The sequence below is a fragment of the Hippopotamus amphibius genome, chromosome 3, assembly GCF_030028045.1.
Source record: "Hippopotamus amphibius kiboko isolate mHipAmp2 chromosome 3, mHipAmp2.hap2, whole genome shotgun sequence".
Classification (NCBI taxonomy): Eukaryota; Metazoa; Chordata; class Mammalia; order Artiodactyla; family Hippopotamidae; genus Hippopotamus; species Hippopotamus amphibius.
In genome coordinates this window covers 67,992,200-68,122,135 of record NC_080188.1, presented here as the reverse complement: position 1 = coordinate 68,122,135, position 129,936 = coordinate 67,992,200, and the positions used below count along the sequence as shown (strand labels likewise).

General features: G+C 38.0%; 2 protein-coding genes across 3 annotated transcripts; one reads left to right on the top strand and one right to left on the bottom strand.

Annotated features, from left to right (window-relative positions):
* The first annotated feature begins 15,414 nt into the window (after positions 1 to 15,414).
* Positions 15,415 to 29,504, top strand: ADH5 (alcohol dehydrogenase 5 (class III), chi polypeptide). Its single transcript, XM_057728613.1, has 9 exons — positions 15,415 to 15,517; positions 18,210 to 18,311; positions 20,099 to 20,240; positions 21,021 to 21,108; positions 25,290 to 25,509; positions 25,661 to 25,921; positions 26,880 to 27,015; positions 28,927 to 29,065; positions 29,208 to 29,504. The coding sequence occupies exons 1-9, from the start codon at positions 15,506 to 15,508 to the stop codon at positions 29,230 to 29,232; spliced, it is 1,125 nt and encodes a 374-aa protein (XP_057584596.1). The 5' UTR covers positions 15,415 to 15,505; the 3' UTR covers positions 29,233 to 29,504.
* A 6,839-nt stretch (positions 29,505 to 36,343) lies between these two features.
* Positions 36,344 to 97,790, bottom strand: METAP1 (methionyl aminopeptidase 1). Of its 2 annotated transcripts, none has more exons than XM_057729679.1 (11): positions 97,643 to 97,790; positions 67,520 to 67,571; positions 60,306 to 60,418; positions 59,287 to 59,347; positions 55,277 to 55,368; positions 54,446 to 54,529; positions 51,616 to 51,754; positions 49,652 to 49,783; positions 46,725 to 46,868; positions 41,615 to 41,680; positions 36,344 to 38,015 (listed from the first exon to the last, which is right to left on the bottom strand). In XM_057729679.1, the coding sequence occupies exons 1-11, from the start codon at positions 97,754 to 97,756 to the stop codon at positions 37,852 to 37,854; spliced, it is 1,161 nt and encodes a 386-aa protein (XP_057585662.1). In that variant the 5' UTR covers positions 97,757 to 97,790; the 3' UTR covers positions 36,344 to 37,851. The 2 variants fall into 2 exon arrangements, with proteins under 2 accessions (XP_057585662.1, XP_057585663.1); XM_057729680.1 differs by having other exon boundaries at positions 60,306 to 60,415.
* Between the last annotated feature and the right edge of the window lie 32,146 nt (positions 97,791 to 129,936).

The window sequence follows — 129,936 nt, the reverse complement described above, 5'->3', positions numbered from 1 at the left end:
CCATCCCTGCCTCTATCAGTCTTCTATTTTTCCATGTCTGGTTCTACGATTTGAAAAACAAAAAAAACTCATTCTTATCAATGCTGCTGGGATTACTTATAAAATCAGTGGAAACCCAGGGTGATATGTATGGGGTTTAAACCTTAACCTTTATCATTTCTTTAGCAGCAGAGGCTTTTTTCTCATCCAGGCCCCCAAATGAAATTCCTAGTGAGTGTAATTATAGTATAATTCTTCAAAATGTACACCTAATGTCTAAGTTACCCAAACATCTCTCTTAAAATAAGAAATGAATTAGAGAAATGCAAGTCAAAGCCAAAATGAGGTATCACCTCACACCAGTCAGAATGGCCATCATCACAAAATCTAGAAACAATAAATGTTGGAGAGGGTGTGGAGAAAAGGGAACCCTCCTGCACTGCTGGTGGGAATGTAAGCTGATACAGCCACTATGGAAAACAGTCTGGAGGTTCCTTAAGAAACTAAAAATGGAACTACCATATGATCCAGTAATCCCACTCCTGGGCATATACCCTGAGAAAACCATAATCCAAAAAGAAACATGTACCATAATATTCATTGCTGCACTATTTACAATAGCCAGGATATGGAAGCAACCTAAATGCCCATCAACAGATGAATGGATAAAGAAGATGTGGCACATATATAAAATGGAATACTACTCAGCCATAAAAAGGAATGAAATGAAGTTATTTGTAGTGAGGTGGATGGACCTAGAGTCTGTCATACAGAATGTCTGTCATATAGAATGCAGTAAGCCAGAAAGAGAAAAACAAATACTGTATGCTAACTCATATATATGGAATCTAAAAAAATGGTACTGATGAACCCAGTGACAGGGCAAGAATAAAGATGCAGATATAGAGAATGGACTTGAGGACACGGGATTGGGGGGGGGCGGGCGCGAAGGGGAAGCTGGGACGAAGTGAGAGAGTAGTATAGACATATACACACTACCAAATGTAAAATATATAGCTAGTGGGAAGTTGCTGTATAACAAAGGGAGATCAACTCGATGATGGGTGATGCCTTAGAGGGCCAGGATAGGGAGGGTGGGAGGGAGTCGCGGGAGGGAGGGGATATGGGGATATATGTATAAATACAGCTGATTCACTTTGGTGTACCTCAAAAACTGGCACAAGAGTGTAAAGCAATTATATTCCAATAAAGAGCTTTAAAAAATTATACTTCAAAAACAAACTTATAGAAAAAGATTTAAAAAAATAAGAAATGAATGCTGAATATGATACTCCAGAAACAACAAAAATCATGTAACAATAAGTCATTTGCTAATATGTAGAAAACTTCCATTTAAAAACTGCACTTTATAAATAAATAAATCGGAACGAGACAGTCACTTTAACATTAAATAATGTAAAAACAAGCAATTAATGAGACAAAACATAAAATTAAAAAGTTATTTGAAGTTGCAGTATAAAACCATGTAATTCAGAAATGAGAATCAAGATAGCAATGTAGCTATCTCTTAAGAAAACACCTATCGTTTTTTCAAGTACATTTAATTAAGAAAATCTACTCACACCTCTAAGTAGAGTGATTGGTTCATCAGAGCTTTAGAGTCGTTAAAATCAATTCTTGATTTTGGTTTTTCATCCACTAAAAGGTAAGCGAATGGCAATGGGTCCAATTTGACTGGAGTGCATTAAAGGGTGAATGGCAATGGGTCCAATTTGACTGGAGTGCATTAAAGGGCTTATCTGACTTACTGGCAAAAAAACAAAAAACAAAAAAGTACACTTTAGAGACATAAAAATAATCTGCACACTACTGACAATTGTCTGCTTTTCCTGAGGGCTCTAATAGTTATTCATTATTTTTTAAATGTTACTTTTTAATTTTTTTTCTTTCATTGTGGTTTATTACAGGATATTAAATATAGTTCCCTGTGCTATATAATAGGACCTTGTTGTTTATCCATTCTATATATAATAGTTTGCATCTGCTAGTCCCAAACTCCCAATCCATCCCTCTCCAAAATGTTACTCTTTGAAATACTAGGGGCAACACAAGTTATAGTATGTCTAGGGCATCAAGCCACTGAAACAAAACTGGAATGGAACTTGACCCCTCCAAAGGAAAAAACAAAACACACACAAACAAAAAACATATTATTTAAAGGTTTGCATTCTCTAACGTATTAAGATACACAGGTCTATTCTTGTAATAATATTTTGATCTGAAATTATCTTTAGATAATAATCTTGAAGAGTGCCAGTTAATAGGGTGAATAATACCTGAATTTTGAAGCCAATAAAATCACAGTATATTCTTCTAAGAAGGAAAAAAATGCATTTTAAGATACATTAGTAACTATCTTCACACATCTTGGATTGTCGTTTTCTAAATGCTACCACAATGCCCTCTGGTGTTTGTTTGTTTTTTAACATTTTTCCATCTATTTTTTTTGAGAAAAAGAATTCAGGGAGAGAATAACAACTTTCACCTACATCATAGCTGACTTTTTTGGGGGGGGGGGGGGGGGGGGACATTTTTTAAAGTACTTTCCTGTGCATAATTTCATCTGATTCTTCAACATCTTCACTAGACTACAGCTTCTTGAGGGCAAGGCCATTTTTCATATTCTGTAAGTGCTTTGCAGAGAACAGGCCAATTTTTCCCCTACAGTTAAAGCTAAGGTTTGCCTCCCTAGTTCTGCTCTCTGAAGCATCACAAAGTTCAGTCCCTCTGCTTGTTGAACCGAGGTGGCACACCCCCTTCTCCCCTACCACCATGTCCTCTTTATTCCTAATTACATACCGCTAAGTATTCTTAAACTCAATATTCCATATGCAGTCTGAGTGACATACCTATTCTGAATAATATAGCTATAAATGCTGGCTGTATTTGTATATTCTTTAGTCAATCATATCCATTGCTGACAAATATTGAGCTGCATAAAAGCCCTAAATATTTCCTCTCTGGAATGTGATTAAACCAGAACGCTCTTACTCTATCACCAAACGCAGGGATAGACCATTTGTCTTCTCTGAAGGTCTTTTTGGAAAGAAATTATAAGTATATAAGGCATTTAATAATAAAGAAGAAAAACTGCATCCTCCTTATTTTATTATTAAATAACATTTTTATCCCTTTCTCCATTTCTATCAAAAAAATTCTGTTCTATAGGCCTGCTTGTAATATAACTAATAAAATTTCACAACCTGACCTTAAAAATAAGTCTTCATAATTAATCAAAGGAGTCTGAGAAAGAAATGAAAAAGATGTCTCTTCTTGCAGCTTTGAGGAGAGAAATAAATTCTGCATCATAAGCTACTTTTAAAAGCCTGATTTGATAAAGCGTTAAATTAAGAATCTTCCCAAGAATATCATTTTGCTCTCCTTGGCAATATGAAGATGTGTGAGTACTCACAAGCGTTACTAGTATGTCATCTGATCTTTGTTAAAAAGAAATCCATTCTCTGTTAAAACAAATGTTATTTAAACCAAAAGGTCTTGTGAAACTCCAAAGACTCCAGAGAAAGTGTTGCGTGCTGAACAATATCCCCAGGATGCGTCACCTTATTCACCTGGTCATTGACAATCTCTTCCAAAATCAGACTTTTTGGCCAAATTCACATGGAATATAAATTTCCTCAAAATCAGTTCCTGTTATGGAAGATTCATCCATATAGCTCTTTTCCAGACTTATTACCAATCTTACAATCTCATTCCTTCAAAGTCCCTGATCATCTGACCAAATCATTAATTACTACCTATTAATCAATGTAGATTTGTATCTCAGATCATTTCACTCCTGTTAGAGGACTCACAGTGATATAATGCTTGAAGTTCTGTACCCTGGCAAGATTTCCCAAGTCTACCTCTACCAATTGCTAGATACTGTGCAGACCACTATAACCAAGCTGAAATTCTCTTCCTCCTCTATGAACTGATCACAGGGAATCTCCCCAAGGGGTGGAAGTGCAGTAGGAGTCTGAGTCAACTGCTCAGGCAATTTACTGTACCTTCAGGATCTGCTTGGGTCTAGTCCTATATACATCACTTCCTTTGATAAGGCTATCCTCCTGGGTACATCCAGCTTTACAATTTTGTGGATCCAGTAACACTCAGTTCATGGTGAGAAACTAAGATAGCATTATCACCTAGTGATCACCACGGTCACCATGGTCAGGCATTTTTAATCGTAACCAGGACTGAAGAGAGTATGACTTTGCTCTAAAACTCTAGGTTCTCCACCATGTTTCTACTATTGAAGTTGCCACAGGATCCATACAACATCCTCCTATGGTCACTTAAAAGCCACTCAGTCCATAAAAGGAAAGCATCAGAGTTGTTTTCATAGCAGACTACCCAGTTGAACTTCTTTTGCTCTAGATTCTACTAGAGGAGGACAGTTTTTAAGGTCATGCTATAAACAGGTGAAAGCTACCCAAAGTCAGTGTTGCCCACAATGGATGCCCACACTGGAAGCCATTCCTCTTTTCTCCCTTACAAACAGAACCCCAATTTTATTCAGGAAACAGGCAATAATGAGCTCAGGGAAGGTGGGACTCTCCCTTAGCTCCAGAAGTTAAACTATGACTGGTCTAATGCCATTCCTCTTTGCTAGTGACTGACTTCTGGTGAGTGAGACATAAGGGGAAATCTGCTGGAGGAGTGATTTCCCTCTTGATTTAAAAAAAGAGGAGGGGTAAGGTAAAGAAAAGACCCTTTCCATGTGGAGAAAAGAGAACCCTCCTACACTGTTGGTGGGAATGTAAATTGGTGCAGCCACTGTGGAAAACAGTATGGAGGTTCCTTAAAAACAAAAAATAGAGTTGCCATATGATCCAGCAATCCCCCTCCTGGGCATATGTCCAAAGAAAACTCTAATTCAGAAAGATACATGCACCCCTATGTTCATAACAGCACTATTTACAATAGTCAAGACATGAAACAACCTAAATATCTATCAGCAGATGAACAGATAAAAAAGATGTGGTACATATATACAATGGAATACTACTTAGCCATAAAAAAAAATGAAATAATGCCATTTGCAACAACATGGATGGACCTAGACATTATCATATTAAGTGAAGTAAGTCAGAAAGAGAAAGACAAATACCAAATGATATCACTTATTTGTGAAATCTAAAATATGACACAAATATTTATGAAACAGAAATATACAGACATAGAAAAAAAACTTATGATTACCAAAGGGGAAAGGGTGTGGGGGAGAGATAAAGTAGGAATTTGAAATTAGCAGATACAAACTACTATATATAAAATAGATAAACAACAAGGATCTACTGTACAGCACAGGGAACTATATTCAGTATACTGTAATAAACCATAATGGAAAAGAATATGAAAAATAATATGTATATATTATATGTATAACTGAATCACTTTGCCATATAATACAAACTAACACAACATTATAAATCAACTATACTTCAATCTTTATTTTCATTTCTTTATTTATTTAGGTCATTTATTTATTTAGGAACACAGCTTGCAGGATTTTAGTTCCCTGACCAGGGATTGAACCCGTGCCCTCTGCAGTGGAAGCATGGAGTCCTAACCACTGGACAGCCAGGGAATTCCCTATACTTCAATTTTTTAAAAGAAGAAAAAAAGGGGTGGCAGGAGAAAAGACCGCTTCCTTCCTGCCTTTGGATATTGCCATGTAAAGATATGACAGTCTGGAGCTGCAGCAGCCATCTTGCAACCATGACGGGAAAGACAAGAGAATGGCAGAGAAGTTGAACTAGAGCCTTGACATCACTGAGCAGCACAATTTACCATTCTCTTTCATTAAAATGTCCAGCACTTTCAGAAGCAAACATCTACCCCCACAGGCTTTGAATGACTCATGTACTTTAATATTCTATGGCAAAAATCTTGTGGTCCCTAAGGCTTTGCCTTTAATACTTTCTTACTTATTTCTAGGAAATCAGGGTTGTTTTTTTATTAACTGTTCCACCCCTGCATACCTAGAGATAATCTACTCCTTAGAATCAACTAGATTTTCACTGCTTTCAGCCTCACCAGGTCAGATAATTAACCCCAGACTGACCCATTTCCCTGATGGTCTGTTTTCTTGCAAAATTCCTGATACTGCTTTTGATTGATTTCAGTACAAATCACAGAAATCAATTCTGACTAATTTATAATTATAAGTAATTTATTAAAAGTATATCAGGCAGGTCCTAGACCTATCAAGAGAATTAGAAAACATTTTCAGAGATTTATAGCTTGAAATTATGTCCAAACCCATGCAGCAGAACTGATCTGGTCACCATTTTCCTTGCCCTCAGGTTCAAGACGCTGCAGACTGAACCATCAATTCCGCCCCTGGACAGAGGACACCACCACTTGTTTGACTGCCATTACTGCCACAGGAAATTAAATCTGCAATAGAGAAGGAGTGAGGGGCTTGCTTCTTCTCCCTTCTGGGTTCCATCTCCTCCCACCACTTGCTAGCTACTGCTTCAAGTCCCCTCAATTGTCCAGCCTAGAAAAGAGAGAAATTTAGAAGAAAAGACTATATTTTATACAACCAATACTGATACAATCTGACATTGGTGTCCTTTGGGTGCAGCATCTTTTAGATACTGAAATCCCTTCTTGAGTGGGGAATTTCTGTGGGTTTCACAAAGAATCCTTGGACCCAGTAAGGATCCCCTACCTGCAATTCCTTTATAGGGATGATTCTTTCTACAACTGGCCAACTAAGACTCTGCCTTCAGCCCTTTGCTTCCACCAGGGTCACCTAACCTCTCCAGATGGATCTCTGTGGTGAAGTTCTTTTTAAGATAATTTACAATTGTATCCTTTTGCAGTTTCCACCTTTGGTCCATGGGAAACACGTGTCCTTAATCTCCACTGCAATGAGAAGCCCACGCACCGTGACAAAGAGTATCCCCCACTCGCCACAAATAGAGAAAGCCCGCACACAGCAACAAGGACCCAACAGAGTCAAAAAAAAAAAAGAAATAAAATAATTTAAAAAAGAAAAGAAAAAAGAAAGTAGATATGGCTTACAAACCTACTTGTAACTCCTGTCTGTTATTTTTTTTAATATACCTTATTATTTAGGACAGTTTTAGGTTCACAGCAAAACTGAGCAAAAAGTACAGAGTTCCCACATACCTCCTGCTCCCTACCACACACACAGAACCTCTTCCACTATCAACATTCCCCATCATACTGGTACATTTGTTACATTGATGAACTACACTGACATCATTATCACCCAAAGTCTACACTTCTACGTTAAGGTTCACTTTTGGTGTTGTACATTCTATGGGTTTTGACAAACACATAATGACATATATCTACCATGTAGTATCATATATAATAGTTTCATTGCCTTAAATATGCTCTCTTTTCCACCTATTCATCCCTCCCTCCCCACTAACCCCTGGCAATTTTTTGCAATCCCCATAGGTTTCTTTTCCAGAATGTTTTATAGTTGGAATCACACAGTATGTAGCCTTTTCAGATTGGCTTCTTTCACTTAGTAATATGCATCTAAGATTCCTCCATGTCTTTTCAGGGTTTAATAGCTCATTCCTTATTAGCGCTCAACAATGTTACATTGTCTAGATGAAACACAGTTTGTCCATTCACCTACTGAAGGATATCTTAGTTTCTTCCAAGTTTTGGCAATTATGAGTAAACCTGCTACAAAACTTGTGTAGACATGAGTTTTCAACTTTTGGGTAAATACCAAGGAACAGGATTGCTAGACGGTATAGTAAGAATATGTTTAGTTTTGTAGGAAATCACCAAACTGTCTTCCAAAGTGGCTGTACTATTATGCATTCCCAACAACAAAAATGAGAACTCTTGTTGCATTTGGTGGTATAAGTGTTTTGGATTTTGGCCAATCTAATAGGTGTGTAGCAGGATCTTATTGTTTTAATTTGTAATTCCCAAGTGACATATGATGTCAAATATCTTGTCATATGCTTAGTTGTCATATGCTTTTTTTTTTTTTAGGAATTCTTTTTAACTTTATTTATTTATTGGCTGCATTAGATCTTCATTGCTGTGTGCAGGCTTTCTCTAGCTGCAGTGAGTGGGAGCTACTCTGCATTGCAGTGCATAGGCTTCTCATTGCGGTGGCTTCTCTTGTTGCAGAGCACAGACTCTAGGCAAGAGGGCTTCAGTAGTTGTGGCACACTGGCTTAGTTGCTCTGCGGCATGTGGGATCTTCCCAGACCAGGGCTCCTACTGTGTCCCCTGCACTGGCAGGCAGATTCTTAACCACTGTGCCACCAGGGAAGTTCCGCCATATGCTTTTTTAATGAGCAACTTGTTCAGATCTTTTGCCCATTTTTAATTGGGTTTTTAGTTTTCTTATTGGTAAGAGTTCTTTGTATATTCTGGAAAATGGCCCTTTATCAGATATGCCTTGCCAATATTTTCTCCCAGTCTGTGGCTTGTCCTATTCTCAACAGTGTCTTTCACAGAGCAAAAGTGTTTTTTTATATTAATGAAGTCCAGTTATCAATTATTCCTTTTATGGATCATGCCTTTGAAAATACCGTCTTCCTGTCTATGATCATGGACTATCTCTCTATTAATTTTGTTCTTGTTTGATTTCTTCCATCAGAGTTTTGCAGTTTTTCCTCATAGCTCTTGTCATATTTTGTTAAATTTATACCTAAGTACTTCATTTTTCCCAAGCTAATGTAAATTGGATTATTTCTAATTTCAAATTACACTTGTTCATTGCTAGCATATAGAAAAGCAATTGACTTTTGTATGCCACCTTGTATCCTTCAACCTTGCTATAATCATTTATTAGTTTCACAAGTTTTTTTGTGGATTCTTACAGATTTTCTATATAGACAGTCATGTCACCTATGAACAAAGACAGCTTTATTTCTTCCCTGCCAATCAGTGTATCTTTTATTATCTTTTGTTGTCTTATTGCATTAGCTAGGACTTCCAGTATGATACTGAGGCATGGTTAGAGAGGATATCCTTGCCTTGTACCTGATTTTAGTAGGAAAGCTTCTACTTTCTCATCATCAAATACATTGTTAGCTGTAGATTTCTTGTAGATGTTCTTTTTCAAGTTGAGATTGTTCCTCTATTCCTAGTTCCCTTAGAGTTGTCATCATGAATGGGATTTTGTCAAATGCTTTTTCTGCATCTATTAATATGATCATGTGATTTTTCTGCTTTAGCCTGTTGATGAAATGAATTACATTAATTGATTCTCAAATGTTAAACCAGGTTGCATATCTGAGATAAACCCCACTTGGTTGTGCCATATAACTCTTTTTATTAATTACTGGATTCAATCTGATAATATCTTACATGTAGGTTCATGACAGATATTGGTCTGTAGTTTTCTTGTAATGGCTTTGTCTAATTTGGGTATTAGGATAATGCTGGCCTCACAGAATGAATTAGTAAGTATCTATCTTGCTCTGTCTCTCTCTCTCTGAAAATAATTGTAGATTATTATCTCTCTAGATAATTGGTATTTCTTTATTAAATCAGTGATAAAATTCACCAGTGAACCCCTCTGAGCCTAGTGCTTTCTGTTTTGGAAGGTTTTTGATTATTTATTTGATTTCTTTAATAGATATAGGCCTATCCGAATTGTCCATTTCTTCTTGTGTGAGTTTTGGACAGATTGTGCCTTTCAAGGAATTCTCCATTTAATCTAGGTTATCAAATTTGTGGGCAGAGAGTAATTCACGGTATTACTTTATTATCCTTTGGATGTCCATGGGACTCTATCATGATGTCCCTTTTTCATTTCTGAAATTAGTAATTTGTGTTCCCCCCCCCCCACCTTTTTTTTAATTTAACCTTATTTTTTGACCATGCCACGTGGCTTATGGGATCTTAGTTCCCTGACCAGGGACTGAATCCTAGCCATAGCAGTGAAAGTGCTGAGTCCTAACCACTGGACCACCAGGAAATTCCCCTCTACTCTAAATTGTATTATTTCTTTTCTTCTGCTTACTTTGGATTTAATGTGATCTTTTTTTTAACCTTCCTAAGATGGAAGGTTAAATGATTAATTGTAGATTTTTCTTCTTTTCCAATATATGCATTCAATGCTATAAATTTTACCATAAGCACTGCTTTCACTACATTCCACAAATTTTTTTCATTTTCATTAAGTTCAAAATATTTTTTAATTTCTCTTAATATTTCTTCTTTGACCCATGTGTTACTTAGAAGTGTCTGGTTTAATATCATGTATTTCCAGATTTTCCAGCTATCTTTAATTCCATTGTGGTCAGAGAACATACACTGTATGATATTTATACTTTTAAATTTGTTGTGTTTTACGGCCCAGAAGGTACTCTATCTTGGTGGATGTTCCATGCGATACTGAGAAGAAAATGTAGTCTGCTGTTGTTGGATGAAATAAGTCCCCTGATGTCAGTTATATCTGGGTGACTGACGTTGCTGTTGAGTTCAACCATGTCCTTACTGATTTTCTGCCTGCTGAGTCTGTCCATTTCTGATAGAGGGGTTTTGAAGTCTCCAACTGTTACAGTGGATTTATATATTTCTTACAGTTCTATCAGTTTTTGCCTCATGTATTGTGAAGCTCTGTTGTTAGACACACATTAAGGATTGTTATGCCTTCTTGGATAACTGACCCCTTTATCATCATGCAATGCCTCTCTTTGTACCTCATAATATTTCTTGCTTTGAATCTGCTGTCCAAAATTAACTATGCTAGCTTTGAGTAGTGTTAGCATATTACATCCTTCTTCATCCTTCTACTTTTAATCTATATGTGTCCTTATATTTAAAGTGGGTTTTTTGGGTAAGTCTCTGCTGGTCCAGCGGTTAGGACTCTGCACTTTCACTGCTGAGGGCCAAGGTTCAAACCATGCTTGGGGAACTAAGATCCCACAAGGCCAAAAAAAAATTTAAAAATAAAAAATAAAGTGGGTTTTTAAAAATATAACATATATTTGGGACTTGTTTTTTGATTCACATTGACAATTTCTATCTTTTAATTGGGGCATTTAGACTATTCTCACCTAAAATGATTTTCAATATAGTTAGATTACTATCATATTTATTACTGTTTTCTATTTGTTGCCCTTCTTTGTTACCATTTTGTCTTCTCCTTCCTTTCTGCCTTCTCTGGAGTTAATGCAGTATATTACATGATTCCATTTTCCCTTCTTCCTTAGCATATCAACTATACTTTAAAACATTTTTTTGTGTGGTTGTCCTGGAGTTTGCAATATATATTTATAACTAATCTAAGTTCACTTTCAAATAGCACTGTTCTGCTTCATTGGTAGTACTAACACCTTTAATAACAATATAATTCTATTTCCTCTCTCTAATTCCCTGTATCATTGCTGTCATCTATATCAATTATACATAATTATAACCATCAAATATTTTTGCTATTATTATTTAGAATAAACTGTTAAGTCAATGAAGAAAAGTTTTTATTCTACCTTCACTTATTTATTTCCTTTTGCCTTTCCCTTTTTTATTTGGATCTGAATTTCTAACTGGACTCACTCTCCTTCTCTCTGAAGAACTTCTTTTAACGTTTCTTGCAAGACAGGTCTTCGGACAACAAATCTCCTCAATGTTTATCTAAGAAAGTCTTTATCTCTCTTTAACTTTTAAAGAATAAAGTCACAAGACACAGAATTCTAGTTTGGAAGGTTCTTTTCCCCTCAACACATATATTTCACTCCACTATATTTTTGCTTAGATGATTTCTGAGGGGAAATTGGATGTAATTCTTATCTTTGCCCCTCTTTTGGTAAGGTGTTATTTCCCCTCTGGCTTCTTTCAAGGTTTTTTCCTTTATCTTTGATTTTCTGTAGTTTGAATATGTTATGCTCAGGTGTAGTCTTTGATTGATTGTTTTTGTTTTGTTTTGTTTTTTGGCATTAGCCTCTTTGATGTTCTCTGTGCTTCTTCAATATGTGATTCAGCATTTGACATTAACTTGAGGAAATTCTCAATCATTATTTCTCTAAATATTGCTTCTGTTTCCTTCTCTTTCTTCTTCTGAAATTCTTATTATGTGTATGTTATGTCTTTTGTAGTTAACCCATAGTTTCTAGATATTCTTTTCCATTTATTTCAGTCTTTTTTCCTGTTTGCTTTTCAGTTTAGGAAGTTTCTGTTGATACATCTTCAACTCATAGACCCTTTCCTCAGCTATGTACAATCTATAAATAAGCCCACCAAAGGCATTCTTCATTTCCATTTCAGTGATTTTAATTTCTAGCATTTCTTTTTGTTTCTCTTAGAATTTCCATCTCCCTGCTTACATTTTCCATCTGTTCTTGCTATTGTCAATTTTTTCCATTAGAGCCCTTAACATATCAATCATAGTTGTTTTAAATTCCTGATAATGTCAACATACCTGCAATGTCAAAGTCTGCTTCTAATGTTTGCTCTGTCTCTTCAAATTGTGTTTTTTGCCTTCTAGTATGCCTTGTTATTTTTTGTTGAAAGGCAAACATGATGTACTTATTGGGTAAGAAGGTGGTAAACAGGCCTTAGTAATGTAGTGGTAAAGTATGGGAGCATAGTCTTATAATTAGATCTCGGTCTTTCAGTGATTCTGTATCCGTGGACTGCGAACTTCACAATTTCTTCTCAATTTTTTTCACCCCCTCAGGTGCTACAGGATGTCTAAAGGGGACTGCAGTTAGGTATTTCCCTTCCCCAATGTCAGTTAAACTCTAATAATACCTCAGTAGGTCAGGCTCTGGTAAAACAGTCTCTCTTGAGGGCAGGACTTGTTAAGAAAAACAGAATGCTCTGGCACATTTCAAAATAGTTCCCCTTCCCCTGAGAGAAGTATGAGGGGAGTCTTCTCTGATTCTGGTAAAGCACCTAGAGTTAAAAATCACAAAAATGTGGGGGCCTACCATGACTGGATCCCTCTGGAGTTTTTAAGTCTCAGACTTATCCACATTAAGCCTCCAGTAATTCATCAATTACGCTTCACATTTTCCAACCCCAAAACTTGTTCCCACAGAGATGGGTTTCTGCTGTGGTAACTTGTGATGCTTTGTATCTCTCTGTCTCTCCAATTCCGGGATCAGCAGTTCTCCTTCTGATCTCACTTCTCTGATGGATCTGGGAAGAGTCTTGATTTTTCAGTCTGTTGAGCTTTTTACTTGTTAGGATGGAGTTATGATTTCCAGTCACCTTAGATGCCACACTGGAAACTAGAAGTCCTGTCTATTATTTTTAAGCAAGGTGCCATAAAAATGCAAATGTTTCTTCCCAGAAGACAGAAAATATATCTGCAACAGGGAAAAGAAAATTAACTCTCTGCTAAAAATTGTTTTTTCACTAGAAAAAGGCTTGCTACATTCCAAGCAGAAGTTCTATTATATACAAAGTCCTGGAATCAAAAAAAGAGAAGAGCCCTTTAAAGGAACTGCAAATGTTCCCCAAGATTGAAGCCAAACTTGTGTGGTGGAATAGCAGAAAATAGGGATGGAGAGATAAACAGAAACCAGGTTAAACAAGGCCTGGCTGGCCTAGCTACAGAGTTTGGATTTTAGCCCTCTCTCAACCCTTGAAGATTTTTAAATGGAAGAATGACATTTATTTACTTATAAACCATATCATTCAAAAATTATTAAAGGTGAAAAGAAATGTCATGGATTGATATTTGTTTTGGAAATATCCCTAAGGGGACATTAGTCTAGAAGTGCATCATCAGATTCAGGGGCCTGGCAACAAAGAAATCAGATGGGAAGCTTCTTCAGAAACCCTGTAAGAAATATGGAGAGCCTGAACTAAGCAGCAATGGGGACAGAGAGGAAGTACAAGATGTGAGAGGTACTTAGGGTTTGGCGAAGGAATGAATGCAAGGGCTGAAGGAGAGGGAGAAGTTGTGATTTCCAGATTCCTGGCTGGGCAAGTAGGTAGATGGTGATACCACACAAAGACAGGAAAAAAGAGTACCTTTAAGGAAAAAGGATGACAGGATGAGTTTGAGACAAGTTGAGCCTGAGATAATTGTGGGATATCCTAATGAAGACAGAAGTCTAGAAGACACTTCTGTGCCCACGTCTGGAGTTTACTGGGAGCCATCCTGACTCATAATATGTAAGTTGTCCTTAAATAAACAGCAGTTAAAAGCCATGGTGTAGATAAGTGGGTGGAGTGAAAGGAAAGACTTCCGACGGACTTTTAAGAGCACCAACCCTTAAGGTATACACTGAGGGAAAGCAGTTATTTTAAAGTCATTAAAAAAAAAACTGAGCAGCAAGGAAGAGAGTGGTCTGTCCAGTAGAGCCATTTTAATAAAATTCAGCATCCATAACAGAGTTTAAGAGTAAACTGGCAAATACTCCATCCTTCCTCTCTCTACACTCTGGTCCACTCTGAAAACACATCAAATGCACCCACGTTTCAGATTTTTCACTGCCCCCTTCTGCTCCTCGCAAAGTTCTCTCCCCAGGTCCTATGGACCACCACCATAAATCCTACTCACCCCTCCGCAACAGCTGGAATAGGTGCCTGGTGTAAAGCGACCAATGTTGCCCACCATCCAGTTCTATAAGGATGGAGTCATTAGCCACTGCAGTTGCTGACCTACAGTGCACCCTGAAAAGAATTCAGGGTGAAGATCAGAAAAAAGGCACTCCGTGCTCTGGGAAAACAGGTGAAACAGGCCCTTAGATAATTAGAAATATTTCAAGAGAAACTTTTTTATGAACCTGGATCCTCACACCTTCCCATACTTGGAAAAGCACAAAAATCATTAACTTAGATATCTGTTCCTCAGGCCTAACAATAACCTCGGAGATGCACGCTTGATATTACATAGGCCTCCCTCCTCAAAATCACATATATACCGGCCTCCACCCACCTCTTCAAAACAACTCCTTGCGATCTGCGAGGCTGTCTCCCAGCCCACAGTCCTCGGTAAGACACAATAAATTCACATTTTTTTCAAGTTGACACTGGTAAGTTTCCTGAATAAACCTCTGTTTTGGGGTGCCCTTTATCCTTCTTCTCACAGCCCCGCTGACGGAGACTCCCTCGAGTCTTGCGCCCTCAAGACGTGCCCACAAAGTGTGTAGAAGGAGCACAAAGATGGTGCAGTCCTCTCACGGTTTCTGAGGTGCTTCCAGAGAAATTCCTGGTTCCTCACCTTCCACAACTCTCCTTTGTAAGCTTTATCTACGCCGCCTGGGCTGCAGTTACTCGGGAAACCCTTTCCTGACAGGTATTTTGCAGCGAGCCTGTCAAGTTGCTCACAAAACGGCCGCCGCCAACGAGCCTCCTTGACGCCCCTCCAGCTTCCCGCGAGACTACCTGGGCCTCGGCTAGAGCGCTGCCCGGGCCGGGCCACACCGCAAGCTCCGCCCCTCACGTCCCAGTCCCCGCAAACCTCGCCTCCACGCTCTCCCCTGCGCAGGCGGAGGCGGGACCGCGCGGACGAACGCCCCGCCCACATCCTCGACCCTGAGGGGGCATTTCCCGGATCTTTGCTTCGTCGTGACCGCAGTCCGGGGACATGGGGGACCAGGTAACGTCAGCTGCTACGCTGGTTGGCGGAGCCCGAGAAGGGAAGGGAAGGAGGGAAACCATGGGACAGACCCGGGCCGCTGGCCGGGGGCGGGGGGAGACGCGCGGGGCTTGGCTCGGAGATGGGCTCCGGCTGCCGGAGCTGAAACGGGGCCTCGGGTTCACCAAGAAGGGAGGGAGGAAGCTTTGTTTCGGCCCCTTTTGTGGGAGAGTTTTGCTGCTTCTGGGGCAGCCGAAGCGGGGTGGAGGTGGGGAGAACCAGAGAGTAGGAGTGGGGGGGCGTAGTCAGTCTGTATTCTGGTATCCTGGGGGTGGCTTAGGGGCCGCCACGCCTTGCGTACACAAAAATAAGTAACTTGCCCGGGGCCATATTTTAGGTGGCGAAGCTGCAGCCAGAGCCCGTGCTCCTAACCCCTAGGTTGCCTGTGTTTCACGATCGTAGTTCATAATTGAGCTATTGTTGTGCCACCAAGGAACGTATCCTTTTTGGAAGGTTCCTAGGGCCCTTTCAGTAACGTTTTGGAGCACTTTGGCACCAGAGCTTTATACATATTCTCCTCCAATCCTCACGCAACAGCTATGCGAGATAGTACTCCATTTTACACACCAAAAATTTGAGGCTTAGAGGTTGGTCGTGTTTAGTGGTCACACATGCCGCAGACAATTACAGATTCCTGAAGTAAACATTAGACAATAAAGAAAGGCAGAAATATATGAGTAACGTGATTAGTTCGTGTAAAGTTGCTGATTGTTTTAATGCTTTGCAAACGAGATTTTCTAAAAAGATTTGGACTTGAATAGAAATGGCAAATTCTAAACGATCTTTCAGACTTAAGTTGGCAGTTGCTTTTCCTTATTACCAAGTGTGTTGAGCTGAGAATGTGAAAAATTGTAATTCCTGTGATAGTTCACATATTGAAGTAGGGCAGTTGGCTGTGATTTAGAGTGGGGCTTTGTTTTGTTTAGAATTGTCACTGAAAGGAAAAGGTTAAACTCCTTTCAGGTGCATTAAAAAGGGGGAAGGAGGGACTTAAAGCTTAGATTATGGACGAACTATTTATTCTTGTTGCTTCAGATCTCTAGAATATGTGACTTCATTGTTAGTATTCTGATCTTTACCTTTGGAGTTTTGTTTTGAGATTTATGGTACATTGAGGTGAAAAAAGATTCTAATGCAGTGCGTGAGTGTTTTTACCATCAGATAAAAGTGATAATTTCCAGCCTCACCAATTTACCCAAGCCACTCATCCTTCTACATTGTTCAGTTCTCCTTTTCCTTCCCTCTTTGTTCTCCTGCTGCTAATAATTACCAACTTATTTCTGCAAAGCTACACTGTGTCAGGGACTGTATTAGGGGCTTCATATTCACTGCTTGCAGTCACTTTGTATGTAGATATTTTATCTTTATTTAACTAACTCTTCCTCTTTTGGCATCCCAGTTAAAAGTGACACTTTCCTAAACCCACCAACCAAAGTTACACTCTATCCACATTTTGCATACTGTAGCACTTTGTGCCTCTCCCTTTAAATCACACTTTTTGTAATTGTTGGCTTTCACGTCTGTCTCCTATAAACCCAGGACAACCTTCATTCTGTAAACATGTTTGGTAAGTATTATGTGAACTAATCAAAACTGTTCTCATTGCACTTGATTCTCTGGTAAAGGAGGAGTGTGCTGACTAGAATCTCTAAAGTAACATTATACTATTCAAATACAAGTCATATACAATTTTAACTTTTCTGTTAGCCACATTAAAATGGTATTAAGTTGGATTAAAACTTAACCCAGTGTATTCAAAATACTATTGTAACATGTAATCAATATTTTTAAAATATTATTGAAATATTTTAATTTTTTTATACTGTCTTCAAAATCTGGGTATATTTTACACTTACAGCTTAGTTCAGACTGGCCATTTTTCAAGTGCTCAAAAGCCACACGTGGCAAGTGGCTATTGCATTGGATAGTACAGTTGAAAGGGATAGATATTTTTTTATTCCCCCGATTCAGATACTTTTCCTTACACACCTTCCCGCCACGCAGTTTTGCACTAAACCAGTGTTACTTAAGCTGGCCTGAGGGGCTTCCTAGGTGGCGCAGTGGTTGAGAATCCGCCTGCCAATGCAGGGGACACGGGTTCGATCCCCGCTCCAGGAAGATCCCAAAAGGAAAAAAAAAAAAATTACTGTGAATAAGCTGGCCTGAGCAAAAGAGTTTTGTAGGGCACATCTTAAGCATTCAGATTCCTTGGACCCTGTACCAGACTACTGAATCAGATTCTCTTGGAACCTGTATTCTTAACCTGCTCCTGCTTATGCATTGTAGAGGGTCATTAAATATTTGATGAATAAAGTTTTTTTCTTTTTTTTTTGGCCACACAGCTTGCGGGACTCTTAGTTCCCCCACAAACAGAAATCAAACCTGGGCTCCAACAGTGAAAGCACAGAGTCCTAACCACTGGACTGTCAGGGAATTCCTGAATGAAACTTCTTCATATAGTCATCTCAATTAAATCTTTTTAATGAATATTATTTATATGAAGTATAAACACATGTAACAGTTCTCCATATCACTTAGAGTTATATATATCTTTGTGAATCTGTGATATACTTTCTAAGATTAGCATTAACCAATAAGTAGTTCATTATTAGTTCAGGAGGATAAACATCTTGCCCTGTTTTCCTCATTTCAGGTTATCAAGTGCAAGGCTGCAGTTGCCTGGGAGGCTGGAAAGCCTCTCTCCATAGAGGAGGTAGAGGTGGCACCCCCAAAGGCTCATGAAGTTCGAATTAAGGTAATGAAACATCTATGGCACTGGAAAAGGAGGCTTACAATTAGGTCTCTGGATAGATGAGTCCTCTGAGGTCTGCAGAGGAGAAATCCCAAAGGACAGTGTCAAGGAGAAGGATTAAAAGTCATCCAACCTTAGAATCACAGCCTCTTATTTTATCCCTCTCACCTTTGCAGCACTCCTCTCCCATCTTTTTAGCTTTGTTGTTGCACTGAGTGGCCTTCTCCATGCATCACTGGATTACTGCAATTTATATTCTGTAGCCTAGGTTTAAGGTGACTTTGTAGGATGCTCCCCTTTCTGCTAAACCCATAACTTAAAATGTATGGTGACACATTAGAAACAAAAGAAGAAGAAATGGTCTTTGGATTGTTAAAAGAAACTTAAAATAAGATTTGGGAAGAGGTTCCTGATTGACTAGACTAACAAGCAAGTGAAGTAAGCTTGCTTAGAGAGCTTTAAAATGGACTGACCCTTGCAGACAAGGCCAGGGTTCAGGGGATTCATTATTCCAGTGTGTCTCCGCCTCTCCTGTGGCAGAGAAATTGAAGTAACCCCTGGAGAGAGGCATATTACACAAGGCAGCATTCTACTGGCTAGAATATCCATTCTAGCATTCTACTCTGTACTTGTTTTGATGTAAAATCAGTGCTTTAAAGTAGTGATCATTGAATAAAAAGTAACCTTCTAGAGAAAATGAGCATTTTTTGTGGTGAATGGAGTATACTTCCCCCATCCCACCTCCAATTCTCACGCTCCCAGGGATCACACTTAATAGGTCTAGAAGCCAGGGCCAAATAACTTTTTCAGATTCTTTCAACCCAGGCCCAGGAGTCTGAAATCTTGTAGTAATTTCAGAAATTAACCTGATTGTGATTTTGCTACTAAAAAAGAAAATGTTGGGACTTCCATGGTGGTCCAGTGGTTAAGACTTCACACTCCCAATGCAAGGAGTACAGGTTCAACCCCTGGTTGAGGAACCTGAGATCCCACATGCTGCATGGTACAGCAAAAAATAGAAAGAAAGAAAATGTTGATCCTGGGTGTACTAGAATGAGCTTTATGGGGCACACTGAGTTCAGCGGTCTTCCCTGGGAAACTGCTGACAAACAGCTAAGAGTTGTTACTTTGGGTATGTATGTGAGAAGCAGAGAAACATAAATACAGACACTCCCAAGACTTCCTTTCTTTGCTTTTGGTAGTTTGGAAAGATGAGATACTTGAAAGCCAGAGAATTCAGGATAAAATGCTTATTTAAGTAGAAATTGTGTGTGTCTGCTAAAAGGGGAGCTGGTTCCACTAAAAGCTCTGAGTTTTGGCCCAAGCCAAGCAGGCTGGCATATTTCAGAAATAGCCAATAGAAATCGCATTCCCCAGTAGTCAGGAGGAGGCCAGCAATGAAATGGACTCCACCTGCTTTTTTTGCACACAGGTGATGTTCCTCTCCATGCCTGAAAAAGGGACAGTGCCTATAGCATCACCTTGTTTACCTTCTGCTAACATGCACTGAAAAGGAGAATAAATGTACCATGTTTCATTGCCTATAAGTGCACCGTTACTTTTATGTACCACTAAGAAAATGCTGCCAGTTCTGATTGTTAAGATGCCATAGATTATAGCCATAGATTATAAGCACATGCTAATTTTAGAGAGGTTAAAATATGAAAGAAATGTATCTTCTAATCAATAAAATATGCTATTAAAGTAAAAGTGCCTTTCCTTTGACCCATGCCTCATTCTGAATTGCATGCGCACACACTTAGACACTCTTTATTTAAATATACTGTTAGATTATTGCCACTGCAGTTTGCCACACCGACGCCTATACCCTGAGTGGGGCTGATCCTGAAGGGAGTTTTCCAGTCATCTTGGGACATGAAGGTGCTGGAATTGTGGAAAGTGTTGGTGAAGGCGTTACTAAGTTGAAGGCAGGTAAGGGGGGTTTTGAACCACTTATTTTACAATTTTGGCTTTTTTTTTCTTTTCAAAAATAATTTTTTTATCAGTTACCTGTTTTATACATATTAGCATATATATGTCAACCCCAATCTCCCAGTTCATCCCACCACCACCACCACCACCCCTTGCCCTCTCACTTTCCCCCCTTGGTGTCCATACGTTTGTTCTCTACATCTGTGTCTCTGTTTTTGCCTTGCAAACTGGTTCATCTGTACCGTTTTTCTAGATTCCACATATGTGCGTTAATATACAATAGTTTTGGCTTATTTCTATACGGACGTCATATTTCTGATAAACTATACATTGTGTTTATTTGTGACTAAGTAATCCCCTAAGTAAGCTGTCAAGATTTATTTTGTCCCTCTGGAAAGCACAAATATTTGAGAGCTTTTTTCCCTCTGGTTATGTGACTGCTGTTTATCTGAAATGGTTTAAGTGCATTTCCAAAGCAAATTTTGCCCAATTAAGCAAGCATTTTTGAAGATGCGTTGAGTCAGTATTTTGAAGCACATAACCTTCACCTTGTTCTCCTCTTATTGTTTTTAAAGTTTCATTTAGATAAAATTTGAAGCTTGTATTTTTTGCATAGTCAGGCAATGTCTGAATGATGTTATATAGATAAATTTCTAGGCCTTAAAGTTAACTTTGCAAAGCCGCATGAGTTGACAAGAATGGGAATTTGCAGGGGCTGATATATTCATTTAGAATCAAATGCTACCTATTCAGGATAATGTCCTTGCATTTGTTTTCTAGGTGATACTGTCATCCCTCTTTACATCCCACAGTGTGGAGAATGCAAATTTTGTCTAAATCCTAAAACGAACCTTTGCCAGAAGATAAGGTTAGTATCTTTTTATCTTATTCTTAAAACAAGAGGTGATATTAATCATGATGATAAATAATTATGTGAAAGTTTATACAGAGCGTTCTACACGAATTATTTCATTCCATCTTTATGGCAACCTATCATTATCACTGGTATCACTATATTCATAGATGAGAAAGTTTGGACTCGGAAATTAAGTGGTGTGCCCAGCATCATCAGCTGTTAAGAAATATAACACAATTTTCTGAACCCATTCTCTTTCTGTAACACGAAGTTAAATTTGCCAAAATCTGTAGTAAGGAAGGACGTGCTTATGAAATTAAATGAAGTCATTTTTTAATGAGCCATTTTTTTGTCCATGAAATCAAAGGTCATAAAACTTAGCTTATACAGTTTTGGGAAGACTATAAGAGATAACATAACCCTTTGACACAGAAAAGGTGGGTTTTTTTTTTAATAAATTTATTTATTATTTGTTTATTGGCTACATTGGGTCTTTGTTGCTTTGCGCAGGCTTTCTCTAGTTGCAGAAAGCAGGGCTTCTCTTTGTTGCGGTGCACAGGCTTCTCGTTGTGGTGGCTTCTTGTTGTGGAGCACGTGCTCTAGGCACATAGACTTCAGTAGTTGTGGCACATGGGCTCAATAGTTGTGGCTTGCAGGCTTTAGAGCGCAGGCTCAGTAGTTGTGGTGCACAGGCTTGGTTGCTTTGCTGCAGGTGGGATCTTCCCAGACCAGGGCTCAAACCCATGTCCCCTGCATCGGCAGGCAGAGTCTTAACCACTGGACTACCAGGGAAGCCTGAAAAGCTGGTTATTTATTGTAGCAGGGTGGCACACTTAAAGAACTTATTTGAGGCATTTAAAATCTTGTGTCTTTGAGCCCCTTTTTTATTTTACTGAAGTAGATAAGTCTTATTGAAGCCTTTTATTGAAGTAGAACATACATATAATGAAGTAATTAAAGTATACAAATCTTAAGTGTACAGCTCAATGAATTCTTATAGTATACACACCTAATAGTTATAACCATCACACAGATCAAGATAGAGAACCCTTCTAGCAGTCCACAAAGTTCTTCATGTCCCTTACAAGTTAACACCTGCCTCCCTCAAAGGTAACCACCATTCTGATATCTTTCACTGTAGAACTTCATATATAAACAGAATTATGCAATATGTGCTCTTTTGTCTAGCTTCTTTCATTCATAATGTCTGTGAGATGTATCCAGGTTGCTCTATGCATCAGTGGTTCTCTTTTGTTTCTTTCATATTCCATTCCAAATATCACTGTTTATCCATTCTCCTTTTCATGGACATTTACATTGCTGCCAGTTTGTACCTGTTGTGAGTGTGTTATGAGCATTTGTGTGTGTCTCTTGAACGGACATATACGCAACTTTCTCTTGGGTATTTCCCTAGGATTGAAATTGCTGAGTCATGGGATATACTCCCACCAGCAGTGTTTGGGAGATATGTTTCTTTTTGCATTGCTTTCTAATGCCATTGAGAAATTAATTTATATTTTTAGAAAACAAGTTTCTATTTATTTTATCACGCAAATCCAGTAAAGCTAGAACCAAAAAAAATAATCATTTTGAAAGGGAATTGCAAACACGGTCTGAAAAATTTTTGACACATCAAGTATAATAATGATAATAGGTTTTTTGTGGCTATTTGTAACCTTTTAGAAGGACAAGCCCTTTCAAAGCTTAAAATATATCCCATATCACCTTTTGTTCAAGAAACTCTTCTGGGACAGGAGCCGATTTCTCACATTCAGAGCTAAACAAACTAACTTGCTGTCATAAACATACAACAGTTATCTGTGATAGAGCTTTGTCACCTATTTGTTCTTTGTTTCTGGTCATATTTATGTTTTTCTCTCAAAGGAAGTATTCTTGAATCCAGAGGCAATCTACTTTTTCTTCATCTATATATATTTATTCATATACATTCCAAAAGTTTTGTCCAAGATTGTACATCAAATTGTAGTGTTTATTTTTATTAAAAGTAACATTTATTAAGCACTCTGTGCCAGGCACAGTGCTAATGCTTTATAAAACCTCTCATTTGATTTTTATAGCAATCTCTAAGAAAGATAGATGGTTTCTCTGATTTTCTAGTGAGGAAACTAAGGCATAAAAGTTAATTCACTTGCCCAGGATCATGTTGGATTTAAACACAAGTGTGTCTGCCTTTAGGGCCCATATTCCTAAGCAAGGTGTTACATCACCTATTTAGAATATCAAAAGTAATATTTGTTGGACTTTCCTGGTAGTCCAGTGAGTAAGACTCTGAGCTCCCAGTGCAGGGGCCTGTGTTCACTCAATCCCTGGTCAGGGAACTAGATCCCACATGCATGCTGCAACTAAGAGTTCACGTGCTTCAACAAAGGAGCCCATGTGCCACAACTAAGGAGCCAGTGACCCACAACTAAAAAGCCCGCCTGCCACAACTAAGGAAACTATGAGCTGCAACTAAGGAGCCTGCCTGCCTCAACTAAGACCCAGTGCAACCAAATAAATAAAATTTTTAAAAGAAATTACCTGACACCAGATTTAAGGAGTGCAGGCTCTGCACACACCCTAATCTTATCAGCAACCCCACCCTTGAACCCTTGCTATAAAACTCCTCACCAAATCCTCCCAGGTTAGGACACACAGTTTTTAAGGGCAGGAGTCTACCATGTCTCATTTTGCCTGGCAAAACAATAAAGCTATTCTTTTCTACTTCACCCAAAACTCTGTCTCCAAGATTCGACTCGGCACTGGTGCAAGAGGCTGAGCTTTTGGCATCAGCACCCACTTGCTGCTGGCTACCATTTTGGCAGGTTCAGGTGCTTAATATTATCAGGACTCTCATCAGACTTGGAATGTTCAGCGTTTTGAATTATACCCATCTATTCAGAAAGAGGCCTTGCCAGGATGACCAGGGCTAAGGAGTTTCCCAGGATGTGAGACTATCAATTTTAAAGTCAGAAATTGGAACCTTCCTCCCCTACCACATCGAATACAAAGAAGTGCCTGCAAAGGACAGTCTGAGACTTCCATCATTTACAAACAAACTGGAAAATTATAAAAATAGAGCAGTTGTGTTTTCTAAAAAGTAAAATGCAGTAATTTCAAGCATATGGGCATGACAGCAACTTTGTCTACTTTTGACACAGACATCATTAAATGTATTCACATGTTATTACTTATTTGACCCCTAAAACAAACATGAAATAATTAGTGGAAAAAAGTCATACTTTATAATGTCTTTTTAAGGTAAATGAAACAGCAGGATTTATTACATGGGAAAAAGATTGAAAATTATATATACAAGTAATAGTAATTAAAGAATAATTTTTGATACCATTTATCGTATCAGTTCCAAGAGAAAAGATAACTTGAATCCATTAGGACTATTACACTTTTGAAATGGGCCTCCTGAAAGATCTAAATTAGGCAGTTTGGACATCTGCTTTCATCAGCTGATCTAGATAGTTGCTTGTAATCTCTGCTGTGTAGATGCTGGGTTTGGCTTTATGCTTTATGAAGTTATATTTGCTCACAGAGTTTTATAATAGAATTTTTTTTCTTTTAATTTTTGGTCGAATTAGGTCTTCATTGCTGCACGTGGGCTTTCTCTGCTTGCAGCAAGCAGGGGCTACTCTTTGTTGCAGTGCACAGGCTTCTCATTGCAGTGGCTTCTCTTGTTGCAGAGGCTCTAGGCGCGTTGGGCTTCAGTAGTTGTGGCAGTTGTGGCGGAAAGGCTCAGTAGTGGCACATGGCCTTAGTTGCTCCTAAGCATGTGGGATCTTCCCAGACCAAGAATTGAACCTGTGTCCCCTGCATTAGCAGGCGGATTCTTAACCACTGTGCCACCAGGGAAGTCCCTATGATGGAATTTTAAAATCATTTCATCTGATCCATAAGTTGTACCTGTTAAAATTATTTCAATACTGTGACAATATAATCCAGAAGGATATTGAATGTTGGAAAAGGTAGGTAAGATTATAATTCTTTTATAAGTTTTCCCAATAAGGCATTGCTGAAAGGTGCTAAATTATTAGTGAATATATTAGAAATTAGACTTTTGGTCTTAGCACACTTTTCTAACTATTTACTGGTCATTATTTTTTTTAATTAATGTCTTTTTCCCATGCGTTTTAGGAAATTTGATTCTACCCTTTCTTCTTTTTTTTATATTCTTTTAGAGTCACTCAAGGGAAAGGATTAATGCCAGATGGCACTAGCAGATTTACTTGTAAAGGAAAGACAATTTTACATTACATGGGAACCAGCACATTTTCTGAATACACAGTTGTGGCTGATATCTCTGTTGCCAAAATTGATCCTTTAGCCCCCTTGGATAAAGTCTGCCTTCTGGGTTGTGGCATTTCAACTGGTTATGGTGCTGCTGTGAACACTGCCAAGGTAAGTGCTGGCCTGGGTTTTAGCTTTCACCCTCTAAGTTCATATAACAGAACTTTGCCAGAATAGTGAAATTGGCCCAAACTGTCAGAAACCTAATGATTTCCTTGACTCTTGTGGAATCAGTACCTTATAGATCGTCTTTACTGTTTAGGTGGAGCCTGGCTCTGCTTGTGCCGTCTTTGGCCTGGGAGGAGTTGGATTGGCAGTTATCATGGGCTGTAAGGTGGCTGGTGCATCCCGGATCATTGGTGTGGACATCAATAAAGATAAATTTGCAAGGGCCAAGGAGTTTGGGGCCTCTGAATGTATTAACCCCCAGGACTTCAGTAAACCTATTCAGGAAGTGCTCATTGAGATGACTGATGGAGGAGTGGATTATTCCTTTGAGTGTATTGGTAATGTGAAAGTCATGGTGAGTATGCTTGGCTTCATTCCTTGGGTGGGGATGGGGGGGAACTGCTTTTTTTTAATATAATTTCCTTAAGATCAAAAATTGTTTTTGTTTTTTTGTTTGTTTTTTGTTTTGCAAAGTCTTGAATTCCTTGATAAGAATTATTCCAATAGAAGAAGGGAGAAATAACTACTTGAACTAGAAATTGGAAATGATACAAGGGAAAGATGAAATGTTTCTTTGCCTTTCAGTGTATGCTAAATCTTGGAGTGTTTCATTAAATGAAAAGGCAGAGATGCAGTTGTAGAGAACATGGGCTTTGAAATTAGATATACATCCACTTACTCAGTGAACTTGAGCAACTAAATTTCTCTAAACCTGTTTCCTCATGTGTAAAATGCAGATAGTAACCTTAGGTACTTGACACAAAGTAGACACGCAGCAAAAGTATTACTGTTACTTCTCTGCCTGCTGCCTTTATTGAAGTTTTAAAATTTTGAGCTAAGGTTATAAATTCTTTCAATTTGTGTTACTATTTAGCCAAATTTGTTGTACAGGTTCACATCTGCAGCTAGCCTGCAACCAAAATACATGACATTCAGAGCATGTAAATCAGGAGAGATGTAATTGAAGTTAACATGAGATAAAGTTCTGGTTGTAGGAAGAAAGTAAAGATATGGATTAATTTTAAATTATTATAAGTAAAAACTGAGTGTTTTTACTTATTAAAAAGTAATGTTTTTACATACCAAAGATTGTATTTACGTATAAAACTAACTTAGCCAAATTGGTAAAAAATTTTTAAATACCTGTTAAAATTGTTCAGTAAAATTAAACTTACTAAATATTCACTTTGATCATTTTGTTGCCATTTTTCCAAAAAAGCTTGGTACCACCACCTTCCCCTCCCCGCCCCCGAAGTTTCTGGGGAAATAGATATTCTTAGCAAAATGCTCTGACTTCTGTGATATGCCTGCAGAGAGCAGCACTGGAGGCCTGCCACAAAGGCTGGGGCATCAGCGTGGTGGTTGGAGTAGCTGCCTCAGGTGAAGAAATCGCCACTCGTCCATTCCAGCTGGTAACGGGCCGCACATGGAAAGGCACTGCCTTTGGAGGTAATTTGGTGGATGAGATGAGTACATTTTCTCTTTCGTTATTTCCATTGGCAGAATTTTAATCCCAATCAGAATTTACCCCTGGGACTGGGGAGGTGCTCAGCTTGTCCTGAAACACAAGGCTGCTTTTCACACACTGAAAAAAATCTTCCATTAATGAAATAGTTGGGGGTAGGTCAGGAGTGAGAAGCTGGTTACAGAATAAGCCAACACAGTATCAGCCACCCTGTGTCATGTTGTAGACTTACATAGGTTATTGGCATTTTTTAACTCATCTTTCCATAGAGTGCAGTGATCCCTGGATGTGATCATCCTTTTCTCTGAATAATACTGATTTCAGCAGTAACCCATACGAAGTCTTAAACTGAAAATGTTAAATTAGACAAAACCTTATAACAAAATTGAAAAGCTGCCAGACTGATCAGTTTTCCATTGCGTGACCCTAGAAGTATTGTACGTGGTTGCTTGGGGTTGCCTAACTACCTGGTAGAATGCCGAGAAACAGTTTACACCTTTTTCAGGGTTGCTCAGCTAGGGCAGAGAAAAGACATCAAAACATGTTTGTATGTCCCAACTGTTGTGAATAAATGAAATCTAAAGTTTTTAATAGATTTTTTAAAGATATATCCTTACCATCCTCTTAAGGAAAAAGAATTACATAGCATGAGTTTCGAATGATTTGTGTTTAACAAAGTGTCTGTCCCCTACCTCATATTATGCCAGCTTTTTTTCAAGGCCAGAAGAAAAGATTAGGAAAGTATGAAAAATGAGGGGTTTGGCCAAAGTTTTCCTTCTTTATACTACAGAATTTGTCAAGGCAAATGTCAAGCTTACTAAACCCTCTTTTCCAAAGCCCTAGATGTATGCCACACTTGAGTATCTTAGAATAGACTTTTAGAGCCACACATGCAGCTCAGGGGCATCATCTCAGGGTCCATAGCTGTATCTGAAAGGGTGTTCAAAGTCCACATCTGACTGAAGCCTCATCCAAGCACATGCTTATTGGGAAATAAGCTGGAGCGTTGGGGCCCCATGGGTGTTGCTAAAATATGACTCACAAATGTAAATAGAAGTTTTGGTCTAGAGAATAGCAGTGGCTGTAATTGTTTCAGTTACCAGGAGGTTTAAAGGAGAAACAAAGAAAGCACCGCAGTTTGGAAGGAAAAGATAATTGATAGAGGATATAAGAAGGGAGATTTGGAAAATGCTCAAAAGAGGTTTGAAATATGGTCCAACGAATATTTGATTTAAAAGGTGTGAAAGCTTCTTTGTAGACTTACTGCTTCTTTCAATACAAGTGAAAAATTGAGGGGTCTGATTTTGTTTAAAATCTTAACATGTAACTAAAGATCTCCTACTTTGCTTTTCAATTTCAGTTTTCTATTCTGAGATGCTATCCTTATTGTTGAAATTAAAACTGCAAAAATAGTCATGTATCACATCAATTTTTTCTTCCTGAAAATTTTTTCTTCATGAAAATCAATAATGAATTTCATGATTATAGAAATCTTTGCTCTTGTGGACTTAAATAAGCTTGTTCTAAGATTTCTAGAGTTCTATCCTGTATAGTTTAAAATTTTCCATTAGGATTTTTTTTGGTTTTTTGGAGTATAGTTGCTTTACAATGTTGTGTTAGTTTCTGCTGTATATAAAAATCTCCATTAAGATTTAATGAGATTTTAGTAAACCTTAACACAGAAAAAGTAAAGCGCTCAAAAGACATTTACTTTTTTTCTTAACTAAAGATGTACATTAAATTCTTCCTCTTCTCTATGCTGATTTAAGTTTTTCATTCCTCTTTAATTCACGAAAAAATTCATCCTCTTAAATGTCTTTGTCACCCACTAAGTGATAAGCATACTGTAGAGATTTGTTGGAAAAATTAATGAATAGGTGTATGATTTCTTTTAGGATGGAAGAGTGTAGAAAGCGTCCCAAAATTGGTGTCCGAATATATGTCCAAAAAAATAAAGGTTGATGAATTTGTGACTCACAATGTGCCTTTTGACCAAATTAACGAAGCCTTTGAACTGATGCATGCAGGAAAGAGGTGAGCTTTCTCTTTAGCTGTGTAGTGTAGAATGTGGTAATGATTTGGGGCTTATGGAGGAAGAAGGATAGAAAAAAAACACTTTTAGTGGTCTTAGAAGAAATCATTCAGAACCTATGTTTATTGCTTTCTTCTCTTACAGCATCCGAACTGTTGTAAAGCTTTAAATTCAAAAGAGAAAAATTCTTCCATCCTTGTAACTAAGTCTTGTGGTCTGATTGGAGCAGCCAGACAAGCAGGACGGAGCTCTTTCCAGTTCACATATTCTTAGACCTTTATTAACCTACTCTAGGGAATAATGTTTTGTGTATAAATTCATAAATGTCTAATCAAGGACAAGGCTAATACTGTCATAAATCTGTTTTCTGGACTCTTCACATAAATAATTGCTAGCTCAATCAAGGAATATTTTTAACATAATAAAAGGAATTTCTGCATATGTGTGGAAGTTGTCAGTTCTGTTTTATGCCAAATTCATTCTCATGGTTCCTCTCCCCATTATCTTCATTCCTTAAAGGGAAGATGGAAGAAGCAGGGCAGTGGTGTGTATCTGAACCTTGTCTTCTACTGTCCTCAGTAACTTTCACTTAACAGATTTCTCCAGTCATCAGTGTCAGAGTTAATCAGAACCGAAATCTGCTCCTGTGAGATTATCTTCTTGAGGGTGGGTACCATGCATTGTTCAGACGTAGACCCCTAGTTCCTAGTATGGCATCTGGCTCACAGTGAGCACTAAAATTCATCACTGAAACTACTTTCTGAGCTTAAGTAGGTATATATGTGGTGTTGGTCGCTCTATGAACTATTTCAAGCGTACAGAAAATGTTTGTATACTCAATACCCAAATTTCTAGCCCTTACTTTGTCAAATCTTAACATTTTACTCTTCCAGACCACATTGCCGTTCCTCTCCTGGTGTATAGTCAATATCCAGAATCTGGTGTTTACCATTCCCTTGCATGTTGCCATACTTTTACTATTTTACTATACATATCTGTAAACCCTCTAGTCTTCAGTATTATCGTACATTTTAAACCTGATACTGTCTCATCGTGGAGCTTTCATTTTTCACTCATTATTGTGTGATTAATCCCTGTTGTAGGTGATGCTCCCGTTAATTTTAGTAATGTGTCGTAGTATTCAGTTATATGAGCTACCATAATGTATCTGTCTCCAGTTGATGGCATATAGTTGTTTCTGATAACACCGTGGTGGAACATCCCTGTACATTGTGCTCAGCGAGTTAGTTACATAGGCTGTGTATCATAGGATAAGCACATTTTAAACCTTACTAGAAATTGTCAAATTGCTCTTCAAAGTGGTTGGACATTTTTGTAAATCAGATTGGTGTGAAGACTAATTTGCATTTCCCTTAATTACTAAAGTCTTTCCTTCTTTTGGCCATTTGTATTTCCTTTTTTTTGTGAGGTATATGTTCACATCGTTTGCCCACTTTCTTATTGGATTGATTACTTCTCTTTTTCTGAGTAATTTGTAGGGGTTCTTTATCCTAGACACCAATCCTTTGTAAGTTTTATACTTTAATATATTTTATATTTTTTAATTTTTATTTTAATATAGTCAAATCTATCAGTCTTTTCCTGGTGCTGTTGTTAAGTAACATTTAGGTTTCTTTACCCTGAACAGTATTAAGAAACAAAAATGATACATAGTCTTACCATCCATGTGTCATTAAGACAAAAATAAATACATGAAGGCAGTACATCTAAGAGAATGTTCAAGTAGCAGAGAAAACTACATGAGAAAGGAAAGCTACACTTCCCTCTCCCCCAACAGTAGGTGACTGCTGTTCACTTTATGTATCTTCCCAGAAGTTTCTATGAATATAATAGCATTTATACATATATTTTAAATTTATACAAAGGAATACTATTAACACTATTCGGTGCCTTTTTGTTTTTCTATATTGTAGCATATTTTAGATTGTTTTTGTATCAGGACATCAGATATGCTATGTATATACATATCTTTTGGTTGGATTGAAACCATGTGATTTTTCAGGCTTTACAAAATTCTCTTAATGGAAAAAATTTCAGTTCCCTGGAAGACTGAAAAGACACCTGGAGCAGTTCTTTGCTTAAAAGAGATAAAAAGTTTTGGAAAGATGGAATTATGAAGTTGCCTGAAAAGTGGAACAAAAGGGTGAATACATTGTTCAATAAAGTTTTTGGCGAAGATGACAAAAAGTGTATTTTTACTTAAACACTGAAAGCACTTTTGGGCCAACCCAATAATTTTAACACAAATAGCTAACCTCTGCTGTATATTTCATGAAAGCTAGTAAAAAAAAAATTTTTTTTAACGATCTAAACTTTTACAATATTAGTTTTTTGGATTTTATGTTTTGTTTTGTTTTTTGCCGCGTTGGGTCTTAGTCGCTGCATGTAGGATCTTCATTGTGGCCCATGGGTTTTCTCTAGTTGTGACACGCCAGCTCCAGGGCTCGTGGGCTCTGTAGTTGTGGCGTGCGGGCTTACTTGCCCCATGGCATGTATGATCATAGTTCCTCGACCAGGGATCAAATCCATGTTCCCTGCATTGCAGGATGGATTCTTTACTACTGGACCACTAGGGATGTCCCTAGGAACTATCTTTTAACTGCTTTTTTTCATTGAAAATGTTCATGTACTTGGCATTTTTCAAATCTTGCCTGCTTTTCCATTTTTAGCATGTTGGGCTACTCTGCTTTCTATTTAACCCACCTAGTGTTCACTGTAAAAAAAAAAAAAAAAATAGCCCATATACAGGCATGTCTGACTTGGAACAAGGTCTTTATTACATGCACATATAACTAACATAAAGTAGAAGGTGTGGAATGATGAGGTTATTGAGGTGAGGGGAAAAACTGTTACATCCAAACTTTGTTACAGTGGAGCCAGTTAATGTGTATACAACAACAACAAAAAAATGGCTCCAAAAGATATATATAATGCTACTCCCATTTATCCCATTTCAAAGCAAAATTAAACGTAGCTGGAGATTCTCAAAATGTTTTGTTGATCTGGGAAGGAGGGAACACATTTTGCATGCACAGAATGCTTCAGAATGCTTGGCTACCAATCTCAAGTAGGTTGATGATCAAAGTCCTGCAGTAATGGACAGTTCTCTGGGCCTAGAGATACTTTGTGACCCAGGAAAAAGACCAACTTTGCACTAAGCCAATTTTGTTTCAATTAGCAGGCAAGACCAGATTCTCTGTCAGCAAATACCCTTTAGAAAAAATAGACCACAAACACATTTGGAAAACATTAAGTATATTTAAACAGTTGCTTAGATAATAAGTGTATAGAACTATACCAAGGAAATCATATCTTTAAAGAAACAACTACAAAGTGAAGTGAACCAGCACATACAAAGTCTTCCATTATACAAATTTCTTTTGGTGGAACTTTATAGGAACAAAGCAAGTGGGATGGGCTTTTAAGCAGATTGATTTTTATCAAACTGGACATCTTAACAGAATTCACGGAGAGGTAATATGCACATGCTCCCTTCAGGAAAGGAGTGCTAATCCACCACAGTACTACCCAGAGTTTAGACACAGACTGAAATACTTGACTTCCCAAAGTATCTAGATATGCTAAACAAGATAAAAACAGTGGGAATTTGCTTTAAAATACCTGTTGCTCTCCTTCTCAAATCTACATCTTAATACTAAAAGTTCTTATCCTTGGCTATTTTGTTTCCCCAGAATCACCCAGGGCTCAACTTTACTGGTAAAGTTTGAAAATTTCTACTCTGAATTTTCTGTTGACCCAAGTACTGAAATAAAGCAAATTTGCTTTATAGCCAGGTTGTATATAGAATAAAACAGTTGCTAAGTTGTGTGTTATTACACAAACAGGATACCTCCATAGAGAAATAGGGTGATTTGTCCAAGCCACGCAACTAATTTAAAAAGTTAGAGAACTCAGAGCCCTGGTGTCCTGATTGTTGATCTTGTGATGGTCTCATGACACCATAGTGCAAATGCGCCTACAAGTTTGGGAAATTACATATTGGCATGTGTTTCTTACTGGGAGTGGGATGAGGAGGCTGGAGTAATAGTACAAGGGCCAAGCACCCAAGAGATGGAAACAATTACTAAAAGCTTTGCAACAGTAAAAAGGCTGGACATTCACAAGAAAAATTATTAAAATACTTTGAACACTAAAAAACATTAGTGGTAAGTGAAACTTTCCAGGAAGCCCTTCTTGAGTGCTCCATATGTTGACTTTTTGGCACATTTCAGTGAGATATATCAGTGCTGGCATGTTTTAATGTAATCACAGAATTACCATATACAGACAGTTCCGTTGCTGCTCACCCAAGTCCCCAAAACGTAACAGGTAGCCAAGGCCACCTTACTCCTGGCTGTCTTTTGGAAAATAACCAAATACAAACCAGTTTTTCTTTTTCATACTTAGCACTGAAAGGAAAAAGAGGTAAGGAAGGAGGCTGCCACCAAAGGCTGCTTGCCCCTCTGAGTTGAAACACAGTGGGGCCACAGAATTTCGATGCAGTCTGTACTGCCTTTCTTTAGATGTTCATTTTTTAAAAGAAGTAGAACATATCACATTAATAATTTAGACTATCAGCGTGATGCAGCGTATATTGTGAAACAATCTGTTCCTAAAACAACGTCCAGATATTTTTTCCTACTCTACTGGCAAATAGGCTACACATCCACATTACAAGTGGTATAATTTGCTCCTCTGGTAACTAGAGAACTTGGTAGAAGCCACACACCATCAAATGCAGACAGAATCGTATCACACTATCTCAGTCGGTTCCAGTATTTCTAACTCCCAGGCTGCTAAAAAAAATCTTCCTCACCTATATAGCATGTTTTGCCCCCAAGATTCACTTCATTTATTGTTAAAAAGTAGCTCATGGTTTTATGAACTTTAGAATATTGCAGGATCAAAATTAATACACTTAAGTTTATTGTTGGTAGTGATTTTGGTGTAGTAATTCTAAAATAATTTTACATGTCATATAGAATCAAGCAAATAAGTAAATATTACTGTTGTTCACAACCAAAGTTCTCACCATGGGAGAAGGAAAATACAAATATAGAACAGGGAAGGGTGAGCAAGATTACTGTTAAATTTGAAATCAAATTATCAGAATGAATTCATGATTTATTAAAAAAGTGCATTTCCTGGCTCTGTCTCCTGAACAGCCCTAGGAGCAATGATACCCTAGCAGCATCCAGATCTTGATTTCCAAATACCAGTCCCCATGAAAAGAAACCAGGGCTCCTTGTAGAAAGTAGCCAGTTCCCAGGCTGGGGCAGGAAAAATGCATGATAAACCTAGAACATCTTGATATGGTAAAAAGCAAGAACATGCTCAAAGGCTGATAGGCACAGATCAAAATGACCCATAAATAAACTTAAAAGGTGCCTCCACTGGCCAAATATGGAACATTTAGAGTAATTAATTGAGTTTTTAAAAACAATGAGCTCACACTGATACTCAAAAAAAAAACTGTTTCTTAACAAGAGTGCCAGCCAATAAATGTAGATGGAATGCTAGATTTAGAAAGTCCCAATTTGCAGCCACCGATGTAATAAAATAATGAATTCCAGCAAGGATAACTAATGAAAGCTAAAAATCATTAAGCAAACAGGATATCCAAATGGTCTCCAAGTATCTCCTCCCAAATTATTTGCTTAAAAAAAGGATCTTCTGAAAATAGAAAATCTGACAGAAACCTACTGAGCAAACATATACTGGCAATAATGTGAGGATGCTATGTGCCACGTGGTGTGATGTGATGTGATGATGTGATGTGATGAACAGGACACAACACATGCCATCTATGGAGTCTTCTGCCAAAACATTTATCCTGAACCTATTCATGAGGAACACTCAGGGAAGTACAGAATTCTACAAGCTAACTGGCCTGCTTTTTCAAGTGTCAGTTTCATAAAAGATCAAAAAAGGTGGAAGAATTGTTCTAGAGTAAAAAAAAAAAAACTATAGATGACAACCAAATGCCATGGGTTTGGATTCTGCATTTTAAAAAAAGAATGCTTTAAAGAATACTCTGGGGGAAATGGAGCCTCAGGTCTGAATGTGTGCTACACATTAGCTAACTGTATGAATGTTCAGTTCCTTCAGTGTGACAACAGTATTACGATTGTGTAGGAAATGTCCATATGTTTTAAGAGAGACACCCTGCGACAGCAGCAGGTGAAGTACGATGACATTTCTCTCAAAAGAAAAATGTTTATTACATAGAGCGATGTGACACAATAACAATTGCTGAATACAGGGAAAGGATATACGGTTATTTCACTGTACTATCAACTTTTTTATAAATTCAAAAATTTTCAAAATTAAAAGTTGGAAGTAAAAATAGCGGGTGAGGTTGGGGACAGAAATGGCTTACAGATACCAGGAGAGTGCATGTGGGGGCTCTAGCAAAGTGGAGCATGCTGCTCTCAAATGTAACCTAACGCAACCAAAAGCCAGGAGTGGTGACGGGACAAACTGAGGAATGAAGCTAAGATGGCAAATTCCTAAACATCCTCTTCCTAGTAATTTAGACATGTGGATGGCCAGTAATATAAAGGTGTTGGTGAATGGGTTCTAATGTACCTTTATACATTTTATCAGCAAAAGATATAAAATGAAGATAAAAGGCAAACACATCTCCCTTCTAAATTATAATTCCAAGGGGATGAAGGATGGTCAGGGGAAAATAAAGATTATTTTAAAGTTAATACAAAAAAAAAAGTTAACACACTGACATTTTGAGAAGCTGGCAGAATGATGAAACTACCATAGATGTTTTCTCATCTAAATCTAATAAACAAACATTTGTAATTAGACATATACAATTAGACTAGAGCCCATATTGTCTTCAAATCTCCCAAACCGAGAAAAAGCATCATCACCAGTGTGGTGTTTTCTCTTTTAACAACAATAAAAAAACTATCCCACTAAGACTTTTTTTCCTTGAGCTTATTTTCTAATAGTAGACACTGAATAAGCCCACACTGTTAATTCCATTATCAGTACATAAAACGCTGCCCTACATATGCAGCAATCTCTGTCTTAAATGATCTCAGAAATATGGTTGCATCTCAAATACTGCTGGTAGACTGCTGAACTAAACACAGTACTGGGATTTTTATATAGCCATTCAACTTTAAAAAGTATTTCTACTCAAATGGTCATGAGTTTATTTTAGTTTATGAAATCAGCCACCCCATACCCACCACTTCCTTCTGAAATCCCAAACAAACACAGCAAAGTTAATGACTACGTGGCGGGATAATCATTCAAACTTTTTAATCTCCCTTTACACATTATATTAATATTCATATTCCAAGGCATTCCATTCACAAATATTACAGTTTGATAAAAAACTTCACACACATTCCCCCAAAAGTCTATACCAGATTCAGCCATTTTACTAAATCATTAAAATAATAAAAGTAATGAAAACATTGTCATAATTCCTTTAAAGCAACAAAGGTCTGAGGCACTCTGGGACAGATGTTCTTGTACAAGTGTATGTAACATGTCAGTGGTATCAAACTATCTTAGAATAAAGTTACCAGATACCTGGTAATCAAGCACACTCGAATGACAATGACTTCAATCTGATATGTCTTCACTGGATACACTACCATTTGGACTGAACTACTGAAAGGGACACAGATGTTGGGCAGCTGAGGTCATTTCTAATGAGGTTCCCAACTATGTAAAGAAGAAGTGTGTTTTCAGCACACCGAGGACAGCTGCATCCCTACTGCAAGGGAATAGTCCAGTCTCCAAAGAAGTTCCTTTCTCATCACCACCAAGTTTACCAAATGTTAGAATTTCCAGACTCTGCTCACTGCTAGAGAGATTTCAGAACTGTCTTTCCTCATCAACCTCCACAGTGCAACCTCCACCCTTCTCTGAATATCTTCAAGGTATGCCCTTGAAATAAATCAGAGAGGAAGGGAGCATTTTTCCTCCCTTTATGACCAAACAGAGGTCTGAAATAGCAACATATTACAAAAATCTCATTCTCTGCAACAGCCAGCTACCACTTGGAGCGTGGCTATTTTTGCCATAAACTAAATTTTTAAAAACCTGATAACCTTTTTCCAAAGTGAATTTTGCCATACCCATTCACTCACCCGGAGTCCACAATGGAAAGTCTCACTGACCGAGTGCTTCCTTACACACAATTACAAGTGTAAATAATTAGCAGGGGGAGGAGGGAGGCCCATTCCCAGCTGGGAATTAAATCACTGCAAATGATGGGTCCATTTATGACAGCATATAACCCTGTCAGAGCAGCATCAACACAAACCCCAGGTCACTATGTGGAATTTAAAATGTATACGTATATATTTCCATACATATATAATAAAAAAAATCGGGAGCAACCTATGTTGCTAAAGTTTCAAGGACTCTTATCTCCAGCATTCACCTGGAAAGCAGCTGGCTCTGATGGCCCGGTTGTGGCAGTGATAAAAGCAACTAGAAGCAGGTTTAAGTAAAAGTGCTCAAAGGGCAAATAAGAAAACGGGGGTGCAGAGATTTTTTTTTTTTGTAGGGAGAGGGGAGCACTGAAAGGAGGTGTGCAATGCTTCCTTTATTCTTCCTGGCTTTTTCAGAGCCAAGACAAGTTCTTGAGGACACACATCAAATGCTGTAGTCCTTCCTTATCTATAGTCAAAACAAAAGTTATAAAAAATTCCTTCTTCCATCCTGTACTCTCAATAAAATGCAGAGTACAGACAGAAGGTATCACTGAGATGCGCCATCCCGGGAGAAATTAAAATTGGGACATGAAGTGAGGCCGAGCACTATCGAGTCGCCGGGTTAGGATTTCACAGCCAGCGTCCGTGACCAGCAGGGTGTGCTCGAACTGGGCAGACCGCTTCCCATCTCTCGTCACCGCCGTCCAGCCATCCGGCCAGGTTTCATCCTGCCATCCACCTTAAACAAACAAACACCATTTCTTAATTCTATCACTCAGCTTTTTTTTCCACATAGACTCTCTAGGTAAGTGTACTGGCCTATACTCCTTCCTATATCCTTGGATATCTCAGAAAACTAATTTTAAAATTCAGTGAAGGGGCTTCCCTGGTGGCGCTGTGGTTAAGAATCCACCTGCCAATGCAGGGGACATGGGTTCGATCCCTGGGCCGGGAAGATCCCACATGCCATGGAGCAACTAAGCCCGTGTGCCACAACTACTGAGCCTGTGCCCTAGAGCCTGCGAGTCACAGCCAATGAGCCCAAGTGCCGCAACTACTGAAGCCCACACGCCTAGAGTCCGTGCTGCACGAGAGAAGCCACAGCAACGAAGAGTAGCCCCCATTTGCCACAGCTAGAGAAAACCCGCATGCAGCAACGAAGACTCAATGCAGCAACAATAAATAAATAAATAAATAAATATTTTTTAAAAAAAGATTCAGTTAAGATTCCTAGTTACACTTCAACTGTTTAAGCTAAAGACTTTTCAACTTCATTTTGGTCTTTAGTCCAACGAAGTAATGTTTACATTTTAAAACTTCATATTTTGTATACTTCCCAAATACTTAATCAAGATGGCATTTCCAAAGTAAAGACACTCAGTTTCATTTTTGGAAACTTAACTGATAACCACTCATCACAGAACTACAAGTAAGAAACTGAATTAATGAATTTAGCTCTCTGCTGGTATGATTTTAGCATCTGACTAAACTACAGCCAATATATAGTGTGAAGGAAATAGAGTAATTTTTTATAGTTTTATTATAGCATTTAATTCCTGATATAATTTTAAAATGGTAGGCACAAAGACAGTGAGAACAGATTATACTGTGAAATTTTTGCAGGTCACACCCCTGTAATCAGAAAGAGGGCAAAGAAAAGAGAGAGTGGCGAGAAAATTTAAACATTACTGGGAGTTCCCTGGTGGCATAATGGTTAGGATTCTGGGCTTTCACTGCATGGCCCAGGTTCAATCCCTGGTCAGGGAACTGAGATTCCACAAGCCATGCAGCATGGCCCCTGCCAAAAAAAAAAAAAATTTATGATGTGGCAGAAAGGGTTAGAGAGGTGGCGAGAAAGGAAATGAAGGGACAGTGAAAAAAGCTGGGAGACAACGAAGGAAAAAGAGAAGGGGGGGGGCAGTGGGGCCGGGGAAAGGAGGCAACACTGAAATGACAAAGTTCTGCAATTCCAGATACTACTATTAAAACATGTGTTTACAGAGACCTTCTTATCAGTGACAAGAACAAGGACGCAGATACAGAGAATGGACTGGAGAACTCGAGGTTTGGGAGGGGGCGGGGGGTGAAGGGGAAGCTGAGACGAAGTGAGAGAGTAGCACAGACATATATATACTACCAACTGTAAAACAGGTAGTCAGTGGGAAGTTGTTGTGTAACAAAGGGAGTCCAACTCGAGGATGGAAGATGCCTTAGAGGACTGGGGCGGGGAGGGTGGGGGGGACTCGAGGGGGGGGAGTCAAGGAAGGGAGGGAATACGGGGATATGTGTATAAAAACAGGTGATTGAACTTGGTGTACCCCCCAAAAAAATAATAAATAAATAAAAACAAAATAAAAAAACAAAAAAAAACATGTGTTTACAAAGACCTTATCACCAAATTAGATTAAAAAAATAAAATCAATATTCTTCATTTTGAGTGATCTTTTTCTTTGGGGGGGGGGCGGGGGGGTTGCACGGCACAGTCCGCACCTCTCAGCCTGTAGGATCTTAGTTCCCTGATCAAGGATCGAACCCGGACCCACTGGCAGCGAAAGCGCAGAGTCCTAACCACTGGACCTCCAGGGAATTCCCATTTTGAGTAATCTTTATCAAAGATTAGTCTTACTGCCTCAGACAAATCCCAGAGTATAAAGTCTGCAGTGAAATAACCTACTTTTGCAATATTAAACCCCAGTCTAAAAAGAAAATATGAGGTAGCTTAAAGAAAGTTAACTCATGCTTTGTCAACCATCTAAAGATGAGTAAATATTTTTCAATGTAATGAATGATCTTTTCATAAATGTATTTAAGACATAATACTTCTTTAATTTTATTGTGATCTGCTAAAACAGATTCTTTATTAATGTCAAGTCAAATATATTTGACTATTATTCTAAGGACATTCAAATTCCTCTTTGGATGAGAGACTCTGCACTAAGAAGCTGAGATTTAACCTAGCTGAGTTACACTGAAGTATATTTGTTATAATCTGATGATTATCTGAACCACCTGAACACAATGTTATTTGCTTACTCCTAGAAATACCACTTTGTCTCACCAACTAAGTGCCATTAAAAGGTACGTAACCAAAATGATACTTTCACTGTCTTGCCTTTCTCTGCTAATATACGTACTGCTCTTGCAATTGGTTACATATGATCATTATTCTTATTCCAGGGAATAATAAAAACAATACCTTGCATTTGGACAGCCCTTTAAAGGTACTTTGTGTTAATACAAATCATCTCAATTCTTACAGCAGCCCTGGGGATTCGGCAGGATAAAGACTGTAACTTCCATATTACAGAAAAGGGAACAAAGGATCAGGTTAAGAAGGCAGCCTCTAAAATGATCTCCAATGCTCCCCTCCCCTTGAGTGTGGGCTGAATTTAGTGACTCACTCCTAAGGAAGAAAATCTGGTAGAAGTGATGGGATATCACTCCCAAGATTAGATTATAAATACGACTGGAAGGCTCCCAAGGGGAGGCATCCTTTCACACACAGCCCAGGATACAAGAGCCCCACTACTGTTGCCTCACTCTGCGTCCCCCAATCCCAGCAAAGACCTGGCAGAAAGCAAAGGTGAAGGCCTCATGAAGGAGGCCCCAGTTATTACTCTGAGAGCCTCGGGGTGGGGCTCGAATCATGACACCAACCATACTGCCACGTGCCTGTCACAGTGGCCCACAACAGCGAGAACAGACAACTGCCAGCGCTAAGCGCGTCTGTGCTCTGCTTTCTCCACAGCAGCTGTATGATGCCACCTGATGAGATAAGTGCAGGCCCTGAAGAGGCAGAATAGCTTGTGAGGTTAGAGCCCCACACATTCTGCCACCTAACTAGCTAAGTGACTTTGGGCAAGTTATTTAACCTTTTCAAAAATCAGTTTGCTCTCCTGTATAAGGGAAGCACCTACCTCACAAGTTGTGGAGAATTAAATTATGTAACTGTGTCTGCCTCAAAACAAATAGCTCTAACTTCTTTTTCCCTCCTTTTCCTCACCCCCAACCAAGACAAGCAAGAACTTCTACACAGGCTTGATGAAGGTGACTAAGTTATTACAATGCACCCTTTGACAGGATCTTTATAAAAAGGGACCAGGATTCAAGTACTTCAGCATCTACTGACAGCAGGCAAATTACCGTGGAGAAAGTATTGCTTTCTTGCCAACCCTTACAATTTTCAGTTTGCTACATGATACTGAATCAAGTTCGAGATGGGACAGGGAGTGGAAATGAAGCAAAAAGAAAGTAGAGCAGACTACTAATCTGATTGTGAGTAACCAAAAGTAAATAAAAATTCAATTAAAGAATGTTACAGCATCCCTTTTTTCTCACCTTCACAAATCATTGGCTCAATTGTAAATACGTGGCCAGCCTTCATCACTCCAACTGCTTTATTTTCTGAAATTAAAGAAAAAAATTTCAGAACACAGCAAAAAACCTATAGCATGTTGTTAAACAGCTCCCTGGGAAAAGTACACAACTTATATTCCCATGAGTGACTCTTAAATTAATGACTTTCTCCTCTCCTGATTTCCCTTTCTTAAAGTAGATCATTCAACAAACAGGGATTTTACTGAAAACCACCTACTCTAGGGAAGATACTGTCCCAGGCATATTTCATTTTGCTTACGTTTTCTCTAGGAAAATACAGAGATGCCCTAGGCTGGATTTCAGATGTGGTTACCACTTCTATAAGAGGAAAAGTGCCCCCATTTATGTTATAGCGGGGTTAGAACTGCAATCATGGAACCAGCCAAAGTCATCCAGGTATGACAGTTTAAAGGAGAACAAGATATTTCAGTTTACGTCACAAGTCTCCTACATCTTGGGTGGGTGAGGTGTGTGTGGATATGGGGGTGGAGGTAGTGGCACAGCCATAGAAACAACTGCACCACTCTTAAAAAGTTTTGTAAATTGTCTTATCTTCAGAGGGGAACAAAGCCCCTGCAAACTAACCTACTTTTTCTAATGCTGACAGAATTATTCCTTTTTGTTGGAAACAACAATTCCATTTCTCCCTCCAAATACTTTTTGTCCAGGTTCACCAATACAAAAGTCTTTTTCAGGATCATCATGAGAAACTCAACTATTAGTGTCCAGCTGTGCCATCTCCCCAAGAAGGCCAAAAGTTTCAAACAGGGATAGGCCTTTTTGGATAATCTCAGACAAAACTGGAGAACCAGTTTAAATTTCAAACTATCAATAAAAACCAAGAACTGATAAGAGCATCAGTAAATGGGTGACTGCACTTGCTCTGCCTGACCACCAGGTGGCGAAAGCACCAGCTTTCGGGGTTTCTTCGTAAGGCTGCTGTTCTGGATGGGTCGACTGAGCTGACTCTACTCGACGCCGCTCTGTCTAGGTATGGTCTGACCTCACCCTCACATTAACATTCCTGCACATCCTTCCTTGTGAATAGCTATCACGCTGCTTTCCACTATCTTAGATATTATCAAAATACACTTATTCTACAGTGTCCAAATTAGGAGTTTTTAACTTATAAAAATGTGAGAGGCAAAAATAATTTTTCTTTTAACTGGATCATATGGGAATTCTATTTTTAACTTCTCGAGGAACCACAGCGGCTGTATCATTTTAGATTCCTACCAACAGTGCACAAGTGTTCCAATATCTCCACATCCATCAACAACTGTTTTTTGTTTTTTTTTTAAATAGTCGCCATCCTAATGCATGTGAGGTCTCTCACTATAGTTTTTATTTGCATTTCCCTAATGTTTAGTGATGTTTAGCATCTTTTCATGTGCTGATTGGTCATTCAAATATCTTCTTTGGAGAAATGTATATTCAAGTTTTTTGCTAAGGGGCAAAAATAATTTTTACTTTTTATTTCTAATTTCATGAACTTTCTCTCCAAATGACGTGTAATTTACTACATATATAGACTTGGTCATATTCCCTTGGGGATATCAAAAGGAAAATGTCAGAGAGAGTCAGTTTGGTGTCATGGAAAGAAAAAAGGATAAAGGAATCGAGAGCTGTACTGTCCCAATACAGCAGCAACTGGGTGCATGGAGCTAAACACTTGAAAAATCTCAAGTCAAAATGTATGTGTAAAAAATATGTCGATTTCAAAGACAAAAAAGCAGGTAATACATCTCAATGATTTTTTTACACTGATTAAATGCTGAAATGCTAATATTTTTAATGTAATGGATTAAATAAAATATAAAATTAACTCTCATCTATTTCTTTTTACTTTTTCAATATGACCACAGAAATTTTAATATTACATATGTGCCTCATATATTTCCATTGGACAGCGCTGATACAGAGAAGCCAAGTTCCACTCCTGTTTCTGCCACTGATTCACTGTTCTAGAAGTTACAACTCCCAACTCACCCTGACTCATGGTTTCAGTTTCTCAACAAGGATCAAACAAACATACATCATCTGAGTGACTACACTATAGCAGACACTACTGCTGAGAGACTTTACAAAAATGCGTACCTGCTCTACCATCTGCCTCACAGAATTACTGTGATGTATATTTTAAAGGTAGGGTAGTATCACCTTTACTTCCAAACCATAATGACAAAGACCACATAAACTCTCATCTAACAAGGACTTCTTTTACACAGAAGGAGGTGGAGGGAATTTACACAACAATTTCCTGGTTCCGTGCTCAGTTGCTTAGGAATATGGAGTTACAAGCCAAAGTAGGGATCATTTACATTTCAAAAGACCTCTGCTGTACAAAGATCTCTTAGCAGCTTCAACACGTCCCTAAAGGGACCACAACATATTTTGATTTATATAAACCTGATTAACACTTGACTTTTCAAAAACATATCAAATGGATGAAATGAAGTATACCTGGGTCCTTGCTTTTTTCAGAATTGTTTTATTTCCAATTAAATAGTTTAACATCTCCTGTGTATCAGTACTACCACATTTTGCTGACACCACCATCACTGAGCCCATATCTCCTTTTCCCATAAATTCTATTTCCTTCAAAAAGTTTCTTTATGACATATACACACTACTATATATTGATATAAAATAGTTAACTCATAAGAGCCTACTGTATAGCACAGGGAACTCTACCCAATACTCTGTAATGACCTATATGGGAAAAGAATGTACATTGTAAATCAACTATACTCCAATAAAAATTAATAGATAGATATAAATAGATAAATAGGTAGATAAAAAGTCTCTATATAATCCATACCTAAACCTGAGTTTGTTACCTCTCTAAGTGTGCTTTCATTTCCTCCTTTGCACACACTTTTTCCACACATAAAACACACACACACACACACACACACACACACACACACACAGGCATGTGGCACATGCCACTGTCATCAGAACAGCTCCTTCCATTCTGTTACAAGGAATGCACATCAGGGGATCACAGGGCTTACCAGCAAGGAATGAAGTCGGCTACTTATTTTCTATTGCTAGCTTTTATTTCAAGCACAATTCCAGCTGAAATAAAAAGGACTATGTGGTCTGCTAATAATTGCTTACTGATTTATGTCAAATGCTGTGCTTTAAGTGACTTCTCTAGCTTCTCCTATTGAGAGGTTTCTCACTCATTTCCTTTTCTCTTCACAACTACCAACTTCTTGGATTTTACCACCTCACACCTGGAACAACCACTGTGCATCAGGCTGACGAGCCTGGCTAACCCATACCTGCAATGCCTTCTAGCTACCACTGCTAAATTTTCTTCCCAAAACAGCAATTTCACCTTGCCATTCTTCTGCCAAAACATTTTCTGCCAAAACATTTTCTACAAATCCCTAAAAATGAAGTCAAACATTCTCAATCTGGCACTGCCCATTTCTAGTTCTTAACACACAGTTTTTAGTCCAAGCTTACGTTATCTCTGTTCAGTCTCAACTTGAAGCGCCTATTCATGCTTCCCCACCACCTGGAATGCTCTTCCTCATCTTCTCCAGCAAACCAAAATCTCAATCTTTTCTCCCACAAGACCCAGCGCCAAACAGTTTCAGTGCTTACTAGGCAGCATGGGAAAGACTGACTCTAGAAAGACAGACAGAACCTAAGTACCAATCCTACCCCTGACATTTATTTACTAGTTTGTGTGGGCTTGCAGAAATAAATCACTTCCCTAGGCACAGAATCTGCTTTTTAAAAATAGGGCTAAGAAATTATTCATAGAGTTGTGATGATCCAATGAGATAACGCATATCATCTCCATCATCACCCTCATCATTCTAAAAGTTAACAGGCATTAGCTCACTTAATTCTAGTAGCTGCCATTCCCCACTACTGTACATATGAGGAAACATAAGCACAAGGAGGTACATGAAAGGGTCTACATAGCAGTGGCTCCTAAATATTTGTTAAATTCCTTCTTAGGTCACGTATTGTGGACAGCTTTCCCTTCTAGCACTAAATGACATACTTACCCCACGTCTTAACTCTCCAAGAGAAAAGGTTTCTGTAAGACATTAATCACCCGAAACTTCCTTTATTAATCTATCAGACAGCACTCAATTTGAGGAAAGGTACTTTGTCTATTCCCCTCATATCAACAAAGAATACAGTCTCTGGGACTTCCCTGGTGGTGCAGGGGTTAAGAATCCGCCTGACAATGCAGGGGACGCATGTTTGATCCCTGGTCTGGGAGGATCCCACATGCTATGGAGCAACGAAGCTACCGAGCCCGTGCACCCAAAGCCCAAGTTCTACGACAAGAGAAGCCACTGCGCTGAGAAGCCCGCGCACCACAATGAAGAGTAGCCCCTGCTTGCCACAACTAGAGAAAGCCCGCGTGCAGCAAGAGAAAGCCCGCGTGCAGCAAGAGAAAGCCCACGTGCAGCAAGAGAAAGCCCGCGTGCAGCAAGAGAAAGCCCACGTGCAGCAACGAAGACCCAATGCAGCCAGAAAAAAATACAGTATTTGGCGTGTACTAAGTAAGAACTCAGATCAAACCAAGCTGAACCTCTCACTCAAGGCATCAGAATGCAGGTGGCAGAGCACTAGCTGTTCGCCAACATTACTAGTTTCCTCTTCTCCCAGAGCTCCCCACCTCCCTTGAGTTTAGTGTAGCCATGTGCCTGAACTCCTGCCAATGAAAAGTAAAGGTAAGTGATTTGTGCCAAGTCCCGGCTGGCCCATTAAAACCTCCCAAGCATTCCCCTGCTCCCCAATATCTATAAGACCAGGAGAGGAACCCCCAAAGTGACCTGGAAAACTATAGGTTGAAAGTGACAAGAGCCTGGGTCAAAGAATAACTGTCCCACCCCACTCACCACAGGTACCAAACATACGTGCATTGGACTGTTATGTGAGCAAGATGTGTGCATTACGTATACATTTTAGGCGTCTATTTATAACAGATAACAGATTACTCTAATAAATACAAAACAGTAGGTCCTGTTCAATGTTTGAATAAATACTTGTTAAATAACAGTTAGCAAATACCAAATCTTTGGACAGTACTTACTGGCATAGTGAGGTACATTGGGGGCTGTATGAAAAAGCTTGTGGATTCCATGCCCACAATAGCTTCGAACAACTGAAAATCCGTTCGCTTGGGCATGCTTCTGAATAATGTTTCCCAATTCTCTGTATCGAACACCGGGTTTCACTGAAAGAAAAAGAGAAGACTCGTGACAGAGAGAGAAAAACTAATAATTACTAAGCAATCACTATTCATGCCAGGAACCTTTCTGAAGGCTTTTACACACCTACATACTGAGACTTTCAAGATGAGGAAACCAAAGCACAAAGAGGCTACACTGCCAGGAAACGGCAAAGCTGAGATTCAAGCCAGCAACACCTGTGTTTCCTCCTTCGCTGCAGAAGAGGGCGTGTGCAACAGTAAGGGGTTGGGAGAGGCACTGCTTGCTCTCTGAATAAACAAGAGAATGGAAAACTCACTCCTCTTCCTCACCTGCTCTAAGGTCAGTGTGCTTTCCATAAAAGCAAGCAGAAGAGGTAAGAGAGAAAAGAGCATCAGGAGAAAAAGGAATGTCCAAAAAGGAACTTGATTTGTCCTCAGTTTTAGTCTGGTCAGTTTCTCAAAGAATTACTTCCCCTGGGCTTCTTTATCCTCATAAAAGTGGGTCTCAAATTATTCACAGGTGCCTCTGCAGAGGGTCTTAGGAGTAAGATGTGGAAAGGTATTTCTCACTATATACTTCCTACCCTATTTAATTTTTATGACTTTTACCACTATTTAAATAAAAACCAAAAGAAGTGGTTCTTATTGCTGCTATGGCTCTCCAAGAACTGAGACCCCCAAGGAGTCTAGCCACAGTTCTGGGGGACCTCCCACTCCCCACAGTCTCCTACTCTGCCTCTCTCATCTCCAACCTGAGGTTCAGGTACATCATATTCTCTCCAGCCAATCAAATTTCCGGGCAAATGGCTCAAGGAATCATTTTCATAACATTTACTTGCTCTTAACCATATGTTCCAGCTTGACTTCTTTGGGGGGTGGGAGGTTAATGATTTCTGAGGAACATGCTGACTTGTATAATGATTTTCTTGCATTCCCATCCAAGATAAGCCCCAGTCAACAGGGAAGGGAGCAAAACTTTAAACCATGTTGCACAACATACAATAAAGAAAATCCCTGCTCTACAATAATGACGGAGGGTGAGAGAGAGGACTTCTTCCTAATTCTCAAGCTGGAGGCAATTCTGGTCCCAGGGGTACGCTTCATAATATCTGGAGACATTTTTGGTTGTCTCAACCAGGAGCAGTGGTGCAACCGGCATCTAGTGCTACCTACTAGGTAGACCAGGAATGCTGCTGAGCATGCTACAGAACACAGGACAGGCTCCCACAACAAAGAATGATCAGACTCAACATGCCATTAACATGTAGGCTGAGAAGCCCTACTCTAGAAGGCTAATTTCATAGTTGGTAAAGCTCTCTAGTGCTCTGCACCATGGTGGGAGGCCAAATTACTGGAAAACAAGGGGCAGGAATGACACATACAAAGGTGTTAGTAGCACTTTCCAGACATTAAGCAACTTCTATTCTTTCCTATCTACTGTTAATGAAGACTTTGGTTTCTGGTAGTTTCTTAGCAAGTTTTATTCCTGTGTCACTGCAAAACAACATTCCAGCTGTCTGGTTCTTTCAATCAACTCACAGAGAAGCAAAAGGGATACACTAAACACAGAAACCCTAAAAATGATTTAAAACTAAAGCTTCCAAAAGGAGAAACTAAATATTAAAGTTCTCATCACACAATACCACTGAGCATATCAAAGCTTTTAAGTATAATCAACAGTGAATAATAAGGAAAAGAAAATTTCACATACTGATATATGAAAACAATCACATGCTTTCACTTTTCATTCCTCTGACTTTATTAAATTAGTAAAAAATTGCATCATCTCCTATATGTTTGCGTAAAACCCTGTCCTGTCCAATACACTGTTGATGACATGTCAGATTTATTTAATGGGGGGGAGGGGGGGTGGATAACACACTGAACAGTAAGGTTGAAATGCTGTGGATTTTAACTGAAAAGCTGTTTGCCCTCAAACTGTCCTTTGTAATAGTCTGTTAACATTTGCAACAAGCCTTTCTTTCTCTTTCCTCACAAGATATTGCATAAATTTTAAAAAGCCTGGATGAATTGTTTGTATGGACAAAGACAAGACACAGCCTGAGAAAAATCCCACAGAAATACACCTCTACCCAAAGACGTTATTCACTGCAATAGCAACACATATGGAAAACACCAAACTCCAGTAGGGGAATAATTGTAGAAATTTTTATCCTGTGGAATATAATATATAGCCATTAAAAGAATGGAATCGATCTATGCATGCGGGTACCTACATATTCTAATACGGAAAGATCTCTAAGATATTATTAGTTGAAAAATTACCAAATTACAGATTACTACAAATACTATGATTCCATTTAACCTAAACACATACGTTCAATTATGTGTCTTTGTGTGTGTATCAACGTACTGTGGAGAAAAAAACTTTAAATGTTAAAAGTGAACACCTCTGGAGAAAAGAGATTAAAAAAAAAGAGAGGCAAGCATAAAGGAAGATCACTCAGTTTTCTCTTATAATGTAACACACTCTTTCGCGAAAAAATTAAAAAGTAGGAGAAAAGATGCACGCGAGAACTATCCACACATTCCTCCTCATTTATCAGCCAAAGAAAAGGAAGATAAACCATAGAAGAGTCAAAGGAATAGGCAATAATCCGGTCCACCCTCATCAAGGGATTCCCAAATCATCATTAAACCTACCGCTGCCAAACCCAAAACTAACTCAGGTAGGGTAGAGGCGTAGCTAGGAGGGATGAGGCATGCACGGTGCACGGTGTAGTGACAGGTCACTCGAGGCCCACACCACACAGGAGCTCCAGCGGGTGCCCAGCACTGAGCCTGACCTGCATCAATGGCTTGCATCAGGCACTCATACGTGGTCTGAACCAGTTTCCGAGCTCCCTCATCCACGTCTCCAACAAAAAACGTCTCATTCAGGTCCCCATGATAACCATTGCGATAAAGAGTGATGTCCACTGCAAAAGAGTGTGCAAAGACCACATTTGTTTTTAACCTCAAAACTGAAGTTAACTTTTGCCAACATGACAGAATCAAACAGCTTAATGAGAAAAATAACTTCTGCATTCACAAGTGACACCAAAGAATATATACTTAATGCCCAATAGAAACTTCCTATCTCTAATGCAACGAAACTCACTGTGGAAAACAGGTCCGTGGTCATGCAGCACAAGCCAGATGGTGGGCTTTAATACTCTTACAGCACTGATTAGATCATTTATGGCAGGAGAAAAAGATACATTCATGCAAGATCAATGACCCAAGTTAAGAACATTAAATGAAGGACTTTGACACATTTTGACATTAAACAGGAAATACTGCTTTCATTCATTAACAACTTTTTCTTCATCCTAGTGAATCAATAAATAGAAACATTTACACTATTCTACACTTGTTTTTCAAAGACTCATTTGCCTTTCACTTATTTGTGACTATTCATCCTTCTCTCCATGTTTAAAAATACAGATTACCACTACACCACTAAACTACACTGAATGTATCCTACGGAGCACATTTATTTATTTATTTATTTATTTATTTATTGGCTGTGTTGGGTCTTCACTGCTGCACACAGGCTTTCCCTAGTTGTGGTGAGCAGGGGCTACTCTTCATTGTGGTGCACGGGCTCCTCATTGCCGTGGCTTCTCTTGTTGCAGAGCACGGGCTCTAGGTGCGTGGGCTTCAGTAGTTATGGCACATGGGCTCAATAGCTGTGGCTCACGGGCTCTAGAGCACAGGCTCAGTAGTTGCGGCACATGGGCTTAGTTGTTTCACGGTATGTGGGATCTTCCTGGAGCAGGGCTCGAACCTGTGTCTCCTGCATTGGCAGATGGATTCTTAACCACTGCGCCACCTAGGAAGTCCCCTAAACCATAAATTTTCAATCAACTTACAGTATTGCAGTATAGGTGGGTTGGCTCTAGCACAACACACACATTCCTGTAATAAAAATAATAGGGCTTATATGAAAAACAGCATTGGGCAGATCCCTCAAAACCTATGGAATTTTATAAATAGATACTCTAACTGAAGCAAAAACAATTCATATAAAAACAGTGTTGGTCAAGTCCCCAGTACCATCCACAGCCAGCATCACAGCTGGTCCCTTCTCTGTAGCCCTTAACACTTGGGCTCAGGCTTCCTTGTGTGATATATAGATCCTTGAAGATATCTGATTACTAAAGAGACCAAGTTCATCAATATTAAAAATATCATCTAGGGGAGCCTAATTCATCAACATTTTTTTAATCACAGAGGAAAATGTTTTTGTAGCTTCTTTCTCTGCACTTGGAGTTTCCCAAGATAGCTTAACACAGTGGTCCCTAAAGCCACTTTCTTACATCAAGGACAGTACTTCTGCAGAAATTTTAGCTTTTTTCCTTAAGATCTTCATATATTACTAATGATTTCTCTTTTCTGTAAGAAAGCCCACCCTCGACTCTTCAAATCCAATAGTGGACTAAAAGGAATAAGAAAAAAAAAAATCCCACTTGAATCAACGTTACTTCCACATTTCACTGACATCTTTCCCGTTTACCAATCACACATGATCATCTACATTAAAGAACATGTACCAAACACATCATACTATAAGGACCTTGAAAGCAGTTAAGCATTTTAAAACCATAAAATAGGTTTCCAGAGATGTTGAATTTATTTTAAAACTTTTAAATATGAAAAAAGTAAGTTAAAGACAGGAAGCAGGTGAAGAAAATGGAAGTCACCATTAGACTCCCAAAGCCTTGCTGTCTCTTTGCTCACAGTAACAGAAGTCACACACATTCCTTACCATTAACAACATCGCCTTCTTGCAAGGGCCGTCTGTCTGGAATTCCATGGCAGATCACTTCATTCACTGAAGTACAACAAGACTTTGGGAAATTATAATAATTCAGGGGAGAAGGATAGCAATTTCTTGCAATGCATGCCTACAATAAATTAAAAATACAGAGAATAATTTGGAATGTGCAAAAGAAAAAATTAATCTGTATAAAATTGATGAGATTTTAAAATTTGAAAAATGTCAAAAATTTGTTTTACCAATGCTCCTAATGAAGAACTTGTTTAATATTTTATTTTAGAAACAGTAGAAGATATTACCTTACACAATAGATTAGTAGGGTTTCTAACAGTCAGACCACAGGCAAACCAGTTTACTGATAATTGCAAAGGAAAAGCAAATTCACATATTACAAATATTTACAAACATGTACATACAAATGTCACTATATGAAGATTTTATTTTAGAATTACCTACTCCTTATAAAAAATATATTATTTAAATTTCAAATTAATGTGCACATTTAATGTAATTATAATTTCTTATATAGAAACAAGCCACTATCCCTATGACAAAAAAATAAATACTAGTAATAGTCTATTTTTGGGGGGGAGGCTGCTGCATTGGGTTCATTGCTGCATGCAGCCTTTCTCTAGTTGTGGTGAGCAGGAGCTACTCTGTGGCAGTGCGAGGGCCTCTCACTGCAGTGGCTTCTCTTGTTGCAGAGCACGGGCTCTAGGCTTCAGTAGTTGTAGCAGGAGGGCCCTAGAACGCGTCGGCTTCAGTAGTTGTGGCACTCAGGCTCTAGACTGCAGGCTCAGTAGTTGTGGCACACGGGCTTAGTTGCTCCGCAGCATGTGGGATCTTCCCGGACCAGGGATCAAACCCGTGTTCCCTGCACTGGCAGGAGGATTCTCAACCATTGTGTCACCAGGGTAGTCCCCATTAATAATAATTAAGAGATGGTAAAGTACTTCCAGAGACATTTTAACCACTACATTCATGTGGAAAAACAAAGGAACCTCTAAGAAAATGGTCTGGTTCTCCATAAACAAGTCTTATTTTACTTGGATGTTTTCACACAATGGTAGTCATAGCATACATAATGTCTCCATATTAATAATTTTTAAATAGCTGCCTAAAATGGAATGTGTGGAATGTACTATTAATTTTACTGGCAATTCTACTATTATTGAAAATTTAAATTAGTTTCCTCAATGACAAAAGAAATTACAACCAGTAACTGCATGCCTATCATTTCTCCTTATATCTAACACATGCTTCTGTACATCTCACAGCAGTATGAAGAGTAGTTAAGAGCACACAGAAGGAGACTGCACTGACTAAAAATGCCAACTCCATTACTTACAAGTTGTGAAACCCTGGGCAACATAACCTCTCTCTGCCTCAGTTTTCCTGTCTATAAGATGGAGATGAGGGTAGTATCTACCTCATAGAGTTGTCAGGGGAAATTAAATGAGTTAGTAAAAGAAGCACATAAAAGAGCACCTGGCCTATAGGAAGCATTCAAACTGCTATTAGTGCATATCATACACAGCTGACCCTTGAAAACCCAGGGCCACTGACCCCCCCCAAACAGTCAAAAATCCACATATAACTTGACTCCCCCAAAACTTTACTAATACCGTACTATTGACCTTACTGATAACAGACAGTTTAACACATATTTTGTATGTGTTATATAATGTTATATATTGTATTCTTTGTATTATATACAATTCTTTGTATTATATACTGTATTCTTACAATAAAGTAAGCTAGAGAAAAGAAAATATTATTTTAAAAATCGTAAGGAAAAAAAGAATGCCACTTGGTAAGGCCAAAGAATTTTTTTTTATTTTTTAATTAAATTTTTAAAAAATCGTGAGGAAGAGAAAATACATTTATACTACATATACATATTTACTGAAAAAAATTCACATATAAGATGACCCATGCAGTTCAAACCCATGTTGTTCAAGGGTCAACTGTATTTTATAATATATGGAACAATACCCAAAAATCAGGATTTATAAAATTCCAAATAAATAAATTTTCTAAACATTTTTATAGCTCAAGATACATTGTCAAATTTCTTTCCAAAAGGATAGTCCCAATTTACAATACCACCACCATGTAAAAGAATACCAGTTTCACCATCTTCCTACAGGCAATGGACATAAACATTTTTAAAATACTTATTAATTTAGTAGGTCTTAATGACTTGCATTTGTTTGATTACCAGACCAGATTTAATTAGTTTTCCATGTGATTTATTAACTAGTTATTGTTCTTCTATTGTGCACAACCTAATCACATCATGTGTGCACTCATCTACTATAGGGTTCTAAGGTCGCTCTTTGGTGGGTAAGCAATCTTTATTTTAAAAGTATCCCTATACTACATTTATTACAAACATGTATCTGGTCTGTTTGTGGCTTTGTTATTGTAGACATAAAAGGGAACATTTCTTCCTACTAATCTAGTTTCAAAAGTTATATTCTTTTTATTTCAAAATATTTGATGCATGTGGTAGTGTCATTCACTTTAAAGCACTAATAAAGTTAATCATCTTATAAAAGCTAAACTAAAATGTTACGAAATTTGAGATTTCAGAAATAAGATATTTCAAGTTTATCTCAGACCTCAATACCACATACTTAAAGACAGGAACGATGACTGTTGAATACTTTCTATATTTAAAACAGTGAAAATTTTGCTTTCAAATTAGGTTAGCCAAGTGTAGACATTCAGAACTTAGGTTTACTTAATTTTTAGAAGTCTAAAACATCTAACAGTATGAAAAAAAATTTTCAAAGCATAAAAGTAAAGTCCTTACTAAGTGTACAGCATGATCTATTTCTTCAGTAGTTACACCTGGTTTAATCATCCCAGCGGCAATGTCCAATACTTCTCTAGCAAGCTGTAAAAGAGAAACACTTCATACATTCAAGAAGAAATAAAATAGAAATAGAAATCTGTATCTTTTGTACTAACTTAGATTTTGTGGGATAGTGATAAAACAAACCTCACTTTGAATATTATAATCCTGAATTTTCATTTTACAATCATTTGTATGTTATTTCTAACACCCGTTAATAAATGTGTATGTGTGTGTGTAAACATATAAATAAAATTGGGCTAACTAGCAAATAACTTAATAAGAATGTTTGACTGATTTATATGTGAAAATGTACATCCTAAGTAATCTAAACAATAATCAACTGATGAAGTTTGAGGCTTCTCACAAGTCTACAATGGGGAGGGGAGGAGAGGGGATGGGAGGGGAGAGGAGTGGGGAAATAAAAGAATAGATAAATGATTTTCCTCAAAGAACCACAGAAAATAACTATTACATATAGAATGGATAAACAAACTCCTACTGTACAGCACAGGGAACTATATTCAATATCCTGGAATAAACCATAGTGGAAAAGAATATAAAAAGGAATGCATGTATAACTGAATCACTTTGCTGAACAGGAGAAATTAACAAAACTGTAAATCAACTATACTTCAATAAAAAAATAAATTTAAAAAAAAGTAAATATGGCTAGTCATCGTCTTACTATGTAACATCTGCTACCTTTGCAAATGAGCAAATCATTGACTTCATGTGTTATAACTATTTAAACAAGTCCTATCCCATGGGAGGAGAAAAAACTCTTACCCTACATACAAGTCGCATCCCTTCTATATCATCAGATGAGAGTAACTTAATTTGAGAAGTACCTTTAAGAGCCTGCTCAGATTCAGACATTCCTGGAAAAGAAAATCAGTAAATAAAACACAAATGAACAAAAAGATGTAGTATATATTAGCATAATTATCCCCTTGATGATATAATAACAGTCAAGTCTCACTATTCCAACACAACAGTATTTCATAATACGGGAGGGTCCAGTTCAGGTTTTCTGTAAAAATACTTTTAACATGAAATTTGCTGAACAAACTGAAGGAAGAATTCTAAAGAACAAACTTCCAGACCTATGAGAAATCAGTCAAGATGGATTACTTATTATTTGACAGGCAGTGTGCTAATAAGGTCAGTAAGTGGTTCGCACTTGAATAGCACTGTACAATTTATAACTCTTCGTGATTATCATCTCAGGAAGCAGGTATTTGTCAATAACTGATGAACACTCTTTTTTTTTTTAACTGGAACCTAAGTTAGTGTTTGTCAAACTGCAGTTTGTGACCCTTTAGTGGCTGTGGGCTGCGACTAATATTTTTTCAAAGTAAATAAACAGAATAGAGAATAACAGACTGCATCATACAAGGTAAGTAAATGTTGTTGTAAAATGTCTGATTGTTAATTTATACACACACACACACATACACAGATCATGTTATAAAATACAGTTCTCACTCTGGGCCATAGTCAAAAAAGTTTGAAAAGTATTGCCCTAAGAATTCTCCCTAATGAAATTAACTTAATTCAAGTTATCCATACTTTTAAAAGCATTAAAAGCCACTATAATAATTTCAAAATCCGACAAAAAGAATATAACCATAAACTACTCTTTTTATAAATGCTGATATAAAAATCCCAAATAAAATATTATCAAACAGAAACCAAAAAATATGTAGTACACCATGACTTGGGTGAGATTCATATTGGAAAGGCAAGGATAATTCAAAATTAAACTATTAATGTAACTCATCATAGCCACAGATTACAGAATGAAAAATAATCATCTAGAAAGATAATTCTGATAACATAGCTAGCTACCACCTTTACATGATAAATATAAATCTCAAGCCAAGAACCAACATCAAGGAATGGCCACTTTCAGCACCAGTATTTTCAGCACTGTTCTGATAACACTAACAGATATATCAAACAAGAGAAAGAAATAAGATATGAAATTAGAAAGAAAAGGACAAAATCCTTATCAGTTTCAGATACGATTATATATCCCTAGAACAAGGGAATACCTGGTAAATGACTAGAAATAAGAATTCAGCAAGTTGGCAGATAAGATAAATATAAAAAATGAGTAACTTTCCCATATACAAACAACAAGCAAAAAATACAGAAGATACTATATTCACCAGAATAATTTAAAAAGATAAAGTATCCAGGAATAACTTAACATTAAAAGACCTAATGAAGGAAATTTTAAAACACCACTGAAAGACATAAAAGGAGACTTATATAAAATAGAAAAACATACCCTGTTCTTGGATAGGAAGACTCAATATTGTAAAGGTGTCAATTCTTCCAAAATTAGTCTATAAATTTAATACTATCCCAATAAAAAAATGGCAACAGGACATTTTTGGGAACCAGACAAGCTGATTCTAAATTTCACATGGAAAAACAAACATGCAAGAATAGCCAGGAAAATTCTGAAAAGGAGGAAAGGTGGGGGCAACAAGGCCTACCAAATATTAAAACATGATATAGCTGTAATAATTAAGAGTTTGTCAATGGCATAGACCAATGGGTTAATGAAACAGAACAGAATCCAAAAATAGACCCAAAGACATGGAAGTTTAATATAGTGATATAGGCTGCATTTTAAATCAGTAAGAAAAAGACCGATTTTTTAAGGTAACTAGTGATATAACAACCAGATATTTTTCTGGGGGAAAAAGAAAGTTGCATCCCTACTTAACTCTTAATAATAAATAAGTTTCAGATGGACTAAAAATTTTATCGCACACACAAAAAGAGCAAAACCATAGCAACAGTAGAAGAAAACATGGGAAAATATTTTTATAATCTCTGAACCAAAAAAGGTGTTTCTAGGTCATAAAGCCATAGACATCTTTTAAAAGAAAACACTGATAAATTTTATTAAAGAAGGCTGAAAGTTTGTCATAAATGTAATGCTATAAACAAAGACAAAAATGTAACTTTGATTGGGAGAAATCATTTTATAGTACATATATCAAGAGATTATTTTCCTTAATACAGAAAGAACAGTTATAAGAGAGTACAGAAAAAACTAAGTAACCTAATTGGGGGGAAAAAAGGCTAAGGATATGAACAGTCAGTTCAAAAGGAAAAAACAAATACAAATGATTTTTAAAAATAAAGACATGCTCAACCTTACTCATAACTTAAAAATGCAAATTAAAATAACCACAAAATATCATTTTTCATCTTTCACAGATTGTAAAACTTGATAACATGCTAAGCTGGGGAAGATACAGGAAAAGACTCTCATATGTTTTTAACTGGCAAAAAATCTTTGAGATTTGTAATACCTCTCAAAATTAAAAAAAAAAAAAAAAACAAAAACACATGTATCCTGTGACCAAGCTATTCCACTTTAGGCAATTACCCTATAGAAATACTCTCAACATGTGCACAAAGATGTAATTACAAGAAAAGTTCCTGCATTCAAATTGTTAGAAGTAAAAACCTGGAAGTAATCTAAACATACATTAGTAGGAGTCTGGTTTAATAAATTATAACATGCCCACATAATGGGATACTTTAGTCATTAAAAAGAAAGAAATGGTTTTAAATGGGCATATATGGAACATATACAACATAAAATATAATACAACAAGGTGAAAAGGTGTATATAGTTTGTTCATTTTGTGTATAATTGGGTGGGGGGGTGTTAACATGTGTACACACAACAAATATATCTGAAAAGTTCTGCAAGAAATCATTAATAGCTATTACTTCTGGAAGAAAAGTACTCACTTTGCACTGTGTAACATTTTCTCCTATTAGAATTTACCTTATCTATGTACTTTTTAAAAATACAATTTAAAACTACATTCAAGGGATATGTGTATAAAAACAGATGATTGAACTTGGTGTACCCCCCCAAAAATAATAAATTTAAAAAAAAAATTAAAAAAAAAACTATATTCAAGAATATTAAATACAGTGTAATGAAATTATACATCCTCAACAGTATTCTATCAGACTCTTTTCCATCAATTTATCTGAAATAGTGGAGTTTAAGTTTTCAAAGTATATTCATAAGAACTTAATAGAGTTCTCTTCTTTTCCTTAGAGAAAAAAGCAAAGATAGCTTAGCTTAGTAGATTAAATCACATGAAAACGCTGATATTCAACCATTTTTGACATGCAAACTCAGTAACTTCACATAATCCAACTTTAGCCCATGTTGCAAATTACCTGTCTTCTCTGCGTGTCTCACTATCGTCAACTATAAAAGGGAGAAGACAATAGAACCCACCTCAGGAGTGCTGAAACTATTAAATGGAGTGACACACATAAAGAAGTTGGCACAGTGCCTGGCACACAGTTATGAAAAGATTGGTTACAGAATCACAGCATCACCATTACTACATTTCTATTACTGCTACAGTCCAGAGTCTTTAGTGAGGCGTGCACTCAAGGCCTCCACCATCTATTTTTATCTAAATGGATATTATTTAATTAAGGTAAGACAACATGTTAAAAATCAAAACTTTTTTTAAAATCTAGAATTTGATATAACAACACAAAATACAATATTATGTTGCATGCAGCCTTTAAAAGCTATATAAACAATGTTTTCAGAATTGATTAGATTTCTAATGGGAGGAAAGAATCTTTAATTCTCTGAAATGTTCTAGTGTGTCTTGAAAAAACATATTTACATTTATTAGAAGTACAGCACTGAAAATTTTCTGCTAAAAAAGCACTCTTTTCCTCTGTAGTAGTCATCAAGCCCACAAAGTGAAATATGAAGAAACAGAATTTACCTAACGGGTGATCAGCATAATCTGGTCTTTGAATATAACTTGGCACTGGCCTTGTTGGCATCTAAAAACAACAGAGAGGTTAGCTGAATCTGATTCAAATATAAAAGTAACTTTCATTATTAAAATCTACTAACAAAGAAAATAAAAATGGGGGAATAAACACCAAATTAAAAAGTTCATTCATTTCAGTTAAATGAAAAAAAAAGTTTTAAATGACATCTTAAATATCACAGTATATCTATTTTGTGAAGATCGAGCTTTACTTTACTAGTGCTAATGCCACCCCTTTCCCAGGATACGTAAGGAATGGGGAGAGTGACAGGGTCCATTAAAGATTTGAGATTACATACAGACAAAGAAGGTGCCCGTGTTGTTCCAAACAAACTGGTGAACCAAAATCAATAACAAAATGATGTCTCAAAGTAAACGTACACAACATGATCCTGGACATTATCTCTGGGAGCTACAATTAAAGAGACTTTCTTATATTTTTGATATTTTTCCAAATTTTAAAAATTAAAGATGTATTGCTTTTATAAAAATAAAAACAACAGTAAAAAGAGTTTAAATATTTGAGAATGACAAATTTCAACTTAAGTCAATTCCTAGGTTAAGACTTTGAAGTCAGTCTGCCAAGAACACAGGATGGAGCAGGAGTGGCAGAAAAGCCATGTTTAAATTAAGGTAGAAATATATCACACTAAAAATTTTTAGAAAATTAGTAATATACACTACCATTATGCTGGCCTAAAAATACCTATTCTACCTCACTCTTTTTTAAAACTTAAAGAAGTCTTGACCCTTCATGTAAAATTTTTTCGATTTCACCCATGATTGCCAATTATCCCTACTAACTTCTAAATAATGTACCAGAAAAGCCACAAAGCTAGAATGTAAACTTAATCCTGATCACATGACTCATAATTAGAATACAAATTATAAGTATCATTTTTAGGAAACTGAAAATTATGAAAACTGGTTTAAAAGAATGTTAAATTTTTATTACCTTATTTACTCACCAGTGGATAATGTGGTCTGAGTTTCCCAGTGTATCGATAACCTGCCCATGGGTCAGTGTTGATATCACCTTCCACAGTCCAGGAAGATACTTCTCGCTTGGCCTTTTCATCTTCTGGGAGATGGATGGATGAATGAGAGAAAGAAATGCCTCAGTGGTCAAGCTACTGAGCAACAGCATACTTTATCACATATTTGAAAGCCAAGCCAAAGAGCCCAGACACATAATCCAGCAAACTTCTACCCTAACCTAAATCACCAAAGCTACTGCTTTCTTACTATGTCCACAGCCCTACGACGCCTCAAAGATCTAAGTGTCTTGGGAGAAAAAGCCCAAACTAAACATATTCTCAGTTTTTACACAATGTTGAATAGGAATAGCTCATAATCAAACTCCTTTTCTCAAGTAAATGCTAAATGTATTCTCTCTACAATGTCAATTTATAGGCAGCCTGGTTTTTGAAATACAAAATTTGAGCCTAGGCAAAACTTCCCAACTGAGAGCAGATATTACAAAAGGAATCTGTGCTTTTACTAAAAGAATAGATTCTAAGTAACCCCAAAGCAAATTTAAAGTAAAAAACAAAAACTTCTCACTTAGCTGATGAATGACTTTCAAGTCAACATTTTAAGGTGCTTTGAAAATTTTATGAGTATAATTTGCCTTTCTTCAGGAAGGAGGTAACAGAAGGAAGTAGGTAACAGAAGGAAGTAGGAAAAGGCAAAGATAAGGAGAGGGAACAATCGATCAAAAGTTACTAAAAATTCATTAGAAAAATTAAGAATCAAACACACGCCCTACTACCAGGTTACTTAATAATATATAATATTGTATTTACTGAAAGGGTTAAGGTTAGGGTTAGGGTTATTTCAGGATACCAGGTTAGTTAATAATATGCAATATTGTATTTTTCTTCACACGTAATAGACCCTCAATGGTATCCAAGCACATTAACTGCAGCTCTTATCCACAAACCAAAATAAACCTACTAACCTAAAACTTCAAATAGCAAGGAATTTAAATCGCTCCTACACCAAGTAGTAGCCTATACACCTCTCAATGCACAACAATTTTTTCCTGATTATTGTAATGCTATCACAGGTTTTAAAAGTCAAGCTTCAAATAATTTTAGAAGTGTATGAGAAAAAAACTTCCCCCTTTAAAATACAAAATGGGGAGAATAGATGGAATCATATCATCCTAAGCTAAAGAGGAATGGTGAAATGAGTGAAGGCGGTCAAAAGGTACAAAATTCTAGTCATGTGATAAATAAGTCCTGGGGTTATAATGTACAGCATGGTGACGAAAGTTATCAACAACAAAAAGACAATCTATTCTCATCTCCTCATTTTACAGACAAGGAAACTGAGGCACTATGATTCACATGGGTAGAGAAATGTGGAAATGCTGCTTCTTAGTCCAGTACTCTCTCCAAAGAGCATGTGGGCAACTTGGGATTGAAAGGCACTTGAGGTGCAATTGACAAGAAGGCAAAAATACAACCTATTCACATTTTGGAAGAAAATACAATTATAATATTACACATAAAGTAAAAGAATAGAGAGGACTTCCCTGGCAGTCCAGTGGTTAAGGCTCCAAACTCCCAATCAGGGGGCACGGGTTCGAACCCTGGTCGGGAAACTAAGATCTCTTATGCTGCACGGCACAGTCAGAAAAAAAAAAAAAAGGAAAGAAATAGAAAAGAAAAAGAATAGGAAAGAAAAAGAAAAGCTCTATTATACTCCTGAATTTTAGGTATCTTTCTCCCCTATGAAGTTCAAGAAAGCCTCGTGTGAATGTTAATGTCAATAGGAAAATTGTTTCTCATTCCAGGACAAAAATGAACTCCATTCATTGCCACTAGGGTCAAACATTATAGAAAATAGTTTAAAATGCAGGTCAACTGATCTCTGCTTTAGCTGTTATTGCATCAAGTGCTTTTGTCTGAATTATGAACCTCATGAATAATTTTCACCAGAAACAGGACAGAATAGCAATCAAGATGCAGGCTTTTTGCTTTCACATACTCCAAGGAAGGGTGCAGGGAAAAGGGAGGATGTAAAACCTTTCAAAGCTTCCTAGTGATCCGGATTCTGAACTTTCCACAATTGATTTTCAAGAGAATTGAAAGCAGACCTCAAACAACTGATATAACCCATAAGCTACCTAGACAAGAATAAAATATGGCAAGTTGTTTTCTAATCTCTAGGTATAATTTACTCGGGGAAAGTCTCTCTTTCAAAGTAAGCTTTACTTAATGTAAGTTACTTACTGCTCAATTTGATCCAAGCCTGTAAGTCCCAGACACATATGTAACAGAAACCTAATAAATATGAATCTGACTGGAGGTTGGTAACAAAGCTGCATACTAACTAATCTTTTTCAAAAGACTGTGAAAGCACAGGACAGCATAAACAAACACTTGCAAGCTGTCTTTCAAACATCACAATGCAACAGGGCCAGGTAAGCTTCAGGTGGTATCAAAGAGTACCTGATATGTGCAAGGCCAAATACATCACACCCTTCTCTCTTTCTTTTTCTTTCTTTCTTTAAAAGGTTCTGTGCAGGTGGCCTCCTCCAGTCAGCTGCCACCAAAGAACTGCCCATATCTAAGCTTTGCCTGGGACAGATTTTTTTTTTTTAAGATTTATTTTATTATTTATTTGTTTGTTTTATTCTTGGCTGCATTGGGTCTTTGTTGCTGCGCATGGGCTTTTTCTAGTTGTGCAGAGCAGGGGCTGCTCTTTGTTGTGGTGAGCGGGCTTCTCATTGTTGCGGAGCATGGGCTCTAGGCGCACAGGCCTTAGTAGCTGCAGTGCGTTGGCTCAGTAGTTGTGGCTCTCAGGCTCTAGAGCATAGGGTCAGTAGTTGTGGCGCACAGGCTTAGTTGCTCCATGGCATGTGGGATCTTCCCAGCCCAGGGGTTGAACCCATGTCTCTTGCATTGGCAGGCAGATTCTCAACCACTGCACCACCAGGGAGGCCCCTGGGACAGAATTTTCTGATCACAATCCTGACTCAGTTCTCCCAGAGATGATTATTAAATGGCTGTTGAGCACTTACCATGCACTGTACATGTGCCAAGCACTTTACACAGATTTTTTTTTATTTAACCCTCAAAACAAACCCAAAATTTCGGCAGTTTGGAGGTGAGGCTGTGAGTAATCTATGCTCACAAAGCTTTATGGAACCAGTTCTGAAATATTACCAAATACCTTCCCTCTGAAATCAAAAACTCAAGCACACTTTGGAAGAGTAGAAGAGTAGAAAAACAGAATAAAAAGTATTATTGAGAGGTGTTTTGTTTTTCTTTTTTGGGGGGGGGGGGGAGGGGGTGGCCTACACTTCACGGCTTATGGGATCTTAGTTCCCCGACCAGGGACTGAACCTAAGCTACGGCAGTGAAAGCGCCAAGTCCTAACCACTGGCCCACCAGGGAATTCCCATAGAGGTAGTTTTTTTTTGTTTCTAAACAAGTTTTTATATCATATTTTTGGCTATTCAAAAGATACTTATTAAACACATCCACCTTTTACCTTAGGAAAAATGGAAGAAAAAGAAACACACTGAGTATATCAGTGATAAGTGTAAAAAGTGCAGAGCAATATAGTATTGAGATGTAAAGTTCTACAACTTTTACAGATTAGACTAAAGGCAAACACTACTATGTAAACTCTGGCAAGAGATGATATGTGTAGGAAACATGCACCCAAGCATCAGCATTCATGCCTTTAAGAGCTTTACAACCTAAATGGTCTGCTTTACTATGACACAAAAGAAATAAATTTTGCTCTTGAGTCATTTAACTCACACTTGAAGTTTTCCTAAGGCCTGATTAGCTTCTACAACCGAGAAAACTCCAGGTCCAAACGATTTCACTGGTGAATTATACCAAACATTCACAGAAGAAATAATGCCAGTTCTACACAACCTCTTTCAGAAAACAGAAGTAGAGGAAACATTTCCCATTCTATGAGTCCACGATTACTCTAATGCCAGATCCAGTCAAAGATATTAAAAGCAAATCACAGACAATATCCCACATGAACATAAATATAAATCAGTCATCTTTAATTAGAGATCGGTACACAAGACGCTTCATGAACTGTTTGCTACATTATTTCACTATTATTTCTTGGAATAAGGTGCTATCTTTTAAGATGCCCTGGTTCCTTCCCAGTCCAACATTCTTTTCCCCAATCCCTTTTCTTAGCTCTGGAGATCACCTATCCCCACACCATTCCCTCCTTTAGGACTGTCATCCAAAATGGCAGTTGGGGTCAATTTATTAGGGCATGAAAGACACAGGGCTGGCAAGCTGAGGGCTGATTTTACCCAACACAGCCCAAAGGGATCAAGAATATTAGGCTCACCCACGGAAGAAATCATCCCTTAAGATCTGAGAGGGCACAATCTGAAACATGGCACCATACTAAACTCTAGAGGTGTAACTAAAACACAAAGTCTCAGTCCAATGCAGTAACAATTACTTGGGGAACACTGGCTGTCTAACTCTTGTAGCATAAGTCATAATGAAACAGCTCTACCTCTAGAACCCAACACTGAACAAACAAGCACATTTCAGTGAGTTGGCGAACACTTGGAATAGAGACCCATCCTAAGTTCTTTTAGGATGGCTCCAAGAGCTCTAAAAATAGTTAACACATTTGATACACAGTATTTAAAGTATGAGTGAATAAAATGAAATGGCATATTTAAACCTATCTTTATACTTTGATTTGAGGTAACAAATCCTATCATTTATGTTTTTTAAACTCATTTATTCACATTTTTCCTCATTTCTAACCACATTTCCTCCCACAAAAGCCTAGCATTTCCATTAAATGTAGACCTCTGTTTACACAACAGAATATATGTCCTTTTAAATTTTTATTTCCTTTTCCTTCAAATGGTGGTTAAACTGACCTCAATGAGATTTTTAAGGTATATATACATATAAAACAATCTACCAAACTTTATTAAGTCAGCAAATTCCTTAAAATTATAAAGTAGATAAACTAAAAAAATAATAAAGTAGATAAACTAAAAATACCAAGATCAGTAAGTTGAAAGAGAAACCTTATACCAAGAACCATGTACTATCTGCCAATCCACCCATCAGGATAGCAATGCTATAAGAACAAAAGGCCCTTGTCAATTTTCAAGTAATTGTGACAAACTATCTTGAGCTAGCCACACTAATGGCTTGAATTTTTAAGATAAGTCGCCAAAGCAGGAAAAGCCATTCAAATCAGATATAGATCAGTGTGGTTGCCAGCAATAGCTAAAAAGCAGCCAATATCCTAGAGGAAAACATATGCAGAACACTCTATGACATCCATCAAAGCAAGATCCTTTTGGACCCACCTCCTAGAATCATGGAAATAAAATCAAGAATAAACAAATGGGACCTCATGAAACTTAAAAGCTTTTGCACAGTGAAAGAAACCATAAACAAGACAAGAAGGCAACCCTCAGAGTGGGAAAAAATAATTGCCTATGAAACAACGGACAAAGGATTAACCTCCAAAATATACAAGCAGCTCATGAAGCTTAATACCAAAAAAGCAAATAGCCCAATCCACAAATGGGCAGAAGACCTAAATAGACATTTCTCCAAAGAAGACATACAGATGGCCAACACACACATGAAAAGATGCTCAACATCACTCATCATCAGAGAAATGCAAGTCAAAGCCACAATGAGGTATCACCTCACACCAGTCAGAATGGCCATCATCACAAAATCTGGAAACCACAAATGTTGGAGAGGGTGTGGAGAAAAGGGAACTCTCCTGCACTGTTGGTGGGACTGTAAGTTGGTACAGCCACTATGGAAAACAATTTGGAGGTTCCTTAAAAAACTACAAATAGAACTACCATATGATCCAGTAATCCCACTCCTGGGCATATACCCAAAGAAAACCATAATCCCAAAAGAAACTTGTATCATAATGTTTATTGCAGCACTATTTACAATAGCCAGGACATGGAAGCAACCTAAATGCCCATCAACACATGAATGGATACAGAAGATGTGGCATATATATACAATGGAATATTACTCAGCTATAAAAAGGGATGAGATGGAGCTATATGTAACGAGGTGGATAGAACTACAATCTGTCATACAGAGTGAAGTAAGTCAGAAAGAGAAAGACAAATATTGTATGCTAACTCACATATACGGAATCTAAAAATGGTACTGATGAACTCAGTGACAAGAACAAGGATGCAGATACAGAGAATGGACTGGAGAACTCGAGGTATGGGAGGGGGCGGGGGGTGAAGGGGAAACTGAGACGAAGCGAGAGAGGAGCACGGACATATATATACTACCAACTGTAAAATAGTCAGTGGGAAGTTGTTGTGTAACAAAGGGAGTCCAACTCGAGGATGGAAGATGCCTTAGAGGACTGGGGCGGGGAGGGTGGGGGGGACTCAAGGGGGGGGAGTCAAGGAAGGGAGGGAATACGGGGATATGTGTATAAAAACAGATGATTGAACCTGGTGTGCGCCCCAAAAAAAAATAATAAAAAAAAAAAAAAAGAAAGAAAGGAAAAAAAAAAGAGTATAGACTACATAGAAGAGTATATGTATGGAAAGTGATTTGTAAAGGATATAGAAAATATCAGTTCATTGCATAGGAAATGTAAAATAAATTTAAACTTTAAAAAAAAAAAAAAAGCAGCCAATAGTGTCTTTGTGATATCTCACAAAGGAACTTCAAAAAGGAAAATTAAACATGAAACTGCAAGTAATAACATTAAAACACCAAAAAAAACAAAGTGATATAATTTTGAGTTAGACAAAGCATTTAAAATTGAAACTAAACAAAAACAAGAGATCTGATTAAATGAAGCCAGATTGCTTGTGTGCCCCTGCCTACAACATGCAAACGCTTCTAGCAAAGAAAAGAGGGTGCCAGGTGCCAAAAGATTAGGACATTCTCTGGTATTGCTTAAGCCAGCTCCAACTATCCTAGCAACCATCTTATGTTTTCGTGTTACATATATGATACAAGATTAACAAAGATATTAGTCAGATTTTATTTATATAATTACATACCACAAAGAATAAAAAATGTCCTAATTCTAGCTTTGGGGATTATACTGTCAGAACATTCAAATACACGCTTTCAGAGCTGGAAGAATTCTTGTCTTCTGCACAAAGACACTTCTAAGAAAAATGGTATAGACATGTGACTTTACTTACTTGCTTTCTTATGTAGTAACTTGTGAGTAGCCCAACTTCCTTTAAAACATTCCTAAAAAGAACAAACATGAAAATTAGTGTCAGGCTTTCCTTAACTAGAAACATTTTAGGGAATGTTGTATATAAGAAATAGTTATTGGAAACTTTATTTGCAAAAATCAACATCTGTAACTTCACTACATTAAATATTTGGAAAAGCTTAAAAATGATAATGCCTATTTTAAAATTCATTTCAAAAAGCAACCTAAACTTCAGATTACATTCTCAAATAAGCCAAAAAACATTAGTCGATACATTGTAAATAATAATCATAGTTGCATTACAATTTTATGTCATCAAATTATTTTGAAGTATTTGAAAAGAACCCTGAACCAATGAAGCAATCATACACTAAGGGAAAAAAAAAATAAGGAAAATTTTGCATACTCTCCCGTGATTTATACCCAATTAGTCATAACCACTTTATTATGTGCTGACAGCCCTACCAGACTAGACTGTTAAGTTCCATGAGGGAAGGGACTTTGTCAGGTTTACCACTATATCCCCAGAGCCAAGCAGAGTGCCTGCCACACGGAGGAGTTTCAGTGAACACCTGCATGTTGATCAGAATGGATAAATAGCTAGAAAGAATGTGTTTTCACTTGGGAAAACACATTCATGTGACACAGTTCAGAAACCAGTAAGAAGTACTGAACTGGGAAAATAAATTCAAGTAGTAAACTGAATTCAAGTAATGAACTCAAGTAATAAATTAGAAAAATGAATTCAACCAAAGATTTTGTTTATGCTTTGATTTTTACAGTCTTTCCTTCAAAGAATTTAAAATTACTCAAGTTAATCATTATAAATACTAAGAAACTTCATGAATTCCTATAAACGTTTTGACTGTGCAAACACTCAGAAAGATCCAGGAATAAGAGAAAAGCCAAAGAAAAAGATAGAAGGAGAAAAAAAAAAATCCCTAGGACTATGCAGTAATCAAACCCATTACACCAGTGATGCTAAAAGCTGCTTTCCCTAGAGATTTAACCCAATGGCTTCAGAGAAGCTGGTATCTCCCTCCAGGGCCCGACCTTCACTACTTCCCCTTCACTCCCCTCGCATCTTCCACAACCAGCAACAACAGATTATACCCATTACCTCCTACTACAACCTAAAACCTCAACAGACTTCAGCTGTATAAAAAAGGTATCTGCAACATTACAGACTTTTTCAGTTTTGAAACTAAAACTGAGCTCAGTCTTTCGGTGAGAATGGGAGATACAGGAGGCAGAATAATGGTGCCCAAAAACGTCCATGTCCAAATCCTCAAAACCTGTGAATACGTTAGTTTACAACTTAGTTTACAACTAAGGTAAAGGAGGATTAAAGATGTTAATCAGCAGACTCTGAGAATGGGGAGATTATACTGTTTTACTCAGATGGGACTAATGTAATCATAGGGTCCTTAAAAGATGGAAAAGGGAGGCAGGAGGAGTCAGAGAAGATGTAATGATGGCAGCATGGTCACAGAGATGTTACATTACTGGCTATGAAGACGGAGGAAGGGAGCCACCAGCCAAGGGATGCAGGGAGCCTCTAGAAACTGAAAAGGACAAATAAGAGATTTTCCTAGAGTCTCCAGAAAGGAATGCCTGCCTGCCAACACCTGCTTTTAGCCCTGAGACCTGTGTCAGACATATAGAACTGCAAGATAACACATCTGTGTTGTTTTAAGCCACCTAGTTTGTTGTAATTTGTTTTGGCAGCTATAGAAAACTAATATAAGAAGGAAAACAGTGTTACCTCTATCTGTTGTCACTGCAAAAAAAATCACAATTGGCACAAAGATCAATTCCTCCCCACCCTGGAGTTACAGGAAATTGGTAGAAATACACAATTTTTTAAGCTCTTTATTGGAATATAATTGCTTTACACTCATACCAGCTTTTGAGGTACACCAAAGTGAGTCAGCTGTATTTATACATGTATCTTCATATCCCCTCCCTCCGGTGACTCCCTCCTGCTCTCCCTGTCCTGGCCCTCTAAGACATCACCCATCATCGAGTTGATCTCCCTTTGTTATACAGCAACCTCCCACTAGCTATCTATTTTACAACTGGTAGTGTATATATGTCTATGCTACTCTCTCACTTCGTCCCAGCTTCCCCTCTGCCCCCTGCCCCCCACCCCCATGTCCTCCAGTCCATTCTCTGCATCTGCATCCTTATTCTTGCCCTGTCACTGGGTTCATCATTACCATTTTTTCTTTTTCTTTTTTAAATTCCGTATATATGAGTTAGCATACGGTATTTGTTTTTCTCTTTCCGGTTTACTTCACTCTGTATGACAGACTCTAGGTCTATCCACCTCATGACATATAGCTCCATTTCATTCCTTTTTATGGCTGAGTAATACTCCATTTTATATATGCACCACATCTTCTTTATCCATTCATTTGTTGATGGGCATTTAGGTTGCTTCCATGTCCTGGCTATTGTAAATAGTGCTGTAATGAACATTGTCGTACATGTTTCTTTTCGATTATGGTTTTCTCTGGGTCTATGCCCAGGAGTGGGATTACTGGATCATATGGTAGTTTTATTTTCTTAGTTTTTAAGGAACCCCCAAACTGTCTTCCATAGTGGCTGTACCAACTTACATTCCCACCAACAGTGCAGGAGAGTTCCCTTTTCTCCACACCCTCTCCAACATTTATTGTTTCTAGATTTTTTGATGATGGCTATTCTGACTGGTGTGAGGTGATACCTCACTGTGGCTTTGACTTGCATTTCTCTGATGATGAGTGATGTTGAGCATCGTTTCATGTGTTTGTTGGCCATCTGTATGTCTTCTTTGGAGAAATGTCTATTTAGGTCTTCTGCCCATTTGTGCACTGGGTTATTTGCTTTTTTGGTATTAAGCTGCATGAGCTGCTTGTATATTTTGGAGATTAACCCTTGGTCAGTTGCTTTGTTGGCAAGTATTTTCTTCCATTCTGAGGGTTGCCTTCTTGTCTTGTTTATGGTTTCTTTTGCTGTGCAAAAGCTTTTAAGTTTCATGAGGTCCCATTTGTTTATTCTTGATTTTATTTCCGTTATTCTAGGAGGTGGGTCAAAAAGGATCTTGCTTTGATGGATGTCATAGAGTGTTCTGCCTATGTTCTCCTCTAGGAGTTTCATAGTGTCTAGCCTTACATTTAGGTCTTTAATCCATTTTGAGTTTATTTTTGTGTATGGTGTTAGGAAGTGTTCTAATTTCATTCTTTGACATGTAGCTGTCCAATTGTCCCAGCACCACTTATTGAAGAGGCTGTCTTTTTTCCACTGTTTATTCTTGCCTCCTTTGTCAAAGATAAAGTACCCATATGTGCTTGGGTTTACCTCTGAGTTCTCTATTCTGTTTCATTGATCTCTATTTCTGTTTTTGTGCCAGTACCGTACTGTTTTCATCACTGCAGCCTTGTAGTATAGTTTGAAGTCAGGAAGCCTCATTCCACCCACTCCGTCTTTCATTCTTAAGATTGCTTTGGCTATTCGGGGTCCTTTGCGTTTCCATACAAATCGTAAGATTTCTTGTTCTAGTTCTGTGAAAAATGCCATTGGTAATTTGATAGGGATTGCACTGAATCTGTAAATTGCTTTGGGTAGTACAGTCATTTTCACGATGTTGATTCTTCCAATCCAGGAACATGGTATGTCCCTCCATCTGTTTGTATCGTCTTTGATTTCTTTCATCAGTGTCTTACAGTTTTCTGCATACAGGTCTTTGGCCTCCTTAGGCAGGTTTATTCCTAGGTATTTTATTCTTTTTGTTGCACTGGTAAATGGGAGAGTTTCCTTAATTTCTCTTTCTGCTTTTTTGTTGTTAGTGTATAGAAATGCAAGAGATTTCTGTGCATTCATTTTGTATCCTGCTACTTTACTGAATTCATCAATTAGTGCTAGCAGTTTTCTGGTAGAGTCTTTAGGGTTTTCTAAAACAAATATTTGTATGATTTTACCACGAAAGAGGATTATTATGATTAATTGAAAAGTCCCAAGAACTCGAATAGGATTAAATGATTTCTTCAGTATTAACCTAATACATAATAAGAAAGGAAAACTCAGTGTTGAGTTATAACATGAAGACAACCATAATAACTGTACATTATCATTCACTAAATAAGTGCACTACACACCTGTATCTCATTTCATCTTCACAAAAATCCTGCAAGGCAGACAGCATTGTCCCCATTTTGCAAATGACAAAACGGAAGCACAAACTAGATAATTTGTCTATCACATAACAGAACCATTACTGGCAAAATGAGGACTCAAAACCAGGATTACCTGACGACAAGTCATGTTTCCTCACTGTTTTACAGTGTAGAAATGGGTGGGTACTGGGGGGGTGGGGAGCGGGGGGGTGTATACTCTATTCAAAGTACTGATTTAGCACCAAACAAGGGACTAGAAAACACAGGTGTCATTAAGCTGTACCATGTATTAGCTATAGCATCATAAGCTCTAAAATTTTACCTTTAAATCTAGGAAATGACACTAACCAGTTTAATGGATCCTCAGCTGCTCCACCTATACATACAGCGGGCTTATCTCCAGGAGATCACATAGAGGATTAAAGGAGATAATGCAACTACCACAGAAGTAAAGTGTCTAGTACACAGCAAATAACAACGTATGACATCCTAGTGCTTACCACCATGCCTAACATTGAGCAGGTTTTCTCCACAACTGCTGGGGAAGAAACAAAGATAATGTGATCATATATACAAAAGCATTCTAGGGAATTCCCTGGCGGTCCAGTGGTTAGGACTCTGGGTCCTTTCACTGCTGAAGGCCCAGGTTTGATCCCTGGTTGGGGAACTAAGACCCCACAAGCCACACAGCGCAGCCAAAAAAAAAAAAAAAAAAGCCTTCTAGCTGTAGAAGGAAATATGAGCTTTTTTCCATCACTTTCTAGGACACACTACAAGCTGCCTGCTTCATAGCCATCCTCCCCTTTCGTCAACAGCCACATAACCCTGCTAGAGTGGAGTTGTGGTAACCCTGCTGAAAACATTCCCAGCCTCCTTGAAGACACAGGTGGCCATGTGACCCAGTCTGGCCAAATTGTTGGGTGGGGCTTCTGGAAAGCTTCTGAGAGGAGACACAAACCTTCTACTCTTTGCCCTTTCCCCTCTTCAAACCCAGAGATGTTACCTGAAGTGAAGTAGCAGTCTTGTGACTGCAAAACAACAAGAAGCCTGGGTCCCTAATGACTTTGTGGAGCTGTCATTCCAAGTCTCAACATATCCACCTCCAGACTCCTCATCACAGATGGAAAACAGTAACAGAGACATCAGTAAAAAAAACTCCACAACTTTAGTTTTGGTAGATGTTCTGGTTAGAAATTGCTTTGGATTATAAGGCACAAAAACTCAAAGAAGAGTGGGATAAACAAATCAGTCACTCACCTGTTTAACATAAGACAAAAAGGGAGCTGGAGGAGTGCTGGGTGAAAGTAGCAATGATAAAATCCCTGGAACCTGTAAAATGTTATTACCTTATTTGGGAAAGAGGTTGTTGCGTATGATTTAATTAAGGATTTATGGTAGGAAAATTATCCTGGATTATTCAGGTTGGCCCTAAAGGCCACTACCACGAGTGTCCTTATAAAAGGGAGCAAGGGGAGGGGTTCACACACACACAAAAGGAAAAGGTTATGTGGCCAGGAAGGCAGAAATCGGAGTTATATGGTAGCACCCCTGGAGGTAGCATGGCCCTGCCAGCACCTTGACTGAGGTTCAATGAAACTGATTTTAGACTTCTGGCCTCCAGAACTAAAAGAGGATAAATGTCTGTTGTTTTAAGCCACTCAGTTACAGCAGCCACAGGAAACTAATTACAGTAACTAACAAGACATCAGAGCACACGCTGAAACAGGGTGAGGGACTAATTACAGTTTTTCTGAAGCTTTTTCCGCTTACAGGTACTTATTTACGGACTCAACTCCCAATTATTCACAGTAATTTTTAAATGGGGCAAGCAAAGGTACATGACTTACTTAAAAAAACCTAACTTCAGTCAGCAATTTCAACCTCTTTTCTTCCTCCCCTCTCCAAACTATTCCTCCTCACAGGTATGATAGGCAAAAGTGACAAGACAGACTGGAGCTTCTTGTTTTCCTTCTTCCAGTCTAGCCTACAGCAGAGCTGTTTGTGGCAGTAAGACTGTCAGCAAGGAGAAGGTCAGGGATGGAAGGGAGTGACGAGAGAAGTTCAGGGCAGGTCCTAGAACCCCAGTCTGAGTCTACCAAGGCCAGAGGCAAAATCCCACCATGGCAGCGTGGTAGACATGCTACTGCCATCCTTCACTTCCAGGCCTTAGCACCAATGTTTCCTCAATACCAGGCCAATCACCTGCATACCAAATAAGCTTGGTACAATTTTCAATTCATTTTCACTATGCCAGCTTAGAATAAAGCAACTGAATGTCTGCCCAATGAGAACTAAGTATGGCTAAAGTGGCTTATGTGTCTCCTAGCTTTGATACAGCCAATACTGCAGCATCACTATGAATAGTCTTCCCTAAAAAATTTTAAAGATTCCAGCTAAATAAACCCCTTTAAAGAAGCTTAAGATATAACTGAATCAGGATCCAAAAAAAAAAAAAAAATCAATAGGTAATTTGAAAAGGAAAACATAGTTTGAAAACTAGAAGAAATTTACAATTTTCTAAAAGGTGAAATTTGCCAAGCAGCCAACCTCCCACACAACAGCAACTCTGCTCTGTCATATATGTTATGTAATAATTGATAGAGACTTCTCAAATGCTACTATATTAATATATCCCAACACAGATAACCACTTTTAAAGTGAATTTTATGTTCTACAGACAATGTAAAAATTTTAAATTCTTGCTCAGGGCCATATATAATATCTTATATGTCCAAATATTCAAATGCAGGCTGGAAAGTGAACATCTTCAGTGTTTAATGATACCACCTAGGCTGAGTATTCATTTCACTGTATCAATTCCTATACTGCAGTACTTAACTTTTTTAGACCACCGAATACTTTGAGAATCTTAGGAAAGCAATCATTCCCCTCCACAGAAAAAAAAATATATCCATGCACATGTAAAATACAGAGTGCCATGTGGCTGTAACATCAAGTCTGTGTTTGTATAAATGAATGAATGAATGGACTTGTATGCACATGTTTATATGTGCACAGGTGCTGGGCATTTGGCAATGAACAATATAGGCCCATTCTAGACAATATTACATGGCTAATTACACAATTAACTACACAGTTTAAGTCATAAGGGCTAAACAGAAAAAATACACAGTGCTATAAAAGGTAGAAGACAAGAGCTAAAGACAGAGGCAGGGGTCAGAGCAAGCTAAAAATTCTGGTCTATTCTAATGACAACAGAAAGCCATTAAAGGGTTTTAAATAAAGGAATAACCTGATGAAGACTTGAGTTTATGGCATCTCTGATCTCCATCCACAAACCCCAAATTAAAACTCCTTTAATACACAGAATGGCCTGAAGAACTCCATAAAACTGGTTTTTAATACAGGCAGTCCTTGCTTTGTATAGTAGTGTAGAACCATAAACACAACCATACAAGCTGTAACCATAAAAAGCAATCTTCATATAAATCAACAGGGAAAATCATAATTGTTCCATGACCTTTAAAACTTTTCATCAAAATATTAAAAATTCTCTTACTGTAGGTTTTAAATACACAGGAAACCGAACAAGTAAAACTAATATTTGTTTCGTATACTGTAATTTAAAACATTAGATATACTGAAAATTAGAGTATTTTATGTCTTTATTTAAAAACTTATCAAGACTCGGGCTTCCTAGGTGGCGCAGTCGTTAAGAATCCGCCTGCCAATGCAGAGATCACGGGTTCAATCCCAGCTCCAGGAAGATCCCACATGCTGCGGAGCAACTAAGCCCGTGTGCAAAAAAAAAAAAAAAAACTTATCAAGACTAATTTGAACATGTGTGCCTTCTTCCCGTTGTATAACAGGAAACAGAGTGAGCAACTTTTTTATGCTTGGCCAATTGTCACACTCCTTTTTAGGTTTAGAACAGCTTCCAAATTTTATCCTTTGCACTCTGAGAGTTCTTTCAATGTAAAGCTTTTTGTTGGTGTCACTTCCCCTGAGACACCATTATTCTTTTCATCACAACCATTTTCCTCATTTATGCCAACAGGTTTGTCTGTGAGTTCCTCTGGCAGCATGTCTAGAGTCTCTGGAATGGTGGGCAATGTCAACATTCCCATGGTCAGCTATTTCTTCTATAACTCCATTTATGTTCCATTTAGATTTCACTTCCAGCATTAACACTTAGCATTTCTTCGTTGCACTTTCATCTCTGTTAGCCAATTCCTTCTTTCAATGATCCATTTTTGTAAAATGTCACATAAGTTTATCACTGGGAAACAAGAAATCTAGGCAACTACAGACGCTGCTGTTTGCAAGAGAACCGAGTGACAGATACACAGGGACCAATCGCTGACAGGCTTTGAAAGAAGTGGAGGGATAGGTCACTCACACAAGCTGATCAAGATGCACAGCTGTGATTTATGCAGAGATCTGAGGACTGAAGAGCTAGAGGTGAAGTTTTATGTACTTCATGTCATTACCCATATTGTTGGGAGACTGGTTTTAACTAATTTATGGTAACAATTCACACATGTCAAAATTGCAAAATAAGATCTGCTTTTATATAGTTGGCAACATGATACAACCTATTTATAAAACCTTTCTAAATAGGTTATGTGAACAGAATACTTTTGCCTCACCCAGCATCTTTTTTTACCCTCACAGATGCTGACGCATATTTCCTTAAATAAAATAACATCTCTATCCCAACTGATTCCTTTAGAGAACACAGAAGTTTACATACCAATTTAAATCAAGAAATGGAGGGGGAAGGAACCATCAGAGAGGAGAGATAAAAGAAGCATTTACAATGTTAAAGAAAATTAGTATTTTCACCTTTTTTAACACTACGAAAAAATCCACTGCCTACTTATTACTAAGAATAATTCATAATTCATAAAGGGTTTATAAGTAGGGACAACTCAAACTCACAACTCAAAACTTACATGATTTTCTAAACTAAGTTTAGGGCAGTGGCTAGAATCATGGACTCTGGAGTCAGAAGGACTTGTACCATAGCTTGATCATTTGTTAGCTGTAAGACACAGGGAAAAAAATTCTTAATATCTCTTAGTTCCACTTTCCTCAACCGTAACGTAGGGAAAACTGTGTAAATGTATGGCCAATAACATGCGCTCAATTCAAATTATTATCAATTTTATTATTTTTAGAAGCAATTTAAATTTGAAATTTGACAAGATGATGCGCCTATGTATTTTTAACATGTGTGTGTCAACCCTGCCCTGAATTCTTAGCTTATGAAACCTTATGGCAAATAGGCAGCTAGTGATGCCTGTGGGCTTTGTAGCTGACCAGCATCACTGTCCACAGAACCTGCACACTGGGGAAGGGGATGCAAGAGTTGGGAAGAACTTTAGGTTTGCACAGGCTCTCCGGCCAACACAGAGACCATTACAGAGAACAACAGCCTGCCAGCTCAAGGTGTGTGAGCACCACCTGTGACTAATCTTTGGCAGAATTCTAAGCTATGCGGACACAAAAGCAAACCTTAGGAAGCCAGGTTTTGGGGGGGTTTGGTTGGTTGGTTGGTTTGAATTTTTTTAATTAAAGAAACATTGAGCAGAGACATCAGTAGTCATGCTGCAAAGGAGACAAAAGTCAGATTCACAGATTTAGTCCAACTACAAAACCCAAACAGAACACATGGCACAGCTATTTGAGGAACAACTGACCTGGTGATAAGTTTACCATCCTCCCCTACCAAAATCACCAGGGTAGTGACCACTGGGGCACAAACAGAGTGGTCCAGAAGCCCTCTAATTCTGGCTCAAGGGACAGGAAAGGGAACTCCTAGTACTCGGAGTACAGTCCACCTTCTTTTCTCACTTCTGTCCTCTCACACCCCAAACTCCAAGTGATCCTGAGGTGACCCACAATGTGAGCTCCTAGCAGCCAAAGTGCTTGGGAAGAGGCATTTCCTCTCTGATCAGTGAAGCTGTGGTCCAGCGAGGGTGGAGCCAAACCCATTACTTGCTTCTCTCTGTGTCCTCCTATCATTTGGCCCAGACAAAGGCACAGTCATGAAATATGCAGCAAAGCAGGTAACTAAAACCCCAGCTTTCTGGCCAGAGGACCAAACATGAGAATTCCCAAGGCACCAGAAAGTACCAGGAAGGAGCTCCAGAAAGTGACCCCATAAAGTTGTTCATAATACAAAATACTGACATGTGTGAGAAGAGAATAGAGAGACCATCATCCAGATCTCAGGGACAGGTCCGAATGGCACGCAAAGGTTTTGAAAACTGAACTGACACTGGAACCAAAGAAGGCATGTTAGAACTTGCAGGCTGAATCTAACTAGATTAGTAGCCAGATAAAACTTAAAATATCAACATTCTCCACAAGATTCAAGATCTCATAATATGATATTCAAAATCTCTAGGATACAATCTAAAATTATTCAGCATATAAAGAACCAAGACAATTTCAATTTACAAGGGAAGTGAGTCAACAAACACCAATGCTAAGATGACACCAATGTTGGCATTAACCAACAAAGACTTTAAAGCAGCTATATTAAAACACTCCAACAATCAATCAAAACACTCTTCAATCAATGGAAAAAAAGAAAATCTTCACAAAGATATAAAAGAAAACCAAATGAAAATTTTAAAACTGAAAAATACAATAGCCAAAATAAAAAACTAATTAGATGCACCTAATAACATAATGAAGATGGTCAAAGGAAAGATTCAATTACCCCATTTGAACACAGAAAAGATTTTTTTAAAACAAATGAACAGAGCCTCAGGACCTATATGACAATTACAAAAAAAAAAAAAAAATCACTAAGGGTAAAGAGGAAAATTACATAATGATTTTTTTAAAGGTCAATTAACTAAGATAATATAACAAGTCTAAATCAAACAACAGAGCTTCAAAATTCATGAAGCAGAAAGTAACAGAAATGCAAGAACAAAAGGAAAAATCCACAATATAGTTGGAAACAAAAATCAACAACCACGGACTTCCCTGGTGGTACAGTGGTTAAGAATCTGCCTGCCAATGCAGAGGACATGGATTGGATCCATGGTCTGGGAATATCCCACATGCTGTGAAGCAACTAAGCCTGTGACCCTCAGCTACTGAGGCTGTACTCTAGAGCTCACGAGCCACAACTACTGAAGCCCTCGCACGTAGAGCCTGTGCACTGCAACAAAAGAAGCCACTGCAATGAGGAGCCCGCGCTCTAAGCAACAAAGAGTAGCCCCCGCTGGCTGCAACTAGAGAAAGCCCATGTGCAGCAATGAAGACCCAACACGGCCAATAAATTAATTAATTTAAAAAAAACACCAAGGGAAAAAAAATCCTAGAACTAAAGTATCAGTTTAGCAAGGCTACAAATACAAGGTCAACACACAAAAACCCACCATATTTCTATATACTGGCCATGTGTAATTGGAAATACACAAAATAATACCCTTTACAATCACTCCTCCCAATATTAAATAAATAGTATAAATATAACAAAACACATACAGGAGCTGTATGCTGAAAACTAAGAAACAATGATAAAACAAATCAAGATTTAAATAAATAGAAATCCTGTGCTTTTGAAGTAGAAGACTAAATATAGGAAAGATGTCAATTCTTCCCAGATCCATTTATAAGTTTTAAGCAATTCCAATCAAAATTCCAACAGCAGGAGACTTCCCTGGTGGTCCAGTCGTTAAGACTCTGTACTCCCAATGTAAGGGGCCGGGGTTCGATCCCTGGTCAGGGAACTAGATCCCGCACGCCTCAACTAAAGATCCGGAATGCCACAAGGAAGATCCCGCATGCCACAACTAAGACCTGGCGCAGCCAAGTGAATAAAAATTAAGTAAATATTTTTTTTTAAAAATCCCAACAGGATTTTTTTAACATAGAAAAGGATGATTCTAAAGTTTATATGCAAAGGCAAACTAGAATAGCTAAAATAATTTTGAAAAAGAATAAAACTGGAGGAATCATACTTTTTCTTACATTAAGGAAATAATTTTTTCTATTTCTACTCAAAATAATGTTATTAGGAACTGATATTGAATCTTATCAAATACATTTTAAGCATCTTCATAAGCAATTTTTTGTATTTGATGTAGATTTGATTTATTATATTAATAGTTTCACCTGTTATTTAATGGTTTCTACCTCCCTGAAATAAACTAGCTGACTATGGTGGATTATTGCTTTACATACTGCATAGTGCAACTTCATAATATTTGTTTTACAGCATTGTAGGCATTTTATGTCTCTCGATATGTGTTTCTGGATATTTTAATCCAGAATTTTCTTGTTGCTCTTTCTTCCCTTTTCTGTCTACCTGCCATTTCACTATTACTACCAACCCTTTATTATCATTGGCCAATAGATAATTGGGAAGGAAGCCAATACTTTGCTTCAAAATCTTCTCAAAAATAAAAATAGCCTTGTCATCATCTTAATGAGTAAAAGGACCCAATGGTGAGTATCTACAAAGGAAGATTCCCATCAAGCTGAGTTAGCAGGATATCACCTTCCATTATAGATAAAAGCCTGTCCAGGCTCCATTTGACATTTGCTAACGGAAACTACCATTTGGTGAGGGCCTTTTTTTGTGTCAGGTACCTTACATGTACTGTATCATTAAAACTTCACACTAATCCTAGGAACTGCATATTAATATTCCCATTTCACAGATGGGGACACTAAAGCAGGGAAGGGTTAAACAATGTGAACCAGTTCAAACAGCTGTTGGGCACCGCTGCTATTTCAACACAGCTCCAAAGTCCATTCTCTGGCTCCAAAGTCCACTCTCTTTCTATACAGCTACAAGGCTTATAGGACAGTGCTCTGAAAAAGCAACAACTCAGTAAATAAGATGCAGCTCTATACTACCACCCCCTACCCCAATCCCTTGCCCTATGCATCTCCTCCATTTGGCTGTCCCTGAGTTGCATCCTCTATAATAAACTAGTAAACATAAATAAAAACAAAAACAATCTAGCAGCATATAGGGGAGAGAGGAAGAAGCAGGTGAGATCAAGGTAAAAGGAAACGGATTTAAGAAAAAAGGCTAAATAAAAATTTTTAAGATTTTTTTAAATATAAATATGAAAAATAGATGACCAATAAGAAAAAAATCAAATTGTATACTTTAAAATATATATATATAAGTATGAAAAATATATAAACATTTCTCAGTATACACTAAGAATTGGCAAAGGATAAAGTCAAAGAAGAAACCTAAGACTGGTCTCAAGCAGAATCACAGCAGAATAAACATTCTATAAAAGATTAAATGTTTTCATCCATAGAACTTGTATTATTGCATGTTAATTCTCTTACCAGTAATAATTATTTCTCTATTAAACACTATAATAAACCATATTACCAAGAAAGTTTCTTACTGAATTCTGTTGAATAATATGCTGATTAAGAGATGTACCAAAATCAACCGGTTTGCAAGGCAGAAACAGAGACATAGATGTCAAGAACAAACGTATGGACACCAACTGGGGAAAGCAGGGGGGTTTTGGGATGGAATGAATTGGGAGATTGGGATTGCCATATATACATTACTAATAAGAAAAAAAAATACCAAATTGTACACTTTAAATATATGCAATTTATTGTATGTCAACTGTATCTCAATAGAAGTTCTTACAAAAAGAGAGAGACATGTACCACATTCCTTGAAAACACCTTGGGATACATAGCAAACTGTTAATAGAGATCCTGGGGAATTAGAGATAAATTTGGGGAGAAGGCACCCATCACTTTAAATTCTCTACAACTATCATGTATTATCCTTTTTAATAAAAATATATTACTATTATAAAGTAATTTCTAAGATTTTCATGAAATTAAAACATATACACAGAAAAACACTCAGCATCAAAACTATACTGAAGAGAATTTAACCATCCTGATGCATCAGTAGCTCCCAGAAAGGACTTTATATAAACAGAACAAACTCATTAACTTTAAATTACACTACTGAAAAGTTATTAAATGCTAAGCAAGGGAATTCCCTGGGGGCCTAATGGTTAGGATTCCAGGCTTTCACTGCCATGGCCCAGGTTTAATCTGTGGTTAGGGAACTGAGATCCTGCACGATGCAGGGTGCAGTCAAAAAAAAAAAAAAAAAAAAGCTAAGCAAGTCACTTCACTAGCTTACTAATTCTTCATGTTGGTAAAATGCAATCTCTGACAAACAAAAATGAGCAAACTTTGTCAGAATATCATACAGCATGATTTTTTAACTCCTTCTGGTGGGCTACAAGCAAGTCCTTTCTTCCCATTTTCAAATAAACAAAAAACTACCTGCTTATTCAAAAAGACCTACTAGACACAAGGTAGAGGAAGGAATAGGGTAACATTAAAAAGTTCAGGAAAATGACCTTTTTAAGAAGATACAGGACTTCCTAGGTGGCACAGTGGTTAAGAATCCACCTACAAATGTGGGGGACACGGGTTCGAACCCTGCTCTGGGAAGATTCCATATGCCATGGAGCAACTAAACCCATGTGCCACAACTATTGAGGCTGTGCTCTAGAGCCTGTGCGCCACAACTATTGAGCCCGTGTGCCACAACTACTGAAGCCCACGTGCCTAGAGCCCGTGCTCCACAACAAGAGAAGCCACTACAATGAGGAGCCCGCACACCACAATGAAGAGTAGCCCCCACTCGCAGCAACTAGAGATAGCCCATGTGCAGCAATGAAGACTCAACCAGCCAATAAATAAATAAAATAAATAAATTTATTTTTAAAAAAAGAAGATACAAGCCTATTAAATAAATTTTAGAGATACTGCTATTAGCAACCACATTGCATATTACGGTTCCATAAATATAAGACTTGGTTGTTGTCTATTTTAAAAGTTTCAACAGCGCTTCCTAGGTGGTGCAGTGCTTGAGAATTCGCCTGCCACCCTCAGGGGACACAGGTTCCATCCCTGCTCCAGGAAGATCCCACATGCTGTGGAGCAACAAAGCCCGTGTGCCACAACTACTGAGCCTGCGCCCTAGAGCCTGTGAGCCACAACTATTGAGCCCATGTCCCACAACTACTGAAGCCCACGTGCCTACAGCCCGTGCTCCACAACAAGAGAAGCCACGGCAATGAAGAGCCCGTGCACCACAACGAAGAGTAGCCCCCACTCACCACAACTAAAAAGAAAGCCCGCACACAGCAAAAAAGATCCAACACAGCCAATAAAATAAATTTATTTTAAAAAAAAAAGTTTCAACAAATATAAGGTTTAAGAGTTGCCAAAATCAATCAATATTAAATGAGCACTCAATATATAAAAAGCATTCTTGAATTTGAAAGTACATATTTGGGGTCCAAACTATAGTATTCCATGCAAAATTGCTATCTAATAGCTTCTATCATCATTACACACACACACACACACACACACACAAGGATGAGTCAAAAATTATTCACACTCTGGCTGTAGAATTTATTTTAGTTAATTTTTAGAAAAGACATATACATCATTTTTCTTTTTTTTTTAAATTTATTTATTTATTTTATTGGCTGTGTTGGATCTTTTTTGCTGTGCGCGGGCTTTCTTTTTAGTTGTGGTGAGTGGGGGCTACTCTTCGTTGTGGTGTGCGGGCTCCTCATTGCCGTGGCTTCTTTTGTTGCGGAGCACGGGCTCTAGGTGCGTGGGCTTCAGTAGTTGCAGCACATGGGCTCAATAGTTGTGGCTCACGGGTTCTAAAGCACAGGCTCAAGAGTTGTGGCACACGGGCTTAGTTGCTCCGCGGCATGTGGGATCTTCCTGGAGCAGGGATTGAACCCGTGTCCCCTGCGGTTGGCAGGGGGATTCTCAACCACTGCGCCACCTAGGAAGCCCACAAATACAAACATCATTTTTCAACATAATCTCCTTGCTTTTCAATACACTTTGTTCATCTGTCAACAAGCTTTTGTATTCCCTCATTTAAAAATGTTTTAGGCTGAGGGGCAAGCCACGAAAGCACCACTGTCTTCACTTCTTCATCAGAAGTGAATCTTTGTCCTCGTAGGGCTGCTTTCAGGGGACCAAACAAGTGAAAGTCTGATGGAGCAAGATCAGGACTATAGGGAGGATGCTTTAACACTTCAAAACAAAGTTTTTGCAGAGTGCTGACAGTGTGGGCAGAGGTGTGCAGATGTGCACACCCTCAGACCACAAAAAACTAATCACTGCACACTGCTCTTCTTTCATGCAAATCACAAGTGGGGCATCCATTTTTGCTCTCACTGCAGTTACAAACGAACTGATGTAACACATTCACACCTGCAGAGCAGTGACTGGGGAGACAGTAGCCTTGAATGGAAAGTGCTGATAAGACAATGCAGCCAACAGAAGTTTTAATATAACCGGAATGCAGATAATTTTTGACTCACCCATGTGTTTGTGCGTGTGTGTGTAAAGACAACTCTACAGTAATACCAAAATTATTTCTAACTAAAGGGAATAAAATATAAAACTGCTACCCATGTATGGTTTTAAATTAGAAAGAAATAAATGCTTTATAACCCTAGAAAGGAAAATATTTTTTCAAAAGAGAAGCTAAAGGAAAACCATAGGATGATGTGAGATGATTTCCTCCCTATCCCACCCACCCCTCCCCCGCCAACAAAAATCTCACTATACAACAGAGCTAGAGATGGACTAATTCAGGTTGGAGAGGCCAGGAGACTCTGGAAGAGACTCTTCAAGAACATGAAACCAAGTAAAGAATACCAAGTATGTTTACATATACTAAGAAGGGACTTATAAAGCCAGAGGAAGGGTTGGAGTAAATTAAAGACTAATACACAGAAAGCTAAGTAACGGAATTGCACAGGAAAGGAAAGGTAATCCCAATGTAGTAATAATACATATCACTTATACTGAGCCTACTATGTGCTAGTCACTATTCTAATTACTTTGCATAGGTTAAGTTGTAACAACCCTATAAGATAGACAGTTGAGCTGCACAGAAGTGAAATGACTTGCCCAAGGTCATGCAGCTATTAAGTGGCAAACAGACTACATGACTCAAAATCACTTCACAAGACAGAAGACAGGCACACAGCAGGTGAGGAGTGTAATAGCTAAACCCTCTTCTGCCATTACCAGGAAGCCTAGAGAGAAGGCCTAAAACCAAATTATCAAGACAGAGCAATATAACCATGTTTTATAGAGATATGGAATTAAATGCCAAAATAATCTGCTTAAAATTATGAAAGAAAGATAAATAAGTTCTGGGGATATAATGTACAACATGTGAGTGATGAGTGTAGTTAACAATATTGTACTGTATATTTGAAAGTTGCTTAAGAGAGTACATCTTAAAAAGTTCTCATCACAAGGGGAAAAAAACTGAAACTATGAGGTGATGAATAGTAACTAAACTTACTGTGGTAACTGTCTCACAATATATACAAATATCTAATCATTATGTTGTATACCTTAAACGTATACAATGTTATGTCAATTATTTCTCAATAAAACTGGGAAAAACTGTTGAAAGAGATACCTGGTATAGGGTCTAAGGATTACAGAGTGTTTGACTCTAAGCCATGAGCATATCTTTTCAAGAATCAAAGCCATATTTCAAAAATAATAATTGGTATAATAATCTCTAAACTGTACATATATATTAAGGTTCCTTTCCTGCAGCCAGTATTTTAAGTTGAATGCCGTTTTCCAGCTGCATGAAGATTCCATCTAAAAGACAAACTGTTTTCTTATTCTGAGTTAAGGCATCTTGTCACTTGAAGCAGAATTTCAACCAATTAATACAGCATTAAAGCAATGTGTTTATACTCTCTGCTCAGCGTGACTGACAGGACAAGTTACTCTTTGCCTCACAACTAAGTATCCCCCCAGTGGCCAAAACACACAGCTCACCTCTTTTCAGCCTCTTCCTGGGGGGACATCACCTTAAGGTGAGCAAGGCTTGACAGACTGGTATCAAGAAAAACAATCATGTTATTCTTTTTTTTTAACACCAATCTCACATCCTTCCTAATGTTGTCGTCTTCAGAGGGACCCACCTCTTACAGTGGGTATGTCTACATAGTCACCATTATTTGTTGATTGTTCTTAGTTTCTCCACTCAGAAGCTAATGTTATTTACAACATGACAACATGCAGACACCCAATCATCAAATCTTCCTGAATTTTATATAAACAAAGATTTTTGATTCTAATTGCAAATGCTTGCCATCTGGAGTGTATGAGAGTAGGCGCCAAAAGTTTTTGCCAAAAAGAAATCTAGAGCAATCTTTAGTATTTAAAACAGATCAAAGAGCTGCTCTGAGACAAGAGCAGGGAGGTGGTGCCACTCTCACCTGTGCCCCATTTCATAAGTATCTTATCTTCCAAGGCAATTAAGCTTAAACAATCAGATGCCCTCCTCTCCTCCATTCAAACCTTACCTTCCTGCAAGAGTTTAGAAGATAACAACAAATGATTTTAAATACCACCTTCTCTGTAAAACTGCTCTTGTCCCCCAGTGAGAAATGACACTTCTTCTAAACCCTTTAGCAATTACGGCCTCTACAATTCAATTAATAATTTATTTCATTGTGATCTCTGTTGATTTGATTCTCTGGTAAACTTTGAACGAACTAAAAGCAGTATAAGTTTTTTAAAGGAACCATATTTCAAAACGCTTCTCCTCCACAGTCACTTCATAGTGGACAAAGTAAAAAGCCCAAGATAATGTGTAAAGACCAACATTTAAGTATTGGTACACACCTTAAGTTAAGGTACATACCTTAAGTATTCATGGTGAACTATTCTCTTTTCATATCTATTCTGAAAAGTCATAAGCTATGGAGCTATTACCAAGATTTAAAAATAATCCTCCTTGATTCTATTTCACCAAAAAAACCACTTTCAACAAGATTATGAACATACTTCTAGAAAAGCAGAACATGCTTCACATTTTTCAGACTACTTGGTATTCTGAAGTAGCTTACAATGCACTGTATCAACGCCATACCATGTCAAGTTTTCCCCAAATTATATTTTCAATATAGGTATCATCAACTAACATTTTGAAATTCATCACATTCATTGAAAAGTAGCTAGCCAAATAAACAGTCTTGTATTTTCCTCAGAGGATTTCAGAGTGTTTTATACTTGGTTCATGAAACTGACATCAAATCCCAGCTTTAATAAGAGGACTAATAGGATTATTCTCATTAAATAAACTGAGAAACTGTCTCACAAAACAGCTTACTTAGCTAAAGGCTTGTATTTCAAAATATATGAAGATCTGAGTAAATAAAGGAACAAAGTATTCACAATAAATATTTCTCACCTGCATAAAGATACCCACCTTCCTCTTACTTGCTGAGGCTGTGAAGCAATCAGGTCATAGTCTTCAAAATCTCTGATTGCATCAAGAACATTCCTGTATCTCTTAGTAACTCTTGAAGACTGAACAGTGTTCCTTAGACCACAGTCTTTTTCCTGCTCCCATTTATTACCTGACTAGGACCATTCAAAAACATGAGTGACTTACTCTCCATACCCTAAAGAATCAACCCCTGACTCTTACCTGGACAATCTTCCCTTCCTTGTCTCTGAAAAAACGTACCAATGACCTAACTAAACTAGGGTTAGAGTTTCCCAGAGAACGCCACACTTTCCTTTGCGTTGCACAACCTGGTCTATCTGCTCCTCACACTCACACCTTTACATCTTGTCCTCAGAAGCTTTACCCATCCCTTCAGGTCTGTTACAAATGCTACCTTCTCCATAAAGTGTCCATACCACGCTCCACTCCACCCCAAGCCTAATAGGGCGCCTGTGTACATATTCAGTACTCCTTTGAGAGCACTTTGTCTCACTGCCCTACTTTCCACCTATTTCACTGCACCAAAGCACTATCTGTTGATTACCTACTCAATTAGTAGATAAAGCTTGAGTTTTCACCCCAACAGAACACACTTCTTCTTTAGCACCAACAGATGTCTACCAGTTTTAGGGGCTGATATGGGGTAGTATGGGTCTCAGTCCTGAACAGGTTTTAGAATCACCTGGAAAGCTTTTCTTCAAAAATTATCATGCTGTTCCCTACCTCAAATTAAGTAGAATGGTGGTTATCAGGGCTGGATGGAGGGAGGAAAACAGAGTTGTTTAATAAGTTGTTTCAGTTCTGCAAGATTAAAAAAGTTCTGGGGATATGTTCCACAACAACATAAATATAATAAACACCACTGAACTGTACCTTAATAATGGTTAAGATGGTAATGTCTCTGTGTTTTTTACCACAATAAGAAAAAAGAAATTCATTTTTTAAAAACTTAAGTTACAAAACTATAGAACCACACATAATAAAGAACAATGATCCTGTTCTTGTTTTGAAACGATAAAAACAACATTTGAATGTGTACTACCTGCCAAGCACTGATTTAGGTACTTACTACACATTAACCATTAATCCTCACAACTCTAAAGGGTAGGTACTTTTACTTCCCATTTTACAGATGAGAAAACTGAAGCACAGAGAGATTAATTAACATGTAAAAAACAAAACAAAACAAAGAGCTAATTAATGGCAAAGCCAGATTTCAAATGCAGGCCCTCCTGAGACAGTATCCATGCTCTTAACCTCTATGTAATACATATATAAAAGTCTGAAAAGATAATAAACCAAACTGCTAACATTCTCTTAGGATATGATCATGACAGTTTTCACTTTATACACTTGTTTTAAATTTATGCAAAGATCATGTACTGCTTTTTATAATGAAAAAGCAAATGGAGGTATTTACATTTTGAAAAAACATACTCAGCAGAACAACAAGGTCTCTAGCTCTGCTCTCATTTTATTTCCTTATATTTCTGTACTCAGCCTCTTTACAACCGTAAGGCTAATCTACCTGCTGTAACATACATGTCTCAGCTTGCTCCTACTTCCATAAACATATCCTTCCCCTGGAGAGAGTGTCCTCTCCGTTGCCCTAATATACACCTTTTTACTTACCATTTTTTTTCCAACTTATCCAAATCCAGTTCTTAATCACTCCTTCAGGAGGCCTTCCAGGACCTTACCTACCTCATTTGTCACCTATTTACTACGCTGCTTTGAAAAACTGCCCACTGGCAGTTTTATCTGTGTCCTCCAGAGTCATCAGCAAAGCTCCTTGAAGATGTCACTATCCTTTCTCCTAGAGGGAAGGACTCCAGTGGCATGGAGCATACTTAGCAGGCAGAGCTAGATTTCTAAAAACATTCCTACCAGCAACAAGGGCTCCTTGGAGACAGAATGGATTCCAGATCTGGGACACAGAAACTACGAGGTAAATCTTATTTGTTTGGGTCAAAAAGCTAGGAAACAATCAGAGACTAATGGAGGAAGGCCTAAAGGATATAGAGTCCACTTCGAAGGTGGTATCATAGATGCTAAAACCATTAGAAGAAAGACTGTTGAGAAAATGTATATTCTCATAGCTGCAGATTATGGGGTAGTTAATTGCAAAGCGAAAAATGTATGTTTACAATAGTGAGCAGGTAGCACCTCCTTAACCAAGTGATCAAATTTCGGAGTGGGACAACCAGGTATTCTATGTCTGCTGATGTGATATAATATGAAGTACAAAGCATTACTTATGAGTCTTGTCAAGTGAATCTTGACAGAACCTAGTTAGGTCTTTGGACCTAATTTCTGGCTTACAGGACAGACAGGGGATAAAAGAACAACTTAAAGACACTACAAGGAATAATCAGATAATCAAGAACGTGTGACATTCTACAAGACAACTGACTAATCTTGTCAAAAAGTCAGCATCATGAAAATAAAGATGAAAGGACTGTTCTAAATTAAAAGAGACTAAGATATGTAACAATCAAATGCTACTTGTGAACACTGATAGGATCTTGATTTCAAAAAATAAAAAAAAAACACAACTACTGAAGATGTTCAGGAGAAAATTGAGAAATGTGAATAGGATTGACTATTATATGATATTAAGGAATTCTTGTCAGTATTCTTACATGTAATCATGCTATTGTAGTTAAGAAAGAATATCCTTGTCATTAGAAGATGCATGTTGAATAGGTGTGGTGTCATGTTATCTGTGACTTATTCTTAAAATATTTCAACAAATACATATACAAATGCAATACACACAAGCACACATAAATACGGCAATCAGAGCAAAATATTTAGCTGACGGGTATAATGCAATTAGTTACAAGACTCTTCTTTAAACTTTTCTATATGTTTGAAAATTATCACAATAAAAAGCTAGGGAAACTCAATAAACTTGTAAAATAATTAAGGGGAAAAAATTCTCGTCTATAACTTTCACTCAGCACCTCCTTGTCATTTAACTTTTTAAAGTACTTCGTGTCCATACAAGTAACCATAAGCCCCTTGAAGGCAGTTAAATTTTTGCAAGTTTACAGATATGAAAATAGCCCAACAAATGTTGTTATTCCTAAGTAACACAAGAGACAGGCAAAAATCAAACGTCTATTAATGTCAAGTCCTAGCTAGGATACGGAACAATATAAAGTTTCTCCTGATGGGAGAATAAGCACAACCGCACTGAAAAACAATCTGGCACTGTCAAAACAGAGCTGAACACATAGATATCCCACGATCCAAGATTTTTTCTCCTAGGTGTATACCCAAGAGAAACTCTTGCACACAGGCACCAGGAGTTAGGTACAAGAATGTTTAGAGTAGCACTGTTTATAACAGCAAACACCTGAAACAACTCACATTTCTACCAACAAACGAATGAATAAATTGATACATTAATTCACTGGAATACCAAATAGCAATGAAAATGAATGAATTAGAGCGACATGCAACATGGATGAATCTCAAGAACAGAAGGTTAAAGAAAGCAAGTTACAGAAGAACACTTGCAGTGATTTCATTTATAAAAATTTCAAAAACATCAAAACTAAACAATGCATTATCTTAGGTATCAAACATATGGAAAAGCAAATGAATGATAAACACAAAATTCAGAATAGGGAGTACCGCTTGGATGAGAGACACATAGGAGCCTTCCGGTTTTACTTGCTTTACAAATAATGTACTTTTTAATAATTTAGGTGGTAAGTATAGAGGCATTTACTGTATCATGTTTCTGTAGATACTATGGATGACTCACTGTTAGTCTTTTATTCTATTCAACACCTAATAAAAACAAATGAGTTAAAAAAAAATACTTATAGATCCTGTCTTTAAGGTACTTAAAAACCTCAATTCAAAAGAAATACTAAATCACAAACTGCATTTTATTTTTCTCTACATGTTACTAGTGAACAATGCAAAGTTATCAGTATTCAAATAGTTAAATCCACCCCTAGCACCAATCAGTGAAATAATCAGTAAGAAAATAAATCTCCATTCATCGGAAGGAAAGAAAAAAAAGCCATGCCATGTCTAAAACCTAAGGCACTTGTTTAACTATTTTACTGAATGATTTGAACTCACAGCTTGATCGATAAGGCAGGATAACCCTCAGAATCTGATGCAAAGGGCTGTCCTTCTGTACCTTTTATCAAGGAAGAATCAATAAATACAAGTTCACAATATGGAAAAGTCTGTTGCCTCCCACTTTATAATGATAAGGAAATTGTTAAAGTCATAAAACTTCACGTATACCCTAACCACTCTTTAGAGGCCTGAGCCTATGACCCAGATAAATGTCACACTAGCAGACCCCAGCTGACAAGGATTTTAGGCATGCTTTCCAAAAGGCATGGCACAGCTCTGGTGTATCAGGAAGAAGTCCCCACTGAACATGGCTATAAAATAGGTCACTGGAGACAAAAACAGGAGAGAACTTTTTTGTGTGTGGTAAGAACATTTTAACGTGAAATCTGCTCTCTTAACAATTTTAAGTGTCAATACAATTTACACTGGGACTTTCCTGATGGTCCAGTGATGGTTAAGACTCCACACTTCCAATGCAGGCGGCACGGGTTCAATCCCTGGTCAGGGAACTAAGATCACATATGCCTTGGGGCAGGGCTGAAAATTTTTTAAAATATACATATATATAATTTACATTGTTGCAGGTACAATGGTAAAGAACAAATCTCTAGAGTTTATCCATGGTACTTGACTGAAATTTTATGCCTACTGATTAGTAACTCCCCATTTTCCCCTTCACCCAACCCCCAGCAACCACCATTCCACTTTTTGAGTCTATGAATTTGACTATTTCAGGTACCTGATGTAAGTGGAATCACGCAGTATTTGCCTTTTCTGTGACTGGCTTATGTCACTCAGCACAATGTCCTCCAGATTCATCTATGTTGTGGCACACTGCAAAATTCCCTTCTTTGTTAAAATTGAATAGTATTCCAATATATGTTTATACCACATTTTGTTTATCCATTAATCCATCCATCCATGGATATGTAGGTTATTTCCACAACTTAGCTACTGTGAACAATGCACAAAGAAAAAACTCATTCCCAATGAATAACTGAAGGGAAGTTTCAGAGGGCCCCTCTCCCAGGTTCAACTACTGCTGCTAAATACACACATTCAGAAAGGCAAGGCCTAGCTTACAGGGTGTGTTGAATTGTTTCAAAGCCAGACCCAAGACTGATAACAATCAAAGAAAAAAAAAAGGTTTATAATTGTTGAGCTACCCAAGCATGATTAAGCAAATTCTTCATGTTAAAACTGTGAGGTCAAGAGAGGTTCAGGATCAAGCAGAAAGGATAATAATTATATTTATATTCAGTTACATTAAACCTTTAATATAGAGAGAATCCCAAAGGTTGCTCTATAGAGTAATCCTGCCTATATTACATCTACTAAATAGATTTGCTATTAATACCAAAGACAATTCCTCATTTATACAGAAGGAGCTGCCATGCTACTACTTCTTCCTCTTGTTTAGAGTTGGGTATATGCTTAGCAATGGGATTATGTGTTTGTCATCCCTACCAAGTTTACTATGACCAAACTAAAAATGCTGCAAGTAAGCCAAATCCAAAACAGATTCAGCCAAAAAAGAAAAGTGACTAAAAGTTCTATCACTCCATGAACTACATGAACAGTATAAGATCACACCTACTTCCAACAGCCCTTCAATCTCTAAAACAGTAACTCATAGTTAAAGACTTGTTCAAATTTTGACTATCTACCAACCAAATGATGCTTGCTTTTTACACGTTCTCCTGGAATAAAAGTATAATTCATGACAAACCCCCAACATAAGCATTTATAATACAAACATGTCAATAAAAGGAGATCTCAATTCACCATAAGGTCCTCAAACTAGAAACAATCCACTGACTACACTGTGAGAACTACTAGCAGCTTGGGGTGCTTCAATCCTTGGTTCACGTACCAGTCCTACTATTATCCTATACTCCTGAGTAAATCAAAATGATTTAAATTTCACAAGAACATTTATTGAAGTGCAGTTAAACAGCAACTAAAAAACTGAAAAGAAACTAAATTCAACCGTACCTGAGTAAATACAGGACAGTACATTCATCAAATAGTATATTATTCAGCCCTTACAAAGGATAATGTAAATGTAGCTATTACAGACATTCCCAATGTATTCGTTAAGACATAAAAGTGGGGAAATTCCCCAAGATTATGTATATTATGGTGTCATTTTGATAAAAACACATAGAAGTATATGCACTTAGGTATGTAAGAATATGTAAATGTTTGTAAGAATACCCATCAAAAAACTCATAGAAATTATCACTGGGTAACTTATCACCTGTATTTTCTAATTTTTCTACAATAAAAGTTATTTTTATTTAAAAAAAAAAATCACCACCTCTCTAGACCTTCATCCTATTCTTTTTTTTATAAGAAGCTAAGACAGTTGTACCCAAACACCTATCTTACAGCAATATTTAGGCATAGTGTGAGGTAATGTGAGGAATTTAAAGAAAATCCCTAGAAATAAAAGGTATAATATGGTAATACCTCCATTGAGGATGAAGATGAGTCCCAGAAACACTCTGCATTGTCAGGAACTTTGTTACCAAAGGAGAAAGAGGTTTAGAGGGCAGGGCTGCATTTCAAAGATGCTACATATTGGAAGGGCAATTCCTTCCTCACTTTCCAACTCCAACATATAAGATGCCCACCCACTCACTTTATTACTGAAGACCCAGTCAGTCACCTTACATTGCCACTGTTTCTTTGAAAGAATCTATTGCAAGAATTTATTCAAAATGTTCATAACAAATGATGCCTCTCCTTAAACATTTTTAAAACTTCCTTATAACTGACTGTAATAGTATCAGACATAAGGCTACACGTGTAATAAAACTATTTACTGAACACTGTGTGAGGCACTTTGCATGCTCTTATTCACCTTCACCTCAAGTCCATAAAGAGGGTGCACCATTAGTCCTCTCTTATGAAATAAAGAGTACACCAATAGATCCCTCTTATAAATGACTTACCTAAGGACATGGTCACAAAAATTTTAAACCCAGGTCAGATTCCAAACCCAGGATCCTTCCACTTACACTATACTACCTTTTAAGTTCTTATGCTTTATGAAGGGCTGCAAATCACTCAAGTCCTTCTCAGCAGATCCTTTAACTAAGGACAAGATAGGATCTGCCCTGGGGTTCACTATAGGCTTGACTGCTCTTTGCTTTTCCTTCTCAGGCCCAATGACCTTTTTTCTTTAACTTAATGAACTTAGTGCCTACTGTACAAGGAACTTAAGAGAAATACAAAAATGAGTACAGCACAGCCTTCATCCTCAAAAAACTCTCAGGGAGAATAAACTACTCGACTGCTATTAAAACTGATCAACTACTTTTGAGTAAGATGGATGGATACATCTATAAAGAAATACCATCAATCAGGAACTCCTGAAAAGCTCAATTTCAAGTAAAACGGATTTTACTCATTAAAGGACCAAAATTTTTCTTAAAATTAAGCATGCTAAATAAAAATATTTCTATCTTCTTAAGCATAAACACAGTATAACAATAAAAAGAGCTAACATTGATTAAGTGTGCTGCTGTGCTAAGTGTTTTACATACACTTAGTATTTAGTCTTCACCAAAACCCTGAGACTGGTATTATTCACAGACCCATTTCAAAAGGCTGTAAGAAAAAACAAAGGTTATCTGCCCAAAGCACACAGCTACTAAGTGGAGTTGTGATTCAAATTCAGCAGTCCACCTCTTTATTCTGCCTTTTGACAGTAACTCAGGCATTTATTGACCACCTACTGCATAGAGCACTGTGTTGAGAAATGAGGATAGGGCAGTGAACAAGACAGCTTATTGATGATGCTCGCCTCCTGATTGAAAGACAGATAAACAAGAACAAAAAAGAAGTAACTACAGATTGTATAAAATGTTATAAAGGAAATAAGGTGGTGTGACAGGGTAACCAGGAAATGCTTACTTCTTTTATGGCTTCTTGTGGTTTTGTCGCCAGTTTGTTCCCAAAGATAAGCTGGCCAGACAGCCAGGTTGGGGACCAGAGGAGCATGCAGATGGGAAAAGACAGACCACTGCTCGTGAAGATGATCAGAGACATGGCAAGAAGCCCCAGTTTCATCATAAATGTGGAAACTGGCTTAGGAAAAGTTAGTGATTGATCAAGGTCTCAATCTGGGACTGAAAGAATAGCTGTGATTTCAGAAGAGAAGATGACATTCTGGGTAAAGGAAAGAGTATAAATACAGCCTCTGGTTACAGCAAGAGAATAAAGCCGGACTAAAAAGAGGTGCCCTGACCATGGGGCTAGAATCCTGCAAACAATGGTAACTCTATTTGTTATAGGTGGGGGATAAGCATAGTCAGACTGTGCTATACTAGGGGAAAAATACAAAAGTTTTTGTTCCTTTAACCTTTTTTTTTTTGGTAGGTGTTTATTTGCAAGTTGGGGAACTACAGTAGGGAAATGAACTAAGAGAAACTGGTGAGAAATTTTTAAAACTGACTAAAGGAGGTAGTAACAGGAATGAAGAGAGCGCTGCGAGCACCAGTCAGGATATGTTTGACTACAGGTTTAACAATGGGACTAGAAACATACCTACGGAATCCAACATGAAATACCTACCATACTGAATAAACCCTGCATGTTTTCACATATGTGTTGGTATTTTTCCACAAACCCCAATAAGCCAATGTTCATTCTACTGAATACCATGCCTAAGAGAATATCACCTATCCTTGATGAATATGGCTTCTTAGTATCTTTTTAAAATCTCAACAGGTAAGTGTCTGTATATATTAATTCATTTAGCATTACAAAATGCCAACTAAATGTAAGCACAATGTAAACCACATTATTCTACTCAGAGGGTACACAATTTCCAAAGACAAACTACTGTTTTGTTTTGTTTTGTTTTGTTTTAAGTACAGGTCCCACACAGGCCTCAACAAATTACAGAATATGAAAATTATTTTAAAGAAACAAAAGGACTCAGACCAGGTTTTAGCATGCTGAGTAGTCCCAATGCTATTTTTAGGATGAGCAACACCTCTCCACGTGCAACTTTTTCCAAATGTTACTAACAAGGTCTAGGATCATATCCTATCTGAAAACAAGACCTGTACAACATGGCTAGGCTCTCTTACAACGGCTTATCTACAAGTGTCGGACCTTAAAGATTTTATTTATATGTTACTTTTACACACACCTTTATGTTTACACATTTTATATTTCCAATATTTATATTCTCTGTGTTCATTGCTTTTATATATTTGTTTTCCTCCTATTCTTTTATATTTTTATACATAACAGCGCTACATTGTACTGGCGGCCTTTAAAAAAGAACTGCCTTATGTTTTACCAAGATTTCACATTCATTGGATAATTTGGGCCTCAGAACAACCTTGTGAAATATGTAAGTATCATCGTCCCCTCTGTAGAGAGGCGGGACTGGAGCTCAGAAAGATTAAGGAACTTGACTAGTCCAAGATCTCAGACTCAACAGCAAGGGCAGGGCCCTGACCGTGCCTTCAGACTCTTTGTTCACGCTCTCCTCCCCCCAGAGCACTACCGATTTAGTACCTGAATATCCATGTGCCTCTCTTCAACAAACCTGGACGGTAACCAAAAGCCGTGCCCGTGCCGCCGGGCCAACACCGAGCGTCTAAACGCTGCCGGAACACTAGCGCTCTTCAGTAAACATAAACACCAGCACACGTTTCAGTCCGGACCCCATTCAATGCCGGCTTTGCTCCACTGCACAAAACTTGTTAAAATACACTACGGCCTTAAAGCGTAACCCTTAATGGAACTGTCTTTTTCACTCAGTGGGAAATTCAGTAAATCAGAGGCGACTCATACTGTTAACTTATGGTTTTGTAAATTAATGATTTGGGGTGCCAAAGGAAAAGAATGAATTACACAGACCCCCTCCATTCCCAACCCCAAAGTTGCTTAAGTGTCAATGCGCAGCAGTAAAACCTGGGGACTGAGGTGGGTGGGGCTGGAGCTTGTATTCCTCCTCTCCGCGACCCCCACCGTCCCAGGTAACTCAGTCCTCAAAGCCCAGCGGGTCTCCTCCGACCCCCAATCCCGTCGCGACCAGAGTGCCTACCCGGCCCGGCAGCCCCCCGCGACCAAGACCAGAGCTCGGCCAGGAGCTGCAGCTGTGGCGACTCGCACAGCTGGGGCCGCCCCCTTCTCCCGGCGTCCCCACCTGTCCCGGGCAGCCCGCACGCCTGGCAGCCCCTGCCGGGGCAGAGGATGCGCGATGAGAACCCGCTCCTAAACGCGGCGCCCTAGGGCGGCCGAGCGACCCAGGGCAGGTCCGCTTCCCACCCCAGCCCATATGGCCGGGGCCACTCGCGTCGCTACCCTGGGGGCCCGGCGCAGCCGGGGTCCAGAGGGGCCTCAGATCCCGCGGAGGCGAGAGGGGGCGGCGGGGCTGCAGCCGCGGGGAGGAGGAAGCGCGCGGCCGACGAGCCCGCCCGGGGAAGAGGAGGAGCGTGTCCCGAGCGGCCGCGAGGGCAGCCGGCAAGGAGAGGAGAGGGGGCGGCGGCGCCGCGGGGGAGCGGGAGTCTACCTGCGAGCAGAAGTACGAGCCCTGGATGCCCAGCTTGATGCAGGTGGGACACTGGAGCTTGGCCTCGCTGCTGCAACCGTCCGTCTCGCACACGCGCGTCTCCACGGCCGCCATGCTGCCTGGCTACTGGAGGAGCGCCTCACGGAGGAGGAAGGGGAGGAGGGAAGCAGGAACGGCTGGGCGGAGGGAGGGCAGGGGAGGGGAGAGAGGCCGAGCCGGGGGAGGAGCTCGGCCCGCTGGGCCCGGGCGCGGAAGGGGGAGGAGCGCCGGGCCCGTCCCGACCGCGCGGCGCGCCCCGCCCCGCGCGCGCCGCTGGAGCCCCGCCCCGCGGCCTTCGCCCCGCCCCCCGCCCGCGGCCCCGGGCTACCCGCGGCCGGCGCGCACGTGGGGACCGCGAGGGTACCAGGCAGGGCCATCGGCGCTTCCGCACGGTCCTTCTTCCACGGTCGGCGAGTGCGACCTCCTGGCGCCCAGTGGAGAAGGCCAGGTGCGGCCGACCAGGAGAGGCCCTCTCAGTGCCAAGTGAGAGCTCCCCAGTCGTCCCTTACTGCCTGGATCCCACACTCTCAGGCGGTTGGAAAGGGCGCTCTACGTCTCTGTGTTGGTCCACCCGGCAGCTCCTTGCAAAAGGAAAGTAATTCACTTTTTAAAGTTCTGTTTCTCGCCAGTAGTGTTTGCTCTGAGGCCTAAGGACGGCTGTTCATTCACAAAAAAGGAAGCCAGGAAACTGTCAATGAAGTGGTGGGCTAGGACTTGCGTCCTCCTTCCCGCGTGACCGATTTTTTTTTCACGCCACCCCTCCTCCATTCACAATGTACGGTGCTAATGATGGTAACACAACTACTAGATATTCAATACAAACAGTAGTTTTTTGTATTAGCCCAGTTGATTGTTTAAGAGGTGAATAGCAGAGGATTATGTTGATCATGAAATGTCAGAGTTGAAAGGAGCTTTAGACATCATCTAATCCAAACCTGTTGCCTAAATCTTTTCAACTACATCCCAGATCTGCCATTTTCTAATTTGCGCTTGAATATCTCCTACCACTAGGGAGGAGAGAGGTACTGATGCTTATTGATCATCAACTTGTTAGCACAGGTTCGTGTGCCCAATGCACAGTGAGTGCAAACAAACCAAAACGTCCCAGTTTGCCGAACCTGGAGCAGAGAAAGATTTATTGCAGGGCCGTGTAGGGACACAGGTGGCTCACGCTCTAAAAAACCCCAGAGCTCCTTGAAGTGTTTCAGCAAATCATTTTTAAAAGCCAGGTGAGGGAAGGGAGGGTTGCAAAGTATGTGATAAGCTCATGCACAATTCTCTGATTGACTGAAGGTGAGGTAACAGAACATTGTCACAGAGGTTCACATTATCAGTCCTTAGGCTCTAGGAGGCCTAGGGTTATGTGCTCATGGTCATCAAGTCGTTAACATCTTCCATTCGGTGGGGGAGTTTTCACATCTGTAAAACAACTCAGGAAATGTGTATCAAATACGGTTATCTAGGTAACTTCAGAGAGGAGCTAAAGCAGAGGATATGGGGGAAGGCCCCATAGGTCCTGCTCTGTTATAAACTAAGCTGTGAACCTTGTGTTATCTGATCCACTTTTTTTTAAACTTTCCATATTTGATAGATGACAAAAGCTAATATTTTATTTTTAATAACTTTGTTTTGTTGTATAAGTGATACAAATAATGTAATGAAGTCAAAGAAATTTTAAAATATTATATACACATAAGCAAAAAGAAATCAAGCACCAAATATATGTATGTATGTATATGTATGTGTATATATGTGTAATAGATATATAGTACATCTATATAGAATATTTTTAAACAAAGAGTATTTAGTTACCTGTTTTGTTCAAGTTGTGAACTTCATTTATTGCCATCAAATATACTTTTTCCAGGGAATTCCCTGATGGTCCAGTGGTAAGGACTCTGCACTTACACTGCAGGGAGCACACATTTGATCCCTGGTTTGGAAACTAAGACCCCACATGCTGCATGGTGCAGCCAAAAAATTTATATATATATAATTATTTTTCCACATAATTTTTATGTCTGCATAATATTCTATTGTATAACTTACTGAGCTGAATTCACTAATAGTAGATATTTAGGTTATTTTTAATTGTTATAGATTATAAGCAAGGCTTCTGTGAATACCTTTTTAGTTCAAACTTTACATAAATCCTTATTTACTTAGGATATATTCTTAAAAGTGGAATTGCTTCATTAAAGGATTGTCACTGTTGTTTATTCTTTTTTATATAATTTGCCAAATTTTTCCTCCGAAAGTATGTACAAATTTACACTCTGGTCAGAACTGTATTAGAGATATTATTTCCTGAGACCTTACTTGTGCTAGGTATTATCTATTTTTAATGTTTTTCATTTTGGTAAATAGATAAATCTATTTGTTATTAGATTATAGTAAGGCTGAACATTTTTCTATGATTATAGCATTTGTATTTCTTTTTTATGTGTTTGCTTTTGTTTGTTAAAATTTCTTTTTTACAGAACAATACTTAAAAAAAAAAACTCAAGCCACAAATTGGCCACAATACCATCACTTAAGCACATCAGTGTTTTATCTGTCCTTGTTACCTTGGATCCTTATTCACATGCATATTAAATGTTTACATATTTGCAGTTATTGATAGAATATTTTATTCTGCATTTTTACATAGCACTATGCCATGGGTTACTCTTAGATTTAGAAAAAACAGTAAGCCCTGTTCCTTTCTTATATGATAGCTCTTTATGTATTTGGTACTATCCTGTCTTATGGTTTGTCAGTTCTTACAATATTCCCTTGTATTTTATAGTATGTTTGGATCCCTTGTAATCTTTGTCCATCTATCCTTGAGGAATTCCAGTTTGTTGACCTCTGACGGGTTGTGTCCAAGATTGAGCTAATCAAATAGAGGAACAGGAATTTCTGAAAATTCTAGTTCAAAAGACCGTTGGGGTTCTCCTCCGGCTCAGGGAGACTGGAAACTTTCCTACTTTTGCTAGCCATCTCCTGGAGGCTGCTGCTTCCTTGCATCTTTAGGAAAGCAGTGCTCGGGGCAGTTAAGAGCACAGATGTTGTATTAAGATAGGCACACCTGGGTTGAAACCTCTGCCTGCAAACTCCCTTCCTGAGTTATGTTTCCATGGGGCACTTGTTTAACCTCATTTTCGATATCAGAAAAATACAGGTTAGAGTACCTACCTCATAGAGTTTTGTCATGATTAAATTGGATAGTCTTTGTGAAGTGCTTAAGAAACTGAGAGATTACATTTATTATCAATATTAGTTAGCTTTGCCATCAGCTCCTCTTTCTTCGGTCCCCTTCACCCTCACAAGACAAGCTACTGAGTGACATAAGCTTCTTAAGACCACTTTTCTGGCTGTTCTTAAGATAATCAATTTTTTTTTCTTTTTTTGTATTGGCTGCATTGAGTCTTCATTGCTGCACCCGAACTTTCTCTAGTTTTGGTGAGTGGGGGCTACTCTTCGTTGCGGTGCGTGGGCTTCTCATTGTGGCGGCTTCTCTTGTTGTAGAGCATGGGCACACAACTACTGAAGCGCAGACTTCAGTAGTTGTGGCTCGAGGTCTCAATAGCTGCGACTCTTGGACTCTAGAGCACAGGCTCAACAGTTGTGGTGCATGGGCTTAGTTGCTCCATGGCATGTGGGATCTTCCCGGACCACGGATTGAACCCATGTCCCCTGCATTGACAGGCAAATTCTTAACCACTGCGCCACCAGGGAAGTCCCAAGATAATCTTTATGCTTTTATTTAAGCATGAAAAAGTGACAAGACATAGATTTTTATAAAATTATGTCAGACATAGTCCCTTCTGAGATTTTTAACTGAAAATCCCCATTGGACATTGGTTTCTGTTTTAATTCCTGTGGGCAAAGTTCAGCCAATCCACTTCCAGGCAGAAGAATGGATTTCAAAATCTCAGGTGAGAATTTGACATTTCTAAGAAGGCTATGGCCCTGGAAGCACTTGTTTTCCCTGGACTTTTGCACAGAGAAAAGCATTTTTCAGGTAGTGTCTAAGTACATGCCCAAAGCCATCTGCCTAACTAGCTAATCAGCTTCAAGTGTCCACGGACAGTTCACATTCAACATGGTCAAAAAGAAACAGTTGTCCTCTATTTGGCACTCTTGCCACCCCATTTAAATATGCTTTTTCTCCTGAATTCCCTATTTGGTTTAGTGACATCCTTTCTACTGTTATCTCCGAAGTTAAAAATCAGGCTCTCTCAGAAGTTCCCTGGTGGTCTAGGGGTTAGGACTCGGCACGTTCACTGCCGTGGCCCAGGTTCAATCTCTGGTCAGGGAACTAAGATCCTGCAGGCCATGTGGCATGGCTGAAAAAAAAAATTAGGCTCCCTCTTCTTCCCCAGGACCCTACATCAAATTAATTATTCAATCCTATAGATTTTATCTTCTAAATATTTGTTTTATATATTCTCTCTATTTGCTGCAGTTTTAGGTTAGGCCATTTTAAGCCTAAGCTTTACAGTAGCCTCTTAACTATGTCTAATTCCATTGAATCTAATCCCTGCCATCAGACTGATTGTTCTAAGAGACAAATCTGATCATGTCTTTCCCCTGCTTAACGGCCTTCACTAATATGGGGCCTGTGGAGCTGGAGCCAGGGTCAAAGAGATGAGCAGAACTTGCAGAGTTGGAGCCAATGAAACATTCAGACCTAAGGGGATCTGTGGGACCACCAAGGCCAGAGCTAAGGAGATAATCAAGGATCAGGGGCTTGGTACATAAAGGGGAAATGAGAAAATAACTACATTAAGTATATTGAGAGCCAAATTTTTCACTAAGAAGGGAGTTTAAAATATGGAAAGGCTGAAGGCTAGAATGAAACATGTAGTGTTGTATTGGAATTAGAAGTATCAGTGTGAACTCAAAGTTTTGATAGGTAGATAGATAATATAGACGTGTGTGTGTGTGTGTGTGTGTGTGTGTGTGTGTGTGTAACATGTTGGCCACTAAGAGGGCCTAATGGCAATGAGAGTATCTAATTTCCAGATCTTTCTAAATACCGTTCCCCACTAAAAGGAATCAGAGCTCTTTGGAGAACTGGCTTATTCCAGGAGCAGGGGAAATACAAGATAAATCTGTAAAGTCTTATTGTACCAGAACATAAACTAAAGCTCAAAAATAATGGAGAGTATAAAAAGGACATAGTAGCCAATTTGAAGGAGCTCCCACTTGCCAAACTGGAGACAATCTGAGCATCAGAATAAATAATAATGGTACCATATTATAATCCATTTTTTAAAAATGGTCATCCATGAGCCCATACTGATAAAAACACGTAAATAAATGCACAAATAGGAACAAAAGTAAGCACTTCTTTGCAATAGAATGTCAGATAATAAATGTGTAAGAAATGAATTCATTAGAAAATCACCATTTGGCAATCATTATAATAATGCTTGGTTCAGGCAAGAGCCATTAATAAATGCTAAAACAATTGGGGGAGAATTTGTTAAGCAACAGGATATTTATGTAGCCTCAGTGTAACTCCCTACAAAATATTTATCATTTAAAAAGGCAAAATAGTAACTTCACAGCTGAGAAACCTTGCAGATGCTTTCTTAACTATGTTATCAAAGTTAAAATCACCAGTAAAAGGACACATCAATTTTGTGCACCTCCTTACATGAAATGCTGAGAACACAGTATATCTTTTGTGGTGTTCCTGCCAGAAATGCATAATTGATTCTAATTATGAGGAAACATCAGACAAATCCAAACAGAAGACAATCAACAATATCACTGACCTATACTCTTCAAAATGCCAATGTCCCAACAGGGAAAGATTTGAGGAACTATTCCAGATCAAAAGACACTGAAGAGACATAGCAGTTAAATGCAACACTTGAAACTGTGTTGGATCTTGGACCAAAAGAAAAAAGCAATGTTTTTGCTATAAAGGAAATTGGTTGTATTTAATCCCTAATTGATCTGTGGTGAAACTATTTCTTCAAGATCCGGCTCAGATATCACTTCACCCATTAAATTTTCGCTGACCTCTGCAGCTCTAGTTAACCAGTGCCTTCCGTTGTGCTAATTCTATACCAGGTACAAGGTGCTATTATTGCAATTAACAATAATTTTAAGTAACATTTAAGAAATTACTATATGCTAAGCATATGGTCATATGTATAAGTATAGATACTAATGGGTTTGCTTTTAATCCTCATAAGGACCCTATAAGGAAGGTACTAGTACTAATCCCATTTTTATCTCTCTAGCCCAAGTTCACATAACCAGTATGTGGCTGAGCCTGGACTTGAGTTCAAGTCTGACTACAAAGCTCATGCTCTTAACCACTATACTCATTACCTTTAATCTTTGACCTGCCTCTCCTTCTGGACTGTAACTTCCTTGTGACAGGAGGGTTTATGTCTCATTTTTCTTTCTATTCCCAACCCTTAACCCTAGCATAATTCTTAACATATAACAAGTGCTCAGTAAATGTTTTTCCTCATTAAGTTTTTTGTAAATATGAATTATCTCAAATGTTCAAAAAAGAAAAAAGGTATCTGAATGTGTTGACTGAGAGACAGAACGAATTGGGGGTTGGGGGGAGAATACCTATTCTATCAGAACCCAGAAAGAAGCACATGACATGCTCAAGCTGGATAATTTGAGAAGAATTTAATAAAGGGACTAGGGACTTCCTTGGTGGTCCAGTGGTTAAGACTCCTTGTTTCTGCTGCAGGGAACGCGGGTTTGATCCCTGATCAGGCAAGTTCTCCATGCTGCAAGGTGTGGCCAAAAAAAAGTTGGGGGCGGGAACTATATATTATACTAAGGCGTGGACAGTGTCTTGGAAAAGCAAAAGAAATGGTACAATAACTGAGAGTTAACAATGGGGCAATATTTACATTTCTTGGTCTGAAGGAGTAAGGGGACTGGGCAGTAAGCTGCAACTGCCCTAGAAAATCAAAGACACTGGGTTTGGTATTCAAATCCAGTGGAAAATGGCTCAATTATATTTTCTCTTTCTGGAGTAGCATTTTTTTTATTGATGGAATCTAAAAATGCTTTGTGTCTGATGAAGAAATATTTCTAGCCAAAATTGAGAAGTTTATTAACATTCACCAAAATAGTTTTTTGGTTCTGTCTGCTGCCCTGCATGGGCCCAGGAAATGGACACTGATGTTCAGAATTCAGCAGAGATTCCTGGGTAGTAACTTATTGGATACTTCCAGTATACCACAGTAAATGCAAATACCAAAACCCAGAGTTAGCTCAGAGGAGAGGGCCTCCTAGCAAGAGTTGTGACTTTTGGTTAAGAGACCTAGCCAGCCCAAAACCACCCCAAAGTCAGGAATCTGGGACCTCATTCTCTTCCTTCCTTTTAATCCTCTAAAAGTTACAAGGATAAGGAGTCCATTGATCTACAGTGGACCATATAAGTCAGCCTCAAAGGACAGAGGGCCAGATTGAGAAGGGTGGAAAATGGATCCAGAAGGACAAATGGAAGATCACTCAGAATAATGTTGTACCTACCATCTCTCTTAAGAAATGAAATACGGCCAATACAGTTGAAGTCCTCAAGGTACTCCTCCCCAGGCACATCCCTCTACTTCCTCTCCCGCAGTGCTACCATAAAGATTCTTATACTTCTGCATAATATGTTATTTTTAAAATAAAATTGAATACAGAATTTTCTGAAAATGACTAGCACCTTCCTTGCTTTGTCATATTTTTATACTTGAGAAGCATCATGGTATGAACAACAGGTTGGGAGTCAGAAAACTCTGATGCACGTGTCTAGTTCCAAACTCTTTGTCTTGTGCAAAGCACTTAAAATCTTACAGCTTTTGTTTCCTCATCTGTAGAATATTGTTACGAAAATCAAATGAATTGGTGCCTATGAAATCATTTTGTAAACTGTAGAGCACCATATGAATGTAAATGACCACAGTTTGTCTGCCTCCCTTCTATGTATAACATACCTGTGAGAGTAAGATCCTTGTCTTCTCGTTCGTTTGTTATTGTGTCCCTAGTATCCAGAATGGGACCTCGCACAGTACAAGGCAATGCATTAGTATTAGTCTGGAAAGGCTAACTGCTGTAACAGACAATCCCAAAACTCTCAGTGGCTTCAGAAAATCAGAGTTTATATCTCCCTTATGTCAGAGTCAGTTCTAGGTCAGTCAGGGAAGCCCTGCTCTCTCAGCCAATCAGAGATTCCGGATCAATCTTTTATCGCTACCATATGCTAGGGCCTTGGAATCCTTACCCGAGGATAGGCTGGCGCAGGAGCTTTCCTGTGCATGAGATTTAACAGGCCAGCACTGGTAGTGGTGTAGTTCACTCTAACCATTCCGTTGGCCAGAAGTCAGTCACTGGCCACATCCAATGGATGCTAGAAAACATAGTTTATCTGTAGCCTCAAAATATAAGAGAAAATGAGTTTGATCACCATCTACCCAGTCATTGCTATGACTTTCGCTAAATATCTATAGAATAAATACATGAAGAAACGAATGAAATATACACATATGAATGCAGCCTAAGATCCACTTTTGTTTTTTAGCTTCTCAGTAATGACTTAATTTTTTTTAATTGAAGTGTGGTTGATTTACAATGTTGTATTAGTTCAGGTATATAGCAAAGTGATTCAGTTGAGTGTGTTTGTGTGTGTAATATATATTCTTTTGCATTATAGGTTATTACAGGGTATTGAATGTAGTTCCTTGTGCTATACAGAAGGTCCTTGTTTTTTATCTATTTTATATATAGTAGTGTATATCTGTTAATCTCAAACTCCTAGTTTATCCTTCCCCCCCACCCCTTTCCCCTTCAGTAACCATAAGTTTGTTTTCTATGTCTGTGAATCTGTTTCTGTTTTGTAAATAAGTTCATTTGTATCATTTTTTTTCAGATTCCACATATAAGTGATACCATATGTTTGTCTTTCTCTGATTTACTTCACTTAGTATGATAATCTCTAGGTCCATCCATGTTGCAACAAATGGCATTATTTCATTCTTTTTATGGCTGAGTAGTATTCCTCTGTGTGTGTGTGTGTGTGTGTGTGTGTGTGTGTGTGTGTGTGTATGTTTACCATATCTTCTTTATCCATTCATCTGTGAATGGACATTAGGTTGCTTCCATGTCTTGGCAATTGTAAATAGTGCTGCTGTTGAACACTGGGGTGCACGTATCTTTTCAAATTAGAGTTTTCATCCTTTTCGGACCTGTGCCTCAGTAATGTGATTGCTGGATCATATGGTAATTCTATTTTTAGTTTTTTAAGAAACCTCCATACTGTCCTCCATAGCAGCTGCACCAGTTTACATTCCCACCAACTGTATAGGAGGATTCTCTTTTCTTCACACCCTCTCCAGCATTTGTTATTTGTAGACTTTTGGATGATGGCCATTCTGACAGCTTGTTAGGTGATATCTCATTGTGCTTTTGATTTGCATTTCCCTGATGATAAGAGATGTTGAGCATCTTTTCATGTGCCTGTTGGCCATCTGAATTTCCTCTTTGTAAAAATGTCTATTGAGGTCTTCTGTCATACAAAGTGAAGTAAATCAGAAAGAGAAAAACAAATATCATATAATGTCACTTATACGTGGAATCTAGAAAAATGGTACAGATGAACTTATTTGCAAAGCAGAAATAGAGACACAGATATAGAGAACAAACTTATGGATACCAAGGGGGCAGGAAGGTGGGATGAATTGGGAGATTGGGATTGTTATATATACTCTGCTATGTATTAAATAGATAACTAATGAGAATCTATTGTATAGCACGGGGAACTCTACTCAATGCTCTGTGGTAACCTAAATGGGAAGGAAATCTAAAAAAGAGGGGATGTATGTGTACGTATAACTGATTCACTTTGCTGTACAGCAGAAACTAACACAATATTAGGAATTATACTCCAATAAAAATTAATTTAAAATGTCTATTTAGGTCTTCTGCCCATGTTTTGATTGGGTTGTTTGGGTTTTGTTGGTTTGTTTTGATACTGAGCTCTATGAGCTGTTTGAATATTTTGGAAATTACACCCTTGTTGGTCGTATTGTTTGCAAATAATTTCTCCCAGTCCATAGGTTTTCTTTTTGTTTTGTTTATGATTTCCTTTGCTGTGAAAAAGCTTTTAAGTTTAATTAGGTCCTATTTGCTTATTTCTGCTTTTATTTCCATTACTCTAGCAGCCAGATCCAAAAAATATTGCAGCAATTTATGTCAGAGTGTTCTGCCTATATTTTCCTCTAGGAGTTTTATAGTAGCCAGTCTTACATCAGATCTTTAATCCATTTTGAATTTATTTTTGTATATGGTGTTAGAGAATGTTCTAATTTCATTCTTTTCCATGTAGCTGTCCACTTACTGAAGAGACTGTCTTTTTTTCTATTGTATATTCTTGCCTCTTTTGTTATAGATTAACCATAAGTGTGTGTGGTTTTTTTCTGGGCTTTCTATCCTATTCCATTGATCTATGTGTCTGCTTTTGTGCCAGTACCATACTGTTTTGCTTACTGTAGCTTTGCTAGTTAATTTTTCTAACGCATAGTATGATAAACTTTGTTTTTAGTTATAGGCAGAGCCAGTGCTTGACCTACAGGTATTGCAAAAATTGCCTGACCTGTTTTGAGGAGACAGCTTGACCTTGATTAAAATGCTTTAATTATAACATATACATATTTTAATTCTACTAGAAAGTGATTTTACAATTAATATTAACATCGTACACATTTGTGTATGTTTTTATGTGTATATATGCACAGAGCAGCAAAATAACAGAAGGACGAGATTACACAAATTCACATTTCAGCCATGCACCACGTAAAACATATCCCTGTGTGCTTACTATACAATATGCATGTGTTCATCAGACAATAGATATTATATCTCCAATAATGATTTTTACTCATGAAATGAAATAGAATTAACATGTTTTGCTAAAAACCTCTCTAAAAGTCAATATTTCCTTTACTGTGTTGCCATACATAGCTTTTCTGCAATATTCTTTTTCAATTTTTAAATAACCAGATTATAACAGGCTGTTTACAATTCTAAGAAATGACATCTTTTCCTTCTTATTAAATTACAAAGCACTCAATGCATTTTAATAGATGCTTTGATTAAACTGTGAGTATGAATAACAGAATTCTTCTTGGTCTTGATTTGCCAACATGTATGTGAAATCTTGATGGGGGAAAAATTCCCACATCTACCTCATACATAAATACAGAGGCTCTTAAAATATTTAAAATAAGATATTTGTACTTAAAACCATATTTTAAATGGACACAATAAATATTACTTGATAAATATTTGTTAGTACTTTTAAGAGGATGATTTTCTCACTTCATCAATAACATCTACTAGAGTTTATGAACTAGAAAATATAAAAAATATTTATTTTATAAAACTAATTTTTAAAATACCAACAAGTAGCTTGTTAAGAAATGTATTAATACCAAGAGGAATAAATTTAGAAAACTTTATTGAAAGACTTAAATAAATGTAAAGACAATATTTATATATAGAAAGACAAACTTTTTTTTTAATTGAAATATAGTTGATTTACAATTTGTGTTAGTTTCAGGCATACAAACTTTTTTTTTTTAAATGTCAGTTTATCCCAAGTTAATATATAGGTTAATTATAATTACAGTTAAAATCAGTGAGATATGTTATTACTGTTTTGTTAATTGTTGTTGAAGTGATTTTTAATTTTATTTATTTTTTTAAAACAGTCAAGGTTAGGCACAAAATTATGAAAGAGAAATAATGAAAGGGAAGCCTAATTTTTCTATATAAAACAACATATGGTACCAGTATAATAATATAGTCCTATGGGACAAAACAGTTTAGAAAACAGAATGATGAGTCCAAAAAAATAATATCTGAGTTCAAATTCTGATTAATCCCCCTTCTAGTTAGTTTCTCCTTGCCTCCCTTCTATATAAGAGAATTTACTCACATATGATGTACGATGAAAGTATTACAAATCAATATAAAGGGGATGAATGATTGACTAAATAATCATAGGAAAATTAGGTAGCAATTTGGAAAAAAAATAAATTTAAAAATGATGAATCAAGAACAAAAGTAAAAAATTAAAGGTAATAAAATTAGCCAGAGAATAACTGAAAGAAACAAAACTGAATATTTAGAAAACCTGTGAAAGATTTTCTAAAATTCTATGTTTAGAAATTATTTAAAACAGATTAAGTCCAAATTCAACTTTATCATGTATTTATTGAGAACATACCATATCCTAAGCATTATTGTAGAATCTCAGGCTAGATCAGTAAACAGCAGATAACGTACTTTGTATTCATGAAGGTTCCAACAAGAATCAAATAAATGTCAAGAGTAGATAACTTCCGGACTTCCCTGGTGGCGCAGTGGTTTAGAATCTGCCTGCCAATGCAGGGGACACGGGTTTGATCCCTGGGCTAGGAAGATCCCACATGCCATGGAGCAGCTAAGCCCATGCACCACAACTACTGAGCCTGTGCTCTAGAGCCTGTAAGCCACAACTGTTGAGCCCATGTGCCACAGCTGCTGAAGCCCATACACCCTAGAGCCTGTACTCCACAGCAAGAAAAGCCACCACAATGAGAAGCCTGCGCATCCCAATGAAGAGTAGCCCCCACTCACTGCAACTAGAGAAAGCCCGTGTGCAGCAATGAAGACCCAATGCAGCCAATAAATTAATTAATTAATTATTTTAAAAAAGAATAGATAACTTCTTTCAAGAAAAATAAAGAACTGTTTGGTACTGGCTTATAGACAGACATATAAATCAGCAGAATAGAATTGAGAGTCCAAAAGTAAACCCATACATTTATTTTCCAAAAAGTTGGAAACCACACAAATGTCCACCTGCTGCTGAATGAATTTTTTAATGTGTTGCATCTGTATAATGGAATAGTATTCAGCCATTAAAAGAATGAAGTACATGCTGCAATGTGGATAATCTTCAAAAGCATTATGATAAGTGAAAGAAGCCAAACACAAAAAGCCACATATTGTATGATTTCATTTATGTAAAATGTCCAGAATAGGCAAAACCATAGAGATAGAAATTAAATTAGTGGTTTCCAGGGGACAAGGAGAAGAGAGAATGGGAAGTGACTGAGGGTTTCTTTTCAGTGATGAAAATGTTCTGGAATAAGTGGTGATAGTCTTATTATTGTTCTTTTGAAAGTGATTTTTTCCCCTGTGAATGCTTTTAGGATTTCCTTCTTTGTTTTTGGTTTTCATTAGCTTTGCTGTGATGTGCCGGATATGATTTTCTCTGTATTTATCCTGCTAGAGTCTAGAGTTTATTGACTCTATGGCTTGAGATCTTGTCGGATTTTGAAAATTCTTAATCAGTTCTCTTATTACACGTTAAAAGTGAATTTCAGTTACACATATATTGTTTCTTATCAGTGTCCTATGTGATTCTTATGCTCTTTTTAATATTTTCTATTCTTTCTCCTCTTCAACTTTGTCTGAATACAAGCCAACCCTTGTGCTGGGAATCCCAGATGTTATTATTTGATGGGTTTTTTCTCCTGATCTTAAATCATTGAAGAAAATTGTTCTCCTATCCCCTGCCAAAGAGGTGTATATCTAACTACCTCAACCTCCCAGGAAAGATTCTGCATATTTCCACTTTATTCTTCCAGTCAGCTCCTGGACTCACAGCTTCCTCTTGTCCAAATCTCGTTTTCATTCCCATTTTCTTTGATCTTGTGGGTTTTGATATATATTTTATTCTTTTACTGCCTCTTTAATGAAGCTTTGAGTAGAAGAAAAAATAAATGGTCACTCTGCTGTGTTTAACAGGAAGTCATATGTATAATACTATTTATTCAGTGCTGGGGAGAATGTCAAAAAACAAAGCATTCTTATAGATTTCTGATAGCACTGTCCTTTTTAAAAAAGGTCTTTAAATCTGATTTCTCTTCTCAGAAGAAAGCCTAAATAAATCATCTCAAATTCAAAATTAAGAACATTTTCAATGCAGATGGATATTCACAGTACCATACTTAATGAAAGTTAAAATTTAGGTTAATCTAAATATCTAATGATCTGGTACTAGATAAATAAATCATGGAGGCTACATTTAATAGAAAATTGTACAGACCTTTAAAATTGTTTGTAAAGCTATATATTAATGTAGATAAATGCTATTACATTATGTTAACTGAAAAGGACAGAATTTTAAAAAATTTACAGAAACAACTCAAAACAGAAGCATAAAAAAAGTAGAGAAGAAGCATATCCAGATATGGACAATACTTACCTCAGGATGGTAGAACAATGATAAAGTTTTTTTTTTTTCCTCTGTACTTTTCTATATTTCCCAGTATGCCTAATGAATGTGGACTTTCTTAAAATGAGGAAAATGGGGGAAACACTATATTAATAAGAAAAAACATGATTTCTTTAACTTACATACTGTGCTATTTATAATAATATGAAACTCACATTACTTGTCCAGAATCTCCTATTTCTTTTTAATTCATTGCAAGCTCTGAATTTCAGTTCTACTCTAAAGATGGGGAGTTTTCAACATGCATTTCTTAAAAATAGTGTTTAAGAATGAACTCTGGACTCACAAGCCTAACAAACCCCTGGATCATCTTCTCTACTTTCATAGAAAACACAATTCATTTGCAGTTCAGCCTCAGAATTAATTGACTCAAATTCTGTGCCAATACAACTCTAAAATGCAATGCCTCAGATAAACATCAACCAAGCACTACAAAGTTTAATTTGAAATATGTGTTCCAGGTTACAATCTGATCTCCCTCAATACTGTTTAACAAATTAAAATGGCAACTGGCATCATCTGCTAACCTTTTGAGGCAATTGAAGAGTTGCTTGAATTTATCTCTACTGACATATTCCACAATGTGTTACAAGACTGTTCTAAGATTGATTACACATACAAGTTGAACTAAAAGAGATTTTTTTTTTAAGTGGGTTTAGAGATGTGGTATAAAATAAGCACCATTCTGGGTTTCTATTTTGAGTGCTTGTGATAAATTTAAAAGAAGTGAAATCTTTTAGGAATTAGAATTAGACAACTATCCATAAATTGTGGAACATTTGACACATATATTAACACCAAACCCACATTGCAGATTCTGAACTTTGCTTCTCACGTGAACTGTGAAAATAATGCATCATCTATAGGCTAACAAGATCTAAAAGATGGAAACTTGATTACCAAGGAACATAACATTTACATGCAAAAAAATAGCCTTTTATATTCTGTTCGTGTTCACAGCAACCCTTTTAGCAAAGAGAGAGCCCCAGGAAAGAAGCAAAGCAAACTACAATTCTTTTATATCTTTCCGTTTGGGCTCAAATTACACAGAGTGGTTTGTTCGCCTCCCAATAGATGGCGGGAAAGACAACTGTACTACACCAAACCAGTTTGGAAATGAAAGACAGGCATCTGTTTGTTTTGCAGATTTACCAGCTTCTTTTCTGATAGCTCAGCCAAGCTTCTTAGGAGGCCCTCTACAGTTGCCATTTTGCATTGCTTGGGGGTACACTCACTCACATGAAATGAGCTTTCCGGTATCTGTTGCTTCCTTTCTTAGCAAAATGGTCCTTTTCTATTAGTGCTTTCCAAGTTACTCTATTTGCAAAGCTTTATGACTCTCAAAGGAACACACACCCATGTAGCATATAAATTAGGAAATTTATAGTATCCATTCATGGAGCTTAATTTATGGCAGGATTCCCATTTCAGCTCTATTCTGGGCATGTCTGAAAGCAGTGCAAGAGGTGAGATCTGCAGGGGCTAACAGAGAAGGCTCAAAGGAGAGGTCAGACATGCTACCAAGGTCAGAATGTCTTTGTGAGAAAGCTACTTCATCTAGCTCTGAGTACAGCTGCTATTGTGAGAATAACCAGTGTAACTGTGTGATGCTACTTAACTAAGTATCTCTTGATAATTCAAAAAGTGTCAGGGTGGAACCTGGGATTGCATAACCTATCTACTTTGTTTCATTCCGATGTTATCAGCATCAAAATGAATAACGCAGCTGAATAATGCAATTCACTCTTTTCCTATCTTATAGTTAAACCATATTCCTTCTCAAATACTTGGTACATTTAGGCAAGTTTTTCGTTCCAATAATATTCTATAACAAGAATGTTAGTAGTGAATCTCTAATGAATCTCAAGTAATTTTGTAATCATTACTGTTTTATCCATGTATTCTGATATATTTTACAAAGATGAAGAGGGTATGTTTTCAATGCCTCATGTCATTTCATCTTACTTAAAGCATTGATATAATCTGTAAGTACTTGATTCTATAACTTATAAAAACTGAATAAGACATGACCATAAAATACTTCTGGAGGGTTCTCTGAAAAGTCTAATATTAGTGAGACTGCCCTTTTAAGGCTTCCATTGTCTTTATAAATTTATTTATTTATTTATTTTATTGGCTGTGTTGGGTTTTTCTTTTGCTGTGCACAGGCTTTCTTTAGTTGCAGTGAGTGGGGGCTACTTTTCGTTTTGGTGTGCAGGATCCTCATTGCCATGGCTTCTCTTGTTGCGGAGCACGGGCTCTAGGTGCATGGGCTTCAGTAGTTGCAGCACATGGGCTCAATAGTTGTGACTCATGGGCTCTAAAGCACAGGCTCAATAGTTGCGGCCCACGGGCTTAGTTGCTCCGTGGCATATGTGATCTTCCTGGAGCAGGGATCGAACCTGTGTCCCCTGCATTGGCAGGTAGATTCTTAACCACTGCACCACCTAGGAAGCCCCAGGCTTCCATTGTCTTTTAAAATAAAAATAGAGGGCACAAAAAAATCATGTTATGTTCCCGAGTCTCAAATATTGAAGGAAAATATTGGATTGGCCAAAAGGTTCATTCATTTTTTTCCCGTAAGATGGCTCTACTAGCACTTAGTTATCTTAAACTTCATTCGAAAGAATTTTGTTAGATTGTATTGTGACAGCTGTTGTATTAGCATGCATTTAAAAAAAACATCAAAATTGGTGAATTTTTGTGTGGCCATTTTAATATTGAAGATGGAAAAACAACATTTTGAGCATATTATGCTTTATTATTTCAAGAAAGGTAAAAGTGCAACTGAAACACAAAAACAGATTTGTGTAGTGTATGGAGAAGGTGCTGTGACTGATCAAACGTGTCAAAAATGGTTTGCGAAGTTTCGTGCTGGAGATTTCTTGCTGGACGATGCTCCACGTTCAGGTAGACCACTTGAAGTTGATAGCGATCAAATCAAGACACTAATTGAGAACAATCAATGTTATACCACAAGGGAGATAGCCAACATACTCAAAATATCCAAAGCAATCACTGAAAAATCATTTGCACCAGCTTGGTTATGTTCATTGCTTTGATGTTTGGGTTCCACATAAGTTAAGCAAAAAAAATCTTGACCGTATTTCCGCACGTGACTTTCTACTTAAACGTAAAAAAAAGTTCCATGTTTAAAACAAATTGTGATGGACGATGAAAAGTGGATACTGTACAATAACATGGAATGGATCAAGATGGTGAGGCAAGCAAAATGAACCACCACCAACCACACCAAAGTCCAGTCTTCATCCAAAGAAGGTGATGTTGTATATATGGTGGAATTGGAAGGGAGTCCTCTATTATGAGCTCCTTCTGGAAAGCCAAACAATTAATTCCAATAAGTACTGTTCCCAATTAGACCAACTGAAAGCAGCACTCGACGAAAAGCATCCAGAATTAGTCAACAAAAAACGCACAATCTTCCATCAGGATAATGCAAGATCGCATGTTTCTTTGATGACCAGGCAAAAACTATTACAGCTTGGCTGGGAAGTTCTGATTAATCCACCATATTCATCAGATGTTGCACCTGCGGATTTCCGTTTATTTAGGTCTTTATAAAATTCTCTTAATGGAAAAAATTTCAATTCTCTGAAAGACAGTAAAAGACACCTCGAACAGTTCTTTACTCAAAAAGATAAAAAAATTGGGGAAGATGGATTTATGAAGTTGCCTGAAAAATGGCAGAAGGTAGTGGAGCAAAAGAGTGAATACGTTGTTCAATAAAATTCTTGGTGAAAATGAAAAATGTGTCTTTTATTTTTACTTTAAAACCAAAGGAACTTTTTGGCCAACCCAGTATTTTCCATAAGATCTCTCTCTTCAAGACTTCCCTGGTGGTCCAGTGGGTAAGATCCCATGCTCCCAATGCAGGGGGCCCAGGTTCGATCCCTGGTCAGGGAACTAGATCCCGCATGCGTGCCGCAACTAACAAGTCCACATGCTGCAACTGAGTCTGCATGCCAACTAAAGATCCTGCATGCCTCAATGAAGATCCCACGTGCCGCAACCTAGACCCAATGCAGCCAAAATAAATAAATATTTAAAAAAAAAAACTCTCTCTTCTATTTCACTTAGGAGGAAAGATTTTGATGAACTTGTGAGATTGTAGAAAGAACCTTTCTAACACTCTTAGTGATAGTCAAAGTTTGAAATGCGGGGACTTCCCTGGTGGTCCAGTGGTTAAGACTTTGCCTTCCAATGCAAGGATGCAGCTTCGAACCCTGGTCAGGGAGCTAAGACCCCACATGCCTCCCAGCCAAAAAACCAAAACATAAAACAGAAGCAATATTGTAACAAATTCAATAAAGACTTTAAAAGTGGTCCACATCCCCAAAAAAAAATCTACAAAAAAAAAAATGCACTCAGCAGCTCAGTGGAGATATTTCTAATTATGTGAAGAGTTGGATTATTTGTCTCAACTCAGAAAATAAAGGATCGGCTTCGAATATACAGGGGTATTATAGGATGCAAGAAGAGAACTCTTGCCTATGGAATTAGTAAAGTAAAAAGTGTTCGTTTTACAAATTTAGAGACTGATTCATATATAAAGAATCCTGCCCACACTGTACAAGATTACACTTGTGATGACTTAGGAGATTTAAAGAAGCAGAATGCTGAGGTCATAGGGCCTTTGGGGATGTATTAGTTTGTTAGGGCTGCCATAACAAAATACCATGGACTGGGTGGCTTAAACAACAGCTTATTTTCTCACAATTCTGGAGGCTAGAAACCCAAGATCAAGTTGTCAACACATTTAGTTTCTTCTGAGGCCACTTTCCTTGGCTTGTAGATGTCCACCTTCTTGCCATGTCTGCACATCCCTTGGTCTGTGTTGTCTGTGTCCTAATATCTTAATATCCTAATAAGAATACCAGTCATGTTGGATTAGGGCCCATGCACATGGTCTCATTTTACCTTAATTACCTCTTTAAAGGCCCTATCTCCAAAAAGTCACATTCTGAGGTACTGGGGGTTAGAATTTCAATAAATGAATTTGAGGGGGACACAGTTCAACCCAATACATTGGGAAATATGCTCTCCTGGATGTATCAGAATCTAGATCCATGAAACATGGAAGCAGTTCACAGTGTTTCCCAATGTATGATCTTGATTATTCATATGATACTGCTAGGAGACCCAAGAGAAAATGCTCCTGCATGCAACAGTATTTGCATATATGGTCACACATTCAGAATAGAAGAGTCAGTTACTGCTGTTATGTTTTAATTTTTCATAATGATCAGTAAAGAGTTACCACATTTTCTTCCCAGAGCCTTTGTCAAAATTGTTTACATTATCTCGCTTAGTATCAGTGTCCAAAACATCTGTTTGGTTAGAACATCTCAACCACATTATTTATCAACAAATTTATGTTTTACCCAAGAAGTGGGTATTTATATGATGTATTTGTCAGAATAGGCTAACTGCTGTAGCAAACAAATCTCAGCACATTATTTATTTCTCTTTCATACAAAGCCTAGTTGATATTCCTGATTATGCGTCTCTCCTAGGCAATTTTTCTCCAAGTGGTTACTCAAAACTAGGCACTTTCCATCTTATAGCACTACCATCTGAAATAGGTGGATTCCAGCGTTTCCATGGAAGGCAAATAGAACATGCAGAAGGCACTCCAGATACTTACTTCCTTGACCTGAATGTGAAAGCACATCACTTCTGTTCACATTGGCTAGAACCAGTCATGTGCTCCTACTTAGATTCAGAGAGACTGGAAAATATAGTTTGGCTGGACAGCTGCTTCCCGATAGCAGCTCTCCACTATGAACACGGAATCTGAATCTTTAGTGGTTAGCTAGCCTCTTCTGCTATGCACCACAACTCCAGTGTAGGTTTCTTTCAATTCAGTTGCATTGCAAATGTAGTGGCTAAAAGCCAGACTGCCCAGCTAGAATCCCAGCTCTGCTGCTTATTGGCTGTGTGACCTTGGAAATACTACTGTAAAATGAGAATTTTATTCAGAGGTGTGAACAGACTAACTGTAAAGCATTTGGAATAATGCCTGGCCCACAGTCAGCACTCTCTAAATGTTAGCTGTTATTATTACTCTCATGAGTCTGTTCCCACCACACTCCTTGTGAGATAGGCTCAGAAAGTTTCAAGAACCCATAGCCCTAAGTGCAGCAGAGATGACCCAGGTAGGGTGGGCCAAAAGAGGTGGCCATGACTGAATGAATGGACCAATATTCTCTCTTGCAAAGGCTGAGTGTTTAACACACAGAGTTAAGTCAGCAGTTTATTACAGGAGTGGAATTCAAAAAATGAAAAGAACAAAACCAAACACCAGAGAAAAGGCAATGATCAGAAGCCATGAGACAATAAAAGCCAAGAGTTGTCAGACACCATGAATGGGAAAAGCTAAGAAAGACAATGGAGAGAATGGAGTAGCAGGAATAGCGGCTGCAAAGAGTAGCTGAGTCACCAGAATGGTATAGGACTGCAGTAGGGACCCATGACATCATGAGAACACAATGGTATGAACTGCTAATATTCCAAATGACCTTCCAGATTCATCCCAGTGGGAGAAGGACCTGACTGTAAGACAGATATTTGTCTTCCTTACTTTAAAGCCCCATCACGTAAGATTTCCTACCATGTCATTTTGGCTTGTGATTTGAAAGAGCCTAACTGTCATCATAGCCACTGTGATTAATTTGGAACTTAGAAGTGATCTTGGTACTTTTTTCTGATAATAAGAGTATAGTGGCTGTGAATCTCACTTCACAGACACAGATGTGCAAAAAATGCTGTACGGCAAGATACTCCCTGATTCTGAGCCCCCCCCACCACCCTTCCACCGGTATGTTGAAATTTAACCTTGTTCATTTTTGGAGCTTGACCCCAACTTACCCAATATTGCTCGCAGTTCTGGACTCTTATGCAGTGCCAAGGCATCCAGCAGGTGGAATAAAGCCCATTGGTTGTTGGTCATCTCTTCACAGCCCTGACCATGCTCTGTCCACATCATCCTTTCAGGTCCAGCAGCTCTGAGCTGTTTCTGCACCAAGTTTGCAGCATGGATATTTTTACCAAGGCTGAGAATTCCATGCTTGGGCACCCTGCAGTTGTTCCTTTCTAGGGTCTATCTTGCTCCCTCCCTAGCAATACTACTTGAAAGTATGATCCAGGTTCCCATATCCAAAACTCAAGTCCTCTGGCCCTCGTTGAGCCTAAAGAATCTTTTTTTCTTAACAGAGAGGAGTTCTTTTCCTTCAACTTTCTCCAAGCCCTTTTGTCCCTACCTGCACTTTCTCTCTCCTACTGAGACTTAGCCTTTTGAAATAAGAGCCAGAAAGTTGGACTTCCTAGGTGGCGCAGTGGTTAAGAATCCGCCTGCCAATGCAGGGGACACAGGTTCAATCCCTGCTCCAGGAAGATTCCACATGCTGCGGAGCAACTAAGCCCGTGTGCCACAACTATTGAGCCTGCACTCTGGAGCCCGTGAGCCACAACTATTGAGCCAGTATGCCACAACTACTGAAGTCCATGTGCGTAGAGCCCATGCTTCACAACAAGAGAAGCCACCACAATGAAGAGCCCATGCACCACAATGAAGAGTAGCCCCCACTCTCCACAACTAGAGAAAGCCCATGTGCAGCAATGAAGACCCAATGCAGCCAATAAATAAATAAATAAATTTATTTAAAAAAAAAAACACAGAAAGTTTTCCAGGAGACTTCCATGTCCATCCTTACTACACACACTTCGTCTTGATGAAGAAAGCACAGACCTGGCCACCTACTTAGAGGAAAGGGAAGGGAAAAATAAAGAGATAAAAGTTAAATATTTCAAAATATTTTGTATTTCTTTTTTTATAAATTTATTTATTTATTTTTTGGCTCTGTTGAGTCTTCATTGCTGTGCGAGAGCTTTCTTTAGGTGTGGAGAGCGGGGTCTACTCTTTTGTTGCGGTGTGCAGGCTTCTCATTACAGTGGCTTCTCTTGGTGTGGAGCACGGGCTCCAGTAGTTGTGGCACATGGGCTCAATAGTTGTGACTCGAGGGCTTTATAGTGCAGGCTCAGTAGTTGTGGCACACAGGCTTAGTAGCTCCACAGCACGTGGGATCTTTGCGGACCAGGGCTGCAACCTTTGTCTCCTGCATTGGCAGGCGGATTCTTAACTACTGAGCCACCAGTGAAGCCCTCTTCCTTTATTTCTTTTTGCCATAGATATCTGGAAGCTCAGGTTCAAATTTTATGGTTAGTACACGTAGCAATTATAGGCTCTTGGAATGAAGATATTTACTGGTTTATTTTTCTTATATTCTGATTTCAGGTTGTCATTCTCATTTTATTAACTTTATTTGGTATACTTTGTAAACAAATACATTTTCCTACCTATTCAAATCCCCATATTGATTTTTTTAAACTAATAAAATTCATTGCAGCACTGTGGAGTGTAGCTGCGGTCTATCAGGTTACAGTAATAGAGACATACTCAAGCTACCAGGACTCAAGGAGACAGAATATGGCCTGGGAACTGCAAGGTCCGTCATGATGTCCAGCAGTTCTAGTGACTCAGTAAGCTTGCAGTGACTTCTATTGTATGCTCAACCATAACAGAGACTCAGTTACTCTCTGTGTCTGATTGTCCTGCTCTAGATGCCACCAATTAACCGACCATCTTCTTCCTCTCAACATAATGGCATCTATTTATTTTAGCTTCTTCTTATTCTTGACTTCTCCTACTTAAAGACTTCTATTAGTTACCTTTTCTCAATCTTGATGTTTCAGTTTTTGCCTTTGCTACCATTTGAACACCTCCCAAAGAAAGATGATATTTATCAGACTAATTAGCTGCAATTATTCCCCATTGAGTTTTTGTGATAGATCAACTCATAGTTGTTTTTTTTCTCACTAGGTTACTGACTTATTATAAAAGGATATTAAAGGTTACTAATCAACAGCCAGATGAAGAGATACATAGGACAAGGCCAAAACAAAGGAGTGTCTGTCTTTGTGGAGCTTGGGGCCCAGCACGGTGGCCTGAGGAACCCATGTGGAAACCAGTTTCCCCACATGGAAACTCTGAAAAAAGGGTCTCAACTCATAGGTTATTATTGACTAAATGGGTTATTGACTTTTCTTGGATCTGATAACTGCTCTTGTTCATGTCAGTTGTGGCTAAGGTAGCAGGGTATTTTCATATAAGAAGAGAATTCTGTGCAGAAATAAAACTCTAGAAAAGGACTATAAGGAAGAACCTCTTAGAAGGGGCTGTGGGCAAACAAATATCCTAAAGCTTAGTTTGTCCAGTATTACCATTAATTAAAGGTAAGGTAAATAAGGGAAATATTGCTCTCAGAATATAAAAATATATTCTTTCCCTTTGGGGATAAAACCCCACCCTGACCCATGCAGACATGGTTTGGCTCCATGATTCTCTATGAGGCAATGACCAGAGTCCAAATTAGTATATTTCCCATAGTCTGGGTTAGTTAGTCTTAAATAAGACCTTATACAATATGGTAGCCTGTGATTACAAAATGGGACGACAATTTCTATTTGTCTCTAAATTTTTTTTTTTTTTTTTTTTTTTTTTTTTTTGGCACACGGGCTTAGTTGCTCCACGGCATGTAGGATCTTCCTGGAGCTGGGATCGAACCCGTGATCTCTGCATTGGCAGGCGGATTCTTAACCACTGCGCCACCTAGGAAGCCCAGTCTCTAAATTTTTATGACACAAGTTCCAAAGTGTCCCCCTTAAAATATTCCCAACAGTAATGATGATGATTTGTGATCTCTAGATTATTTTATATATCCATTTTCCCAGCTCCCACTAGCTTATAAATGCAAATAAGGTCATATTAAGAGGAATAACCAACTAATGATTAACTGACGTTGTCACCTGTGTAATGCAGGACTTCAGTTGCCTTTTGAAATCTCACTTTCTTGAAGTGTTTTAGGCATCTTCAGTGGGTGTCTCACATATGCTCACAAACACATGCTGATTCAGCAGCCACCCACCAGGTACCACATTCACTCGCTGGAACCTGGAGCTCTTCCACCAGCAACGAGTTTCCCTGGCAGGATCTGGTCCTGCTCTGCTAGCATGGTAATGTCTGCTGAGTTCCTCTGATGTTCAGGAAAGCCTCTGAATCACCTATGGCCACTGCAGGCACCAAGTTCCCTGCAGACATCGCTATGGTTCCACAGGGCATCTCAGCTTGTGCTCTACTGCAACAGGCATGGCAATTCTTGCTGATCTCAGCCACTGCCCTGCCTGACAGTGTCTCTGACCAAGCACCACCCAAAGGCACTAAAGGAAAATGCTTCTCCCTGTCACTTCTCATGGGGGAATCCAAACCAGCAGTGGAATCCAAACCAGCGGTGTCTTAACAGCCTTCAGTGAAACAGCACTTTCAGTTTTTACTTAGACCCCCCTTTCTCCGTAGGTCCCAGACACCCACTCATGGGACTTGTAAATGAGAATGTGCTTAATAACAGCCACCAGGGCTGCCAAGATCACTGTTCTCCTACTAAGGCTCTCTTACAAACTCAAGTCCATTGTTTCTGACTTGGTCTTTCTTCAAGGTGATTTCTCCCAAGAGGCAACTTTGTCCTCACGCAAATGGTTCCTGGTGGGCCCACCATACCAGTTTGCCAGACATTCCTGGTCTTGCCTGAAACTTGCCTAATTTCAAACTTGGGACTCCCTGCTATGCTTCAGTACTATTTGGGATATTTTTCTTCCCCAGTTCTATCTGCCAGATTAAAAAGAGATCTTCAAGTAATGTGCATAAATATTTATGCTCTTCCCACCACTAAAAGAAAACCAAGGCATCTCTATAGACATTAGCAAGTGCTAACACAGTGACAGAAGATCCTGTAGAGATGAGAAGAACAAACCCACTTCGTGTCATAGCCAACTGCTTAGTCTAATATATGTAATTAATTATAGACTTGCCAGCTTTCAGCAACTTTGCGGAAATTATTACACAAATAATAAATCATTGAAATCCAGAATCTCAGAATAATTAAGAAAGCTGCCAGTAATTCATGGGACTGAAGAACAAAGAAAATAAAGACTGAATCTATCATGATAACCTATTTTAGCTTTGCTTAGAGCAAATTTTTTATCTAAATTAAACAGAATTAAAGAAAGTAAGATGAAGTTTTGAGCTAGTTTTGTTGAGAAATGCCAAAAGCATTCATAACAGATTCAAGAACAATTTACCATGAACTCGAAAGTTAATTGCAAATCTGATTATAATAAATCACTAATATAATTGATTAAACTATTTTATTTCATACTGAGTTTAAACTTTCTTCAATTTCTGTAGCACTTGTTATTTATTTATTTGCGTCTTGGTTTTTAATGTCTGTACCATTCCCAGAATAGCTTCTCTTTTTCATAGTGTGCACTCCAAATAGTATGATAAATGATGGAGCAAATGAATGATTGCCATGTATAAAAGAAGGAATATTTCCCTTAAATATTTTGGCCTGCCTTCTTGCAGCAGCATATCAGAGTGATTAGGGCCCACCCCAGAGCCAAACAGTCTGGGTTCATGTTCTGACTCTGCATCTGTTAGCAGTGTGAACCTGTACAATGCACTTAACATCTCCACGCCTCAGTTTCCTCATTTAAAAATGGGAATGATAATAGAATTTATTATTATAATACATTGATATGCTAATTTTATTTATAATAAATTTATTATAATAAATTTTATAATAGTTTGACATATATGAATACTCCATCTTAAGTAAAAAAAGAAACTTTAAAGAATTTTGAACTTTCAAAACTATCTGTAATTAATTTATTTTAGATAATGTGAAGACTAAACCTCAAGAATTTTGCAGGATAGAAAATGTCATGCTTGCTGAAGAGAAAAAGATACCCGGGAGATGTGACCATGAAGTAAGAGAATTCTGAGGCTTGGGAGAAATCCTACTGGCAAGAGATAGTACTGATGGGCAAGGCAGAAGCAGAGGTAAGACGTCCCAAATCACGGAGGGACTAAAGAAAACCGAAACAGGGCTTCTCTGGTAGCACAGTGGTTAAGAATCTGCCTGCCAATGCAGGGGACACAGGTTCAATCCCTGGGCCCGGAAGATCCCACATGCCGCGGAGCAACTAAGCCCATGTGTGCCACAACTACTGAGCATGCACTCTAGACCCCACAAGCCATAACTGCTGAAGCCTGCGTGCCTAGAGCCCATGCTCTGCAACAAGAGAAGCCACTGCAATGAGAAGCCCATGCACCACAATGAAGAGTAGCCCCCGCTTGCCACAACTAGAGAAAGCCCTCGCACAGCAGCAAAGACCAACGCAGCCAAAATAAATAAATAAATAATGAAATAAATCTTAAAAAAAAAAAAGAAAAGAAAACCAAAATAAATATTACCAGTAGACACAGCACAGATCTGGTCACCAAATGAACGTGATCTTAAAGGCGTTCAACTCAATCTTTGAAGAATTTCTTCCCTGTGGAATGATTTCTTCCATTTCATAAATGAGCGGTGTAAACAGATACTATGGTCACATCCCTGAAGCCCACCTCTGATTTGTTCCACAGATGGGGTTCACAGTTACATGCCAGTTAAGACGCAGGCTAGTAGAGTCCCACCTCCAGCTCACCTTGTGTGTATGTTTTTCTGCTTCTGCTTCAGCATCATGCCTGAAGATGCAGGTGCTTGCTCAGCTGGCAAGTACCCGCATCGTTGCAATCACTCTGTAGAGCTTCCCCCACCTTAATGCTGTTGTCAGTTGACATTTATCAGTATATTTGCATTGCCGTGTTTCTTGGAGTAAAATTCAGAGGAAAATAAAATCCGGATTATATGTTTCTTGAAAAAAGAAGATAGCATTATTCTTTTTTGCAGCAAAAAGTATTTTATTATACGCTGGCTGTTTCATGAATTTATGCAGGCTGCCTTGCCTGGTAGGTATTTGAGTCTGTGGGCTATGTTCAGAAGCTTTGCTTTTGTCGAACCATATAGATAGTCATACCAGCTGTTATATTGGTAAAGATCTCAAAAAGAATGAAAATGTCCAGGACTGGCTTCAGATGTATGCCTGTAGTATTTCATTGTTAAGAATGACATTGGCTAGCAGCACTATTTACGATAACCAAGACATGGAAGCAACCTAAGTGTTCATCAACAGATGAATGGATAAAGATGTGGTGTATATATATATACAATGGAACATTACTCAGCCATAAAAACGAGGAAAATAATGGCATTTGCATCAACATGGATGGACCTGGAGATTATCATATTAAGTGAAGTAAATCAGAGAAAGACAAATATCACTTATATGTGGAATCTAAAAAACTGATACAAATGAACTTATTTACAAAACAGAAATAGACTCACAGGCATAGAAAATACATTTATGGTTACCAGGGGGGATGTGGAGGGGCAGGGAGGAGAAAAAGATAAATTAGGAGTTTGGGATTAACATATACACAACACTATATATAAAATGGATAAACAATAAGGACCTACTGTATAGCACAGAGAACTATATTCAATATCTTGTAATAACCTATAATGGAAAAGAATCTGAAAAAGAATGTATATACATGTATATATATATTCATATATGTATCTTTGTATAATTGAATCACTTTCTTGTACACTTTACATTTCAATTTAAAAAAAAAAAGGATGACTGGCTATTTTTTTCAGGTAAGTAATTACTATGATAAGAAGGGAATAGACTGCAATTCCAATTTGAATCTGAGGTGAGCACCAAATCTTTATTAAACAAATTTTCAATATTTATCTAGGTGAGTTTACAAACTTTCCTTTAACTGTTTATTGTCATTGGTTTTATATACAACATACATACATATGATAGGCTTTTAATAAATGCAGTATTTTGCATTGCTGAAATACATTTTACGTTCCCCTGATTCATTTTAAGACACAATTGGTATACTTTTCTAATATCTTATTTGGAATCCTTTTTCCTCTATCTTTTTAAATTGAGGTATAACTGACATGTAACACTATATTAGTTTCAGGTGTACATTATAATGATTCAATATTTTTATATATTGCAAAATGATCACCACAATAAGTATAATTAACATCTATCACTGGACTTCCCTCGTGGTCCAGCAGTTAGGACTCCACGCTCCCAATGCAGGGGGCCCAGATTCAATCCCTGGTCAGGGAACTAGGTCCCACATGCTGCAACTAAAGAACTCACATGCTGCATCAAAGATCCCGCACTTGTCAACTAAGACCCACACAGCCAAATAAATAAATATTTAAACAAAACAAAAAACAAAAACCGGTCACCATATGTGGGAGTTCCTTGGTGGTCCAGTGGTTAGGAGTTCTTCAATTCCTGGTCAAGGAACTAAGATCCTACAAGCTGCACTGTGCAGCAAAAAACAAAACAAAACAAAACAACCTTCAAAAATATCTGTCACCATACATATTTACAAAATTTGCTTTCTTAGGATGAGAACTTTTAAGATCTGCTCTCCTTAGCAGCCTTCAAATATGCAATACAGTATTATTAGCCATAGTAGCCACACTGTATACTACATCTCCATGATTTATTCATTTTATAACAAAGTTTGTATCTTTTGACCCCCCCACCCACCCATTTCACCACCTCCCACCCTCTTTTTCCTTTATTTTTGAGTGATTATTTCTATAGATTTAATTTTTTTTTTTTCGGCCGTGCCGCAAGACATGCGGGATCTTAGTTCCCTGACCAGGGATCGAACCCACGCCCCCGCGTGGAAGTGCAGAGTCTTTACCCCTGGACCTCCAGGGAAGTCCCTATAGATTTAATTTTTAATTTGGTTTTTATGTCAGAATCATGTTAGCCTCTTAAAATGAACTTAGAAATTTCCATCTTTTTATACTTGTTCCAAAATATGTAAATAGAACATATAATATTTGTTCTCTGAAATCTTATATAATTTATCTGTTTGGGTCTTTTGTTTTGGGGAGAGTTAACACTTCAACCATCTTCTCCATTTCTTCTTTTTTTACTATTGTATTTAGCCATGACTCCTTTTGGCTAAATTCTTTATTTTATTTATTCTTTTTTTTTTTTTTTTTTTTTTTGGGCAATAAGTTGTATTATATAACATGTTCATGTAATTTAAAAAAATCTCTTCCAGATTTTTGGTTACATTCCTGTTCTCATTTCTAACATAGTGTATTTCATTTTTTTCTATCTTTTGTGATAATTTAATGTTATCAGGTTGAGAGTGCCTGAGATATTCGTCTATGCAACAGGAATGATCTTAATAAATCCTCTCCACTGGCCTTGATTCTCCCTGTCTTGGACAGTGCTTGGATGGGTACTGCCTAAATTTGTTTCTCTGACTCTTCTCATTCAGCCTTTCTATAACAGACTAGACCCCTGCTCTCTGATACATTCATGCATTCTTCCTGTAGATATGTTCATCGTTTCTATCTTTCACAGTCCAGTTAGGTTGGTCTAGAAGCCACTCTACTAGGTGACTTTACCTATTATTGGGTTTCGCTTTTGACATGAAAATATCATTTATTTTCTGATTTTGAAAGCAATACAAGCTCATTATAAAACATTTAAATATTCCAGATATTCCAGAACAGCATAAAGAATGTAAAATTGACCAGCTAACCACTAGCCAGTTAAAACAACTGTTAGCATTTTGGAAAACATCCTTCCAGATCACTCTCAATTAAAATCAAAAAAGTAGTATATTATACATGCCTTTTTTTTCTTTTTTTGCTGTGTTTGGGTCTTTGTTGCTGCACATGGGCTTTTCTCTAATTTAGGTGAGCGGAGGCTACTCTTCATTGAGGTGTGAGGGCTCCTCATTGTGGTGGCTTCTCTTGTTGCAGAGCACAGGCTCTAGGAGCGCAGGCTCAGTAGTTGTGGCTTGCAGGCTCTAGAGCACAGGCTCAGTAGTTGTGACGCACAGGCCTAGTTGCTCCACCGCATGTGGGGTCTTCCTGGCCCAGAGCTCGAACCCGTGTCCTCTGCATTGGCAGGTGGATTCTTAACCACTGCACCACCAGGGAAGTCCCTATACATGCCTTTTTATAACCTACTTTTTTACTCAACAATATACTATAGACATTTTTCCATGTCAGTAACTACAAATGTATGTCATCATTTTAACAGGTATGTATCATTACTTAGTATAAATGTTCCACCATTTATTTGTGTTTAATTTTAAGATTGAAGTATCAGAGGAAAATCGTATTTCCCTTATTTTGAAATTCAAGTTTACCATGTGCCAGGTTCTCTGCTAAGACTGCGTTAACTTAATTAAATCTTCTTATACGGGCAGGGAGGCTTGAGTGAAAACCAAAATCATCAACCATCTTCCAGGTGACAAGGTACCATAGATTTTCCACAAAAAGGTAATTTTTCCCCACTTGTTTTCAAAATGCTCTTGAAGACACCATTGACCTTTTTGGCTGAATCTTCACTTTCACTTCAACTAGCATTTATTGGGCTCTTATCAACACTCATTTGAGATTCAGTTTCTTCACCTATAAAATAAGATAGTTGGAGTAGTTTTTTCTAGGACTTTTTTCCAGATCTGAAATATTTGATTCTGGGTGACAGTGTGAAAAGGAGGTCTGTGCATTTTCAGGGGGAAGGCAAAATTATTGTAAAATGACCCTTACCATCAAACTGTTTATATCAAAGAGGACATATATATAGATACCTCTTAAAGTAAAGAAGTTATATCTTTTAAATGGACTTGTATGAGCACACATAGGAGAACAAATTGACTAAAGAAGGCAAAGAAGACTTCATAGAAAAGGTGGAAATTAAGCTGGGCTTGAAGACTAGATAAAAGCAAAATGTGCCAATCTACAGATGTATGGAGATTTAATCTGTGATTTAAGAAGGGAAGTAGATGGGATGGAAGGTGTGTCAGAGAACTTGCATTTGCTCCTTTGGGTTCCCTCTTCACTGTGTTCCACTTTGAGACCTTGTGCTCTGTGCCTTGGGAAGTTTACTTGCACTGGTAGACTTGCTTTTCCTCTGGCTTCCAGTTGGGTTTAGCTAACCTGAAAATGAGAGGGTGGGGGAAGACTGAAGTAGGAATATCTGTTCCCTGGCCCCCTCCTTGCCAAGTTTCCATGGCTCACTCTACTGAAGGCATGGCTGTTGTATAGAGTTTGGCTCCATACACTTCCCTCCCTAGGTGCTGGTAATGCTCCTTCCCCTTGCTCCTTCAGACCTAGAGGTTGTAATAGTCCCCCATCCCATCCCAAAGCTATCCTTAGGGTACTACACCATGTTCTGTTGGCCCCCTAAACTTTGCCCATGTCTTATAAATAATTCCCTTGCTAAACTCTCCTTGAATTACCCCGTTTAATATGCTGCCCATTTTTTTTTATTGAAGTATGGTTGCTGTACAATATTATATAAGTTATGGGTGTACAATATAGTGATTTATAATTTTTAAAGGTAATATTCCTTTTATAGTTATTATAAAATATTGTCTATATTCCTCATGTTGTACAACATATCCTTGTAGCTAATAGTTTTTACCTCTTACTACCCTACCCCTCTATTGCCCCTCCCACCTCCCCTTTCCCCACTGGTAACCACTAGTTTGTTCTCTAGATCTGTGAGTCTGCTTCTCTTTTGTTATATTCACTAATTTGTTGTATTTTTTTTACTTCCACATATACCTAATATCATACGGTATCTGTCTTTCTCTGACATTTCACTTAGCATGATGTCCTCCAAGTCCATCCATGCTGCTGCAAATGGCAAAATTTCATTCTTTTTCATGGCTGAGTAGTATTCCATTGTATAGCTATACCATATCTTCTATATCCACTCATCTGTTGATGGACACTTAAGTTGCTTCCATTTCTTAGCAATTGTAAATAATGCTACTGTGAACATAGGGATGTATGTATTTTTTTGAATTATTGTTTTTGTTTTTTTCAGAAATATACCCAGGAGTGGATTTGCTGGG

Bases quoted from the DNA above. Each gene is read 5' to 3' on its own strand.
- METAP1 (XM_057729679.1), bottom strand. From the start codon at position 97,756: ATGGCGGCCGTGGAGACGCGCGTGTGCGAGACGGACGGTTGCAGCAGC. The intron at 60,419-67,519 runs GTAAGTAAAGTC...TCCATCTCCCAG, and splicing joins GTTACTACATAAGAAAGCAA to AAGATGAAAAGGCCAAGCGA. The intron at 41,681-46,724 runs GTAAGTACTGTC...CTTTAATTTCAG, and splicing joins CAATGTACCTCACTATGCCA to AAAATAAAGCAGTTGGAGTG.
- ADH5 (XM_057728613.1), top strand. The intron at 25,510-25,660 runs GTAAGTGCTGGC...TTTACTGTTTAG, and splicing joins CTGCTGTGAACACTGCCAAG to GTGGAGCCTGGCTCTGCTTG. The intron at 25,922-26,879 runs GTGAGTATGCTT...ATATGCCTGCAG, and splicing joins TTGGTAATGTGAAAGTCATG to AGAGCAGCACTGGAGGCCTG.